This window comes from Emys orbicularis, chromosome 4 (assembly GCF_028017835.1).
Source record: "Emys orbicularis isolate rEmyOrb1 chromosome 4, rEmyOrb1.hap1, whole genome shotgun sequence".
Taxonomy (NCBI): Eukaryota; Metazoa; Chordata; order Testudines; family Emydidae; genus Emys; species Emys orbicularis.
Genome location: NC_088686.1, coordinates 152,009,684 through 152,151,077, shown reverse-complemented (window position 1 = coordinate 152,151,077; position 141,394 = coordinate 152,009,684). Strand labels below are relative to the sequence as shown.

At 52.8% G+C, this 141,394-nt stretch overlaps 3 protein-coding genes across 3 annotated transcripts in view; all 3 read right to left on the bottom strand.

The window, feature by feature from the left end:
• The window catches only part of AGBL2 (AGBL carboxypeptidase 2), a 50,580-nt gene extending 5,952 nt beyond the window's left edge, over positions 1–44,628 (bottom strand). The window contains exons 1-18 of the mRNA XM_065403441.1: positions 44,613–44,628; positions 43,433–43,491; positions 43,072–43,135; positions 42,012–42,146; positions 38,336–38,524; positions 35,954–36,061; positions 33,215–33,365; positions 31,067–31,846; positions 28,317–28,476; positions 27,098–27,224; positions 20,064–20,164; positions 17,423–17,541; positions 16,639–16,705; positions 15,786–15,887; positions 15,246–15,341; positions 13,786–13,861; positions 3,804–4,010; positions 2,359–2,410 (exon numbers count right to left, since the gene is read on the bottom strand). Of these exons, the coding sequence (XP_065259513.1) occupies positions 2,359–2,410; positions 3,804–4,010; positions 13,786–13,861; positions 15,246–15,341; positions 15,786–15,887; positions 16,639–16,705; positions 17,423–17,541; positions 20,064–20,164; positions 27,098–27,224; positions 28,317–28,476; positions 31,067–31,846; positions 33,215–33,365; positions 35,954–36,061; positions 38,336–38,524; positions 42,012–42,146; positions 43,072–43,135; positions 43,433–43,491; positions 44,613–44,628 (2,609 nt within the window). The remainder of the gene's footprint in view (positions 1–2,358; positions 2,411–3,803; positions 4,011–13,785; positions 13,862–15,245; positions 15,342–15,785; positions 15,888–16,638; positions 16,706–17,422; positions 17,542–20,063; positions 20,165–27,097; positions 27,225–28,316; positions 28,477–31,066; positions 31,847–33,214; positions 33,366–35,953; positions 36,062–38,335; positions 38,525–42,011; positions 42,147–43,071; positions 43,136–43,432; positions 43,492–44,612) is intronic.
• Positions 44,629–47,306: 2,678 nt separating this feature from the next.
• Positions 47,307–68,130, bottom strand: FNBP4 (formin binding protein 4). The gene is made up of 17 exons (XM_065402658.1): positions 68,085–68,130; positions 66,147–66,283; positions 65,672–65,861; positions 65,149–65,296; positions 64,943–65,063; positions 62,713–63,051; positions 61,512–61,722; positions 58,297–58,308; positions 56,198–56,313; positions 55,437–55,541; positions 54,518–54,651; positions 53,364–53,542; positions 52,366–52,679; positions 51,137–51,281; positions 50,776–51,104; positions 49,805–49,962; positions 47,307–48,335 (listed from the first exon to the last, which is right to left on the bottom strand). The coding sequence occupies exons 1-17, from the start codon at positions 68,122–68,124 to the stop codon at positions 48,245–48,247; spliced, it is 2,769 nt and encodes a 922-aa protein (XP_065258730.1). The 5' UTR covers positions 68,125–68,130; the 3' UTR covers positions 47,307–48,244.
• An 8,776-nt stretch (positions 68,131–76,906) lies between these two features.
• Positions 76,907–132,897, bottom strand: NUP160 (nucleoporin 160). The gene is made up of 36 exons (XM_065403271.1): positions 132,801–132,897; positions 131,977–132,085; positions 131,077–131,287; positions 129,236–129,458; positions 128,771–128,849; positions 123,571–123,685; positions 122,065–122,223; positions 121,076–121,153; positions 120,708–120,805; positions 119,692–119,776; positions 118,372–118,440; positions 116,151–116,234; positions 114,679–114,849; positions 113,667–113,766; positions 110,967–111,132; positions 109,956–110,071; positions 109,701–109,861; positions 104,817–104,950; positions 103,756–103,826; positions 101,155–101,314; positions 100,574–100,643; positions 96,866–96,964; positions 96,290–96,409; positions 94,373–94,468; positions 94,148–94,242; positions 92,435–92,531; positions 92,249–92,354; positions 91,797–91,957; positions 89,877–89,937; positions 88,057–88,167; positions 85,752–85,875; positions 84,600–84,701; positions 83,686–83,827; positions 80,640–80,765; positions 79,731–79,835; positions 76,907–77,475 (listed from the first exon to the last, which is right to left on the bottom strand). The coding sequence occupies exons 1-36, from the start codon at positions 132,895–132,897 to the stop codon at positions 77,389–77,391; spliced, it is 4,188 nt and encodes a 1,395-aa protein (XP_065259343.1). The 3' UTR covers positions 76,907–77,388.
• Between the last annotated feature and the right edge of the window lie 8,497 nt (positions 132,898–141,394).

Genomic DNA, 141,394 nt, shown 5'->3' with positions numbered 1-141,394 from the left:
TGGGGCTGAAGAATATCCACCAATTTGTTGGTGTTCTCTTGGATGCCCAAGGCTGTAGTCATCCTCCTTAAGGAGTTTTGGTGAGACTTAAAGTATTCTGGTGGAATCGTCTGGTGAGGAGGATGACAGGAAGTGGAACAAATGGACTCCCCTATGGTAAGGCTTGTCCCCGTGATAAAGGGCCACTCTGCTATAGTAGACTCAGTTGGAGCCATATCAGTTTGTGTCTCCAGTCTCAGTGGGCCAGGAAATGAGACAACAGAAGGATTCCACGTCCTGGCTCTGGAGTGAGCTGATGATTGAGATCTTGAAGAGCGGTGGGCACTCCAAGGCCAGAGAGGAAATTAATGTGGTACAGGAAGCCAGTATGTACCAGGCCAAGAACTCGTGTCCCTGCTGAGGGAACGGTATTCTCTTGGTATTGCTGCTGATCTTCTGGAGGAAGGAGATGGAAGAGAGAGAGAAGGATTCTGAGCCTGATTGCAAGGAACCCCCCAAATAGTCAACAGATGAGCTAAACCTGAGAGGCCCACCAAGTACCCCGATCTGTTTGAGGTCCAGTAAGGGGACTGGACCAGTACCAAGGATGGTACAGTAGTCAGTGCCATGTGTACTGCTTGGGAAGTTGAGGCTGCACTAAAATGCAGTACCGGAAAGGCTGTCGGTCCTGTGCGGAGGTCGGTACCCTAGCCGAAGAATGGCTCGTTACTGAAGATGTGGAGACTGGGACTAGAGCTATCATCGGAGCCAAAAATGGTATCGGTACCCAAGCAATATGTCTTGGTGCTGATGATGGGACCGGATCCACCTCTTTGGTGGGCTTCTTAACTGGTAACAAGGGAGAAGCCAGTAACTGTCCATAGTCCAAAGCAACCAACCCACACTGGCCCAGGACTGCAGGGGGCATCCCCTCAGCTGAGGACTCCTGTATCAGAGGTGAATCTGGGACAGAGAGGCAGAGTAAAGCAGCTGCTGCCTGAAAAGCTTGTGGTCAATACTGTCAGTGCCAATGTGCTGGCACCGGACTCAATAGACATCCTGCGGAATTGATGGTCTGGTACTGGTCAGTTCGCTTCTCAGTACTGGGGAGTGGGTAGATGGTCCTCGTCCCGCTCTATTTTGGACACTCAAGGAGTCTTGCTAATGCCCCGCACTCCTCCTAGAAGAGAAGGAAGAGTCTCTCTGAACCCCGGAATGGCTCTGACTAGTTTTGTGAGCTCTCTTCCTTGAGGACCACAGACAGGAGAATGGTCCCTTCCCTGTGGAGAAGAACCTGAGTCTGGCTGTCTATCAGAAATTGGTGCTAGCTCTGATGTAGTTTGTGGGGCCGAGTGAGCTGTGCAAGCTCCCAGATCCTCCTGGAGCAGCTCCTTGAGGTGTTACTTCAGGCGAAGGTCTCCGGCAACCAACACTTTTCTTTCCTGTGCCCCTCTCCCAGGCACAACGAGCATCGAATGTGGTGGTCACTAGATGGGACAGCCACGTGAAGGACAGTGCTTAAAATTCGGTGAAGGCATAGCGCCAGGCTTACTAACTAACCAACCACTCATGGAACTACTAACCTTAACTAGCTAGCTAACAGGGCTAAAACTATTTACAAAGCACAGAGGATGATCTCGCTGTAGTGCAATAACCATGAGGAACTGCCAGTCAGGCTGTGGGTGGCGAGAAGGAACTGAGTGGGGGGGATGACTGCCCTTCTATAGCCTCAGGGGGGGCCTGAGGAGGGACAGGGTGCATGTGCCGCCCCAGCAGGTAGTGCTACACAAAGTTCTCCAGCTTTGGTGTGCTGGGTACTCACGCACCTGAGTGGAAACACGTCTGTAGCCACTCAAAGAAGAACTGCCTCTTGGGAGCTTTTCTGCCCTGAGCTAAGTTCCACTTTGCATGTCGCTGGCTGAGGTTCGCTGGCTTTGCTCGGCCTGGATTTCCGGTTCCTGAAGGATCTCTGGCTGGACCGACCCCTCGACCCTGCCATTTACCCACCCCTCCCCTCTTTGCACTCAGAGGCATGTATGCCCACAGAGACCCCTGGGCTGTTTCTTTATGGAGCCTCCATGCCAGTCGAAGGCTCAGAGTGTCCCATTCCCTGGTCACTGACTGCTCTGGTCCTGCCTCCTCAGCTGCGGAGCCGAAGGAGCCCCACTGGAGCTGGGTCCCTGCAGAGTGAAGCAGGCAGGGGTGCGCTCTAGGGCTGGGGAAGCTGGGGGCAGTAGTGGGGCCACTGGGTGTGCTGAGCAGTCAGACCCCCTCAGGGCAGCGGCTGGGCTCCACCTCAGGTACCCCCTCCCCTCCATTCTGCACACCTACCCCGCCAGAGTAGGGAGCCCTGGCTGGGCGAGGGCCCCAGCACGGTACCTGCATGGGCTGGTTCCAACCGTGGATGCAGACTGCGCCAACGTTGAGCTGCCTAGGGACGGATGAGAGGCAAAGTTCAGAGCACTAAGAAGCAACAGGATCCAGCAACACCTGCTCCGGCTCTCGGGGCGGCTCCACGGGAGCAGGGCCTGAAGGGCCATGATGTGGGGGAGGGGAGAGGTGACCCCCATGCCCCTCCGGGGTACAGCCATGACTGGAGAGATTCCTCTCCCTTGCCCCACCACAGATCATCAGCTCCCTCCCTGACGGGAGAGAGACTCCTCTTGCACACTTCGCACCCACTGGCTACCCATAGTGGGACCCAGGCGGATCCCATGGGGGTGAGGTCACCGTGTTTACCTTGCAGCAGGGATGGAGCCAGGGGTGCTGGGACAATTTGTATAATGGGGGGGCTGAGAGCCATTAAACCAAACTCTAAACCCTGTGTATGATGGAAACCACTTCAAACCAGGGGTGCGGTCACACCCCCAGCACCCCTTGTTCCAGCACCTATGAATAGGGCCCGAATACCACCATCCTCATGGTGGGGGGTATGGGATTTCCATAGAACAGCCCAGCTCTGCCAGGCACTGAGGGGAGGAAGGAATTTCCCTGGAACAGCCCAGCTCTACCAGGCTCTGGGGGTGGGGGTGGGGGGAGGAATTTCCCCGGAACAGCCCAGTTCTGCCAGACTCTGGTCGGGTGTGGGGGGAGGAATTTCCCCGGAACAGCCCAGCTCTGCCAGGCTCTGGGGGTGGGGTTGGGGGAGGAATTTCCCCGGAACAGCCCAGTTCTGCCAGACTCTGGTCGGGTGTGGGGGGAGGAATTTCCCCGGAACAGCCCAGCTCTGCCAGGCTCTGGGGGTGGGGGTGGGGGAGGAATTTCCCCGGAACAGCCCAGTTCTGCCAGACTCTGGTCGGGTGTGGGGGGAGGAATTTCCCCGGAACAGCCCAGCTCTGCCAGGCTCTGGGGGTGGGGGTGGGGGAGGAATTTCCCAGGAACAGCCCGGCTCTGCCAGCCAGGCACTGGGGGTGAGGGGGTGTAGGAATTTCCCCGGAACAGCCCAGCTCTGCCAGGCATTGGGGGTTCGGGGGGGGGGGATTTCTCCGGAACAGCCCAGCTCTGCCAGGCTCTGGGGGTGGGGGTGGGGGAGGAATTTCCCAGGAACAGCCCGGCTCTGCCAGCCAGGCACTGGGGGTGAGGGGCTGTAGGAATTTTCCAGGAACAGCCCAGTTCTGCCAGGCACTGAGGGCTCGGGGGGGGGGGGGGGGCGGAGGAATTTCCCAGGAACAGCCCAGCTCTGCCAAGCTCTGGGATGGTGGACAGGGGGGCGACCGTGGACCATGGCAGATGCCTGGCCTGTTCCTTTGCCCTGAGTGCGCCGTCCCTCTGCAGGAGGGCACTCCCTCCCCCCCCCGCGGCGCCAGCCCATTCCCTGCCCTCACCTGCATGCCGGCTGCCGTGGGGCTCTCCGTCCAGCTGGACATGGAAGGGCAGGGGGTGCTCTCTGATGGGCGACGTGCCGGCGGGTCTCTGGGGCTGCGGCGGGGTCAGCGTGGTGATAAGCAAGGGCTGGGGCTGCCGGGCCTTCCATAGGCGCTCAGGCCCAGGGCTGTGCTGGTGACACAGCTTACTCTCCCATAGACGCTCTTCTGGGATCAGACAAACAGCGGGGGTAGAGGGTTTGAGCCCAGGGACACAGCCACCAGTGCCTGGGAGCTGTGGCAGGCCTGCTCTGACAGGGGTATCCACCCATTCCTTCACCCCCCACCCATGCCCTTAGCAAGCCACAACTGGGAGCTAGCCTACAGAGAGCTTCACCGGGATCTGCCCAACCCCAGGGAGCTCTAAGGGGTGGGTTCATGAGGGACTGTAGATCCTATGCAATCGGGGGATGGGGGGCACATGCCTTGCACCAGTGTGGGGTGGGGACAGGGCAAGTGTCCTAAGGATGGGGGCCATCTTGGGTGGCCTGCAGGGGGCTCAGAGAGTCTCTGAGAGTCTGCTGCCTCCCCCCCTCTGCCAGTGTCCCCCTCTGCTGTCTCCCGGCTCCCATTCTGCACTGCCCTCCTAAGAACCCCCAGGAGAGGGGAGGGGAGGTCTGAGACTAGCAAGAGACTCTGAGGCAGCAGAGTAGAGAGGCATGTCCCCCTCTCCCCCAGTTCTCCAGCCAGGGCCTGGCCAAGCCACACTAGCAGACATCCCCTCTTAGTACATAGGCTCTCTCTCGAGACGGGGCCATCTGATGGATGTGGATGGGCTCTGCTCCTTCATGCAGGGAGGGCCTCGCAGCGAGCAGCTGTGTGGAGGGCTGCTGGCAAGGAGACAGGCTTAGCTCTTACCCTTGTCAAAGGGAAGAGTGTTCTCTTCATCTCAGGTTCATCCATGCCGCCACCCCCACCCTCTTGGTGTTTGGGGCTGGCTGGATCGCCACAGAAAAGCTGAATCCACGCAGCAACACTGGTCGGGGGGTGAAGAAACCACAGCCCTGACCAGTGTAGCTCTGCTGACAAAACCCCCAGCGCAGACACCACTATGGCAAGGCAGCTTCCATGGACATAGCTGCCGTCATTCGGGGGGAAAAACAGTTACTCACCTTCTCGTAACTGTTGTTTTTCGAGGTGTGTTGCTCACGTTCATTTCAATCAGGTGTGCGTGTGCCGTGTGCAGAGTAGTCAAAAAGTTTTCCCTTAGCAGCTCCCGTCGAGTCAGCTGTGGAGCCCCCTGGAGTGGCACCTTCATGGCGCTCAATACGATGATGATGATGGGCGATCACTCGTTACCGAGTATGATCATCTTCCATGGGAGTTATGGGTCCTCAGGTGGCTAATAAGGCCAATCCTTGAACCACAAGTTCGATTACAATGAGGGCAGATGTTTTCAGGCTCAGCAGGAGGCTGTTAACCATGACTGGGAGCCAATCTCTCCTTCTTCCCGCGCCTCTTGTCCTCTTCGGTTTGTCGGCGAGAAAGTTCAAAATGCTGGGGACCATCACGTAGGACTTCACTCCATTTTAAGCGATCCTGGGCAAGTGTCTCCCAAGTATCAATGTCAATATGACTTTTTTTAGGTTGTCCTTCAGCAAGTCCTTATAACACTTCCGTTGTCCACCCACATTACGGTACCCTTCTTTCAGCTGAGAGAACAGGACCTGTTTTGGGAGGCGATGGTCTAGCATCCGGACAACATGACCAGTCCAGTGGAATTGCTGATGGATGATTATTGCCTCGATACTGGTGGTCTTTGCCTCTTCCAGAACACTAATATTGGTGCACCTGTCTTCCCATTTGATCTTCAGAATCTTACAAAGGCAGTGTTGATCATGCCTCTCAAGGACTTTCAAGTGGTGTCTATAGGTTGTCCACGTTTCGGACCCATACAACAGTGTTGGGAGAATAACAGCTTGATAAACAAGAAGCTTGGTGTCTGTTCCAATGTCCTGATCTTCAAAAACCCTGTGCTTTAAAGGAGAAAAAGCTACACTGACACAGCTCAGGCGATGTTGAATTACTGCATCAATATCTGCCTTGGATGAAAGATGACTTCCAAGATAGAGGAAATGATCGACATTCTCCAGAGCCACTCCAGTGATTTTGATAGATGGGGCATGTAACACCTCATTTGGAGAGGGCTGATAGAGCACTTTAGTCTTATTGATATTAAGAGCGAAACCAAAACATGTGTAAGGATCAGCAAACACATTCAAGATAGTTTGAAGATCTTTCTCAGAGTGGGCAAAGATTGCGTTGTCATCAGCATACTGAAGTTCCACAATAGATGTTGTGGAAATCTTACTCTTGGCTTTCAGCCCGCTAAGCCTGAACAGCTTTCCGTCCATACGGTAAATGATTTCAATGCCAGCTGTAAACTTCCCAGCAATTAGGTAAAGAATGACGGCAATAAAAACCACAAACATGGGTGGGGCGATGATACAACCCTGTTTGATTCCTGTTTGTACTTTGAAAGGTTCACTCTGGGAGCCAGTGCTGCTCAGAACAGTCGCTTTCATGTTATCATGAAGCAATTTTAGGACATTGATGTATTTATCAGGACATCCAATCTTAGAAAGTACAGTCCAGAGGGCACAGCGATTCACTGAATCAAAGGCTTTAGTTAGATCAATAAAAGCCATGTACAGTCGTCGGTTTTGCTCCCGACACTTTTCTTGCAGCTGCTGTGCTGTGAAGATCATATCCGCAGTTCCACGACATGGTCAGAAACCACTCTGTGACTCTGGTAAAATTTCTTCTGAAAGGGGCAGAAGGCGGGTTGTAAGGATCCGCGCCAGAACTTTGCCTGCAATGGCTAGGAGGGAGATACCACAATAATTTCCACAATCTACTTTATCCCCTATCTCCTCCTTTATCCAGATTTTAAGGATAAGCAGGTAAAGCTGCCTAATTAACTCTGGTCTACCGTTTTTAAAGATTTCAGCGGGGAGCCCATCTAGACCTGCTGCCTTGTTGTTCTTCATCTGTTTGATGGCATTGTGTACCTCATACAAATTGGGAGGGTCTCCGAGCTCATCCCTAAATGGTCATTGAGGGATTTGCTCAAGGACTTCATCTGCAACCATAGAATTACGGTTAGGGAGATCTTCAAAATGTTCTTTCCAGCGAGAATTGATGGCTTCGTTGTCCTTCAGACATGTGGTTCCATCCTTAGAGCAAAGAGGATTCAGACCGTGACAAATTGGCCCATAAACAGCCTTGGTGACTAAAGAAACCACATGTATTGTGGATGTCTGCGAGATGTTGGAGTTCTTGCGCTTTCTCAGTCCACCATTTGTTCTTAAGTTCTCTGGTTTTACGTTGGACTTCTGCCCTCGCCTTGGCATGGGCTTCTCTCTTTATATTACAATGTATGTCGTTCTGCCAAGCACAAAATGCCATTCTCTTCTCATTGATGAGTTGCTCAATTTCTACATCATTCTCGTCAAACCAGTCCTGATGTTTTCTGGTTTGGTAGCCTATGGTTTCCTCACAGGCACTGATGATTACTGCTTTCAACTGGCTCCAATGTTCCTCAGTTTCTCCCGGAAACTCTGATGGGAGCTTTTCTTCTAAGACTACTTGGAAGTGGTCACGCTTAATAGGGTCCTTCAAATCTTGAACCGTCACCTTGCACCTGACCTGCTTCTTTTGCAGCCTCCATTTGGGAGCGATCTTAATTTTCATTGTGGATCGAATAAGGCGATGATCAGTCCAACAGTCATCAGCACTTGTCATTGCTCTTGTGAGAAGTACATCACTACGATCTTGGGCACGAACTAGGACGTAGTCAAGGAGATGCCAGGGCTTTGACTGTGGGTATCTCCAAGATGTTTTGAACTTTTCCTTTTGTTGGAAAAGAGTGTTCATAATAAGTTCATGTTCAGCACACTTGGTCAGGAGCAGAATTCCATTTGAATTGCTTTTGCCAACTCCTTCTTTCCCGATTGTTCCCTTCCACAGGTCTGAGTCTCGTCCAACATGTGCACTGAAATCCCCCAGAAGGATGATCTTGTCTTCTGTAGGGGTCTCAGATAAAATGGTTTCCAACTGAGAATAAAAATCTTCCTTTACATTCTCATCGGCATCCAGTTTTGGTGCATAGGCACTCACAATAGTTGTCTGTTGATTTGTGGTGAGCCTCAATCGGAGTGTCATAAACCGCTCATTGATGCCAACTGGTACCTCAGAGAGGCACCTTACGAGCTTGTTCTTTATAGCAAAGCCCACTCCATTATTTCAGGGTTCATCTATAGATTTTCCCTTCCAGAAGGAGGTGTATCCTCCTTTCTCCTCCTTCACCTGTCCTTCATCAGCTCTTCTAGTTTCAGACAAAGCAGCAATATGGATGCTAAACCGACTCAATTCACGAGCAATAATGGCCGTACATCGCTCTGGTCAGTCGCTGTTTGAGTTGTCCATCAGGGTACGTACGTTCCAAGTTCCAAAGTTGAAAAGTTTCCTTCATTTTCGACCACTGAGGTGGTGATCCTGCTGGATGTGGCTATCCGGGCAGGAAAAACAGAGGCAAGACAATTTTTAGGGTACTTTTTCTAACCCCTCCCCATGCGGGGTAAGCAGAGTGGATTCTAAAAAGGACTGCTCAGTTGCGGGTGCAGCTGCTGAGATGCTCGACCCCCCTCAATCCTCGAGCAAGATGACTGTACCACACACTCACTGCCTGTGTGTCAGTCTGTGACTAGGAACTTCTGGATTTCACTGTCCTGTTTCCGTCGCCGATTGCCACCGGACTTTAGACTTATGCAAATGTTATTTTCCCAAAAACTGGAAGATGCCTGTGTGGGACTTCTTTTAAAGTGGGGAGACTGGTGCACAACAGTCACCACACTATCCTTGACAGATAGAGGACTTGAAACCAATGGCATGGACACCATGACGATTGGACATCCTCTATCTGCTGCAGCCTTCATGCACCTTCACAGCCATTGTAACATTACACAACAGTTTCACCTCCATTGTGCAGTTATCTTCCGTCTGCTCTGCTGTTAGTGACTTCTTGGATCACACTTTGTCTGGAACCTCACCCTTGACCATTCTGCCATGGGTGACCCTAAGGGAGTACATGACTCCAGGCAGCATCGCTCTTGGGATCATTGAGACACGCAAGCCTCTCCACCACTACAAGGTGGTGATCCATGGAGAGGGGCGCTCAATATATGACCCTGCCGACCCGATGCCTCCTCAGTTCCTTCTTGCCGACTACTGCGACAGTGGGGAAGGAGGGTGGATATTGGAATGGACGTGAACAACACATCTTGAAGAACAGTTACGAGAAGGTGAGTAACTGTTTTTTCTTCTTCGAGTGCTTCGAGTGCTTGTCGATTCCAATCAGGTGACTCCCAAGCTCTACCCCGGAGGTGGGGTCGGAGTTAAGGAATCGCTGATAGGAGCACCGCTCTGCCGAATGCTGCATCATCTCTGGCCTGTTGGGTGATAGCAAAGTGAGAGGTAAACGTGTGCACCGAGGACCACGTTGCTGCCCTGCACATTTCTTGTATTGGGACCTGGGCCAGGAACGCCGCTGACGAGGCCTGTGCCCTCGTGGAGCGTGCCGTAAGAGCCAGGGCTGGGCCCTTGGCCAGCTTGTAGCACATGCGGATGCAGGACGTGATCCAGGAAGATATTCTTTGAGATGAGACCGGGAGTCCTTTAATCCGGTCTGCTACCGCCATGAACAGCTGGTTCGACTTCCTGAACGGCTTAGTGCACTCGATGTAGAATGCTAGCGCTCGCCGAACATCCAATGAGTGTAGCCTCTGCTCTTGATTACTGGCATGAGGCTTAGGATAGAAGACAGGTAGGAAAATGTCTTGGCTAGTATGAAAGAGTGACACTACCTTGGGAAGAAAGGCTGGATGAGGCCTGAGTTGCACCTTATCCTTGTGGAAGACCGTGTAGGGTGGAACGGAAGTAAGGGCCTTTAGCTCTGACACCCTCCTAGCTGATGTGATGGCCACCAGGAAGGCCACCTTTCACGATAGAGAAAGGCGCAAGTCGCTATTGACTCAAAAGGGAGCCCCATTAATTTGGAGAGGACAAGACTGAGGTCCCACGCTGGGACAGGCTGTCTGATCTGAGGATGTAGGCATCCCAACCCTTGAGGAAACAGCCTACCATGGGGTTAGCAAATACGGATCGGCCGGATGCTCCTGGGTGGAAAGCGGAGATAGCAGCGAGATATACTTTGATGGATGATGCTGCCAGTGCTTGTTGTTTCAGGTACAGAAGGTACTCTAGAATGAGTAATACAGATGCCAGTAGTGGAGGTGTACGCTGCTGGGCACACCAGCAAGTGAAACTTTTCCACTTAGCTAGATATGTGGCCCTAGTAGATGGTATCCTACTGCCAAGTAGGATCTCCCTTACTGATTCTGAAAACAGAAACTCCATGGGGTTAAACCATGAAGCTTCCAGGCCATGAGATGGAGGGACTGGAGATCCAGGTGGTGAAGGCAACCGTGGTCCTGAGTGATCAGATCGGAATGCAGTGGTAACTCCATCGGAGTGTCCACTGACAGCTCCAGGAGCATGGTGTACCAGTGTTGTCAGGGCCATGCTGGGCCACCAGAATTACCTCCGCTCTGTCCCTGCGGAACTTGAGAAGTGCTTTGTGCACAAGAGGGATCGGGGGAAAGGCATACAACAGGATTGCCAGGGTGTGCATACCCAATGACTTCATAGTCGCCCGTGAGTCTTTTAGACTGTGCAGCTTGGAGTCTGTTTGCTCCGAAAACAACCCTGTGCCTTCGAATGGTAGGTCCTGCAGGGTTTGCTGCAGCTCCGGGGGCAACCCAGACGCCTGTAGCCTTGCGCTCCTCCTCATGGCTACTCCTGAGGAAAGGGTGCGGGAAGCCGAGTCCGCTGAGTCCAATGAAGCCTGGAGGGAGGTTCACGCCACTGCCTTCCCTTCATCAATGATAGTCGAGAACTTGGCTCTGGAGTCTGGTGGAATCAGCGACTTAAACTTCAACATGGAGGCCCAAGAGTTGCATAGATTTTCCTGCCAAAAAGGTCCATCCTTTTAGACTCCTTGGATTTAGGGGCCAGCCCTTGCTGCCCCCATCTCTCTTTCTCATTCACTGCCGATACTATGAGGGAGCATGGTTGCAGGTGAGAGAACAGGTACTCCTACCCCTTGGAGGGAACAAATTACTTACGCTCTATCCCCCTGGCGGTGGGCGGGATTGAGGCAGGGGTCTACCACAGAGTCTTAATATTGCTCTGGATAGTTTTTATCAGTGGCAGAGCTATCCTGGATGGTCCCTCTGGAGCAAGGATGTCGACCATGGGGTCCTTGGGTTCGACCACCTCCTCCACCTGTAACCCCATGTTACGGGCAATCCTTCATAGAAAGTCCTGGTGGGCCCTGTGGTCAACTAGGGGAGGGCCCGAGGTTGAAGTTCCCACCACCGCTTCGTCCGGGGACAAAGATGAGGAGGCGAGAGGTAGACGGGGTCCTCCTGACCCTCTGGCTCCCTGATCTCCTCCTGTTCAGCGTCTGGGGCCTCTATGGTGACCATAGCCGAGGTGACAGTAGCCTGGCCTTGCAATGAGTCATGCCTCAGAGTTGCCTCGGTGGCGACTTGAGCCGGCTGTGGGGCTTGCGCCAAGGTCACCTCAGATCCCCGGGGCGTAGGCCGGTCCTTGACTGTCTGGGTAGTCGGTGCTCCGAGGCCACCGAACAGGAGCCCAGGGAGTCCAAAAAGGCCATTGCACCGGAGGCTGCCACTGGGGTTGCCGTACCATTGGTGCCTCCCTCCATCGCTTGTCGGATCTGTGCCTGCTGTGACGGGAATAGTACGAGTCACCACACGAGTCCGAAGATCTCGACTGAGATGACCACAGTGGCACTGCATGGTACTGCACCAGGGACCTGTGCCGAGTTGATGATGCAGGGGACCGGTGTCGAGACGCTCAGGCTGGGGACCGAAACCAGGAATCTGGTGTCATGGATCTGGTGCCGGGGACCGGTGCCGACAGTCCAGTGCCAAGGGTCAGTGCCGGTCCTCTCTCAGAGCCGGGTTGTCTGTGCATCCTGCGGTGACGGAGAGTGCCAGTGCCGAGGGTCTCTTAGACTAGAGTCCTTCCTCAGCACCGTGTCATGTACCGATGCCGGGGCACTCCCTGCGGACGTGCTCGGTGCAGGGTCCTGGCGATCCGCAGCAGACTGGGGATGAAGGGCGGAGTCCATGAGCAACTGCTTCAATCGGAAATCTCGCTCGTTTTTAGTTCTGGGGCGGAAAGCCCTGCACATCTTGCACCTTTCTGTCTGGTGCATCTCCCCCAGACACGAGTCGAGGGGGTCGCTCGTTGGCATAGGCTTGCTGCAGGTTCCACAGGGTTTAAAGCTGTGGGCTCGCGGCATGCCCCAGAGCCTGAGGAAACCACGCTCCCAAACCTCACTATATACAATAGATACACTAACAACTAAGACTAACTACAACTAAACAAGGCTAAGCTCACTATATGAAAGAACGCTAAGGGAAGCACTTGCTAATAGGGTGACCAGACAGCAACTGTGAAAAATCGGGATGGGGGTGAGGGGTAATAGGAGCCTATATAAGAAAAAGACCCCAAAATCGGGACTGTCCCTATAAAATCGGGACATCTGGTCACCCTACTTGCTAACCAAGCGACTACAGTTCCAACGACCATCACTGGCGATAAGAACGACCTGAGGAGGGGCCAGGTCGGCGGGTCATAGAATCAGAATATCAGGGTTGGAAGAGACCTCAGGAGGTCATCTAGTCCAACCCCCTGCTCAAAGCAGGACCAATCCCCAACTAAATCATCCCAGCCAGGGCTTTGTCAAGCCTGACCTTAAAAACCTCTAAGGATGGAGATTCCACCACCTCCCTAGGTAACCCATTCCAGTGCTTCACTACCCTCCTAGTGAAATAGTGTTTCCTAATATCCAACCTAGACCTCCCCTACTGCAACTTGAGACCATTGCTTCCTGTTCTGTCATCTGCCACCACTGAGAACAGCCTAGCTCCATCCTCTTTGGAACCCCCCCTTTCAGGTAGTTGAATGCTGCTATCAAATCCCCCCACACTCTTCTCTTCTGCAGACTAAATAACCCCAGTTCCCTCAGCCTCTCCCCATAAGTCATGTGCCCCAGCCCCCTAATCATTTTCGTTGCCCTCCGCTGGACTCTCTCCAATTTGTCCGCAAATATATTTGTGGGTCATTTATTGAGTGCCATGAAGGTACCACTCCAGGGGGCCCCACAGCCAACCCAATGGGAGCTGCTAAGGGAAAACTTTCCGATGACTGTGCATGTGGCGCGCACACACCTTATTGGAATTGACATGAGCAAGCACTCGAAGAAGAACTGGAGTTCCTACAGCGACTGGAAAACCCCTTCCATTGGCGTAGGCTGCAACTACACACGGGGGCTATGCCAATATAGTCTCCATAGTGTAGACATACCCTGGGCCCTTAAGGTCTCCAGCAGGCATCTGGTGCCCTCAAGCCAATGGGAGTTGGATCAGGGGACTGGATGGAATAACCCTGGGGCTGCGCACTGCATCTCAGCCCGGGCAAGGGAGCTACATTTTATCTTCCTCCTGCTCTCAGGGCTTGATTGCTATGGACGGCAAACCAGCGTTTGAAGCGTTTTGGGGCTGTGGAGAACGCTATTTTGGAGCATTTATAGCTAAGGAGCAGGTTGGGCAATTCACTTCCAATGTGGCAGAGAAATTCGACCTCTGCCCCAGAACTAGCCTCCCAATTCTAAGCCTGCAATTTCTTTGGTTTGTGGGTTTTAGGTGGGGTGACAAAACTGAGTTTATAATGGAAACTTGGTAGCAGCTTTAATTATGGACCAGCTCCTGTTACTCCCTAATTACGCACCCACATACACACACACCCTTTCTACCATGCGACGTGTGCCAAGACCACTTTGCACCCAGACCTGGTTGCTCCTCCTGGCTGGCGTTAGGTTCTCTCCTCTGCAGATCTGAAACGAGGCCAGCTTCTGGAGTCTTGCCCTGTGTGGGGAAACATGGAGACCGTCAGCCTGTCTCCACGCCTCCTGCCACGGCTCCGGCTCGGGAGAGGAGGCACAGGCCTGTGCACATGGCAGCTGTGTCACTGCTTGTAGTGAAGCCGCTTGGCCCACACCTGGAAGGGCTCTGTCTCTCCCACGCAACGCAGACGGCCAGGTTTCCAGAGAGCTCAGGGACGGCACACACCAGAGCGTGCAGCTCTTCTGAAAGTCCAGCCCCATTTTCTAGCAAGAACGGGATGCTCTGACAGCTGCTTTCTGGCCAGTGTAAAATCCACATCTGCCATGAGAATCTAGCGGGTAAGCTGGCCTTTGCCCTGGGCCTCCCGCCCGATCCCCGTGCACTTTACTGTGCGGTATGAGCTGGAACACACCGATTCTATAGTAGTGATTCTCCTTCAATAGCACCCTGATCTGCAGTGCCGCAGGTCTGCTCCAGCCCTGTAGCTACGCACAGGAGACCTGTCGTGCTGGGGAGGGGCACATACTCCTCCCTCCGCCCTGCAGTGGGGGGAACCAGCAGTGACGGGAGCTGGGAAGGAGCTGCTCTTCCTCCGCGCCCTCCTCATTCACCATGGCCTCTGGCACTGGGGTCAAACCTTGCTACCTCAGCCACGGCTGGAGGCCTCAGCCCTCACTGTGCTGGGAGCTGTATGAACATGGGATCCGGGACAGCTTGGGCCCCAAAGCACACCTAACAGGGGATTGAGAGAAACAAGCGGTTTGCGTGGGGGAGTCGGGGTTATGGCAGTGGATGCCCGGCTCTCAGCCAGGCAGGGCAGAGGCAGTTGGCGAAGGGACGTTAAAAGAAGAAGGAGCAAAAATTGAACCGCCCTGCACCAGATCTGGGTGCGTGGGGTGACGGGCAGCGGAGACTAATTAAGAGAGTGTTAGTGTTTTTTCAGTGTTTGTGTGTGTATGTCTGCTTCCCCCTGCTGGCATGGATGAGCCTTCTGCTGCCCCCTGCTGGAGGGAGTGAGCCCTGTTCTGTGTGTGTGTGTGTGTGTGTGTGTGTGTGTGTGTGTGTGTGTGTGTGTGTGTGTGTGTGTGTCCCTGTCCCTGCTGCCAGGGAAGAGCCCCACTTGTGTGTGTCCGTCCCCGCTGCCCCGGTGAGCCCTGCTCTGAGTGAGTGTTACAATGTCTCGAACCCGAAGCCCTTTCAGACTCCAGCCTCTGCCAGGGGTCAGGGAGCCAGACGCTCTCCAGCCCCCTTCCTTGGTGTCGCAGGAGCAGACCCCATTGCAGTCCCCAGGAGCCCAGCGCCAGTGGCACCCTCTGGCCCTGGCTATGCAGTGGGGCCAAGCAGATGGTGCTGTTAGCAGTGGAGCTGTGGCTGTGAGTGGGGGGAGAGGGGAACTGCACTGCACCTGTTTGCCAGAGCTGTCCTCCGTGCACAGAGCCGCCGCGCTGACAGGCTGGTGGGTCCGGCAGGTGGGGCTCCCCAACCTTCTCTCCCCCGCCACCTGCGAGGAGACCCAGAGGGGCGTTTCCGAAAGCAAGCAAAGCAACCCTCTCCTCCCACGGCCCCTCTGCCAGCCGCTGGCAGAGCGAGCACTAGCCAGGGCGCTTCGCCAAGGGAGGAACCACACGCACTGGGAGGGCCCCAGGGCATGGAGCCCACCAACATGGCCAGGGCATGAGTCGCTCTGCGATGTGCGTATGTGGAAAGGCCTTGGTCTCCCTGCAGGCTGCTCCTCCCTCCCCGCAGGGCAGGAAGCTGAACAGGGGCACATGCAGAAATGCTCCCACAACACCCTTCAACCAGCCAGAGAGCCAGCCAAAGCCGGCCCGTCGTGCCAGCCGCTGCCATGGAGGACTCGTCCATTGGGAGCCCTTTGCAGGCCCCTGCCTCGCTGTCCCAGGGAGGAGGCAGCCCCGTGGTGCGCCCCGTCTGGCGTGTTCCTTACCGGGGTCTTGTCTTGGCATGTCAGCCCCTGGCTCGAGGCGTATTTCTGACGCAGCTCGTTCCTCTCCTTCCTCGTCCGCAGCCGCTTCTTCTTCTGCTGGAACTGGTGAGGTGAGCAAGGACCCCGCGCTCAGCACAGCTCCGCCAGGGGACAGCCCTGCTCCCCAGGAAACACACCGTTCCCCACCGCCCTCAATCGAGCCAAAGAAACCCACGCCGAGGCCAAGGCACGGTAACACGTCACCTGCAAAGCTGGCCCCCATCCGGCCCATCCCGCTACCCGCGTCTGCAGGAGGCCTGGCCCTGGGGCGCCCAGCTCGCCGCCGGTGCTTCAGCAACACACACCCCTCCAGCATTCGCCAACCGCAGCAGACCCCAGCCCTGACGGACCCAGCCCCAGCCCTCCCCGTGCTGCTCCCAATGAGGCACCAGCTGGGACCAGCTCAGCCCTGGGCGCTGCAGCTGGTTTCCTAACTCCCAAAGCTCTCGCTGTGGAGGGTGAAGGGTGAGTCGGGCAGCCCGGGTCGCCGGTGAATCAGGGAGCCCGGCCAGACTACGCTGCCCCGCCATTTCCAGTCATTCACACCCCACGTGCTCCTGGCCCCCTCCCATGAGAGAGCGTCACCCCATCTGCCTCCAGCCGTCACACCGCCCCTAAGCAGCCCCCTCCTGGAATGGCAGGTGGGCAGCTGAGGAGCCGGACGCTGGCAGGAGAATGGCCACCCTCACTTCCGGGGCCTGGGCATGGGGCGTCAGCCAGGGGTCTATGAGCCCCGGGCCCGGGGTCAGACATTCACATTGCCCCCTGGGCGCTGCCCATAGTTACATCCCTCCCTCAGCCGCGTGGCTCTCACCTTCTCTGCCACGCTGAGTAAATGAGCAGGGAGGCCGTCGGACTGGGAGCTGTTGGAGCCGCTGGTGCTGCGCCAGGCAGAGAGAGCCCCTTAGCTGTTTGCATAGATTCCTGGCTGCCAAGGTCACAAGGGCCCATTCGGACCACCCTGCAAGAGACAGCCCCCACCCCCCAGCCAGCCCTGCAGCCAGCCCAGAGCCCTGAGCTGAGCCCCCAGCCACCCCAATCCAGTCTGGATTTACGGACGCCAAGTGGCGGAGACTCGCCCCGGCCCAGGCCAGCTGTTCCGATGGTCAGTCCCCTCCCTGCTGAACAGGGGCCCGTCTCTCTCCTCTGGACTTGTCACTTCAGCTCCCAGCCGCTGGATCTCGCTTTGCCGGTGTCTGCGGCATTCAGAGCCCCCTGCTAGCAGAAATCTCCTCCCTGCCGTGAGCCAGGAGGCTCCTGCTGTATTCACGCTGCCTGGCAGGTCCCGAGTGCTGGGCGCAGCCAAGGCCCGGGGGCTTTAGGGACAGAATGAGCTGGGGGCAGCTGTCGCTTGGGGGTTCCCCGAGGCGGGCCAGGAGCACAGCCCCACAGCTCTGGGATCTCTGGGCTCAGAGAGGCGGGGGGCCAGGTGCTGAGAGGGTTTCATTGGGCCAGCCAGCCTTCACCCAGTCAGGCACAGCCCACCCTCCTCCCTCCGAGGCTCCTCCGGAGATGGGCCTGGCCAGCCATGGACCAGGTGTCCCTGGGGCGGCAGAGCTCAGGAGGGTGCTCCTAGGAGGGTGACAGGGCGGCCGTACCTGGACTCAATGTCTGACAGGGAGATGTCGCTCCAGGCACCGTCTGAGTCCTGCCCACGGCCCAGATCCTTGAGCTTTCGATGGATTTGCTGCTGAAGCTCGGACAGACACTGCAGGAACTGAGGGTAGAGAGGCAAGAGCTCACACACACCTCCACTGGAAGGAGTTTCCCTTTGGGGAGCACTCCATGAGTCTCTGCTTAGCCAAACCCCTCCCCTCTAGCGCACACAGTCTAAAGGGAGGGAGCAATTAAGCCCCTTTATGGAGAGAGACAAATACAATAGAAGCCACTGCCCAAGGCACTCAGCCACATGGCAGAGTTAAACTGTGTGGTCTGAGGGCAACCCAGGGCTGGCTGCAAACACATGGGCTAGGGGATGGCATGGCAAGCTGTGTGTAAGAGAAGGAAAAGCCACAGACAGCAAGACAAGCAGTCAAGAGCGTGGCCCTGGTAGAAGCAGAGACACAGCTCTTTGGGCACAGAGCACCCCCTGGAGGACAGGCCTGGGGGATTTCTGAGCAAGAACACTGCCTGCTGCTCTTTGTTCCTGCTGCGCTCAGTGGAACAGGACTCTGCTTGCATAATTTGCAGCTGAACAGGATTATACCTAGAATATCCCCGACTCGAAGTATCCATTTCTCCTCCTAACGGAAACAAACCTGCAAGACCCTGAGTACTGACAAACTGTGTGGGCCAGAGGGGCAACCTGGCTCCCAGGCGCAGTGACTCTGGAACATGGCAGCCAGGGCTCAGATACTTGCATGAGCTGACAAAGATCCCATGGCTGGGATGTCCAGTACAGATAGTCATCAACACAGTGATCCTTGGCAGAGGCTGGCAAGTGGCCAGGGCACAGCAGGAGGAGCGCTAGCATCCCTGGAATGCACAGTAATTCCAGAGTGCACGAAGGAACACAGTGATTGCAAACACATATGTTAAGGTGCCATCTTCGCTGCGTCCCTACACCCCTGGTGTGCACACCGCTGGTATAACACTGCTTCTCTGCCTGCATCCCAACGCCCCTGGTGTGCCCAGGGCTGCCATAACACTGCTCCTCCGCCTGCAACCCTACGCCCCTGCTGTGCCCAGGGCTGGCATAAAACTGCTCCTCCGCCTGCATCCCTATGCCCCTGGTGTGCCCATGGCTGGTATAACACTGCTCCTCGACCTACATCCCTACACCCCTGGTGTGCCTACTGGTGGTATAACACTGCTCTTCTGCCCGCCTCCCTACTTCCCTGGTGTGCCCATGGCTGGTATAACACTGCTCCTCCGCCTGCAACCCTACGCCCCTGGTGTGCCCACGGCTGGCATAAAACTGCTCCTCCACCTGCTTCCCTATGCCCCTGGTGTGCTCATGGCTGGTATAACACTGCTCCTCGGCCTACATCCCTACACCCCTGGTGTGCCTACTGGTGGTATAACACTGCTCCTCCGCCTGTGTCCCTATGCCACTGGTGTGCCTACAGCTGGTATAACACTGCTCCTCTGCCTGCGTCCCTACGCCCCTGGTGTTCCCATGGCTGGTATAACACTGCTCCTCCGCCTACATCCCAATGCCCCTGGTGTGCCCATGGCTGGTTTAACACTGCTCCTCCACCTTCGTCCCTAGGCCCCTGGTGTGCCCATGGCTGGTATAACACTGCTCCTCCGCCTGCGTCCCTAGGCCCCTGGTGTGCCCATGGCTGGTATAACACTGCTCCTCCACCTACATCCCAACGCCCATGGTGTGCCCATGGCTGGTATAACACTGCTTTTTTGCCTGCGTCTCTACGCCCCTGGTGCGCCCATGGCTGCTGTAGGTCCTAGTGTCTCCATGTGTCCCTCAGCCTGCATTGTGCCTGGACCTAATGCCTGGCACTCCCTCTGCCCTTTTCTCAGTGTAATCCCACCCCTGTCTGTGTTCTCTCATGCCCTGAGCACATCCCCAGGCCTGCAGCATGCCCAGAGCTGGGACAACTAGGGAGCCAACCACTCATCACTACAGTCACAAGATGCTCAGGGCTGACCCTCTGTGTATGTTTCTGTGGCTCAGCCTGCAGGCACGAGGCAGGGGAGTGGCTGGCAGCTCTGGAAAGCTGAGGAGGGGTTGGGGCTCTGTAGTCTTGGCAGGCTCCTAGGCTGGGTGACCAAGATGCCAGGGAGGTGGCTGGGATGAGGGACAGAGTCCAGGGAGTAGCAGCGGGACCGGTGGGTGTAAATTCCCTGGGCGCAGCACTCGGGGCTTTCAACACCATTTCCCACCGATGGGACACTGTGGAATCCAGCGAGTGCTCGGACCCACAGACAGCAGCCCAGGGCTTAATTTGTAATGAAAGAGGTGCCGGGGCTCAAACAGTTTTTTTTTACATTCATAACTGACGCAGGAAGCCCAGAGGTGCCGGGGCTATGAACTGCCAGGCCCAGAGGTACCGAGGCTCTGAACTGCCAGGCCCAGAGGTGCCGGGGCTCTGAACTGCCAGGCCCAGAGGTGCCGGGGCTCTGAACTGCCAGGCCCAGAGGTGCCGGGGCTATGAACGGCCAGGCCCAGAAGTGCCAGGGCTCAGCCCTGGCACAAATTAAACACTGAGCAGCCCCCGTTCACTCCCACCCGACCCACCCCCAGCCCCTGCAGCAGGGCTGCGTGGAGCCAGCTCTCACCTTGGAGTGGTCGGGGTCACAGAAATCCAGCAGCGTGTCACAGATGTGATAGCCCAGAGATTTAAGGTCCTCTGAGGTGAAGTGGGAGTCGCTCTTTCTGCCTGAAAGAGGGGCAGAGACACAGGCTGAGGGCCCTGGATTCACAGCACGCCAGTCCGGTCCTGGCACCCGCCCTTCCACCCCATCACATTCTTGGGGTTTGCCCAGCAGAGGGCACACACAGCAGTACAACCCACCTTCCTCGGGCTGCTCTCCCTGCTATCGGGGCCCTTTGGCTCCATGGCACTTTAGATCTCAATGCAGCCATGTGAAAAAGTGGGGATTTTCTGTGTTCTGTATGAATACCGTGCGTGCCTCAGTTTCCCCTCTATGCTGCATGGTTAACTAGGGGTGGGAACAAGTATCAGAGGGGTAGCCGTGTTAGTCTGGATCTGTAAAAAGCGACAGAGAGTCCTGTGGCACCTTATAGACTAACAGACGTATTGGAGCATAAGCTTTCGTGGGTGAATACCCACATGCGTCCGACGAAGTGGGTATTCACCCACGAAAGCTCATGCTCCAATACGTCTGTTAGTCTATAAGGTGCCAAGGACTCTTTGTCGCTTTTTAGGGGTGGGAAAAGGCTTTTGAATCTCGGGCAGGCTACGACAAAGGTGTGGCTGGCGCTTGCTGTCTCGGGTTTGGGGCCCAGGTCACTGGAGAGTCCATGAAGACAATGGCAAATGGCAGGACATTTGGTACCTAGCAACTACAATGGATGGCCCAGTCCTCCGCAGGCAGCCAAGCATGTGTGACCAGCTGGTTAACAAAGGACTGAGGAGGGGCCAGGTTGGGAATTGGGACACAGGGGCACATAGGGACAGAAGGGGAGCCAAGAGGGTCACGCCGTGTGGCTGGGGCTCTGGGTCTGGCCTCACCATGAGGCGAACTGAGGCGGCCGCCTCAGGTGACAGACTGTGGAGGGGCGCCACTAGGACCCAGGGTGTAGAAAATGGTGTCTGCTGCGGGTGCCTAGGTAATCTCTCTGCTCTAGATGCACAGAGACGGTGGAGTGCTGTGCTGGAGGACGGAGGGCACAAGAGACATAACAGGAAGGCAGGAGAAAAGGTGAGAGGGAAGAACAGAAAGCAGCAGGAGCTGCAGGAAGAGAGAGGAGGAGAAACCTCTTATGTACCTCTCCAGCCAGGGCCAGTGCAACCATTTAGGCGACCTAGGCGGTTGCCTAGGGCACTAGGATTTGGGGGGCGCCATTTTCTTCAGCAGCGACCGCGGCGGCCGGATCTTTGGCCGCCCTGGTCGCCGCCGGCATTTAGGCGGAGAGAGCTGGGGTAGGGGAGCGCGGGGAGGGCCGCCTGCAGCAAGGGGTGGGGGGCGGCATGCAGGGGAACTCCCCACCCCAGCTCACCCCTGCCCCGCCTCCTCCCCGAGCACGCCGTCGCTGCTTCACTTCTCCCACCTCCCAGGCTTGCGGCGCCTAAGCTGATTGGCGCCGCAAGCCTGGGAGGTGGGAGAAGTGAAGCAGCCACAGCGTGCTGGGGAGGAGGCGGATAGAGGGGTAAGCTGGGGCGGGGGGGGCACCTCAGGGCGGAGGGGGGGAGCTGCCGTGGGGGGGGAGGGCGCCTCAGGGCGGGGGCTCAGGGATGGGGGGGCGTGCAAGGTGGAAGTTTCGCCTAGGGCGCAAAACATCCTTCCACCGGTCCTGTCTCTAGCACCCCAAGGAGCCTGGACTGATTAACACCAGCTTCTCAGGGAGCTTCCTGTTTCCTGCTGCTTCCCTGAACCCACTTGAGGAGAACAGGCAGTCAACTGAAGTAGTAGGAGCCAGTTAGGCCCTTAAGACGCTGATATCTTCCCTCACTCAGGCCCTGCTACCAGCCTGCTTATTTGTCCCCTTCAATTGAGTGTTGAGAGCCACTATAGCTGGCACAGAACAACAGTCATGAGTGAAAGAAGAAAACGTAGGGTTACCATACGTCCAGATTTTCCCGGACATGTCCAGCTTTTTGGTCCTCAAATCCCCGTTCGGGAGGAAATTCCAAAAAGCCGGGCATGTCCGGGAAAATAGGGAGGGGTCGTGGGGCTTGGATCCGGGCTGGAGCCATTGGGGCCGGAGCCGGAGCCGCTGGGGCCAGCGGTGCTTGGCCGCCGGCTGGCGCCGCTCAGCCAGGGCCGGGCCGGAGCCGCTGGGACCGGGGCTGGGGGTGCTCGGCCGGCGCTGCTCGCCCATGGCCGGGGCCGGGGCCGGGCCGGAGCCGCTCGGCCGGAACCGGGGCCCGAGCCGAGCTGGGCCGGAGCTGCTGGGACCGGGGCTGGGGGTGCTTGGCCGGTGCTGCTCGCCCATGGCCGGGGCCAGGCCGGAGCCACTCGGCCGGAACCGGGGCCCGAGCCGAGCTGGGCCGGAGCTGCTGGGACCGGGGCTGGGGGTGCTCGGCCGCCAGCCAGCGCCGCTCAGCCGGGGCCGGTGCCCCGTGGCCCAAGCCGAGTTGGAGTTGCCGGGGCCGGGGCCGGAGCCGCTCGGCCGGGGGGGCCGGACTGGGCCGCGCCTCCTCGCGCCCCCCCCAGCCCCAGCCCCAGCTTACCTGCTGCCTGCCTGTTTCAGGCTTCCCGCGAACATTTGATTCGCGGGAAGCAGGGGAGGGGGAGGAGCCGGGGGCAGAGCGTTCAGGGGAGGGGGCGGAGTTGGGGCGGGGACTTTGGGGAAGGGGCGGAGTTGGGGCAGGGCTGGGGGCGGGGAAGGGGCAGAGTTGGGGTGGGGCTGGGGCCCCGTGGAGTGTCCTCTTTTTGTTTTTTTAAAATATGGTAACCCTAAGAAAACGCCCCTCTGGGGCAGCATTCAGAAAAAGAAAGAAAGCAAAGGAAGCTTTTCTATCTAAGCAGGAAGGAGCTCTCCTGAGATACATAGACACAAATGTTCACGGTGAGCCTTCCAGCCCCAGTGAGGATGTGAGTGGTGAGGAGATGCCTGATCTTCCAGTTAGTCAGAGTGCAGGTGACCTGGCAGCTACTGCAGCATCCATATCTCCATCTCCAATGGATGTAACTATGCACATTCCTGAAGAAAAGTGTAGCTCAGAGAAGAGTGTGGTGGAGGTGCAAGAAACAGCTGCTGCTGAGTTTAGTTCCTTAAGTCTAGATGATCCAGGACTGTGGACCCACTTGAGCTGTAGCCTGAGGGACTTCCTTGTACTGCACGGGCCACAGCAAGTGAAAAATTTCATGTTCCCCAAAGACAATGAAAATAGAAGTTTCCATCCAACACATTACTGGCGTGAAATCCCCAATGCAGACAAAGTGGAGAGGCCATGGCTTATGTTCATGGCTCAAAAACCCAGAATGCTGCATACTGTTTTTGTTGCAAACTCTTCTAGTCTAATGCTCTAGCCACATTGGGTTCTACAGGAACAAAGGACTGGAAGAATCTGGCTAGAAATCTGGCATGCCATGATAAGGCAGCAAATCACCAGAGAGCATTCCATAGGTGGAAAGAGCTTGAGATGAGACTAAGGTTAAAGGCCACCATAGATGATCAGCATCAAGAGAAGATTGCATCAGAGTCTCTTTACTGGCAAAATGTTCTGAAAAGGCCCATTGCCATTGTGAGCAGGGCCAGCTCTAACTTTTTTGCTGCCCCAAGCAGCAAAAAAAAGCGCCACCCCCCCCACCCCCACCCCCCCGCCGAGCGCCGCGCTGCCGGAACCCCCCCGCCGAGCGCCGCGCCGCCGGAGCGCCCCCCACCCGCGGAATGCCACGCCGCGCCGCACTGCCCCCCGCCACCCCAAGATTGGCCGCCCCTTACCAGGTGCCGCCCCAAGCATGTGCTTGGTTGCCTGGTGCCTGGAGCCGGCCCTGATTGTGAGAATGCTGCTACCCAAAACCTAGCACTGCGTGGCATTGCAGTTCAGCTGTATGTGCCAAACAATGGAAACTTCCTTAAAATTGTGGAGCTGATGGCTGAGTTTGATGCTGTACTCCAGGAGCATCTAAGAAGAGTCACCACCCAAGAAATGGACACACCCCACGACCTTGGAAAAACAATTAAAAATGAGATCATACAGTTACTGGCAACAAAAGTCAAACAGAAGATTGTGGCAGAGCTGAAGTCAGCAAGATATTACTCTGTTATTCTGGACTGCACACCTGACATCAGCCATACGGAACAAATGACTTTAATGGTGCGTTTTGTAACAACAACAGAACGTAGTGAAAATGTCCCTACAATGGTGACTGTCAGAGAGCATTTTCTAGAATGTATTGACATTGATGATACTACAGGAGCTGGTATGACAAATGTGCTTCTTAAAAAGCTGGAAGATACGGGAATTGCGATAGCTGACATGAGAGGTCAGGGCTACGATAAAGGTGCCAACATGAGAGGAAAGAACAGAGGAGGGCAGACACGGATCTGAGAGTTAAACCCTCAAGCTTTTTTTTGTCCCATGCAGTTCTCATTCGTTGAACTTGGTGGTCAGTGATGCGGCATCAGCGTCTAGTGAGGTTGCTGAATTTTTTTATGTAATTCAAAGCATCTATGTATTTTTCTCTGCATCAACTCATCAATGGCAAATTTCGAAGCAACATCTGGGAACATCCTCTCTGACACTGAAACCACTGAGTGCCACACGATGGGAAAGTCGAGTGGAGGCGATAAAGCCTATCGAACACCAAATTGGGAAGATAGATGATGCCATAGTTGCCATTACGGAGGAGGACACTGAACGAGGCTGTCTTGCTTATGGAAATTTTTTTGGCCGCTGAGATCCCTGTCGGCCCCGGAACTTGGGCCTCCACACCGGCAACCTCACTAACAAAAGAGGAGAGGCTGCGAAGTCAGGGGAACAGGCCTGGCCTTGACCCAAAACGCCACGATGGAAGAGACATCACCAGTAATCAGCGGTCGTCCAAGGCATCTAGGAGAGCCACCGAACCCCCAGACATAGTGGGAAAATCCCAAACCCCAAGCGGGTCGACCCACTCGACAAAACCCAAGGACAGGCCCAGACACTCTGAAATTGGCCCATGCTTCACCTGTGGCCGTTTCGGCCGCCTCTGCCGGGAATGTCCAAGGACAGACTGTAGCTTTGGGCAGGTCTGGATCGGCAAAGCTTGAGCACGAAAACAACCCTCTGGTAAGCTAACGATCCCAGTGGAAGTTGATGGGGTATGGGTTTCTGCACTCGTAGACTCAGGGTGTGGGCAGACACTCATTCGCCAGGACCTCATTAAGAGTCTGGGCCTGCCAGAGGGGGTGATCCACGTTCAGTGCATTCACGGGGATGTGAAGCCCTATCCCAGTGCCCAAGTCACTGTGACAGTGAATAGTGAGACTAGAACCCTGAGTGTAGGCCCGGCTTCAAAACTAGCATACCCCAGTATCCTGGGCCATGACTGGAGGGGATTCACGGAGGTCCTACACACTGTAAGTCCTGAGTCCAACCGTCCGGAGTCAGTCATTGAAGGAGACCTCCTGGAAGGGGCAGAGGAGACACCCACTGACCCCGGCACCAGTGGTGAGGAACACCAAGATAGTGAGCTTGACACCCTGGACGAGGAGGCCACCCCCAGGCAACCCGGCAGTGAAGAAATGTGGAATTTGGGGGCCAATTTTGCCCAAGATCAATGGGAAGACCCCACGCTCAGTCAAACCTACGAACAGGTAGCCCGCGTCAACAGGAAAGTCACAGAACCTCACCGGGCAGGAAAGTACCCCCAGTTCGAGTTGATGGGTGACCACCTGTACACATTGACCATGACCCACAGACCCAAGAAATCTGGGCTCAGTTGGTGGTGCCGTCCTGCGACTCACCCATGATGTCCCTGCCACAGACATCTGGGCCATGAGAAAACAATGGCCCAAGTTCTGGCCCAGTTTTTCTGGCTGGGGGTGCACCGAGAAGTTAGAGACTTTTGTCATTCCTGTCCAGAGTGCCAGCTCGCCACCCCGCAAGGAGTACCAAAGGCCTCTCTTGTCCCACTCCCATTAATGGGAACCCCCTTTGAGACGGTTGCCATGACCGGGTGGGGCCCCTCACAAAAAGCATCACCAGGTTCAAGTACATCTTGGTGGTCCTGGACTACGCCACCTGATTCCTGGAGGCAATTTCCCCTCAGGAACACTAAAATGCAAACCATCGCCTTGGAGCTGCTCAAGATCTTTGTCCGAGTAGGCCTTCCCCGGGAACTCTTGACAGACCAGGGAATTAACTTTACATTGTAGCTGTTCCACCAGGTCTGTGACTTACTAGGGATTAAAAAACTTGGGACCTCCGTCTATCAGCTGCAGACTGACGACTTAGCGGAGTGCTTCACAGGACCCTCAAGGGTATGTTGTATAAATTTTCCCCAAAGGAGCTCCGATATTGGGACCAACTCATCCCAACACTACTCCTTGCTATCCGGGAGGATCTCCAGTCATCGATACGGTTCTCCCCCTTTTGAACTATTGCAGCGGCCGCAGGGACTTCTGGACCTCATGCAGGAGAGCGGGGAACAGGTACTATCCCTGTAGAAGGGCCTCCTACAGTATGTCTTGCAGCTGCAAGAGCAACTGGAGAGAGAAGGGGCACTAGCGAGGGAAAATTCATGCAGCGCACAGAAGGCCCAGGAGCAAACATACAACAAGGGAGCCCACAGAAAACCTTCTAACCCAGTGAGAGGGTCCTGCTCCGGCTCGCCTCAGTGGAAGCAAATCTACTGCCTCAGTGGCAGGGGCCCTATGAGATTATCCGCTGGGTAGGGCCGGTCACCTACAAAATCTAGCAGCCGGACAGCAAAAAGAAACCAAACAGCAAAAAGAGAGGGCAGGTCTACCATGTAAATCTCCTCAAGCTGTGGAGGGAGCAAGAGGAGCTGCAGGCTGGTACCACCCCAGAGGCACTGGTGGTGCCAGCCCAACTGAGCTCCATCCCAGCTTGATGAGGGGAATCAGGCGGATCTCCTGAAGGGCAGGGGACAGCCTTGTTCCAGCAAAACTCTTGTCTCCCATCACCCCAGCTCCCTCCCGGCCCACCTACATGCTGGGATAGTGCTGCCCTTACCCAGGGTTGAGCCGCCGAAGGTGGACTCCATGGTGTAGCTGTTGGGGATTCCCATCCTCCACATCACAATCCGGCCCGTCCCTTCTTTACTCTTCTGGACCTTAAACTTACAGCTGCGGAAAGAAAACTACAACGCCCCGGGTGGCTCAGCGCGGTGATGGGGCAGAAAGAGATCCTGGCTGTACCCCAAGGTGGGACTGCTCCCGACAGACAACCCCTTTTCCAGGGCTCCCCACGTCCCAAACGGGGGGGCCTTCCTCATTTCCCTTGGGGACATTATTCCACAGTCAACAGCCCCCTCAGCATTAGAAAGCCCACTCATTCCTTGCACAGCACCCTCCTGTTTCTCCTAATTCCGCTGCCTTTTGGCCACCCAACACTAGCAGGCTGGGGTAGCAACACCGGCATTAAGATTTACTGTAACTACCCCACCAGCACTAGCCTCTTAGCACAACTTTGTCCCTCGCCTCATTCTTGGAAACTGCGGAACAATTTTTGCTGAAACAATCCAAAAAATTCCACCCAAGACAGAGAGCTGCCAGGACACGTTCCATCCCCAGTGGCTAAAACTTGGAAAAATGATACCCAGCTGAAAACCAGGGGTTGGAATGGGACAGGTTTGGGAACCTCAACTGAGCGTATGTGGGCAAACACGCTTCCTACAGAAACACTAGGGAGGGGATCCTGGCTCCACAAAGCCAAGGGGAGCTTTGCCTCTGATGTCCATGGGGCCAGGGCATTCCATGCTCAAAGATGAAAACTCTAAAGGGAGGAAGTGCCAGATTGAAGGTTGCCTGTGCGCCCTTCGCCCCGCCCCCAGTGCAGATTCAGTCCCTGGCTGTACATACAGTGGTAACTGGGGGGTTGCATACTGCGTTTTCCACAGGAGCCCTGGCCCTAGGTCCCTCACCCTTGTGCTCTTGAGGAGCCTGCGCTCTGCACTGTCGGTGCAGCTCTGTTGTGCCCCTGAACAGAGCACCAAAGCCTTCCTGGCTCCATGATGTGATTTTCCCCCCACCCTCCAACAGCTGGCACATGAGCAGCTGGCTCACCTGGCCCCGAGAGACTCCAGGCAAAACTGGGACTCATATGCGGAGATGCCCAGGCCTTGCAGCCAGGTCCCCACCCAGCCCATGGCGGCCAGTGAGGGGCTCCAAGAGCAGAGACGATGCTTCTCCTCTGAGCCCCTTCCCTTCCTGTGGGCTGCTCCCACACCCACCTTGTCAGGGGCGTTTTTGCTGAGCATGAGTGGGAAGACGCGCTCGTGGAGCCGCTGGGCAGGAGCGCTCTTGTTGTTGCAGCCGTACATGAAGACGTTGTTCTTGCGGCTGTGCCCATGGAAGTCACAATACAGCAGAACCTCCCGCTCCTCCAGGACTCTGCACAAAGGAAGAAATCCTGAGCCAATTACACGCATGTACGGATGCATGAATCATAGGATCATAGACTATCAGGGTTGGAAGGGACCTCAGGAGGTCATCTAGTCCAACCCCCTGCTCAAAGCAGGACCAATCCCCATGTATGTAATCACACATGGGCCACAGACCGTATCACAGACTTCTGCTTGATTCAGGAGGAAATTAACACTCCATCTCAAATGCACAGAGCTACATAAAATCTGTCCCGTGGGGGATGACACTTCTCAGGCCTGGGCTCTGCAAAGTTTATTCTGGCAAAGTTTGTACCCAGCCAGTTTTGAGCTGCAAAAATGTGTGGAGGGGAGAGTTCTGCTTCAGAAGTCATTCAGGGTATGTCTAGACACCAGGACTGGCCTGTTCCAGCTCACTCAGGCTCACAGGGCTTGGGCTAAGGGGCTGTTTAATGGCAGCATAGACATTATATAGCGCATACTAACGAATCTCAATGAGAGACTCGCGTTGATTGACAGTTGCAAACGACCTGCCCCTACTACTGGAGGAGCAGCTATCGCATTGTATGACTCTGACGTAGTGGCCCCCTGTTGTAATTTATACTGCGTAAGAAACATTAATCCTGTTCTAGTGCAGCCTTCAGTTTTGTGTATATTTCATCCTAGCCAAATTATGTATTTCAAATTAGAAAGAACAGATGCTAAAAGCTAATAAGCTGAAAATCAAAGCCTTCTTTATCGCTGTTCAACCCTGCTTGTTTTAGTCAATTAAGGAAGCACCCGCTACGTTCTGTCGTTTGGGGCTGAGGTTACAACGACGCATTTCATTTTTTTTTAAAGTAAATTAGTAACGGTGACACTTGTACTGGGATCTGTTAATAAAACTGGACCAATGGGTGCAAAAGGGAACAGAACACCTGACTGTGAATTCAGAGCTAAAGGGAAATTGGAGCAGTTATCACATTTGATGCAAAAGTGAAGTGGTATCGTTTGAGAATCATCACAGAATAACTAGGGAGAGGAGGAGAGAAGCTTCTGGGTTGGAGGGGACTCCGGGAAACACAATAATGAATCATAAATCCTAGGTTTTATCCCGCACTTTTCATCAGTAGATCTCAAAGCGCTTTGCAGAGCAGGTCAGTCTCATTACCCATCTTTACAGGTGGGGAAACTGAGGCACAGAGCGGTGAAGTGACTTGCTGAGGGTCACCCATCAGGCCAGTGGCAGAGCCAGGGATAGACCCCAGGTCTCCTGAGTCTCAGACCAGTGCTCTAGCCACTAGGCAGCACTGCTTCTCTAAAAGTAGAATTCAGTTAAAAATTGGCCGACCCACACAGCAGCACTACTGACATCCGTGACAGTTTACACCAGCAGACCACCTGGCCCCTGAGTTCACATACAGCTGACCAGCCCTGGGTAGGTTTGCTACCGTTGCACATTATAACATTTCTATTATTCATTTTTTTTAAATTAGGGAACATAAAAAATTAAATTCAAAGAACATTACTAAGGCTGCAAAGTCAAGTGGAGAAAAGTTAGGAGATGCCAGAATTAAGCCTGCCTGTGCAACCTTAACTCTGCCCCCCCTTGTGCATCTATAATTACATGATCACATGCTGTTTTTTCCACAGGGCTCCTGCCTCATTCAGTGCACAGGACGGACTGCATTCAGGCCTGTGCAGCGAAGGAGGCTGTTGTCTGTAGCACCCTACCCCATTTGCTGCAGATGTTTGAGTGTGTGTCCGGAATGAGGCAGGGGACTGCAGGAAGGAAAAGGAGAGTCTTGCAAAGGAGCTGGATTCTCCCGGGCTGGGCAAGCCACTTTCACCAACATTTCTGCAGGTGATCATTAATTGTGTGTTCTCCATTTTCTGGTTGTCCAGACGGGGACACCTCAGGGCTAGTTTTTTAGAGAGCTGAGCACTCGGACTGCAACAGTTTGTCATAGGGAGCTGTGGGTGCTCACCCAAACCTAACGACCAGTTTCGCCCATATTGGCCTTCATCTCTGTGTGCCTCCGTTTCCCCATTTGTACAATGAGGGTGACAATACCACTCGCCAGCGAGATGTGAAGGTAAATTCATTACAGTTTGCAAGGCTCAGTGATGAGCATAACAGAACACGGATATGCAGTGAGTAGTGTGCCCCTTTGTGAGTTTGCATTTTCGATAACAACCTTAATTGAGGCATTTCCTTGTTTGAGACTGAGTGACTTTGCAGCATTAATAATCGTCTCTTAACTTGGATGGTTATGTATGCGCTTTCTCTCTCTCTGTCTATATATTTATAATGATCTCTCACTCTTACCTAGCACTTTCCATCTGTAAATCTCAAAGCACTTTACAAAGGGGGTCAAGATCATTCTCCCCATTTTACAGAGGGGGGAACTGAGGCACAGAGCGAGGAAATGATTTTGCCCAAGGATATTCAGCAGGCTAATGACAGAACCAGGAATAGAGCCCAGTTCTCAAGTCCCAGTCCAGTACTCTACCACTAGGCCACGCTGTCTCTAATTAATGGTGTTCTCTTTACCGTGCTACGTTATGGTGGCCTAGCTGCTCTGTGCTACACACCGAGGTCAATGAGCCCTGCTCCTCACCTCTGGATCATGCTCCGGGTGTGCCAGATGCAAGGGAAGGACTCCTTCAGGACGGTTCGATAGTTGCGGTTGAGATCTCTCCCGGCCAGCGAGCAGCGGTAGTTCCCCACGATCACCCCGTCTGGGTTGAGCATGGGCACCACCTTGAATATGAAGAGCTCGCGGAGGAGCTGGGCGTCAGGGGAGTCGCTCAGGATGAAGTCCAGGAAACCCCTCATCACCCACGAGCCGTTGGTCTCCCCAGGGTGCACCCTGGCGCTCAGCACCACAGCCTTCTTGGCGGCAGTGGCACCGGGGTTTTGGGACGGGCTGGTGATGGTGAGAAGGTAGACGGTGTTGCCGGCCAGACTGCTGCACAGGACCCGCGGCTTGCAGTACTGCGAGCGGACCGGGTCACTGGCCACTGCCAGCAGGTAGCGCTGCAGGTCCGAGAAGGTGTAGGGGTAAAAGTGGGCAAAGTAGCAGGTGTCATGGTCATGGGGGAAGCACGCCGTCCACGTGAGACAATACATCGCCTGGCCCTCCTCGGAGCTGCACCGGTAGTACCGGATGTCGCCCCCCTCTCTCCGCCAGCCCACGCCACGCGTCTGCGCGTCCCTCTCAGAGTACAGGAGCGGCTTCATCCCCATGCTGTACAGGCTCTTGGGCTTCATCAGGTTGACAATGGAGAAGCGGTAGGGGATGCCTTTCCTGGTGTTCCTGACCCGGAAGTAGAACCACTGGGTGTGCTTGCTGGTGTACAGGTCCATGTGCAGCGTCAGCTCGTATTCGTACGGGCCTCTGCAAGGAGGAAAGAGAAAATAACACCCAGAGCAACTTCTCCCTTCACACGCATCTGTGTGAAGGACAGGAAAGGCCACAGACAGACCTGCTCTGTGCACATCAGCAGCCGGGCTATTGGGCTCTGCTGGAGGGGTGTTAGATATTTTGATTCAAACAGCATTCCCTAGTTACACCTGTAGTGTTGTGAAAACGGAGTTAAAATTATAAGCCACCACTCTAAATTTCAGGGAGTTTCCTGGTCCTGCTTGCAAGCTAGGGGACACTATATGGAAGTGTGCAATCTGGTCTTTCAGCAGTCAGTCAACAGAGATCCAGCCTAGAGTAAGGAGGGATGAGTTGGAACTTGCTGCCTTAGGGAGCAGCCTGCTTTGTCTCTCTCTGCTTTTGTATGGTACCATTCTGGATTCTAAGCAATAAAGTCATGTTACGTTGCAACCGTCCAACAAGAGGATTGATGTTTCTATCCAACTTCTCTTTGTGTAGGCCATGAACAAAGACCGAAATTCCCCTCATCCCTCAACAGCGCGCTGCTCTGTGCTAGGGAATAGGTCTTTGTTCCTAGCATTCATTACATGCAATGATATGCAAAGAGTTTAGTTAAAAGGACATTTCTTTAAATGGCAACTCCAGCACTAGATCATTAGGAAATACCAGCTTCACACACGTCCGAGCAATCTGACCTCTGCCTCATTATGTACAACCTGTAAAGACACGAGCACCTGCTATTTTCCCCACAGGATGACCCATCTCAGTCAGTGCATAGGATGGCTCCTAAGCTTCCCTTCCCATAGCCCCTGGTGCACAGGACACGGTGGCAGAGGTATTGGGACCGTTGCTAGTTGGCACAAAGTAGAGCAACTCCCAGGCTGCTCTAACCTGGGCCGGGACAGAGAATCCTCCTTCCCCCCTCATGGGGGCTGTGGGGGAGGGGAGCCTCTAGGCTCAAGCCTGGCCCGTCAAGCCCAGTTCCTGTTCCCCCAGCCTGGCAGAGGGGCTGGTGATGGGGCAGCCAAATCTCCTCCCCTGTGATGCAGCAGGCAACCACTGGGGGAGCTGCAGCAGAGAAGGGACAGATACTGCTCAGTGCGCTCCCAAAGCTGGGGGAGGCACTGCCCCCTCCCTGCTCTCTGGGATGGGGCTGATCCAAACACTTTGTGGACATCGTCCCACTGAGGCACATCTTCAGTTCCTCTCCTAATGCCCCGTCCTACTTAACACAGCCGCCCCCCAGGGCCATCCCAGCTCCCCCTTCACCTGCCCTCCATGGAGAGCCTGGACCGGGCACCCTGGCTTAGCTGGAAAGCTCCCTCTCCCCTGCCTGCCGTGGACAGTCCCACGTCCTCTGCCCGCTGCCCTCTCACTCACACTCGGACGGCCTTCTGGAGGTTCCCGCTCTCGAATCTGGATTCAAAGAGCAGGGTGGTGTCCTCTGGACCTTCCAAGCTGACGGCGGGTGAGGTGATGGGCCCTCGCGCGCCTCCAACGCGGGAGCAGGTGAAATAGGAGCCTTTGGCCGCTGCCGGGAGAGGAGATGCCCTTGTCACACTTGCAGCCGGTGCTAGACCCAGCTCCCTGCTCCCTGCGGCATGGCCCTCATTTGGAATCCCACTGCTCTCCGATGCAGGGCGGGGAATTTGCTCTCACAGCGACTCAGGCTCTGCCCCAGACCAAGGCAGGGAACCTCTGTGCTGCAAGTGCCCAAAGCACCCCCCCACTACTGAGCAAACACCCCGCTGCCGCTGAACCTCTCCTGCTTCATGCCCCCTCGCCCTCAGGGATTCTTCCCCCCCACACAAGACAGCCTCCTCACTGCCTTCGCTGGGCTCCGTGGGCGGCAGCCTGGAATCCCCAAGCCATGATTAGGGAGTGCCAATAATAATGACCCCTAGCTTTCCATCCCTAGATCTCAGAGCTCCTCCCAGAGCAGGTCAGTATCACTATCCCCATTTCACGGAGTGGGGAACTGGCACAGGGAGGTGACGTGACTTGCCTAAGGTCACCCAGCAGGCCAGGGAACAGAACCCAGGTCTCCTGAGTCCCGGTCCGGTGCTCTATCTGCTGGGAGACGCTGCCTCTCCTGCTGATGCTCGCTGCCGGGATGAGAGTGGATGGTGGTGTGCCAGTAGCACATTGACCCCTGCTCTCAGGATTGGAGAGAGCACAGAGAGGTGGAGACAGAGCGTGGGCCTGCTGCTGCACCCACCTCCACGGCTTGGCCTGCACGCCGCCAAGGCAGGATCGGGATCCTGGTCTGAGCATCTGCCCTGTGGGCTGCAGGAAATGGGACTTACACACCAGGCACAGAAACATCCCTGTTATGATGTGTCTGCACCAGGGATATATCTACACAGCAAAAAATACCCACGGCGGCGAATCTCAGAGCCCGGGTCAAGCGATTTGGGTTTGTGCCATGGAGCAGTGTAGATGTTCCCGCTCGGGCTGGAGACGGGCTCCAAGACCCTCCCCCCTCGCCAGGTTTCACAGCCCCAGCTCCAGCCCACGTGGGAACATCTACACCGCTGTTTTTAGCCCCGAAGCGCGAGCCCCGCAAGCCCGAGTCAGGTGACCCAGGTTCTGAGATTCACTGCTGCGGGGCTTCTTCTTGCTGAGTAGACGTACGCTAAGAGCCCCGAGCCGAAGGGGCAGCATGGCTCCATGAAGGATTGTGTGTGGCCACGACTCACTGGAGCACTAGGTTCAGCACTGAGCAGCCGCCAGGCCTAAGGACCAGCCCCCAAAGATGGCCACATTTAGGCTTGGTCCACACTTTAAAGTTACATGGGCGTAGCTACAGCAGTCAGCAGTGGGAGAAAACCACAGCCCTGCCCGACATAGCTGTGCCGACAACAGCAGCGACACCGAGGGAAGACAGCTTCTGCCGATACAGCTAATGTTGTTTGGGGAAGGGGTATTCCTGCACCGACAGAAAAACTCCTTCTGTCGGGGTAGGCTACACCTCCGCTAGGGGGCTACACTTGCATAGCTACGCTGGCATAGGCTCTAGTGTAGACATAGCCAAAGGGTATGTCCATACTGGAGCTGGAGGTGTAATTTCCACCCCGGATAGCGATACCCATGCTAGTGTGGATAACACCTCCAGCTCCTGTGTAGATGTACCCCAAGTTCCCACTGTTAGATCAGGCATGTCACGCAGGGCAGCTCTAAGCTGGGAACCAAAAGGTTAAGGAGAGTTCACTGGGAGGGCAGGGCTGGTTCACTGGAACTGGGTGTCCAAGAGCCGTGCTTGCTGAAGGAGCAGAGGTGGTAAAGAACACCCTACGTGCCCACGGGAGCCATCGTGAGTGCCCTTGGGGACACCTGGCTGTTGCACAATCTCTGCCTCTCTCCTAGGGGATGGTTAGAAAACCAGTAAGACACTTGGGCCCTGCTAACTGGAGGTTGCTGGGCAGTGACTGGTGGCCATTTCCTATCTCACAGATCCAGCAAGCTGCTTATGAGCTGAGATCTCCAGAATCTGTCTCCTGCTGCAGGACAACAGATCAGAATTCAACTCCTCGACAGAGACGCAGCAGGCTGTGGGATCGCTCCTGTAGGGAAGGGGTGGGAGCCGCATTGCCAGGGACATTCGCCGCTAGAAAACATAGCACAGGGAACACTCCTGTATTGGGACCTCTGGGTCTTTCCCACCCCAGCGGTGATCTGGGGATGAGGCGTGCTCTGGAAAAGCCAGCATTCAGTCATTTATAGAGACCTCAGCCATTGAGATCCAGCCCATTCAAGTTTTACGGTTTGACCAATGATTTCCCAATTAACGCCCAGTTGGCTTCATTGGGTTTTGGATCTAGCCCTGGGTTATTTTCATGTCTCACGCGCTGGAGATGAGAATTGTGCAGATCTGTCACCTGAAGTGTAGAGCAAGACTTCCTGTGTGCGGCCAGAACGCCCGAGCGTTTCACGTGAAAACAGGGAGCTCTCATCCCACTCTGTGTTGGAACCGGAGAGGAAACGACGCCTTGCAGCCAGTGTTCTCAGAGACCAGCCAGGCGCGGCTCAGCCCTGCCCCAGAGCAGGCCTGAAAGGGGCTTTACAGACACCTGGATTCCACGCCCAGGTTATCAGTGTTGTCAGTGCATGAGCACATACCTGGCTTTATGTGATAGACCACGGTTCCTTTCTCCTCCCCCACAATTAGTGGGGCCGGCTCAGTTCCTGTGGGCTGATAGAATGGCTCCGGTTCAGACGGCACCCACTCTGAGGAGACAGGGGGAACGGTTCCAGTTATTATTGCAGGGGTTTCAGATGGGAACCTGCCCCACAGGGTAAAGAAAAGCGCTCTCCTGAAAAGAGCTCTGAAGTCCCTGTGCCATTAGTAATAGAGCGAAAGGCATGGCCCTCCCCACATATTCATTCCCAGCCAGTGTCCTCTCTTCCACACCGACAAGCCGGGGAGCCTGTGATTTTTAATAGTCCAGTGGGGGGGGGGGGGGGCTGTGTTGGGAAGGAGGCTGACTGGGTAGAGTAAATCTGCTCTGAAGGGGAAGCACCTGGGCAGTGACAAAACAGCCTGGTTTCAGACCCAGCCAGTCCCCTTTTGAAGATGTGACAGTCAATCGTTCTCCACAGAGTTTTAATGCAAACGCATGGAGTTAAGGGGGCAGCCCTACTGCCTTGTCCTGTCTGCTCGCACCTTTCCTGGGTGTCATCCCCCAGACTCACCTGTGGGAAAAGCAGCAAACGCCCATTTCAAGTCCCCCACAAGAACGGGAGACCCCCAAGGGCCAACAAATACTGGCTGGAAAGTTCTGTGCAGACTGCGCCACTTGGACTGCTGCGGAGGCAGAGAATTCTGGGTAATGCTGGGCCTTTGCCACGTCTCTCCCAAGTGCTGACCAGCCTCCCCGTGCCACAGAGCCCAGCTTAACCCAACATGAAACGATTCATCACACGGAGGGAGAAGTAGTCTGGTTTCTAGTGCCACGATTACTCCACTAGGCCCCACTGGCTGGCTGGGAGGCAGACACAGCACTCTGACCTCTGGGCACCACATTCCCTGGCAGGGACTGAAAAACAAAGTGGAGCCAGAGGAGAGAAGCAAGAAAAAGATGAGCCGGCAAGGGGAGCTAAGCAAATCCAAAGGCAGGGGAGCATTCTGTCTACAAGCCGCTGCTGGGTGGATCCATCCCGGAAAGAGGGATTCTGGAGAACAGGGAAGCTTGAGGAGCAATGGCAGAAAGGGACATGCTGGACTGAATGTCGGGGCGATGACAGCGAGATGCACTAGGCCATGGAACCGTCTGTAAAGAGAACTGGGGGAGTCTCGGTGCTGGGGACTCTAACTAGACACAACGATGAGAGAGAAACGAATGGATCTCTTGGCCAAAGCGCACCTGGACAGGTACAGGTTTTCAGCGAGGCTCTAGGGCTCTCTCAAGGGGGTGGAATTTTATTCTTCCCAAAGGAATTGAAGACTTGTGTGGGTGCCTTGTGGAATGAAGCCTGGCAGGTCTGTGCAATTCGCTGGGCAGGGTTGCACGGGTTAATGTTACCTGGTTAGCCATTAACGCAATTGACCAGGCTCCCATGGGCTCACCATTCAAGTGTGAAACCTCACTGCAGCCTGTTGGGGACCCTGTAAATTGCCCCAGAAGCTCCCAGACCTCCCTGAGAGCTCCTGATCCACGTACTTATGCGACAGGTGCAATCCCACTTGCCCATCCCGAGTCAGACCCCCAAAATCATGAGATTGGCTTAAAAATCATGACATCTGACAACCTCCTCCACTTGGGGCTCTTGTTATCTAACATCTGGTGTCAGCGCTGTCCGGGGTCACAGTCTAAAGCTTTTCTCTGCGACCATGAGGGTTACGAGCATCCTTTATTAAAATGAATGCTGAGCTTCTCATGCAGTCATGTGATTCCAGGAGCTGGAGCTTTAGGAAAGACACAATCCATTGCAGGAGCTGGTAACATTGCTAGCGCCAGACCCTGACAGGCTGGGGAGCTCCCAGCAGCCCCACACGGGACAGAGGCAGTGACACACACAGGGCTCTGGTTACCGATGCCCTGACGGGCTGGGGAGCTCCCGGCAGCCCCACACGGGACAGGAGCAGTGACACACACACGGGGCTCTGGTTACCGATGCCCTGACGGGCTGGGGAGCTCCCGGCAGCCCCACACGGGACAGGGGCAGTGACACACACGGGGCTCCGGTTACCGATGCCCTGACGGGCTGGGGAGCTCCCGGCAGCCCCACACGGGACAGGGGCAGTGACACACACGGGGCTCCGGTTACCGATGCCCTGACGGGCTGGGGAGCTCCCGGCAGCCCCACACGGGACAGGGGCAGTGACACACACGGGGCTCCGGTTACCGATGCCCTGACGGGCTGGGGAGCTCCCGGCAGTCCCACACGGGACAGGGGCAGTGACACACACGGGGCTCTGGTTACCGATGCCCTGACAGGCTGGGGAGCTCCCGGCAGCCCCACATGGGACAGGGGCAGTGACACACACAGAGCTCTGCTTACCGATGTGCTGGATTTGCTCCTTGATGACTTCGCACTCCACTGGCCAGCGTGGGGCCTGCAGGGGGCCTCTCGAGGTGGGCACAGCAAAGAGACCGCGTGGCTCCCGCAGGCGTGGGACCCCAGGGCCCTCAAGGTGATTGAACAGAAGCTGTTTGCTCTTGAGAAGTGAGGCCTCCAGCATGAGAGAACCTGCAAAGAGAACAGGCACCGGCACTAGGGACTCCGCAGAATGGTGCATGGCCGGACGCCCCGATTTCATGGTGCACACACACAGCAGAGCCTCGGCTCTGGCACTGCTAGGAAAAGGCTCGTGCAGCAGGACACAAACATACCTGGCACCCGTGTCTCAGCAGCAGCAGACTCTGCCAACCAGGCGGAGGTACAGTACCTGCCACGGACAGTGGGCTATAGAAGTAAGCACCGCCCAGCACTCCCGGGGACGTGCTGCCTAGGGCAACGTAACCAGTGGGCTAGGAGAACTGGTACCAGCTGCTCTTCAGTGGACATAGTGGAGAGGGCCTGGCTGTGGCTCTGGGATTCAGGGCCACTCGGCCACAGGACACACCAGAGTTGCATGGGGGCAGCTCTAGCTTGGCTACTTGCGGAAGGTCTCTCAGGGAGTGTATCCCAATGGAGGATTAAGCCCGCTGGAGCATCCCTCTGCCTGCCCGGCCCCGGGGACGCCCTGCTCCCTTCCTAGGGCTTGGGGGAGCCGGCTGGCCTGAGTCTGCAGTGCCACCTGCACCAGCAGAGCCCCCTGGCATACATTCACGGCGGCAGGGTTTGGCTTGCTCAGGAAACCTTAATTCTGACTCCCCTAGCCGTGAAGGGCTGCACTTTGCCACTGGACATTGTGTGTCCATTGATAAATATATTGACTTCAACTGGCTCACAAAGGGTTTGCCCCCCGTAAAGCCATTGTGCTCTATGCTTTGGGGGGCAGTAGCTCCCAGGGGCCCAGCCACAGCCCAGCACCCCATTGGGCTGGCTGCTGTGCAGACACAGAACAGTCCCGTGTCACAGAGCTGTGTAGGCCCAATACCACACTGCAGGCCAGCGGCCGACTCCCAAGCCCAGCGCTGGGCGCATTAGTAGTGTCGCCACCGAGTATCAACTTTAATCTATTGTATTTTTAATGAACTTTCTATTAACAGGATCTCCAAAGCAGCTTTGCCTTTGGGACATTAAGCCAGACGGCCCTCCCTACCCCCAGTCCAGCCACAAGGTGACAGCCCGGCCAGTTCCCACTGTGTGTTGCGAGGCCCTCACTGACAGGGAGGGAGTGTGAGCACGAGCTGTGGGAATGAGCAGGGCACAATGACACTGTTATCTGCCTAAAGGCAATGGGCTCAAGGCATGCCAGGGGGAGTGGCAAGGCCTTACCTGCCAGAGAGCCATCTGCAACCCACTGGCCGTTTCCCCAGGGTAGGGCTGGAGGGAGGCTGCTTTTGTGGGAGCAAGTGGCCTTGCAGTTTAAGACAGAGGCTCCCAGAAGTGAACCCAAGGCTAAGCCTGGCTACACTCACCCAGGACCAGACTATGCAGCTGGGGTACAAACCCCAACTGGATCCTGCTCCCTGAAAAAGAGCTCTGGGAGGGACAGTGGGGCATTGCTAGCTCCAATGGCAACCCGAACAAGCCAGGTGAGTGAGGAAGAAGTGGGCTCCTGGTTGGGTCATCCTGACAACAACCAAACCACTGATTCCCCCCGTTCCCTTGGCCAGTCCCGGAAAGGGCAGACAGCCAGCACAGAGCAGATAGCTGAGCAGGGGACGACACCCACTAGCATGAGCTCCAGAACCAGAGAACAGTGCCTGTCTGCTCAGACTGCAGTTCCTGATGGGCTGCGTAGCTCCACAGGCCAAGCCGGCCGCACAACAGCGTCTTTTCCCAAAGGGGGTTCTTTTTACTTTTGGAGTCTTTTCTAGGATAACTGTGGGGATGCCTGCAACTAACTAACTGTTTTCACCGAACCTTCCCGCGTGCGTATGTGTGTGAAGTCATCGCACCATGCTGCTAAGTCCATATTAGAAAGTCATCACACCTGGATTTACCTAACTCCTAAGCAAGCTGACCCAGATCTCACTATGTCGCCCTGGCTCTGTGCAGGTGTTAGCGAAACCCACTCTGCCTGAGAGGGGAACCTGGGGGCTGGCCCCATCGCACTGACAGGAAGTGGAGAGATTAGTTGAGCAAACCATTGCCTTCTTAGTGCTTCAAAGAGAAGCTAAGAAGGAGGCTGCCCTATGTCGGAGAGTCTAAGGCTAGGTCTACGCTACCCGCCTGAATCGGCGGGTAGAAATCGATCTCTCAGGGATCGACTTATCGCGTCTCGTCGGGACGCGACAATCGATCCCCGAATCGACACTCTTACTCCACCAGCGGAGGTGGGAGTAAGAGCCGTCGACGGGGAGCCGCGGAGGTCGATTTTGCCGCCGTCCTCACAGCGGGGTAAGTCGACTCCGATACGTCGAATTCAGCTACGCTATTCGCGTAGCTGAATTTGCGTATCTTAAATCGACCCCCCCCCCATAGTGAAGACCTGCCCTAAGGGTCTGTGGATAAGGGTTTGTGGATAAGGCTGTGTTCGGCTGGTTGCATGATGTGACTGACTGCGATCATGCAAGGATTTGATCAATTGTTGATCTCAATCTATTTTCGTGTCACTGTTATTCATTCCCACTTATGCTATTGGTAGTTCCTTGATGAAGCCATCAGATCCCCACTGGAACCCCCATTCGATTGCTGCATTGGTGAGCGTTGCAGGGAAGTACAGCAAATTCGTTAGCTTTACGTTTTCTTGTTTGTGTTCTCAGTAAAATTCATAAAAAGGACAGCGGATTGGTTTTCTCTCACTGAATGGCTGGGAGGCCCAAACAACCTATAAAGGTGTCTGAGAGTCACTAACCTGCACCAGAATTAAACCCCATTACCGCTACACGATATACAGTAGCCATTCTTTGCCAAACCTCCTAAATAGGGTAGACAAGATTTCACAGCCTTGATCAATCTACAGGGAAAAGACAGGCAGAAAACACTGGGTCTTCTTTATGACCTGCCCAAGGAAGGGCCCCTGCCACTGCCCCCACCTTTGCAGTTCCCCTTTATAAAGAAACCCTCACTAGAAAAGGGGACAGTGCAATACTGGGGTGAGATCTGGACCTCCCCAATTCTGGATTTTATACAATTTATTCTCCACACTCCTGGGGCAACCATCCACCTCCCCAGCAGTCCACTAACAGGCCATTCCCTCTCAGCTCGGATAGACTCTGTGTTGCAACAAATCCCATATCTGGGGAGGTTTCTCCCAGCTCTTCAGGGAACACCAATTGCTCTTCCCCAGATGCATGGTCTTGCAAAGCTTTCAAATAGCGCTAGCTCACTCTGATGTCATCTGTTCCTTTACTTAGCCAAGGTGCAATCCCCAGCAGTGTGTTCTATGAAGTGATGTTCATAACCTCTGGGTGAGGGTTGCTCTATGGTTCCCCAGCTAGCCCACTAACATGGGTGTTTACAGCTCACCATTTGCAGTGGACCCAATCCTCCCCCTCCGTCCCGCCCCTGCTATCTCTTTCCAACCTAACGCAGCCCCTGAGTTGCAGAGAGCGGCTGAACTGAGCCACTGGCTGTCATGGCCAAAGGAAACCCAGCTCCTCACACTGAGTAGCTCACTCACAGATCAGCTTCTTCTTGTTATCCTGAAGGGAATCGCGGTTGGATCCTCCACTCTCCTGCTCCAGCAGAGAGTCTGAGCTCTTTGGCCTGTGCTCTCGTGGCACGAGGGAGCTGCTTTCTGCAATTTTCTCCTCATCTAGGAAGGGATGTTGCTGTCAGTGCTGGGGAAGCTCCATTTCTTGGGACATTTAAAGCTAGCCTGGCCACTGTGCTGTAGGGAATGATGCAGCACTGCTCCTGGGGGGTGGGCCAGATTGCACCCAGCAGGTCTTCCCACCTACAGCTACCCTGCTTCTGAGCACTAGGGAAAGAAGGGCTAGTGGCTGTAGGATCCTCTCAGGGGATCTCAGTCATTTAACATGAAAAGGCTAGCCAGCTGCCGGGTGCCGGAGGAGGCACTCTGCCCCACTGAGAACATGTCCCTGGTCCCATGGTTCCCTATAGGCCCAGAAAGAGCCTGCAGTTACTAGAAGCTTGAATACTAGCCCAGGCATATTCCGGCAATACAGGGAGCTATGTGATCAGAGACTCAGTCTTGTCTCAGGAGCAGAGGACTGGGTTCGGATCCCGCCAGGATGCAGACTTCGCTCCAGAGCTGCCAACCTTCAAGCGAGACAGTAGGGACACAGCCCACTCCACAATCACACGGGTCTGCCTGCTCCAGCACCAGCCTACCAGAGAGGTTAAAGGCAAAAAGGACCGCGCTGTACTGATCCCCTTCTAACAGCACTCTGCCCAGCCAGTATCACGCACTGCGGCCCTGGGCACTCAGCCAGCCGCCTGTTCTCCTTTGGGGGGGGTCCGTACAGTGACAGGGGAGGGAAAACATTTTAAAATACAGGAAAATATCACTGTAAAGGCACCTTTGTAAACTGCCTAGCCCTTCAGTTGACAGTGTCCCCTTCCCACAGCTGTCCCAGCATGCTCTGCCCAGTGCAGGATGGCAGTCTAGAGGGAAGGGGGGTGAAACCCAGAGGCATCCAGTGGGCTCTGAGTCACTGTTTGCTGACCAGTGAAACGTCCTGGGCTGGTGAACAGCAAGCTGCCCCAGCTGCTCTTACCTCTGAAGTAGCCATAGTACTGGAGATGGTGATGCATGAAGCTCTCATAGGGGTCTGCGAGCAGCTGGGGAAGGAAAGGGAAGGGAAAGTGAGAACCAGGCCCCCAGGCCTATAGATACCAGCACACAGGAATTTAATGAACAAACAGGTCAGAGTGCACACGGCCAATCCCTTCTAGGCACAGTCCCCCAGTGCCTGCCCCTTTACCTGTGCCCGTCCACCCCTGATGCCACCCCTTTTGCCTGGGGCCCCCACTGCTCCGCTCTCCTTGTTGCAGTCCCCAATGGCATGGCCCCATAAGCTGGAAGGATCCCACTCTCCCCCCTAGGCCCAGTTCAGCAGGGCTGGGCTCTGCACTAACCTCAGGGGTTGGCTCCTGGCTGGACTCATGACAGGCAGCGGTGACAGCTCTGACAGACACTAGAGGGAAGCACAGAAACCAGTCACCAAGGGGGCTGGAAGGGACCTGAAAGCCCCCAGTGCCTGACCAGACACACACCAGGCCTCCCATTCTACCCCTCTCTCCCTCACTCCATGAGGTGAAACCCAACTCTGCACTATCCCACCCGCCCCGTCCCTCACCTGCTCTCTAGACCCTGAGAAACCATCCCAAACCAGTCTCCAGGGCAGAATCCTCAGCAGGGCCGGCTCCAGGCACCAGCCTGGCAAGCAGGTGCTTGGGGCGGCCGCTCCGGAGAGTGGCGGCACGTCCAGCTATTCGGCGGACGGTCCCTCACCCCCGCTCAGAGCGAAGGACCTTCCCCCGAATTGCCGCCGCAGATCACAATCGCGGCTTTTTTTTTTTTTTTTTGGCTGCTTGGGGCGGCCAAAACCCTGGAACCAGCCCTGATCCTCAGAGTGGAGGGCTGGTTCCCAGAGATGGGGCGTATCTGCCAGGTTATCAATGATATACACACCCCACGCCGCTCATCATGGTCATCGCCTGCCCCACAGGGCTCTGTGCTCCCAGAGCCCCAGCACCTCTCCTCTGCACCCCCAGCACCGCTCATCACGGCCATCACCTGCCCCATGGGGCTGCGTGAACCCAGTGCCCGCTCTGTACAGGGCTGCTCCCCAAGCAGCTGACGGTGTGGAGCCAGGGCTGCACTGGAATCACAGGCCATGGATCCTGAGGCAGTCAGACGGCATTTGGAAAACAGCACAAACGGCTGTAGGAACACGCCCCCCCCCCCCCCCTTCACGCCTTGCAGCCCAGACTCCCCCCCCCCCCCCGAGCTCCCCCTGCTCTAGAGCCCAGACTGCCCCCCAAGCTCCTCCTGCTTTGGAGCCCAGCACTCCCTGCTCCCCCTGGTCTAGAGCCCGAACCCCCCCCCCCGAGCTCCCCCTGGTCTAGAGCCCGAACCCCCAGAGTTTCCCCTGCTCTAGAGCCCAGCCTCCCCCAGTCTAGAGTCCAGATTCCCCCCAAGCTCCCCCAGGTCTAGAGTCCAGATTTCCCCCCCTCGAAGTCCTGCTGCTCTAGAGCCCAGACCCCCCACCCCGAGCTCCCCCTGCTCTAGAGCCAACCCCCCTGCGTCCCTCACCGCAGCCTCCCCTCATGCCGGGACGCGGTAACCCAGCAACAGGCAATGGGCGTGGCTCCGGGGAAAAGCTCTCTCCTCATTGGTCCATCCGTGTGGCCCGGTAAGAGCCAATGGCGGAGCCGGGCGAAATCGAAGCCTCCCTCCGCGCTCCTGGGCTCGCTCAGCGCCGGCCCCGCCCCCCGGCCTGGGGAGACCCCCCTCCCTCCCCTTATATACCCTCTGGGCGGGGCCTGCGTCGCGTCTGGGTCTGTGTCTGTATGGACCGGCCACGCTGCCCCATAGCCCCGCACCCGTGTGCGTGTAGAGACTGGGCCCTACTGCCCCCATCCCCTGCACATTTGTGTATGGACCGAGTCCTACTGCCCCATAGCCCCGCACCCGTGTGCATGTAGAGACTGGGCCCTACTGCCCCCATCCCCTGCACATTTGTGTATGGACCGAGTCCTACTGCCCCATAGCCCCGCACCTGTGTGCATGTAGAGACTGGTCCCTACTGCCCCCGGGACCTGCACGTGTGATTCTGTGTGGACTGGGCTGCTGGTATTAATTTAGGTGGACTATAGGGGCTACAGGTGTTAACATAATCAAGTCCATAATCATCGTTAAACAACATGCAAAGCTTGGGATACAGAGACTTCAGCCTGCTTCGCACCATGGTGCACAGTATTAAAAATCCTGTAAACTCCAATAAAAAGAAGACGGAAAAGGAAAATCATGTAAAACCTTTACTATGTGAAGTGTTAAATAAGGCTTTTATTTTCACTAGTCTTCCTCCCTTCCCCTTGAGCTGCAGAGAGTTTTCAGAAGGAAAAGCCCTTGTTGGGCAGTATTAAAGACAGCCATACCTGCCCTTTTGAGGAAAAGAGAAGAAGTTGTTTGAGGGGCTAGAGCTGTGAGCACGGCTGCTGTTAAAGTCCGGCCTCAGAAGGCAAAGCCCCCATCACCTGACAGTCTCTTAGATGGAAACAAACGTGGTAAAAACGGTCATCCCAGGTGGTGTTTGGGATTCAACTGGAGCCGGTACAGATGGCGATAGTGTCTGGGCCCCTCTCTCTGGCTGGGTCTGGTCAGGGCACCTCTCCGGCTCAGGATGACAAAGGTCCCTGCTGGGGACGGGGGGAGCCATGATGGTGAAGCTCACTCCAGCAGCCTCTATTGGGTTTTTTGTTCGTTTCCCACAAAATCTTTAAGGACCCAACAAGGCAGTGATGGGTAAACTAGCCCATCCCCTCATTATTTTGTCCACCAATTAAGCTTAATATCCAACATAACCAATTTGGGTTCATTAACTTCCAGCTCCCTTCAGCCCAGCCCACGTTATACAATGGGTGTTAGACACCATATCCCCACTGCCTAGACAAGATTTGCCTGGTCAATTTCATCTTTAGGATTCACTAGAACAGTGGTGCTCCCCTTTTCTCCACTGATCAGCAGGGAAGGGGGGGGCATTCCTCTGCACCCCCTGCCCCGTGGCTGAGAACGCCTGCACTAGGATTACACAGGTGTGACTCGGTAAAAACCTACAATCTTTCCGCCTGCCAGGAACCTTTTGGCACATAAGAACGTGGCTTTACGAGCAGGAAGTGGCTGGCAGAACAGGGGACAAGGGCAGGATGAGGCTGAAAAAAAAAAAATCTCATGACATGGATTTTTGCCATAATCAGCACCCAGTGTGTTATGGGTAAGGCTACATTTTAGTCACAGGTATTTTTAGTAAAAGTCATGGACAGGCCATGGGCAGTAAACAAAAATTCACAGCCCATGACCTGTCCATGACCTGTACTATATACCCCTAACTAAATCATGGGCTGGGGGGCCACGGGTGCTCTGGGGGGGCAGTCCGGGGGCACCGCAGGTGCTGGAGGGTGCGGGCAGCGGCACATAGCCCAGGACTCCTGCTGGTGCGTGTGTGTCTGTCTCTGTGTCTGTGGGGCTGACAGGCTCCCTATCCAGCTCTGCGCAGCTCCCCGGAAGTGGACGGCATGTCCCTGCAGCTCCTAGGGGGAGGGAAGACCAGGGGGACGCCGCACACTGCCCCCACCACAAACTCCATCTCCGCAGCTCCCGTTGGCTGGAAACCGCAGCCAATGGGAGCTGCGGGGGTGGTGCCTGCAAGCAGGGGCAGCGCGCAGAGCCCCCTGGCCTCTCTGCCTAGGAGCTGCAGGGACACACCATCTGCTTCCAGGGAGCCCCCCCCCCCGAGGTAAGCGCCACCCTGCACCCCAACCCCCTGCCCTGGGCCTGAGCCCCCTCCCACACCTAAACTGCTGCTGCTGGCTCACGGGCTGCCCAAACACTCGGGCCGCCCCTGAGCCAGCCGCACCGGCCACTGCAAAAGTCACGAAGGTCACAGAATCCGTGACAGACACGCACCCTTAGTTATGGGCCCTATTGTACAGGCAAGAGGGTGTCAGAGGTGGCATCCAGCCTCCCCGATGACAGATTCCCTGGCATGGCTGAGCCGGCATCAACAACTGCTTTAGTGCACCCGCAGACCAAGAGCACCTGCCCGTTCAAGTCAGACAGATCCCCCTTTGCTGGTGAGTTGGCAGAGGCGATGGCTGGAGGAGCCTGAGTCACCCAGAACGTAGCTCCACCATGTCCCCCCCAGCCCGATTTGCAGGCGCTGGCCTGAGCCCAAGTGCACTGTCCACCCCGCGCCGAAGCACAAGGACACGCAGGTTCTGAAGTATAAAAAGGGATTTTATTCAGGTCTATGTACAAATTTACAAAGCCAAAAACTGGAGAAATACAAACGGCTGGAAACCCGAGCTGCCTTCCCTTTCGTGGGAAGAAAGTGACTTTTACCTGATTCTGAGCCAAAGGAGGGGGGCGGGGGGGCTTAACAGGGACAAAAGCTACTTTTGCTGAAATTGGGGGACTGATGGGGAGTGAAAGGAGGTGGGGCCTAGAATGGGGTAGAACTAGAGAGCAAACAGCTCCTGACACATGGCCTCCCACCACCTCCCAGCTGGCTGGTAAACGTGTCCAAGGGCCAACCAAAGGTTTTATGGCCCAGGCAAGGTGGACTTGTCTAGTCACTGCACTAGGGCCTGCACAGACAGCCCTGGAATCGAGTGAAGGGCTCGTCTGGGCCACTGGCTGGTCTGATGGAGGAAGTGCGCACATGGGTTCCTACTCGGCGCGGGACAGAGCTGCAGCACCTTCGGGCCAGAGATGCTGGGAATGGCAACGCCAGGAGGCGTCTGAGAGAGCGAGGTCTGAAAGCCAAGGAAGAGCCGCCTTCTCCTTAAACCGCAAGGGGAAGGGCGAGGGTTCTGAGCTCGACTCGGCTCTACCAGCCAGGCCAAGCGTGGTGCGGGGGGGCGGGTTCACCTGGTGCAGTCGCTGCCAGAGCCCAACCCCAAAACGGACTATTCATGCCCAGCGCCCCCACGGTGCCAGGAGGAGCCGAACGGCGAGCACAAGGCCGGTCAAGGCCGCCCATTACCTAACAGGCCTTTCACATCCCGGCTCCCACCCTGGAGAGGTCCCAGTCTAGGGGATCGCTGCATCAGCCCATTCAACTGAAACGGGATGCCCCAAACGGTTACAATTTATTGACAACAGTTGTATCGGTAAGAGGCTTTAAACTGTACACATGGTAAAAAAAAAAAAACAGTGCCGATGCCTCATGTGCTCGAAGTGGTTTTCCTCCGCTTGAGCCGCGCTCGCCAGTCCTCCGGCAGAGCCTCGAAATTGGCGTTCCTCTCCGCCATGCCACTGCGGGGACAAAGAGCACCTCAGGCCCGGCAAAGGAGTCCGGGCAGCGCTTGTGCAGCCCACCCTCAGGGGCCTGATCTGCCCTTGGCAGGGGGTGGGGTGGGCTCCGCACAGGTTCACAGAGCTGCCTCTGACGCAGAATGGCCAAATCAACCCTCCGGAGAGCATCAGGGGCGTGTCGGCAGGAAACTGGCCATATGCCTAAGACCTCCTGGGGCCGCTAGAAGGTGCTGTGCCAGGGAGCAGTTCTGGGGGCTGGGAAGGATTCAGTCAAGCGCTGTCCCCTTGCTGCTGGGAATCCCCACCCCTCACACTCAATGCATGACAGGTCAGACTTCCCCAGCCGCAGATCTGATGGGAGGATCCAGCTACCCCTCCCTCCCCCCACACACATACACCTGCTCCCCTCACCGGGATGGGCAGAGGGAAGAAGTTTCTTATACACATCTTCAGAGTAGGGCGTTCGGGCTCAGGCGGCCACTGGAAGGACCCCAGGGGAGGAGCTGGAGTGGCCACGAAACTTGACCCATGGGAATTTTGTAAATACAGTGGCGGGAGGGACCTAGCCCATGCCACCTAGCTCACTGCAGGGTGGTGGCAGGCAGTAGGGTCTTCTCCCTCCCCATGCCCTCTCGCCCTGCCTTCGCGCTTCCCAGGCCCCACTACTTTACACTGCGAGCCCAAAGGTGCTGGCCAAGGACCCTGCCCAACTTGGGGCTATGGGACAGCTGGCCCTACACGCTGGAAGAGGAGCTGAGGGCTGTGGTTAAGCAGGTGACATCATGAGTCAGCCGCCGCGCTGTGACTGGCGGAGAACTCCAGCTCAGCACAATGTGGGGTAAGTGGCCCAGCAAGGCAGTGTTGTCCCCGAGAGGAGGCGCCGAGGGCAGTGGGCTCTCCGCTGGCATGGCCTAGGAAAGGGGGATCTGCTAGAGGAGCTGGATTTCCAATGAACGGGGCAGCCACCCGGGCCGAGACCACTGCTCGCGTGGGCAGGCTGGAGAGGGCTGATCCGAGGGGTAGTGCTCGAGGGTGCCCTGGAGATAGGTGAAGGGTGCCAGGAAGTGCCTCACTAAGGCACGAGCAATAACCGTTCACAGCTGTCGGGATAGCCACAGGAAAAGAACTGCCCCCCAATAACGGCAATGGATACAGCCAGCAGCTGAGAGGCCGGGCCAGCGAGAGGGTCTCCTGGGGACTGTGGCACAGAGAAAGGGGGCGAGGACCCCAGAGGCAGCACAGCCATGCTGCCCTGTCCAGGGGAAGCTGGCTCTGAGGGGAGGAACGCTCCCTCCTGGGACCCCTCTGCTGACACTGCCACCTGGGGGGGGCTGGCTGGTGCCCTGGCCAGGGGTGTAGCAGGAAGTGGATTACGAGCAGGTGCAGAGGGCTCCCAAGGAGCAGGCTCCGGGCCCACCTGGCCCCTCCCAAGGAGCAGGCTCCAGGCCCAGTTCCCCCTCCCCCCATACCTCACTAGCTGCTGCTGCTTCCACTCCTCAATACGTTTCTGAGAGGTGAGCTCCCGGTCCTCCTCGCTGGAGCTGGAGTTCTCTTCCTCGTCCAGCTCCCGCTGGATACTCTGCCACTTCTTCACTAGCGACGGCATCTTCGCTTTCCCCTTCTTGCCCTGCACAGGAAGAAGGGGAAGAGCTGGGACCATGCAGGTGGCACTGTGGGCACAGAGGAGCGCCCCTCCCCCACAGAGCCAGGGCAGGAGGGAGAGGAAGGCAACAGGGACCCAGCCACAAGGACGGAGGCAGAGTGTGTGGGGGGAACAATGGCCGATACTTGCAGGGGGGCACATTACTCTGCTCCAGTGGCCAGCTGGGAGAGATGGGGGGAGGGGAGAGGACTGGGACTGATCAGCGAGAGTCAGGGGCGGGCACAAGCCCTGCCACACACGACTATATTACCATAGTCCCTGCAAGCCACAGGTCAGGGCCCTGCTGTGCTAGGGGCTGTACATTATTTATTAGGTGTATTACGGTAAAGCCTACAGGCCCAGTCAGGGATGAGGACACAGTCCCCCCTTAATGCTGGAGGAGCCCCAAGAACTCCGAGGAAGCGGTGTGTCTAGCTACCGCCAGTGAGAGAACGCGCTTCCCCCCAGTCACTTCTATGCTGACTAGCAGCAAGCCTGCTAGCCCAGCGCTGGCCACACACTCCTGGGGGTCGACCTCCCCACACTAGGGGAGCCACTGCCCAGGAGCGGGGGGCAAGCTGCCTGCAGCATCAGCCCTTTGCTCAGGGACTCCAAGGTTCTCCACACATCAGCCAGCCTCCCCTTTACAGAAAATCAGAGGGAAGCGACTTGTCTCCCAAGGCCACAAAGTCCTGACTCTTCTCTCGCTGCTCGCGCCCACCCTGCAGGCACAGCCTGGATCTACAGCAGCTTCCCTACAGGCCTGGCCCGCCCGGGCAGCGGTGAGCCCACCCCTACCTTGTCCCTCCTCCCCTTGCGAGGTTTCTCGGGAGGCGGTGCTTTGGTGGTTGGGGGAGGCGGAGGTGGCGGCTGCGGCGGAGGAGGGGGAGGCGGCTGCTCCGTGGCCCCCTTGACAGGCAGGGCTCCTCGTGCAGGGGCTGGCTGCGCCATGGTGGCCGCGAGCCCTGTGGGCACAGCACACTCCGAATAGCTCATGATGGCTGGCGCGGTCACGCCCAGGTAACTCGGTTGGAGACTCAGCCCCATGGGCTGAGGGCCTGTGGACACAGCAGAGAGATGGAGGTTGGTACGTCCCTGGCAGCCCCCGCTGCAGACGCCGCCCTGGCCTCGGGGACGCCGCTCCGGTGCTGGTACTCACTGGCTGCCATGACGGGCTGGCTGTAGAGAACGGGACAGCTGCCGATGGTCGCTGCTCGCTGCACCAGCCCCGTGCTCATCTCACCGGCTTTCCTCTTCTGCGGCTTAGCGGTGAGGGCGGCGGAGGCGCTGCCTTCGGAGTTACTCTGCAGGCAGAGGGGGTGGCCAGTCAGAGGGCTGGACTGACTCCTGACCACAGGAGACATCTCCACGGCCCCTCTGCTGAGCCAGCCAAGCCCAGTGTCCCTCGGACAGGGGCTCTCTCTGGCAAGGGGACGTGCCCACTCGAGACAGCCCCACGCAGCGCTGAGCCTAGGCCTGGGTGACCCAGCAACGGATGGAGCCCACCACTGTGGTGGCCTGCCGCACTGGCCTGGCTCGGGGACCGCATTGCCCCCTCCCTCCCCCGTGGCTCACCCTCCCCATCCCCCTGATGCAGCTGGCACCCACTGCCCCCTCCAAATTCCTAGCCGTCGGCAGCTCCTACACAGCTAGGTCCTGCTCTGGCAGCTGCCCCCACCCAGCCCTCCTGTCCCTTGCACAGCCACTCCTGAGTGCAGCCGAGCGAGCTACTAGCACACAGGGGCCTTGGATCTTGCGCACCTTTGGTCTGCGGTTTAACATGCCCCTGCCCCAGGAGACAAATGGATTCTCCGCCTCATGTGGAGGAAACATTTTGCACTCCTGGAAGAGGAACCATTTCATGAGGGTGAAATCCCCCTGCAGAGAATACGGGGTTTAGGCTGTTCTAGAGCAGCCCGGCCTCAGGCAGGAGCCGGACAGCTCACTACAGAACGCTTTTTCCCCTTATCCACTGCAACTCCACTGATGCCCCGGGCTCCGGTTCACAGCACAGAACCACGGCTCGCCCAATGACCTCTCTGCCCGTTAAAACTGACCTTTGCTCCCCCCAAGATCCAGGGCTGAGCAACGTCCCAGGACCACCTCCTTTCCACCGCCTCTTGGGAGGGGCCTCGGCAATGGCTTTTGGAGAGGGTATATCATTCATGTCACCCTTCTCTCCCAGGACTGGGAGGGGGTGGGGGGGAGAGAAACGCAGAGTTGCTAGGCAGCTAGCCCTTACCCATGGGGTGACAGGGGCTTGCTGCAGGAGGATACAAAGCAGAGCCACTGGGAAACACGCCCGGCCGAGTGATGCTGAGCTACCTGTCTCACACAGCACACCCGATCCTGGGCCCGCCCCGGGCAGCGGTCGCTCCCCGCCCTCACCTGGCTGCTGGTGACAGCTGGGCGGAGAAGCGGTTTCAGAGGAGCATCTTCCTCTGTTCCTGGGGCTGGTGGTTCCTCGCTTTCCTCATCCTCCATCTCCACCTCCTGGATCTCTCCGTCCTCCCCAGGAGGCGGTGGTGGCGGCGGTGGTGGTGGGGGTGACTCTGGCGGAGGTGGGGGAGGTGGGGGCACCTCCAAGGGCAGTGGGGGCTGGAGCACGGGGACAGAAGACTGAAGCAGAGTCCAAAACGGAGTGAGTGGCACGAGGGACGTGGCAGGAACTTGGCTGGAGAAGGGCTCTTTGCTGAGAGGACCTGAGGAGACACATTGGTGCATGCCTGACAACCCACCCTGGAACTGCTCCTGCCGCAACCCACCCATTCCTCCGCTCGGCTGTGCTGATCCCCTCCCTCAAGGGGTAGCCTGCTTCTTGGCAACTTCGGTGGCAGGGATGCACAGTGCCGGTGTACAGCACACCACAGGGCTCACTGCCCAAGCCGTAGGGCGAGGGACTGCGCGCCCTCAGGCTCTTGGGGAAGCGTATGGCAATGCAATTCCAACTGCCCCGGGCACAGCACCTCCCTTCTGGGTTAACTCCGTCCACGGCTCAGCCGCTCTCCTTGGCTAACCAAAACCTGGTGGCGTGTCGAGCCATCGCTCACTGGCGGCAGAGAGACCCCCTCTTCTCTTTTTCTGGCTCAGAGAGCTTGTTCTGGCCCTATCACCCACCATCGGGGCCCCCTCACCACCTTGCAGATTGGCCCTCACACCCCGTTACAGGCGGCAACTCTGACAGCAAGAGTCTGGCCCACGGTCAGACAATGAATCCATGGCAGAGCAGGGAACTGGAGCCGGGTCTTGCTAGTGGTAGTGCTCTAACCACTGCACCATCCTTGGTACCAGCAGCTCTCCACCATCTGCTAGCCACCCTCACCCTCCTTCTAGCCAGTCCACACTGCTTCCCCCTCCCCCATCTCACAGCCGTGGCCCCCCAGTACCTGTGGAGTTCTCCACCGTGGAGTCACCACCGGACTCAGCTTTCTCCTTCGGAGCTGGTTTGGGAACAGCCTCAGCTTTACTGTCCGGGGCCTGCCCGTCCTCTTCCTCCTCACCATCCGGGAACTCCCACTGGGACTCTCCTGTCTGCTCGTTAACATAGAAATAGCGCCTATGGTCCCTAGATCACAAGGAAGAACAGGCGGCTTTACGTTCCCTCCCCTGCAGCGACACGCAGACATGGGCCTTTCCCGCGACAGCGCTGGGCTCTCACCGGGAAGCCCCTCTTCTACCAGGGCTGCCATTCACAAAGGCAACAAACAACTTTGAGGAGGGAGGCGGGAGGTCAGAGCTAGCTCGCTCAAAGCTGTTTGCATTGCTGGCTCTGTGAATCCAGCCCCGAGCCCTCCCCTCCAAGAGAGAAGGGCTGGGAAAGCAGGCTAATGTTCACAGGGCGGGAGGAGAGGGGGGGCAAGCTCTCTCTAGGAACAGGACTGTTAAGAACTGCCTCCGGAGTACAAACAGGGAGCAGCCCAATTTAAGCAAGGCGGCTGCTCCCCCCATGGGCTGTCGAGGTCCCATGCATGATACTCTTGGTGTCAAACATACAGTGAACGCTAGAGAGAGGGAGAGGCTCTGGGAGCTGAAAAACAAAAGAGCAAACATTTCAAACAATGAACAAACAATCCAGAAAAGCCAAATAGAAAAAGAAATGTTTGGGTCTGACCTGCCGGTAGGAGATAGTAATCTTGCGCTTGGTTCCCATCCGCAGCCAGGGGGGCTCTCCTGAGGGTCAGTGCTGTTAGCCGGAGTAGAGATCCAGAGGTCCTGCAAAGTGCACAGAGCTCTCGCATGCGCGACCCCCCGAGCCCGCCCTCCTCAGCGCAGCTACACTCGGGAGAGTAAAAACCAGCTCTGTCCAATCACCGACCCAAAGCCATTCCAAACACTTTTTTAACAGGGATTTTTTAGGTCTCCAATTTGGTGGCTGGCCCAAACTCTGTGAGTGCTGGAGGTTCTCTGCCCGCCCAGCACCGCTAACGGCAGCTGCTCTCAGTCTCCGGACAGATGTCGCCAACGTCGTCAGGTGGTGATGGTCACAAATCATGTCTGAGAGGTCAAAGGTCAAAGGTGAAAAGGGGAGAAGAGTGCGTACCTGTCCCAGTGGCAGGACCAGCCTTTAGGGGTGGCGTTTATTTCATACTGTTTTAGCTGTTCGGCTGCATCTTGCAGTTTGCGTTTGAGGTAGTTTCCATTGAGAGCTCCTTCGCGCCAGTCTGCAATCCGGGTCTAGAGCCAGCAAGCAGAGAAGCTGTCACACTTTGGCATCAAAGAGGGCACAGCAATAGTAAAACCAGCAGGAGGGCAGCACTGGGGGATGCGCTGCTGCCCTCTGCTGGCAAGGGGGCAGTTCATGGTCCATTTTGGTCAATTTCAGTCATAGGATGTTAAAAATTGTAAATTTCATGATATCAGCTATTTAAATCTGAAATGTCATGGTGTTGTAAATGTAGGAGTCGACCCAGCTCTGAAGGCAGCAGCACAGAAGTAAGGGTGCCTGGTATGGTATTGCCACTGTTACTTCTGCACTGTTGCTGGCGGCAGCGCCGCCTTCAGAGCTGGGCGCCTGGCCAGCAGCCTCCGCTCTCTGGGACACCCAGCTCTGAAAGCAGCACAGGCAATACCAGGACCCCCCAACAATAACCTTGTGATCCTCCCCAAAAACCCTCTTTTGGTACGGAGACCCCCAGTTTGAGAAACGCTGGTCTCCCCCATTAAATCTGTATAGTATAGGGTAAAAGTACACGTAAGACCATATTTCACAGGGGGAGACTAGATTTCATGGTCCGTGATGCGTTTTTCATGGCCGTGAATTTGGCAGGACCCTACCCTATGGATGGGGGTGGGCAAGGACACGGACCAGTCCTGTCTGGGTGGGCTGGGGGAAGGACTCAGACAATGAAGGGGGACAGTGGTTAGCTGCCTAGGGCTAGAGCACTGGGCTCAGCTTGGCTTCCAGCACTCAGGAACTAGAAGGATGTTTGATTCCCGGGGAGAACACAGGCTTCCGTTACCTCGGTCTGCAACAGCAGCATGTGGAAGTTGGACATGGATTGTCTGTTGATGCCCAGGAACTCCAGCTTACTAGTCAGGGTATTTGCCAGCTCTCCGATCTGAAACTGCCGAGAGACAGGGCACACAAGGGGTGAGGATCGGCTCGCAAACGGCCCACAGGCCCCGGAGGAGGACTGCCAGCGCTCACGCAGCTATGCCCCTGCTCCCCAGGGTAGCTAAGTGCAGGCGGGGGAGGCAGTGAGACGGTGCCCGTGGGCTGTACAGAGTGCCTGGCTCAGAACCTGCCTCCCCCAATCCCAGCACTCCGCAAGTGGAGCCATTTCATTTTACCTAGCAGAGAACGAGCCTGCCCTGTGATGAGCTAAGAAGCCTCCTCCATCTCTGACTTGGAGGAGTTACACTTGAGTGGTAGGCAACCCACTACCCCCACCCAGCCACTGCCTTCTCCACACCCGCAGCACGCGCTAGACTGCTTCTCAGGAGCAGAGAGACGAGCAAGACTCTCATACCCCAAACCCAGCTCCACTGCTGTCCCCAACTTTCCAAATTCCCACCTTCACCTGGGGCCGAGGCCAGAGGGCCACCCAACGGAGCGCTCCAGGGCTCCAAGGCCATGCTCCAACCCCAACATGGCTCCCTCAAGAGTGAGGATGGGAGGGAATCTGGGGACACCCTGCTCTCCCCCCCCCCCGGGCAGAGACGCGGTTGTGACCCAAACACTAGTCAATACCAAATTCTCCCTCCCCTGCCGCCCACCCACCTTCAGGTCCTGCTCCTCCTCTTCTGCTTTGGGCGCTCCCTGCGCTTTCACTTTGTCCTGGACCTCCTCTGGCTCCAGCTCTTTGTCTGATGTCTCCTCGGCTGCTTCTGCACTCGCTGCTGGGGGAGAGAAAACACACGAGATCTTCCTAACTGTTCCCACAGGGCAGCGCAGTCGCCACCCACCGCATGGCCCCCCATCAGCGGGCAACCGTGGGAGGGAGTCAATTAAAAAAGTTCGGCCCTATTCTATCCTATTTTAAAAGTTCAAGTTTGGCCTGGGCTTCCCGGGCAGACTCTGGCCTCAGAAGGGACTGGGAGCAGGCAGAGATTTAATCAGTGCATTTGAAGAGGAGCAGTAGACAGCACCCTCGTCTGTTCCTTTATCGTTTGCAAAGTAGGGCTTTTTTCCCATTAAGAATCCAGGTCCTGGCTAGGCCAGAAGACTAAGGCCATGTCTACACTACAAACTACGTCAAACTAACTTGCATCGGAACATAGCCACCGCCGATAAATTGCTTGTGAGCGCATACTTGGCTCCTTGTGTTGGCGGTGCGCATCCTCACCAGGAGTGCTTGTATCGATTGTGTTGTTGGTGTGGGGCAATGTGGGACAGCTCCTGAAGGCCAGTTACAGTTGATGTAAGCAATGCAGCATCTATACTGATGCTGCGTTGACCTAATCACATTGACCGTGACTCAGCGCCGCTTGGGGAGGTGGTGTTACTCAATCAGCGCAGAGAGGCACTGACGTCGGCGGGAGCCAAATTTAAGTGAACACACTTCCACAGGTAGGTTGACACGAGGCAGGTTACATCGACCTAACCCTGTAGTGTAGGCCCAGCCTAAGACAGCCAGCAAGCTAGTTCACACCTATTTCACTGCAGTCACCGATTAATGTCGGGAATAAAGGACGCCTTTGCAAGATTCATACAGAGCTGAGCTCCCGATACACATCCCATCCACAGCCCTGCTCCTGACCCACCGCAGCCAGGCAGACAAAGCTCCCAAAATCCCCAAGGGTGCGTCGACGCAACAAGCACACCCGTGGTGGCAGCGAGCCTCAGACTCTGGGCCGATGACTTGGGCTCACGCTACGGGGCTAAGAACAGCTGTGTAGACGTTCCCATAGAGGCTGAAGGCTGGCCTCTGGGACCCTCCCCCGTGGCCGGGTTTCAGGCTGAGCGGGAATGTCTACACGGCTGTTTTTAGCCCCATAGTGAGAGCCCCAGTCATTGAGCCGGGATGAGACTCGCAGAGCGTGGTTTTTTGTTGGGTAGACGTACCATGTTCACCAAGCCACAAGGCGAACCCCATGCAGCCCTTCCAGTTCGCCAACAGGAGTTTAACTCCAGTGACTAATGAGCGGGGAAAGGGCACTGCCGTTAAAGATTCAACCCCAACCTCCTTCCTTCGGAGCACGAGACACCAGACACCTCTTAGGATGGCCCGGCCAGAACCTGCTGTTCTCACCCAAGGATGGTTCTACAGCACTGCACACAGGCCCAGCCCTCCCCACCAGCAGGGCCAGGGAGCTAGGGGAGGGGCCGCTCCCCTTAGGAAGGGAGGAGGGCTGTTTCTGGGGCTGGACAAACCCACGACTCAGCTATTGCACCATCTCAGTTCGCACTATGACGCATCCCCGGCCTGAGCTGTTCAGCAATGCTCAGGCCCCAGCAGGGTTGTTTCCACTCAGAGGAGAAATCGAGAACACCAACCAGGTCTGTGCTGTGGTGCAATCCTGTTGACCTACAAAGAATGGACACGGAGTCCTGTCCCCCGAACACAGCTCGCAGCTTCCTCGCTGCCCAAGGAGCCGTCTCTGCTCCTGTCCAGGGCCTTAGTCTCTAGGGGACGAGGTGGGTTTTTCCAGCCATGACCATCACCACTGTCAGAGCGGAGGGTCCGGGTGCTGGGCGTCCCCTGGGCCCTCATGGAACGCGCTCTCAAGCCAAGGCAATGAGCAGAGGCCTGGCAAGGACTGCTCTGCATGCCTGCAGTCAGCCACAAACTCTCCTCCTTCAGCCCATCTCATTCCACCATGAGCCTGAGACCCTCCTACTCCAATCCCCCCTCGGCCCACTCCACGTGAAGGCCCCACACCAGCCAATGGCTCTGCTTTCCTCCACTGCCTCGTGTATCTAGACCCAGCCAATAGGACATTTATCCACATGGTTTCCTCTATTCTAGAAGGTCCCCAGACCCCCCAGAACAGCTCTCCGCCCTTCCATGGCTTGGGAGGCAGTCGGACTGACGGGGGTGGGGGGAGGGAGGGAGAGGGAGGCCCAGCCAGTCAGTGAGAGAATGCACAGGAGTCCTTCATTTAACTCTGGAGCTGCCGAGGCCTTCAGATCCTCTAGTCCCATGAGGTCACTGGAGAGCAGCCTGCCAGGAGGCAGCCCCCAAGATATAGCCCAACATAGGAATGTTTCCTTGGGGGGGGAGGGGGGGGAGGAATATGTCTGGCACCTGCTGACTCCTCCTGGCTTGTCCTTTCAGGAGGCCTCCCTGTGACATTTGAGAGCTGCACTCGGGATTGCCCCAAGTATCCAAGCAGGGCCAAGGTTGTGCTGCCTTTGGGGGCATTCCAGGCGCTTCTCTGCCTCTGCTGCAGGGGCTGGTGAGAGAGGGAGCCAGGCTCTCGCCCCCCAATCCCCACAGACCAAGGGAACTGCACGTGCTGCTCTGCCACAGGACAGGACGACAACCCTGGAAAGGGCTCGTACTTTCATTAGTCATTATGGTAGGGCCTAGGAACCCGCTGAGATCATGGGACCCCTGTGCTAGACACTGTACATTCAGAGTAACAGACTGTCCCTGCCACAAAGACCTTGTCAGCTACATTGAGAGAATCCGTAAGGGCGCTCTGGACCTGAAGCCAAAAGTCCTTAGGGGCATGGTAGGGAATTGGTGGCCTAGTCAGTGGGGCACAGAAACCAGAGGCCCGATCCGTGGGGCGCAGCTGCCCATGACAGGTGCCGGAGGGGCCGATCCGTGGGACGCAGCTGTCCGTGGAAGGGACCAGGTGGGGTGGGGAAGGGGGACGATCCATGGGCCGTAGCTGTCCGTGGCAGGGGCCGTGGGGGCCAATCCGTGGGGCGCAGCTGCCCAGCATGCTGGGAGCTGTGAAGCCAGATGTCTCTGTGGCAGAAGAGAGGCTCTGCAGAACTCAAGGCCAAATTGCCCAGGAAGAAGTTAGAATCCAGACAGCCGAGCAGCAGGGGCAGACACAGCCTGGCTTGGTTTGGTTTATACAATACCCTGCAACACTGAATGCAAGAGACGGGACAAACCTCCAGCACTCTCGAGGCGCTCTGGGTTAATCAGGGCCTGGCAGGTCTGGCTTGGCCTCTTGAGCCATGGAGGGCTCAAGCCTCTGTCACAGATCCATGGACCAGCCCATGCAGTCAAGCGCCCCTAACAAGTCAGACCGTTACACCTGCCCAACGAGTCAGCCCTCGCCAGTCCTCATGCTATATTAGAGGAAGGCGGGACTTCTACCTCACTCCAGCTCTGGGACGCCTGCCCGGATGGGTGTTTCCGTAATCCACACCCCAATTAACCACTGAGCTAGAAACTGAGCCTCATCTGGCAGTCTCTGGGCACCTGCACAAAGTATCACACACACGGCACTGCGAGGACCAGGGATTCAAATACAGCAGTGGACTGGCCCAATACAACACCTGCCCAGCCAGCCTGCCTCCTGCAACCACAAGTCTACAACGGATTCTGCCTCCAGCCCTAGCAGTCAATATGTGTGGGCTGAGTCAGTGGCCACTGAGCATTTGCTGCTGACCAGGAGGTCCCAGGGAAAGAGGAGTCTCAGGTTGCCAGGCTGTTTAGACCTCGCAGACTGGCTCCAGTGCTGCAAGCCAACAGGAAGCCAGTGCAGCAGAGCAAGGACTGGTGTGACCTGCTCCCTACCCCACTGGCCAGGTGGGCAGGCCCATGCGGAGCTCCCCAGGCACTGCCCAGCGTGCTGCACTTCTGGTTTGCAAGAGACGCTGGCCTAGCTCTCGGCAGCAAAGGCCAGGCCCCAAAGTAGCCAACCCACAGAAAGGGGGGCACTTGGCCAATACACCCAAGACCCCAGCAGCAAGCGCAGTCTATGAGCGCCCCCAAACATCCCCACTGCAGCCTCAAGTCCAGTGGTGGGCAATCTGCGGCCCATCAGGGTAACCCGCTGGCAGGCCGTGAGACAGTTTGTTTACATGGTCCGCAGGAACGGCCACCTGCAGCTCCCAGTGTGCGGTTCGCCGTTCCCGGTCAACGGGAGCTGTGGGAAGCGGCGGCCAGCACATCCCTGCAGCCTGCACCACTTCCCATTGGCCGGGAATGGCGAACAGTGGCCACTGGGAGCTGCGGGTGGCCGTGCCTGTGGATGGTCAATGTAAACGAACTGTCTCATGGCCTGCCAGCAGATTACCCTGATGGGCCACAGGTTGCCCATCACTGCTCAAGTCCCTTCCCCACAAGCATCACCTCTGTCTCACCCACCCACCGTGCTCTCAATGCAGACCCTATCCCAGCCAGACACCAGGAAAGCAGCCCACCCCATTCAGAGGTGGGACAGACAGCAGGTTTGATACATATGCTGATGACCCCATAGCCCCCAGATCTTCTCCAGAGGCCTTGAACCACCCCACAGGACTGCTGGAGGCAGATGGGACGTGCCCCCAAGCACCCTGTCAGGAACGGAGTCGCTCGGTGGCAATGCCGTCCAAGCCGCCAGGCTCTGCGGTGCAGTGCGAACCCTGTATGGCTAGTGCTGATCAGAGACTCAGTGCAGACCCTTCACAACCACCCAGCTCTACGAACCGATACAGCGAAGCCAATCTCCGTCCCACGAGCCAGCTCCCAACTGCTCCCATCGCCCCGCGTGCTCCCCGAGAGCAGAGCCCCCCCGCAGATACAAAATTTGTATCCGCACCTGATCCACGGGCTGCAAAAGTGATCCACGAATATCCGCATCCGTGGATATAAAAAAGTTATCTGCAGATTGGCAGGGCTCTGGGCTCAAAGTGCCGGGGTGCTCCTCCCTGTAGAGGGCATACGCAGAGCCCCCCAAGACGACATTCATTGCTAATAACCTAGGCATTACCGCTGCTGGGCTGCAGAGAGAGGAAAGAACTCAGCCTGGCGGTAACACGGCCCGTGCCCTGACCCCTCCAGACAAACCCTCGAGCTGCCAACCCCTGCGATGTGAAGGAGGAGCCCGCGCTGAACACTGCGATTCGGTGCCCGAGGGCGCCGCTCTCCCTGCAGTCACTGGCTGGGAAGCGAGGGCCGTGGCCCAGGAGGCGTCTCTCAAATTACCTGCTTCCTTGATTTCTGGAGTCTCTCGGCCAGTCTTGCTAGAGCCGCGGCTGGTGGACTCTGGGCTGGCAACCCCGACAAAAAGCTTCCACTTCCCTTGCATGGACGCCGGCTTGGGCGCTGTGTCAAGAGATGCTGACTGGCTCCCGTCGGAGAGCGGGCTGGAACCCGAAACGCTGCCATCTCCCTCCTCCAAGGCTCGCAGCTCCGCCTGCCACAAGACCAGAGGGTGAGTGCCGCCTCAGGGAGCAGCCCCCAGCACTCACAGAAGGGAAGGGGAGGAGGGCAAAACCTCAGGAGGAGCTGCACCCTGCTGATACGCAAGAAGGTGACCTCACGACCGAGGATGGCCAGGCCAAACCTGAGTGGGGCTGCGACCCCCTGTGCCAGGTCACCATGCCCAGAGCAGGAAGCCAGGCCCAGCCCTTCAGGGCGAGTGCGGAGGTGCATACATGTAATGGCGGGTCACCAAAAAACAGACAAGGTGCAGTTGGTGGGTTGCCCTGGTGAAAAGTCTAGGAACCACTAGCCTAGGTTGTCATGAGCCCCACTGGCGGATGTCACATCAGCCTGGCACAAGCGTGCCCGTGATGAAGGGGTTGGTAATAATGGGAATCCTGAGATTGGCCCCCGGGGTTGGGGAGCAATCCCTTTTCCCAGAGACTCTTTTCAGAGCTTTCCATCCACTGGCAATTCTCTCCGACTGGGGAATTGAAAACAGTGTCAGCTAAACAGACAGGGGCTCACGAAACACCTCCCCCCGGATTTCTACATGCAATGCTCCGGCCAATGCTGCTCCCCGGGACTCCAGTCCCGCTGCCTACTGCAGGGGAGCATAGCGCTACTTCGGCCTGGTCTACACTTCAAAATGAGATCGACCTAGCTGCGGTGGCCAGAGGTGCTGTACGATGCGTCCACGCTACAGCGGCGCAGCTGCAGCACCGTAGCGCCTGTAGCGTAGACACAGCCATGGGGTCATTCTGCTGGAGGGAGGAGCGTACTGGGTGGTGTCTCCCTGGGCACTCTGCCCCATAGGTGATGGGGGCAGCCCCTGAATCCCCACTAAGTCCCTGGCACAGACCACACAGGGCCTGGGTGGCGATTGAGACTAGGTTTTCTCTCATCCTGCCTGGACTGTTAATGACACAGGGCTTCCCTCCAACAGCAGCACCTGCCCCCTTTTCCCCCAGCTGCCACTTACCTTCTTCCTCTCCAACACCATCTCCAACTCCAGCGTGTCCTGCTCCTCCTCCTCCTCGCTGCTCTCCCCTGACTGCACCACGCTGCACAGACCCTCCTGGGAAGGGTCTTCCAGAGCATCCCTGCAAGGGTCCTGCTCGTCAGCAGCCACCGACGCTTCTCCCGCGGCCACCTCCTCCGCTGGCACCGGCTCCACCTCCTCCTTACAGATCACCTTCCTCCTCCAGCGCTCCTCTTCCTCCTTCACCACCTCGGGGACCAGCGGAGCCAGCAGGGACGCCGCCACCCCCTTCTTCTCCTCTTCGCTGCTCGAGAGAGCCTGTACGCCTTCATTCACCTCCTGCGGGACAGACAGGAGTCACGGGCTCTCCCCCGCTCCAGAATCGCCGCTGCCTGACAGCCCGAGGGACTCTCAGACAGCGGCAGAGGGAGGAACAAGACTCCCCTATAGAGATCCCTGCAGTGAGGGCCTTTTCCCAGCCAGTGATTTGCAGCAATCCAGGAAGAGCCATCCTCCAGCCTCCGATACCAGCCAGTGCCAGGGGCTTACGAGGAAGGTGCAAGAACCCTGGGGTGGACAATTCTGGAGTAACGAGCCTCTAGGGAAAGTATCTCTCTAACCTTGTCAGTGAGAGGTTCAGTACTTAACCCGCTGCATCCCACCCAGCAAACACCCAGAGTTATGGCCGATCCCTTCGGAGACCCTGGGCGCTGCTGGCGTCCAGGGTGCGTTGCGGGCCTGCAAGACCCAAACATCAATGGGGCCTGGTGTACGGGGACTTCCTCTTAGCAAGGGACTCCTGAGTGCAGCCTGGGAGAAGGGGCTACTGGGAGCGTCTGGCCCTCCTCCTCTCCCTCACCCCCGCAACGTCCTCTCTAAGCTGGACAGCTGCAGCCTTTGCAGACCCTTCCCACAAATGTTTTTCCAGCCTCTGATCACTCTCATCGCCTGCCTCTGACCCGTCTCCTTCATGAGACGAGGGACCCAGAACTGAACACAGGCCTCCTGGGGAAGGCATGTTTGATCCAGAGGGGCACTAGAAGATGGCCAGTAGTTTTTATTCTCTTACCATGCAGCCGGATACTCCACGTGGCCCCCTATGCACGGCACGCCCTCCCTGAACTCCTCCATAAAACAGTAAGCCTGTCCTTCTCCAAACTCCGCCTCCCACCAGGGATGTTATACAGGGGGGACAATGCAGACGGAACGCTTCCCAGCCACAAAACCAGGGGCACAGTCAGAGAGTCCCCCGAGCAGCGCACTCAGAAAGAGAATACATGCTTCTCTACATGATCAGCCTGGGAAACTCAGTGCCACAAACTGTCTGTCAGGCCAATAGTCTGGGAGGGTTGGAAAGAGGAGCAGGGTTTCTATGGAGGGCAACAGTTATTGGAGGCCGCTGTCTCTGGGGACAATTGGCCCATCACTGCCTTGTGCAGGGCTCCTTGCTCCTTCATCAAAGCAGCAGAGGCTCCTGGGCTTTGTCCTTCCAATCCGGCACGGCAAACCCTGAGCTCCTCCCCTCAAAGTGACTCCTTGGCCTGGTATAGTCTTAGTCACCGGGGCAGCTCTCAGGGTGTGTGCAGAGCGAAGGCCGCCCACATCGCTCCTGATAGCCTCACTGACTCAACACAGCTCCAGCAGAGGGAGCGGGAGTCTCTCTGCGCTGCTAGTCAGGTGCCACATACTGCCCACTGCTGCACTGTGCCATCCCCACAGAGGGAATCGGTGCCCAGGTGAAGCAGGAGTTCCCAGTGCTGGCAACGTGCTCAGTACCGCAGGATCCACCCAGCAAGGCAGCCCTTGCTTCGGAGCCTACACAGTCCCTCCACCCAATCCAGTTTTCATTCCTACACCCCCAGACCCCTCCAGCAGGTGACCAGAGCAGAGAACGCCCAGCTGGCGTGCTGAGCTGCCCTTCTACGGGGTAAAAGAACGCCAAGTGAACACAGGACCCATCGGGGCCATTTCTAGGGCAGAATGGCACTTGGAGCATGCATCCCACGACTAGAGCAGGATTTTCCATCCAGGGAGGTGGGGGTGGGGAGCCTGGCCTCAGAGACACCCAGCTATCCAAACTCTGTGGCTAGCTGAGGCTCCTCTGGGCTCTCTAGCTCCTTCCTGGCCCCTCTGGTCCCTGGGAGCCCAGGGGCGAGGCCAGCCTGCAGCGTGATGGAGCGTCTCATTGAGATGTTCTGCAGGAACGAGGAAAGGGGTGACTCCCACTGACCTTCTTCACCTCTCGCTTGGGTAGGACAGTCCCACGGCTAATGCTGGCAACAGCAACCCCTTTCTCCTGAGGGTACAGGTCTGCAGCCACCAGGAAACTCCCGTCGACACCTGCCACAGAGCTGGGGAGGGAAAGCAGAGGCTGTGACGGGCACATACCAACAGGCCGCATCCCCCCCCCGTGCTCCAAAGGTGGCCTGGCCTCACCTGGGCTGATAGCGCTGCAGCCCCTGGACCTGGGTGGCGAGGTACTGCGGCAGCTCCCAGGTCACCTCGTTGGTCCGCGTGTTCCAGTAATAGTAGCAGCCAGTGTTCTCATCCCAGACCTCCTGCCAGTCTCCCATCTCCACGCCCACTGAGGGAAGAAAACCAAAGGCCATGAGTGAGCAGGATGCCCCTAAGCCCGCCGCCCGCCGCTAGGCACCATGGCCCTCTCCACGTGCCTCAGGAGACAGGGACCCCACCGTCTGTCCCTGCGCTCACCCCACGCGCCAGCCACTCACCAATAGCCCTTGGAAGACACAAACCTGTGTGTGTCGGCCACTAAGTGTTTCATTCTTGGGGCTACAGCACAACATTCATCTTCTGACATCACAGCTAGAGAGAACGCGGCTGTTTCCAGGCAATGAAAGGGACACGGGGGCTGGCGTGCTGCCGGGGATGGAGGCCCCCCCAGCTGGAATGGCTGCCCGCACGCCCTGGGGCAGACGAACCCGGCAACAGAGCTCACCTCCTGCCAACGAGCACTGGGTGTCATACTGCCACTCCGCCGACTGGGCAGAGCCCGTCCCGTTCGCCGTAGCCGAGGGATGGCTCGAGGCAGACTCCTTGGGCTCTGGGCGCGGCGGAGTCGGCGGGGGCGCGGCGGAGGCACCCGTGGATCCAGCAGGCTGGGCCGGAGCCGTAATGGCATCAATCTCCTTGGAAAGCACAAAACGTTAAATGAATTGAAGCCCCAGATTTGGGGCAATCAGCGTATTCCCCTACGCGCAGAGAGCAGCCGCTACCCCAGGCGAGTCCTCCAAACTCAGCAGCCCTGAAACCCCGCCCACCAGCTTCATCCTCCACCCCCCTGCCTTCCACCCCAGCAAAAGCACGTTCGCCCACTTTTCTCCACAAGCACAGCTCAGGTTGTCAGCAGGTGGTGACCCCGGAGCCCTGCCTGTCGTGCCCTGACTGAGACCCAGGGCAGAATTTCTACTCACCGCCAGAAAGTTTGCCAGCGTGCTGTCAATGTCCGTTGAATTGTTGCCGTTTGCATCTGTGGACGGCACTGATTTCTCAGGTGCCTCTCCCTCCTCATCATCACTGTCTGCGTACGCACCGAGCAAACATAAGCCACCTAGGCAGAGGAGAGTTACCAGTGAGAGTTTCCCTCCACCCTCGACTGCCTGGGTTTAAAGCAGAGGACAGAGAAAGTATTTCAAATGCAATCTGTGAAACAGCCACCTGCCAGGATTCGCTGAGCAAACTCAGAATGCCACACAATGCACACACAGCTGTTCTGGGGGTGTAAAAAGAGCTCACTGGTTTGGGGCAACTGAACACCACGCATACCCTGCTTCCAAGCTACAGCTCTCTTGCCAGTTCTCACCTCTCGCACCATGCACACAAGGAGAGGCAACACTCCCAAGGTACGTAGGAAGCATCACTGAGCCATCGACACAGCCTGCTCCTCCGAGATGGTGATCATTACTCATACTGTGGTACAGACACACCGAAGACGTGGTCCCTGCCCCAAAGGGCTTACAATCTCATTTAAAACAAGATGCAACTTTGCAACCATGGAGGCTAGAAGCTTGCTATGCTGAATGTGCCATGCGGGTCCCACACATCCCTACCAGACCCCTGTGACCTTTCAGTCTCCAAAGCAGGGAACTCCCTCCTAAGTCCTCATTCGGGGCAGTCCGGAATGTGCCAGCGCTGTACGATTTAAAGCTTATCAAGGTAGTTGTTGTGAGCAGCTCTACAAATCAGGAAAGCCAGTTGCCTATCCCAGAGGTGTAGGCGTTTCAACTGTTTAACTACTGAATACATCTGAAAAGTAGCAAAACAGATTCAACAGTCCACAGGTTGCTGCAGCTCAGGGAGCTAAATCAGGCCGTAAGCCCGGGACTGCTGTAAATGAAAAAAGCTCTCTGCCAGCAACCTTTCCACTGAGATGGAGCCACTCCCTGCAGGTGTCATCAGAGCACACAGCTCCGGATTCCAACCTGGGGTGTTGAGCTGAAGGATACGCACAAATTCCAAAAGCCGGCTCCCTGATGGGCCCTAAAGGTGAGCACAGAGGCGGGGAAAACAATTGCATCTGCCCCTTGTTTTGTTTCATAATGGTCACTAACAAGGGGCCTGAAGAGTTTCTTCCATTCGCTTTTCATGTGACAAATCCAGGTCCCTGGAAAAACCAGCTAGACAGAAGTGTCTATGGAAGACTAGCAGGTTTGACACTTGAACCTAACTGAGGCCTGGTCTGCACGAGGATTGTATATCAGTACAGGTTACGTCTCAGGGGTGTGAAAAATTCACACCCCTGAGACGTAGCTATACTGACCTAATTCCTGGTGTACGCAGAGCTAGGTCGATGGAAGAATTTTTCCACTGACCTAGCTACCACCTCTCGGGGAGGTGGATTAACTATGGTGATGGGAGAACCCCTCCTATCGCTGTAGGTAATGTCTACACTGCAGTGCCATTTTAAGCACAGACATACCCTGACTGAGGTGGGAAGGGATTTTTATTCAAGCTGCATGAGACTCTGAGCGACCAAAACAAAGCCAAAGGGTTGGAACAAATATCTGGCTAAAGACTCAACACCTCCACATCATCAATTAGAGCGGAGGAAGATCCCAATCCACTGAGTCATCTGTGAAATCCTTCAGTGCAAAAAGACCCCACATCCCTGAGCCTTCCAAGGCAAAGCACAAGAGGCGCTTGCTTTGAATGATCCGGTAACGCCTCCTTCACACACAAACAGACCAGGGCCCAAACGCCATGTCTGCCTTTGCCAGCTGCCTTCCAACGACAGCACGTTGTGCCTAGAGCGTCCAGCGCCAGACAGACACAGACTTGGCTGCTTGCCCTTAGTAACTGCAGACTGAGCTAAATCCTAGGGAGAGCGAAGGGAGGAGAAATGCCCCACCTACCTGTTGGCTTGACAGCTGCTGGTCCAGCAGGTGCAGTCATTTGGGGCGGGTTTGGAGCTGTCCTGGGAACCTCCCCAGCCACCTCGGGTTCATCTGGGCGAAGGAAGGAAAAGTGACAGTCACGTCAGTGGCCCGCATCCAGGGAAGAGCCTCTGCCACCAAAGGAAGCTGGGGAGGGGAACCGCGTGGGCGTAATACATCTCCCGCTCCACAAACAGCAGCTCCATACACCCCTCTGGGGTGGTCACTGCAACTTGTCCTGGGGAGGCACTCGCAGACTCTGCTCACAGTCCTGGGGTACCATCCAGACAGCACAGCCCCAGCCCCCAAACGATTACAACCGAACTTCACACATGACTCAAGTGACCATACCAAGCGGAGGGGAGGGAGGAGGAGGGTAATGAAAAAGAAACAGTGGCTACGCATGGCAGCAATGGGCCGTGTGCACAACCGAGCAGCTCGGACTCTCTGCCAAGTTTTCTCTTTCATAAATAAATAAAAATCAGCTCTCTCCAAGACTCGTGGGCCGGCTGATTGCTTGTAGGCAGCATGTCTTAAGGAGGGAAGTGGAGGCAGAGCAGGTGCATGACATGGCCAGCTGTGGGCATGACCCAAAGGAGGAAGAGGGACAGCCCGTGCCCCTGCTGCTCTTGCCCAGGTGGAGCCAAGACGCTGCAGGCCGTTCTGGGGGCGGACAGCACAGCAGCCTCCCCATCCTGTGCCCCTGAGCAGCTCCAGCACTACCACTGCCCAGCTGCTAATCTCGCCGAGGAAATTCCCCAGAGACCACACTGCTTAGTCACCTACTATACAGAAGCCCCCGGGTTTAGCGGAGTCCAGATCCCCGCTCTGCAGGAGCCCTGAGCACCACCCCCACCATGGAAACTCCCAGAACGCTCTGCCACGGATTCCTGGCGCCTGCCCAAACCAGGCAGGAAGCCCAGGCTTCAAGCTCTGCCCTCGGTCCCTTACGTCACTGCGCTGAACACGGGGAGGCCATTGGCACAGAGTTCGTTTTAACAACTGTACTTTAAGATTTTATTTTCCTCTCAAAGCTTCTTTTAGAACAGGGGTGGGCAAACTACAGCCCGTCGGCCACATTCAGCCCATCAAATCTGGTCCTCAGCTCCCGCTAGGGAGCGGGCTTGGGGGTTTGCCCTGCTCCGGTGTTCCAGCCGGGGAGCGAGGTCTGGGACTTACCCCGCTCCGCGCGGCTCCCAGAAAGTAGCCAGCATGACCCCCCCTCAGGCTCCTACGTAGTACAAGGAGGCGAGGGCAGGCAGCTCTATGTGCTGCCCCAGCCCTGATCCCCCTCCTGCCCTCCAAACCCCTCAGTCCCAGCCTGGAGCCCCCTCCCACAGCCTGAATGCCTCATTTCTGGCCCCACCCCAGAGCCCACACCCCCAGCCAGAGCCCTCACCCCCTCCTGCACCCCTACCCCCAATTTTGTGAGCATTCATGGCCCGCCATACAATTTCCATATCCCGATGTGGCCCTCAGACCAAAAAGTTTGCCCACCCCTGTTTTAGAACCTGAAATTCAGGAAACTGGCAGGGTGGCCCACTGCACAGCTGGACAAGGATCTTTGCTTCCCTTCTGCCAGATACCGATTGGCATTCCAGCGAGGCACCAACCCGGCACTGACGGGACTAGGAGCTGGGGGCTGCCAATGGTGAAATTATCACATCATTAAGGCAAACAGGGCAGAAGGCTTTTCAGTGGGCTCGGTCAGGGAAACCATAGGGTCTGTGGGGAGGGAGGGTGTGAAGTGCAAGAGAAGACATTAGCCTCCACCATGGGAATAGCAGAATGGTCTCCTGGGAGCGCTGGATGGGGCTAGATACTGCTTTGCCAGTGATGGGCAAGGTCTGGCCCAGCTGTTTACGTGTGTCCAATTCTCCAAGACCTGGTACATCCACTGAGAGCGACTGAGTCAATCTGTTACCCAAGACAGAGCCTTCTGCTCCAAAGCAGAACATGCTGTAATTAAATCTGTGCAGGGCTGCATCCAAGGTCAGATGCCAGTAATACACCAAGCACAAAAAGGGAATAAACCGCAGAGTAGAACATCATTGCTATCCTTTCCAGCACCTACCTCCACAATCTACAGACCCTTTGCTCCCAAACTATGACTGCCACTACGCAACTCCAAGATGCCATGTCTGCGATAGGTGAAGAATCCAGTCACTCACAGTAGGAGCAAAGGACACAGGGGCTGAGCAGACAACTCAGGAGAGATGAACACAACCAACCACCACAACAGCTTCCACTCCTACTTTGGAAAGGCAGAAACAGCCCATACTGATCAGACAGCCACAGGCCAGACAATAAACAAAAGCATCAGAGAGCTGTGAGGAGGTAAGGAAAGCCCTGCAGGCCTGAAATCCAATAAAGAAACCCCTAAATAAATACGATGCATCAACAGGCTACCAGAGATAACCTGACCCATTAGACCAGTGGTTCTCAAACTTTTGCACTGGTGACACCTTTCACACAGCAAGCCTCAGAGTGCGACCCCCCCCCATAAATTAAAAACACTTTTTTATATATTTGACACCATTATAAATGCTGGAGGCAAAGCCGGGTTTGGGGTGGAGGCTGACAGCTCACGACCCCCCATGTAATAACCTCACAACCCCCTGAGGGGTCCCAACCTCCAATTTGAGAAACCCTGCATTAGACTGTACGGCAGCACCCAGCTATTCAGGCTGACATCAGCAGCCCTGTATCCATCACCTTGCCAGCAAGGGCTACGATACACATGTAGACACCCACCTAATGACCCCATACCTACCGCCCTGTCAGTGACAGTTACAACACACACAGAAACTCACCAAGCAACCCCGCACCCTGCCAGCGAGGGCTACAACACACACTTAGTGAACTGCTCAGAGACCCTGCATCCCTGCCAGCAAGGGCTATAATACACATGTAGAAATCCAGCCAGCAGCTCTGTCCCCACTGCCCTGCCAGCGAGAGCTAGAATGCAATATAGAAACTTGCCTGACCATGGGGCAGGGGCGATTAATAATCATCTAGGGCCATTCCTACCAGCAGTGTAACAGACAGCAAACATTATTAGCTCACTGCTCTTTTGGGAACTATGGACTTCAGTTTCAGTTAGTTTCCCCAAACCTTTTTTTTTTTTTTTTTTTACCGTTACAGCACCAACTTAACCAAACACCCATGCCACGAAGCACTAAACCACACACTCCTCATGTGACCCCTGGTGCTGGCTGGACGAGATCGAGCTTCCAGCATCTAAGGCCAAACTGACAGCCTATGGGGACTCGGGGTGATCCCCACCAATCCCCACACCCTGAGCCCTGCGGGCAGGGCAGGGCCTGCCCCCCCAGGGCCAGCCACCCCCGAGTGGTCAGGACAGATATGGCATCAAGTAGGGGCCGGGCCCACACTGCACAGTGCTGGCACCAGGAGTGGACAGGCCCTGCCGGGGAGGGGGCGACAGGCTGGAAGGGACAAAAACACCCAGGGCATCGCCCTCCACCCCTCTGGGACCCCCACCCCGGCCCTACCCCCGTCGGACACCCCATCTCAGTCCTGCCTCCCTTCCCCGGACACTCCCCCCCCTCCTGCCTCCCTATACACCCCCCGGCCCTGCCTCCCTTCCCCGGGCACTCCCCCCCCATCCTGCCTCCCTATACACCCCCCGGCCCTGCCTCCCTTCCCCGGGCACTCCCCCCATCCTGCCTCCCTATACACCCCCCGGCCCTGCCTCCCTTCCCCGGGCACTCCCCCCCTCCTGCCTCCCTATACACCCCCCGGCCCTGCCTCCCTATACACCCCCCGGCCCTGCCTCCCTTCCCCGGGCACTCCCCCCCATCCTGCCTCCCTATACACCCCCCGGCCCTGCCTCCCTATACACCCCCCGGCCCTGCCTCCCTTCCCCGGGCACTCCCCCCCATCCTGCCTCCCTATACACCCCCCGGCCCTGCCTCCCTTCCCCGGGCACTCCCCCCCTCCTGCCTCCCTATACACCCCCCGGCCCTGCCTCCCTATACACCCCCCGGCCCTGCCTCCCTTCCCCGGGCACTCCCCCCCCCTCCTGCCTCCCTATACACCCCCCGGCCCTGCCTCCCTTCCCCGGGCACTCCCCCCATCCTGCCTCCCTATACACCCCCCGGCCCTGCCTCCCTTCCCCGGGCACTCCCCCCATCCTGCCTCCCTATACACCCCCCGGCCCTGCCTCCCTTCCCCGGGCACTCCCCCCATCCTGCCTCCCTATACACCCCCCGGCCCTGCCTCCCTTCCCCGGGCACTCCCCCCCCATCCTGCCTCCCTATACACCCCCCGGCCCTGCCTCCCTTCCCCGGGCACTCCCCCCCCTCCTGCCTCCCTATACACCCCCCGGCCCTGCCTCCCTTCCCCGGGCACTCCCCCCCCCTCCTGCCTCCCTATACACCCCCCGGCCCTGCCTCCCTTCCCCGGGCACTCCCCCCCCCCATCCTGCCTCCCTATACACCCCCCGGCCCTGCCTCCCTTCCCCGGGCACTCCCCCCCCCATCCTGCCTCCCTATACACCCCCCGACCCTGCCTCCCTTCCCCGGGCACTCCCCCCCCTCCTGCCTCCCTATACACCCCCCGGCCCTGCCTCCCTTCCCCGGGCACTCCCCCCCCATCCTGCCTCCCTATACACCCCCCGGCCCTGCCTCCCTTCCCCGGGCACTCCCCCCCTCCTGCCTCCCTATACACCCCCCATCCTGCCTCCCTATACACCCCCCCCCCGGCCCTGCCTCCCTTCCCCAGGCACTCCCCCCCCTCCTGCCTCCCTATACACCCCCCGGCCCTCGCCCCGCGCGCGCCCGCCGGCCAGGCCGCAGGCCCCAGGCTCCCGCAGCTGGCGCCGCCCCCGTGGCCCGCCCGGTCCCTACCCGCTTCCGAGCCCGAGCTGACGTCGGGCGGGGCCGGCCCGTCGCGGGCGGCGCGGGGCCCGGGCGGGGAGAGCTGCAGGATGGGCCGGCGGCCCGGCGCCGCGCGACCCTTCTTCCCCATGGAGCGCGGTGCGGCCTGGGGCGGGGCGCGAGATGGCGCGCGGGGCGTGTGACGACATAGCGGGGCGGGGCCGGGCCAGGGGGTCGTGTGACGACACGGCGGGGCGGGGCTTGGCCAGAGCCGGGGTGGGGGTGTGACGACACGCCGGGGCGGGGCTTTTGCCTGCGCCTGAGCCCCTCGCTGCGGTGGGGGAGGGAGGATCTGCCCCCGGTGTCACCCAGGGAGCCCGAGCCCCTGGCTGGGGGCTGCAGGGAGCTGCTGAGCAATGCAGGCTGAGCCGGGGGCTTTGGGCTTCTCGGACCCTGCCCCACAGCCCCGGGGCAAGGACCCAGGCAGCAGCAGGCCTGGAAGCCAGAGCTGGGATCTGCCTTGCAGCCAGGGCGTAGGGCGTAGGGGAAGCCAGAAGCCTAGGCCGGGGAGCGGGGCGGCCTAGAGAAAAGCCCAGGGACATGAACTCATGCCACCCAGAGGAGTCAGGGGGCCTGGGGCAAGGCAAGTGCGGGGGCCCTTCCATAAAAAAAAAAAAAGTTGCAATACTATAGCATACTATATTCTCATGGGGGCCCCTGCAGCGCCCAGGGCAAATTGCCCCACTTACCCCCCTCCCCGCCCTGGGATGAAGCTAGGTACAAGCTGTCACATGCACAGGTCCGGTGCTCTGGTACAGCTCTGTAACAGTCCCTGGGAGGAGCCCTTCAGTGCGTCAGCCCCCGGAAAGTCACTCTCTCAATGGGATAAGTCCCTTGGCTTCACTGCCTCCTGGGACCAAACCGCTAAGCCTGCAGCACCCCTGCTTCACATCCTGAGTTCCCTTCAGTGAGTCCACCTGAGATGGGCACCTGGGGAAGACTTGCACACCCAAAGGGAGCAAATGCATCCCCCCCCACCTTCCTTAAACCAGACTGACTCTCAGCCAGTGCTGTAAAAGCAGAAGAGTTTATTAAATGTCTGGAACCCAGCATAGAAAATCCTTATTTAACAGAATAGAAAGTTACAGCAAAGTCCATCTGGGTCAGTCCAGAAACCTCTGACCCAGTTAGGCCCAGTTCAGAAGCTTCCCTCTGCCTCTAGCAGCCCACACTTAACCTCACTTGGCCCCTCCTGTCATTTGTCCTCCTGCCGGTCACACCTGGCTAGCTTCTTAAGGACAGTGGGCTGTCCATGGTCATTTGTTGCTAGATGCCAAGTGTCCAGGCAATTGGAGTGGCCGTTGTCTTCTGGGACTCTCCTTGGGCATGGGGGGACAGGCAGCTAAGCGTCAGTCACACCTGTATCTCTGGGCTTCTGCAACAAGCATACAACCCTTTCCCACCACCTAACCAGGGGAAACTGAGGCACACAATATTAATCAAAAATATTACAAAAAAATCTCAGTCACAAACTCCCCCACTTCCCTAGTTGAAGGAGGGTTTGAGCCAAGCTGCCCAGAGAACATGAGTGCCCAGGCCCAAGGAGATGGTTTGCCTTGAAAGCAGAGTCCTTGACTCATTTTAAGTCAGTGAGGATCTTCAGCTGAGCAAAAGCTGCAAGAGGAGGTGGGAAGGAAGGGAATGCACCTGGATAGCACAAATTAACACTGCTGGGATGGGGTGGGGTTCTCGCTGGGGCACAGAAGGGTGGCTGGCTGTTGGTCCAATGTGCTGCCACTAGGTCATGAAGTACACAGGACCTCAGCACTTCTGTCTTCAGGAGACGAAGCAGAGAAGTCAGACCCTGGGGTGGTGGAATGAAGTGGTTACCTGCTGATCTTTATTCAGCCACTAACTGTCCGCCTGAGCTGAAGTTGGATGAATGGTGCACATTGCTGAGCAGCAAGTGATGGGAAAAATCCACCCCCCCACCCCCCATATCCCTTGTTAACCTAAGTTATATAGGCCAATTCAACCGTGAGTGACCAAGCTGGATGCAGCACTGAGTGGGTGAGGTTCCTTGGCAGGTCAGAGTTGATGACCAGAACGGACCCTTATCTTACATAGAATCCTAGAATATCAGGGTTGGAAGGGACCTCAGGAGGTTATCGAGTCCAACCCCCTGCTCAAAGCAGGATCAATCCCCAACTAAATCATCCCCGCCAGGGCTTTGTCAAGCCTGACTTTAAAAACCTTTAAGGAAGGAGATTCCACCACCTCCCTAGGTAACCCATTCCAGTGCTTCACCACCCTCCTAGTGAAAAAGTTTTTCCTAATATCCAGCCTAAACCTTCCCCACTGCAACTTGAGACCATTACTCCTTGTTCTGTCATCTGCTACCACTGAGAACAGCCGAGCTCCATCCTCTTTGGAACCCCCTTCAGGTAGTTGAAAGCAGCTATCAAATCCCCCCTCATTCTTCTCTTCTGCAGACTAAATAAGCCCAGTTCCCTGAGCCTCTCCTCATAAATCATGTGCTCCAGCCCCCTAATCATTTTTGTTGCCGCTGGACTCTTTCCAATTTTTCCACATCCTTCTTGTAGTGTGGGGCCCAAAACTGGACACAGTACTCCAGATAAGACCTCACTAATGTTGAATAGAGGGGAACGATCACGTTCCTCGATCTGCTGGCAATGCTCTTACTTATACAGCCCAAAATGCCATTAGCCTTCTTGGCAGCAAGGGCACACTGTTGACTCATATCCAGCTTCTCGTCCACCTAGGTCCTTTTCTGCAGAAGTGCTGCCTAGCCACTCAGTCCCTAGTCTGTAGCAGTGCATGGGATTCTTCCATCCTAAGTGCAGGACTCTGCATTTGTCCTTGTTGAACCTCATCAGCCTCATACATGTGGCTAGGAACAATGCGCTTGGCTTGGGAATAAATTCTCCAGCAGGGCACGTGGGAAGAGGCGGATGTCAGCTAGGAACTCACTATTTCAAATCCTTTTGTGCTACAAATCCCAGCTGCCCACAGCCTTGCTTTGCAGATTGTCTCAAGGGGAATGCCAGGCAGGCAATGAGCCATTTCTTCTGAAGCAGTGGCTGCTGCCTAGGACAGAAGAGCCAGACATGACCCAGCCGTGCCCCCTGCAAGCACTAGAGTCAGAGTCTAGGAACTGGTGCCCTGCATTCAGCACCTGCACCATGCAATGGGGGAAAATGTTCCCCTTTATGGGAACCTCTGTGCCTTTGGTTTCCTCCTTCCTTCTCCAGCCTCCTTTGTGCTTCTCTGCCTTATGTGATCTCCCCTAGCCCCTCTGCACTTTCCAATTCCCACCTCCCCTGGGCTCACAGCTAAAAGCCTCAGCAATGGACTAACTAATGCTGACCCTTAACGTGCTGTCATCTGACTTTAGAGCAGATGCTCCATCAGGACAGAGGGGCTAAGAGAGAGTTTGTGCCCCCAGACAGACCCCTGCCTAGCTGCAGACTCGGGCAGAGACAGCAGCAGCAAGACGCTGTTCATGTTTGGAAGGTTTTCTTCACAGCCATGAGGATTAGTAAATATTTGTATTGCTGCAGCACCTAGGAACCATAGATCATGGCCACGAGGTGCTGTGCAGACAGAACTAAGGGACAGTCCCTGCCCCAAGTGCTTACAATCTAAACAGAAACTGGTTTTAAAGGCAAGTTGAGATTCTGTCTCAGACTCTGAGTCTGCCCATCAAGTAGGTTGCTCCCGAGTTAAGGAGTTTTCTTCTGCCGCTTAAGTGTTTACAGCTGAATGTGCAGAAGTTGTCAGCCGGCCCAAAAACACCAGAGGCCAGACCAATATCTCTTCTCAGTCAGTTGTTACCCAGTCACCTGAGCGCTCGCACAGATGCCAAGCCGGTGCCCCTTAGCTGCAGCTTTGGGACACGCTCCTTTCAATGGCCTAACACAGCAATCTAAACTTAGGCTTGTAATAAAGTTTCATTTTATTAAAGATCATTCAAAAACGCCACAATAAATAAAGATGACAAACCCTTTCATTCCCATTTATAATACAGGCTAAGAACGACAGGACCTCCCGGCCAAAGGCATTCAGTAAAAACAGAAATGGAGGGAACTTGGGGTTTACGGAGTGTGGGAATTACAGCGCAATAAACTAACCCACTGTCTTCTTGATTGAAAGTGGTTACATCAAAGCGATACAGATTGGGTCTCCAGCGCATTAAAAATAGAAGCTCTCCAATCCCCTGACTCGGGCAGGGAATACTGTTTTTGGACCATTATGGAAAAATAGACTTTGTATTATAGCACCACCAGCCGCACATGGGGCAGGCATGTGACCCCGACCTTTCCACTCACAGTGACAGCCCCATGCATAAGGCCTGGTCACTGCAGAACATTGCAAGCTCTCCCTGGGGCTGGGTCTCCAGCCCCGTCAGGCCACGCAGACTGCTAGTTCCGGCGATATAAGAGATCTCGGGTTGCCGTGTCAACCTTTTGTTGGTAGTCCTCCAGTTTGTCCTGCACCTTCTGGTACAGCTAGGAGAGAAGAGTGAGGGCAGCCATAAGAGGAGATAGAGCAGCACCAGGGGACAGAACAGTCGCTTCCCCCCCTCAAGTCTCCACTTAGACCATCATTATCACGCTGTCCCTTCGCAAGACCTGGCTCCTGCTGGTGGGAGAGCTACACCTGCTGTCAGCTCTGCTTTAGCCACCTCCACACCTTTTCCTCCGTTTCCCCTTCCCCTGACCCCATCACCAGAAGTGTTTTAGGACACAGATTACACGGGACACACCACGCAGGGTAGAATGACAGTACTCGCGGCTTGTCAGGAGCCGAGTGGGTTAGCGAATGGGGCAGCCTAGCTGTAGCCTCTGCCGAGAGGCCCTCTCAGCCCTGGAGGATGCAGAGAGCCTGTAGCAGGGTGCTAGGGCACAGTGCTCCCTCATCTCTGCCCGGCCACATTCACCTTGCTCCTGCAGCCCCCTTCCCGGGAGCCCCCTTTGGGCAAGGAGGTGCCCAGAACTGAGTGCTGCCATGCCAGAGTGCAGGACCTTCACCGCCCTGCTCCTCGCACGTTGCCTCTGCACACGCAGCCCAGAGCTGCAGGGTCCTTTGGCTTCCACCCCAGCTAATCGCTGCTCTGCTGGCCACTATCACCTGGTCTCACAGCATTGCTGTTTTCCAGATTTCTCCCTGCTCTGGATTCCATAGGCACTATCCGTGCTGAGCCAAGCTAGAGCCTCTTTCCTGCCCAGCTCTCCCTGCCTTTGCTGGAGGAAACAACTTCTCATCTGGCTAGCCGGGACCGCCACCCACTCACGTACTGTTTACTCCCCTTTTCAACTCAGTCAGGAAGATTTCTAGTCACTCCACTCCCTGCATTAGCCCTCCGGGTACCTGCCCTCAGCCCACTGCCTCGCCATTCAGAATCTCACTATTGGCAGCCCTCCAGCCTCTTGGCAAAAGGGATTGAGAGACTAGAAATTCATTTAATAGACATGTAAGGTTCTGCGAGGCACAAATGCTTGTCAGCACAGACCTACAGTGTCTGGCCACGGCCCTTCCTTCACCCGCCGAGCTCACAGAAACAATCCCCTTTCCTCCCAAGACACATTCTTTGCCAATTCCCACTCTGGTGAGTTGCTCCTTGTTTTGTTACCCTCCAAGATCACATACACCCTCTGTGGAACTTCCCCACTCACAAGGGATTGTTTCCTGTCCTGATTGCTGCGTGGGACAGGAGTAGGGTTGCTAACTGTCCAATTGCAAAAACCCAAACACCCTTGCCCCACTCCTGCCTTGAGGCCACACCCCTGTCCCACCCCTTCTCCAAGGCCCCGCCCCTGCTCACTCCATTCCCCCTCCCTCCATCACTCGCTCTCCCCCACCCTAACTCACTGTCACCAGGCTGAGGCAAGAGATTGGGGTGCAGGGTCTGGGAGAGAGTTAGGGTGCGGGCTCTGGGCTGGGAGTTGGGGTGCAGACTCCGGCGGCGCTTACCTCAGGCTGCACCCGAAAGCAACTGGTACATCCCTCTGGCAGTGGCTCCTAGGCGGGAGGGGTGGGGGGAGGGCAGAGGGTCTCCACAGCTGCCCCTGCAGCTTCTACTGACCGCAGTTCCCACCAATGGGAGCTGCAGAGTCGGCGCTCGGGCAGCACGTGGAGGTGTTTCCCCACCCCACCCTCCCAGGATGTGCCAGCCGCTTCCAGGAGCGGCACGGAGCCAGGACAGGCAGGGAGCCCGCCTTTACCCCGTTGGACTTTTAGTGACTAAAATCTCCCGGTTTGGCTTCAGTCGCCTCCAGGAGATAGAGCCTGATTCCGGGAGACTCGGGCGAAACTGTGAGGGTTTGCAACCCTAGCCAGGAGGAAGCTCATGGCACAGTGCTGCACCAGGCAGCACGGCACCAGTTTGGGCACACCGGCTTTTTTCCATACAGCTGAAAAGTCGTGGAGGAAGGGGGAGGTCCTTGCAGCAAGTCTCAGTGGCCTGGGGACTCTCTCACTCCCCTGCTAGGAGAGACAGATGAGCAGTTCAGGCAAGATTTCCACATGCTCATCCCTATTCTGCCAACGCTTTTAAGCATCTTCTGTTCCTCCTAGTGGCTCTTTTTCTGTTAAAGGCAGATCAGACTAAGCCTTGGCAGCCATCCATTTCAGAACCTTCATTTATCAGCGGGCTCCTACCTGTTCCCTTCCTCCCCGGTGCACCTTGGTAATGCTCCCATCCCCTCGGGCAGAGCCACCCGGCTCAGGACTTTGGGTGGCAGCACTGTGGAGATGTACTCACCACAAAGCTGTGATGGTTTGTCGTGTTCTCTCCCAAGGCCCGAAGCAGCTGGTCAATAGCGGAGTATGGCAGCCACACCATTGGTGCTATAGCAGACAACGGACGCTAAAGGGAAGAGTAGCCATTAGTACTAACTACAGCACTAAGCACTTATCTAGCACTTTTAATCCATAGACCACAATTATCCCCATTGTACAGATGGGGAAGCCGAGGAACAGGGGAAAAGTGACTTGCCTATGGTCACCCAACAGGCCAGTGGCAGAGCCAGTAGCAGAACCCACGTCTGCAGAGTCCCCGTCCACTGGGACACACTGCCTCTCCTTTAAACTGGTTTGTGGTCACTGCAGAGATGCTTAGCAGTGTTACGGGCAAGGAGGAAGTCAAATGGCAGCCAGATGTTGGTTTCGGAGGAGCTAGGAACCCAGTGATGTTCCCCAGGAGGCACATTGTGTCACATTAACCCAGTCAGGAAGGTGCCATGGGTTAGTTCTTTGAAGAGCCTCACCCTCCTTCCGGGAGTGTTACACAGAACCAGGATCAGTAACAGCACAGACGAACTGCCCCACCAACACACGCTTGAGCAGCACAGCGGAATGGGCTGGGCAGGGCTCCTCCGCATGGGCCTCACTCATGCTTCGGCCAGCAGCTCCACTACTGCCATGGGCACCTCCTGGGGTGGGCAATGGGGCCGCCACTTGCCCTTCCTCCAGCTCTGTCTATAGGGAGGCGCTGCCCTAGAGGCCCAGCCAGAAGGGCTCTGCAGTGTGCAGCTGGGAGCCCCTCTTTGCAGGCAGGGCACTCTGGAGGAGCTGCCCTGAACCTCGGCTCTGAGCTGGCTGCCACCAGCTGCTAAGGCAGTGGGGAATGGTCACAGGAGCAGGACCGGGGGGTGTTTCAGCCCTCGCCTACCTCAATCCCAAAGTGCTCGTGGCCCTTCCCCAGTAAGGCGTCCACGTACTCCAACACCAAGTCCACGGCTTCCTCCAGGAGGGCGTAATTCAAGTAGAGGCGAAGGAGCTCAGCAGCATCCACCTTCTGCGAGCAAACAGAGTTAGTGATAGCCTGGGCCTAGGCTGTGAGGGGCGCAGGGGTCACTCATGCCCTAGCAGCCACTGCCCCGAGCCCGGGTCCGGAGCCTCGGGACCAGCCACACACAGTCCCTGGGTCCAAGTCCCTTTCCACCCCTGATCCGGAGGAGCCTCTGGTCCTGGCGTGGCTGTTCCAAGCTATGTGGTCCCTGGGGAGGTTCCAGCGGCCAGGGGTTCCCGGCGTGCTAAGTGGTCTGATCACACGCCTGCAGCCAGGGCTCCCCAGGCTCTGCTGCCTGAGCCACTCAAAGCCGCCAGACGGGCTGGGGATCTGCCCTCAGCACGGGGCAGGGTTTCACCTAAACCAGAGTAATCACACTCAGGGTTACATTTCCCACGGCACCAGCCTCTCCCAGGTACGCACAGGGCCACACAACAGCCTGGGATATGCTCTGGCCGAAGAACAAAAGCTACCCTCCTCGCTCCTGCCCCTGCGTTCTTCGCCCAGGCTCCCTCCAAAAGCACCTGATTCTATTGTTACTCCCCTTTTTAACAGCCCTTGGGATCTTGCACCTGCTGGCTCTTGCCTCTGCAGGCTTCTGAATCTTCCTGCAATCACGCCCCCCAAGCAGCCCCCTTTCCGGCTCACTTGCCTCCCAGCGAAACCTTCCCAATACACTCACCCCACAAGCACCCTGCCCTAGTACAGCCCCACCCTCTGGTGCCCCCTAATATCTCCTAGCCCTTAGAATACACCCAATTTACAAGCACGGATAGTGGCTCATTCTCAGTTACACAACTTGCCTTACAACCTCACTGGATGAGCCAGGATAGAAAGAAGCGCTGTTCCTCTCCATTATCCCCTGCCGGGTAAGGAACGACCACATGGGTCTGTTACTCAGACTGTATATGGCACACACGGGAACGAAGTTATGTCTGCCACGGAAAGCTTCTCTGGTTCCTGAGTGTACAGTTTCAGAAGTTTCTTTCCATTTCCTTTCCAAAGGACCAAACATTTAGATGAAGCTACAGTGGCTTCACTAGAGAGGGCCGAGTATAAGATTTCTGCAGAGACTACGGCTGCTTTTTGAAAATGGGGTTAGCCACACTTCCAAGCTGACTACAGTCATCTCCCCAGGAGCCAGAGAAATCCATGTTTCCGAAAGTGACACTGCAACCGCTACAGAAGGTTAAAGCCAGTCAGTCCATTGGCAACCCTTTTCACTCCCTCAAATATCTTCCTTTTGGGTTGAAATTCAAACCAAAGAAACAAACAAGTCTCCTTAGCTGAGTTCATACTAAGAATGAGTCATGGTTCCCCAATCAGCTGGACCATTTTAAACTTCAACCGATCTGAACTGATTTGGTGCACAAGGTAGCAGCAGCACAGGTAGCACCACCAGTGGCGAAGGTTGCCCAACACTTCCCATTGTCAGGCCCTGCCTTTCAGTTGCTTATCACTTTGTCTAACTATTAGTGCTGACGTTTCCCGTGCTGAATGTTACTGGAAAGTTTCATTTCTCAGAACAAGAGCAGCAACACCACACCTTTTTTGCCCCATGATAAAAAATTCCTCCAACTCTTTTACAGATAAGTTCTAGCGCCTCCGTGCTTTGGACCAGGAGCTTGAAATTTGCTGTGGGGGGGGGGAGGGGGGGGAGGGGGCAACCATGGTGTCATGGATATGCCTTTTGCTCTCCCATAAACATCTGCCCAAATCCTCAGAAAGTCTCAGTTTGCACCTGGTCAGTAGAAGCTTGTTCAAAGTTTAACAGCTGAACTATTCAAAGATTCCATTTGCACTGAGCATGCTCCATCCCAGGGCTGTTTGCCATTCCCTGCAATTGCTAGTCCAGGCAACCAGGCGCTGTGGCACTGCCTCTGCTGTGCTGTCAGTGCTCCCCCTGCTGGTGCCTAGGCCCCTAGTGAAGGGGAGAAGGAGGAAGCTACCCATCTAGAATGTAGAGGTGAGAAGATCTGGAGAGAAGAGGCAGGAGACTGGGACAAGGACAGCTGTGAAACTCACTGGCAAGATGTGGATCTCATCCCCCTTTAGTGTCTGGCCCACACAAAGGATGACAACCTACTACTGCTACTAGGTCAGCATGATCCAACATGATGGAATAGCAGAATTTTCAGTTTGCTTTTACAAAACTTAGAAAACTACGTAAAAATTATGTTAAAAGAATAGTAAAACTGCAAAACAGAGCATGTGAGAGTTTCCAGGGGCCTGAGCAAACTTAATTCGGCCTCCTTGTAATTACAGTATCACATACTATTTTCCTCACAGCCCCTGCCTCATTCAGTGCATCCTCCACCCCTGAAGAGCCCCTACCCTCTCCAGGAGACCCCTGGCCCCCCAACATGCTGTCCCCCCTTGAAAGAACCCTCAAGAGCCACTGACCATGCATCCTCTTCACTTCAACCCCATACAAGAGTCCTCGTATCCACACGCTCCCCCACTCCCAGCAACCATCTAAGTTCCTTATCCAGAAGCCCCATCCTCACCCCACACAGCAGCCTCCCCTCCCCCCGCTGACCTCCTGCCCTTCCACACCCCCAAACACAGCAGCCTCCTCAACAGGGAAAGTTACTCCTCCCAGACCCTAACTTCTGATGCCTCCCCACACCCTCTGCAGCCTGACCAAACCCAAGATGTAGCCAAGCTGCCCTGTTCACCTGGCTTTGTAGCAGCTAAGAAAGTTGCCTGTTTCCAAGGCTGGGGAAGGGGAAGTCTAGTTTGGAGATCAGACTCTTTGGCCCTTGAAATTATTTTAGTTTGGTTTGGCTTCTGAACTACAATGGGTGCACGATAAACTGCATGAGCACAAAATTCCTGACCAGCAGATGTACTGGAAGCAATCACACAGCCACACAATTGTCTCTCCCCCTTCTCCTTCCTTCGACGTAGACACAGAAACATTTACCTTGTAACTGTTGATAAGCCAGTTGGGCAGCGGCACCCCATGAGAGAGGAGCTTGTTGATTACACAGTGATGATACAGATGGTTCTGGGATTTGTATCTGTCCAGGTAGGAAGATAACAGCCGCCAGGCTTCATCTGTTGCACTAGAAGACAGGATAGAGTACATCATTTTCTACTTCTGCGCTTAGACTGCAATGGGGTAGCTTGTGCATTACCAGCTGTGCGTTAGTCCCCAATAGATACATGGAAAACAGCAATCACAGAGACCTGGAGCTGAAAGGGGGCAGCCAATTGGAGATGAGCTTGTAGCAAGATTTAGAAATAAGAAAGGAAATGCAATGTTGTCAAGTACCAGCAGTCCTAGTGCTGGTTTTACCTGAGGTGTGACCAGGCCAACAGCATGTGCTTAATGCCTGCATTTAAAACAGTGCATTTACAAGTACACCTCTACCCCGATATAACTCTGTCCTCAGGAACCAAAAAAATCTTACCACATTATAGGTGAAACCACGTCATATCAAACTTGCTTTGATCCGCCAGAGCGCACAGCCCTGTCCCCCGGAGCGCTGCTTTACCGCGTTATATCCGAATTCGTGTTATATTGGGTCGTGTTATATCGGGGTAGAGGTGTACACCTAAGTGAGGTATAGAGGAAAGGCAAACACACGCTTCGCTGCTGCTTGTGTGTGGCTGGAGCCTTGGGGCGTGTTTGGATTACACTGCCAGAGTGCCGTCCTCTTCCCCAAAAGCTTCGATGCTACAGGGTTCCCTCTGAAGCAGCTGCAATCCTGGGATTTTTATGAACCCACGAATCTTGGTTTTGGTAAGAGATTTTTACCACAAGAAGCTGCAGCAACGTCTACCTTTGAAGAGCAGCCCTGAACAGTCTCTTCCAGGAAGAACAAGCACCCTTACCTGGACTCCTTGGTGGTAATGACAGAGGAGAGCTGGTTTGCTGCTAGCCAATCCCAGGCCTCTGCCTGAGCCGCTTCCCCGCCGAACTGCAGTTTGATGCATCTGGAACACACAACATCCAGCATCATACACTGCACACAAAGCTGGGGTCCCCATGCCCTCCCCTCCCACAGCTACACCATGAAACTGTTCAGTCAGGTTGGTCCTCCCCGATGCAGTTATACTCCCAGCAGTTCCTGGCTTAGCTGGTATAACAGGAGATGCAGTGGTAACCACTTGGTTGAAGTTAAACTCTTCAGATAGGTCAATTTAAAAAAACCTTAATCACACCCTAGCTCCTAAGTGACAAGAGCCCCTCAATAACCAACCTGACCCAAACAAACGTGACCTGTTCTGCAGGCACTAGGAAAAGCCAGGACACTAAGCATGGGAGTGTAGTCTGCATGTGCCAACAAGCAGGAATGGCCTCTCAAGCACTCCTAGCACGGCACCCTTGTGATTCCAATACACCCCTGTGGAATCACAGCATTTGCTGGTGTGAAAAGAAATGCTGCAGAAGTACTCCAGGTGTATTCCAGTATCTCTCTCTCCAACATAAGGGAAGCCAGCCCCACATGTGCTCCAGCAGGCACAGTTTGAGAACAGCTGAGCTACAGTGAGGAAAGCCTCTTTGCACTCAGTGAACATCAATGCTGCCAGCCCCAGAGCCCAGACACCCCGTGTCAGAGCCACGACGCCAGGAAGGATTTAAAACACTCCTGTTTTGATGTTTTCTGATTTTTAGATCTTAGGGGGCAGCCCCTCACTGCTGATGTGTGTTGAAGATCATTTTAGGTTGAAAATTCAAGCTTAGATGCACACACAAGTGTGGGACTCCCCCACAGCGGCTTGAGGGGGTGGCTCTTAGCCCTCCCCACCCCAGGAGTGAGGAGAGGGTATCACTAACCATCTCCTTCCCTTTTGCTGATCCCTGCCCTCCTCAGTTAAACCCAGCTGTTTCCAAGAGCACAACTAACACACACCTAAAATTCGCAGGCTTCTGAGACAGCTGAGAGTTGACAGGCCAGGTCATAATTCCACAAAGCTTATGCAATACAAGTTCTTCAGCATTTGTGTTATACAACCTTAAAAGCATGATAACGTGTCACATACTTGAAAGCCAGTCCCTCAAAGACAGGTGTCAGGGGGAGTTTGAAGGTCTGGCAGAGCGAGACAGCTGTGTCAAAGAGGCCAGCCTGAACCAAGAGGGTGACCATTTCCTCTGGAGAAGAGCTTCCTGCGCAAACAGAACACCCAGTCAGCGCATGCTGCAAACTGACCATTCACACATACCTTCTTAAAATGCAACACTGCAGCATGGAACAACGCCTTACTGAGGGATTCACTGGGAAAGCTACACTGAGGTAATACCTTAGAAGTCAGGAAATTCTCCACAAGGCAACATTAGACTGTGCAAAGTGGCAGGGTTATAAACAGTGTAAATAAAAAAGTGTTAGGAGACTCTGGGAATTACAGAAAAACAAGTCTGACTTCAGTGCCAGGTAAACTGGCTGAAACAGTAACTCAAAGACTAGGAAAGTTTGATGACTCTTTAACCTCATTCTCTTAAACTGCTGGACTTTATATATATTAAAAAAAAAAAAAAACCAGCCCGCGGCAGAGTGCAAGCATGGGAAGAAAGCCTCAGCCTAAATGGTTAAAGTTTGGCAAAATTATAACTGATCAAAACAGATTATAACCAAAAAGTGTTCAGCAAGTTTACCCATAGGCGTCGTTCGGCTGTAAACCCAAACCCTGCTTGCCTCTTGGTAGCAGGGAAGAAGATCGATGGGGATATTCTTACTCTTAGGTGTTTGTACTATGCTGACAGCCATCAATATTACAGGCTAACGAGTGATCCTGCCTCTGAGGTGGAACACAGCAGTGTTCAACAGCACAAAGAAACACAAGTGTATTGGTTCTGGACAGGCAGTGAAAAATACTGTATCCAATTAAAACTGCAGGAGACGTTAAGGAGGCAGAAGGTAATTACTTGAGCTGGAATTTATCTAGGAGAAGAGCCACCTACTCTTGAGAGATTTAACCTCCCCCTACCCCCAATTTGCCTAGACTTCTGAATGACAACAGCAAAGAAAGTGACTAACAGCAGCAATGCCCCAGACATTTTGCAGGTGCATTGGTTAAAGAATAGACTGAAGAGATGCTCACGATTCATACTTCTTGTAGCAGCCTAGAAGGGACCACTGTGATCATCTAGTCTGACCTCCTAACACAGGTCAGAGAACTGCCCCCAAACAATCCTTAGAAAAACATCCAGTCTTGACTTAAAAATGGTCAGTGATGGAGACTCCACCGTGACCCTTGGTAAATTGTTTCAATGGTTAATTACTCTGATTGTTAAAAACTTAAGTCTTATTTCCAGTCTGCATTTGTCTAACTTCAAGTCTTTGGATTGTGTTAGACATTTCTCTGCTAGATTGAAGAGCTCATGATTACCTATCTGTTCCCAGTGCAGGTACTTATAGACTGTGATCAAGTCACCCCCTAACCTTCGCTTTGTTAAGCTAACTAGATTGAGCTCTTTAGGTAAGTCTATACTGCAATTAGACACCCATGGCTGGCCCGTGCCATCTGACTCAGGCTTGTGGGGCTCAAGCCATGGGGCTGTTTAATTGCGGTGTAGATGTTGGGGCCTGGGCTGCACCTAGGGTTGCCAACTTTGATTGGACATATTCCTGGAGGTTTCATCAGATGACAACCTGAGGGGGGAGGGATAGCTCAGTGGTTTGAGCATTGGCCTGCTAAACCCAGGATTGCGAGTTCAATCCTTGAGGGGGCCACTTAGGGATCTGGGGCAACATCAGTACTTGGTCCTGCTAGTGAAGGCAGGGGGCTGGACTTTATGACCTTTCAAGGTCCCTTCCAGTTCTAGGAGATAGGATATCTCCATTTATTTATTTAATTAAAGATTAATCTTTAATTCCTGGAGACTCCAGGACAATCCTGGAGGGTTGACAACCCTAGCTGCAGCCCAGGCTTTGGCACTCTGCAAGGCGGGAGGGTCCCAGAATTCCAGCTTCAGCCTGAGCCCAAACAAACACAAGTAAACAGCCCCTTAAGCCTGAGCCCTGCGAGCCCAAGTCAGCAATGGGTTTTTAATTGCAGTGTAGACATACCCTTTGAGTCTCTCACTATAAAGCAAATTTTCTAATCCTGTAACCATTCTCCTGACTCTTCTCTGAACCATTTACAAACACCCCTTGTAGGTTTCCCATTCCAGTACAGCCAGGTCCATCCCTGGTTCGCTTGTGAGATCTGACGAGATCACAAGACAACGTGGCTGCAGGTGCAAAACAGTTTCACATCACCCCTCCGTGCGTACGAACTACGCCCCGACTCTCTAAAAGCAGCTCGGAGCTGCTGTTCCGAGCCCTGTGGGCCAATATCCCACCCCTACCTGCAACAGCCGCTGTCGATGGGTCATGCTGCGCAAGAGTTAGTCGGATGTGAGCCAACATGCACTCCTTCTCCAAATCCTCCAGCTCCAAGATTTCTATCTGGCGTGCTGCTGTACAGAACAGATGTTTATTTAGAGAAGCCCAGTGCAGGCCAGATGTTTTACAGACAACGGGGATGGGAAAGGCCCTGCTTTACAGAGCTTATGGTCTAAACAGTCAATAGATAGAGGAAGATTGAGATGCAACCTACCAGTGACTGAAGAGAGCATTTAGGATATATGTCTACACCGTAATCTGGTGGGGGGATTACAGTGCGCGTAGACAGCTCTGACCTAGCACGAGACTCGATTATCTAGTTAAATCAAAACTCTTTCGGGTATATTGATATGCGCTGCAATCACTCCTCAGGACCGCAGTGCAGGCCTACCCTAAGTTAACACTTCCACAAGAGGATTACTAGCCTTTCGGGGACTCAGTGAAACCCATTTTTTAAGGAAGGACTTGCAGGAGAGTGTCGAGGCATGGCAGACGAGGCCAGAAAGGGAGCTCCAACCTCAGAGCACCCTAGGAAAGAAGCTGCAGCATCTGCAATTACGTATAAAACAAACCAAGTTTAAAACACCCTCAGCTGTGGTGACTAATGGAACCCTCTATCCCATCAAGATGCACATATTAGGTACTTGAGTAGCCACCTGACCTTTGCCTGTAGCCTTTGCCCTACCTCCCCCAGTGCTCACATCATGGCTGAAGTACATTGCAGGATATTCAGGGCAGGGGCCACGTCTTCTATGGTTGGATGGCACCTAGCGCACGCTGCAGCACTCAATGAACATGCAAGTTGCACACGTGCTCAGTCAGTGAAGCTAAGGGTGAAGAAGCCTTGGGGAATGGCCCATCCTGGCTTTCTGAAGGCTGCAGAAAAACTGATCTTCTGGAGATGCCATGTGCTGTGCTCTCCCTTAATCAAGGATGTATCTGGGGCACATGATAAAGCAGATCTGGACTCGCCAGAACACTCACGCTCTCATTTTAGCCGGCAACAACTAGAATTTGCTCTCAATGTTTTAAATAAGTGAAGGACTTTTAGATTATAGGTCTTCAAAATGGCTCCTCTGGACATTATGCAGAGGGGCTAGCATGCCTATGTGTCCCTCTTATCAACCTATGGAGTCATATTACAGCAAACAGTTGAAGAACAGAATTCACCTTGACTGACTTCTCCTTGCTAGTTTTTAAATGCAGCATTTAGACAGATCCAGTTAAGAACATTACAAATGCCAGACTCTGGTTAACAGAACAGGTAATTTTTATTATTATTCCTGTCTTTTGAAATGTTAAAGAAACTAGACACGGTGCCCCAGGCAGACCTTTTGTGGTGCCCATTTCCCACTAAATCACATGCCTTCAGAAAATATTTCGATACCGAAATGAAGATAAATACACATGCAAGACCAAGCAGGGGTCAGAGTGAAGTTTGTGGTGATGAAATATGCCCTTCCCTGAACTTGCTAGGAATAGGTTTGTTATGCAGACAATGTAAGACAAGAGGAAAGGCCATTGTTGTCATAACTCTGATGTTTTTGTATTTTTTACAAATCAGTCTGCTGGAATGTTAAGAATGCAAATATCAAGGCCAGGGGGGGGGGGGGGGGAAGTGGGTTAGAGAAAGGCAGCACACTTTTTGAATGCTACTTCAAGTGGTACAGAGGCTGTGGAAGGAGGGGAGCCCTCTCCCAGGTTACTAGCAAGTGGCACCACTTTTGAGTCAAAAACAAAGAGTCCTGGAATACAAGAATTATGGGAGGCGCCAGTGACTTACTTGGGACAGCTGTACACTCCCCATCATGGCTTCTCTTTGGGGATGCTCCTGGGCGTTCATACTGCCAGGAAGAAAAACATTTAGTTGAAGTTGGATTTCAAAGGGTAGGCCGCTTCCCATTCCCCGTCTAGTGCTCCATCTCAGACGCTGTCACACTGGGAGAGCTGTAGGGCTATACAGCAATTCCAACGGCTACAGGGGGGAGGGAGAGCTCAGTAGTTTGAGCATTGGCCTGCTAAACCCAGGGTTGTGAGTTCAATCCTTGAGGGGGCCATTTAGGGATCTGGGGCAAAAATCTGTCTGGGGATTGGTCCTGCTTTGAGCAGGGGGTTGGACTAGATGACCTCCTGAGGTCCCTTCCAACCCTGATATTCTATCTGTATGCAGCTAAAACAAGCACAGGGCACCCTGAATGGGACTGGGAGGTGAACTTCAAGGCAGTTACCATGGCTACAGGGTTCTGACAATTACAGCATTTGCAGGTTACACAATGGCTTCCGTTCTAAACCAGATTTTACACACTAAACATGCTCAAAAAGTTCTCCTTTGGGGCTACAATGCTGCCTCTTTGGTCTCAGCCAGAAATGGATTTCTCTTTTTTCCCCACCCTCAAGTACAAAGAAAATCCATCCATCTGCATGTGTTATAAGTCTGGGGGGGGGGGTGGGGGGGAGAAGAGAGAGGATGCATAAATATATTTTGTACTTTTTGCTTCCCGGACAGCTGACCAAAAAAAGCAACTGGGTTGTGTCTAGGTCTCAGCCATGAACAGTCAGTCAAGATGGAGAAAACTGGGAAAGTTCAGAGTTTTCAAGTTTTCGGCTGATCGTGGTTAGCAAGTATCTGAATATTTTAACCATCTGGAAGTAGTTGTCCTTGCCCCTTGTGCAACATGGGCCTTGTCTAGACAAACAGGTTTGCTGGCATAGCCGTTTGTTAGAACTATACCAGCCAAAGAGCTCTTCTGCCAGTACAGCTTAGCCCAGTTCCCCAAATGGACTCATCAGTACTGGAGTGAGGACTCTTTTGCCTGCAGAACTGTCTCCACACTGGGGCTTTGGCAGCAGAGCTGCGTTGGTCAGCTTGCAATTCTCTCACCCCCCACACTGACATAGCTATACGGCAATCCATTTTTCTAGCGTAGACCACGCCATAGTGATGTTATGAAACACAAAAGTTGCCAGCTTAATCCCTGCTGAGTATGATCAAAAGGGGGCTGAGAGAGCAGGCTAGATCCCCCCCACTCAGTCGGAGCCCTGGCTCAATGGCTGGTGCTGGCTCCTTCCTCCAGTCTCCCAATACACAGGGTCAGTCCTGTTTGAGGACAGCAGCAATAGTAGGCATTTGAGATTGGCAGCCACCAGCCTGTAATGCCTATGGCTAAGGCCCTACCAAATTCAGGTTCATTTTGATCAATTTCATGGCCAGAGGGATTTTTAATTCATCAATTTCACGTTTTCAGATGTTTACATCTGAAATTTCCTGGTGTTGTAACCTTGAGGTCCCAACAAAAAGGTACCCGGGGTGGGCCTCCCCCCCCCCACCCGCCCCACCCGAGGAGCCATGCAGGGGAAGGACAAGTCCTGTCCCGCCCCAGCCTGGCCGGGACTTGCAGCTAGGAGCCCCAGCTGGGGCACTCCCAGCAGAACGGGGGATATCTGATTTCATGGGGAAGGGCTTATTTCATGGTTCGTGACACGTTTTTCACGGCCATGAAATTGGTAGGGCCCTACCTATGGCCGACCGCACATACTCTATGGTAGCAGGAATGGTAGGTGAACCCCATTGGTGACATCAGAACGGCCTTACAGTGGAAGCACCTTCACAACGAGAGGGGTCGCTACTAAAAAAAAAACCAGGCCCATAGCCAACACTTGGACAGACAGTTTTAAAATAAGCCGAAGGTTCAAGATTTCATACCACTGCTCCGGAAGCCGGCTGCACTATCCATGCGTATTCTGGGCGGATGAGCCGTAAGCAGTTAATGGCAGCAAGATAGCAGTTCCCTTGTTTCTGAAGTCCACGGAGCGTCCGCACCTCCCTGCCCAGGCGCATGCCATATTCAAACATCACCGTCCCAGCTGGGGAAGAAGACGCGAACGTTTCAGCACACAGCAGAATTCTCTTTCCATTGGACTGAGTCCTCTGGGGATTTGCTGGCTATACACAGGAGGCACTGGCTAGGCCAGAGAGACGGGCAACAGTGCTACACCTAAGAGAGCCCATGGCATCTGGACAGATAAACAGCATACATCATGGAGAGAACTACACGACAGACTGTGCGTGGACACAAGATCTACCAGTACAGCTATACCAGGCAAGGAGAGCCCAGTGCCGAGATACAAGGGACTAGCGATGTCCGGGCGCCTTACCCTTGCGATAGTTGTGACGGTAGATGTGGAAAGCATAGAGCAGCTCATAGTAATTGTGAGTCATCAGGTCCACGGCGCGAGCTCGAGACTCGATTATTCCCACAACCTAAGACACGGGAGACACAGGAGTTTTTCAGCCGCCTTCCACGATATAGTTCTCCCCCCGGCCCACGGCCGGTGAATTACCTCATTATGGAGGTTCACATAGGGGAACTCCACCAGGTCCTGCAGCTGGGAGCGCTCGCACAGAACCACCACCAGCTGGCGCAAACAGTCCAGCTGCCTAGGAAGAGACAAAGGCAAAGCTATTCTAATGAACTTGGATAGGCAGGCAGGCAGGATGCACATCTGCCAGCAGAGTTCACAAGCCATGAGAGGTTCAGACTTGTGATGGGGGGTGAGGACTCCCCATCCCATTTAGACCCCAGGAGGAAGGCCTGCATTTGGCTTCAGGCCAAGCTTTTGGGAGGCGAAAGGAGGTGGCGGTGGAGAAATTTGCAGGCGGCTTGGCTGGAAGCAGGGAACCTGGACAGGGGAGCTGTTCTCTTCAAGCGTCTTAAGGAACAGAGTTCCTCCTTCCTTCCTCGCCAGAAGGTGAGCGATTCAGGCCGAACCTCCGCACTACCGAGTCCCATACATACACTCCCCGCCCGGGCTTACGAATCTGATTGGGGTGAGAAAGCCTCTCACTGACTGGCTGGCCAGTCTCTGCCCCTCTTGGTCGTGTGTTCTTCTCCTGCCAGGAAGGGGCTTCTCGGACAACAGACAGTCTGTTAGGACCTATTTAATGTGGGCTTGGGGGAAGTGGGGGGTGTTCTCAAACTATTTTTGCTGGGAACCCCTTTAAAAATATTTCAGACTGTGATGACCAGCCCCCCCCCACCCCACCCCCAATACCATGCCACCCAGCTCTGAAGGCAACACCATCGTCAGCAACAGGGCAGAAGTAAGGGTGGTAATACCATACCATGCAACCCTTACTTCTGCGCAGCTGATGGTGGGGGCTCTGCCTTCAGAGCTGGGTGCCCAGCCAGCAGCTGCTGCTCTCCAGCCTCCCAGCTCTGAAGGCAGCAGCACAGAAGTAAGGGTGGCAATACCACGACCCCCCTACAATAGGCTTGCGACCCCCAGTTTAAGAAACGCTGGCTTATAGCATACCCAGGAATAAACTGGGTTTTGGCTTTCAGGGTGAGAAGGAGCTGTGGCACCCAGGCAGACCCTCGGGTTAACCACAGCCAGGGTACACAGTTTTAAACACTACAGTCCGTCTACACTAAGTGCTAGCTGGGGTTTAACCATGTTAGGCAACCTGTTCACATGATTTAACTAACACCTTACTCACTCAGCGCAGACAATGCCTGTGCTCGGGAACCCCTGGGGCCCCAGGACGTGACAGCCTGCAGCTGGGCAACGAGCCCCAGGAGAGCAGGGGCATTTCCCGCTGCAGGGGCTCTCCAAGGGCTCTATGAAAAGCTGCTAGCTCCTGCACGCTTGCCCAGGGCCAGCGTCCGCTCCGTGACACTTGTTGCTGCCGACCTGGCCATCATCTTACTGGGTACAAGCAGTACCTAAAAAGCAGCTGGATGGATGAATTGGGGCTATGGTTTCATTGGGTTATACAGACAGGCCTGGCTCCATAAAGCCCGTATTCAGGATTCAGTCTGCTTTCATCTAGCTCAGTGCCATGGTGAAAGGATCCACGTTTGAATCCGACACGCATGAAGCATCCCAATCAGTTTCTTACACGGCACTGAACTAAGCGCAAATATCACATCGGAGGGATGGTAATGTTCTGTGCTAACAGCTTTCTGAACGGGCGAGCGGTTGTGAGACAGATGCTAAGTGCAGCCCACAGCTCAAACAGCAGAGCAGCAGAGTTGAAGGACACAAGGATGTTACCTGCTGGAATCTGGATTCTGGGTTAAGGCCTCATACGCTTGGCTATTGTGCCCTAAATCCAAGTGATGTTTGAAAATGCACGTCCTCAAAGTAGCCTAGAACACCAGAGAGCGTAACTCAGTTCAGTCAATATTATCTGTACCAATTAAGATAAATTCTTGGTGCCAGCAATAGCTGCTGCATGGAAAAAACCCAATGTCTCAGCACGAAAGAATTAATGCCTACCTGGCTTCTCCAGTCGTCAGCTGCTTCTGTGATTGCTAGCGTTGCTAACTGGATGACCAGTTCAGGTAAACCAATAATGTCCAGCAATCGCAGGACCTAGAGAGAAGACACACTCTGGTTTGGGATGTAGTGGTGTCTAAGAACATGGAGAATTTTGTTTTCTATACCATGAGAAAGTTATTTCCACGCTCACTGAATTCAGAAACAGCCAAAAAGATTTTGCCGATGTTTGCAAAAAACACGTTCGTTTTCCAGCAGCTGCCAAGAATTTCAAACCCAAAGAGGGATACTTTGGTACGTTATAAACAGGGCAGGGAATCGAATCGTGTGTTTCACGGCTAGGGACTTTTCTGCAGAATCCAACCCACAGAACTGTGATCCATGACTAAAACTTCTCTCTCTCTCTCGATGTTTATAAGCCCTTATGGTTGCAACGTCAACACAGCTAACCATTTGAGGGCTGAGGATTCTAAAAGAAATGTAGCTAACACACTCATCCATCAATCCTGAGTTCCTGCTTACACCTCTCCAGGTGCCAAAAGCACCAACTGTTCCCTACTCAGCTGCCACAACCTCCAACCTCCCTCTCACCCCCACGGAGAACTTATTTGTTCTGTAGTAGCACCCAGGAGCCTGAGTCATGGAACAGGCCCCACAAGGCACTGTACAGACAGAACAAAGTCTCTGACCCGCAACCACAATGCAGTTAGGCACTCTCAACAGAATTCACAGATTAAGGCCAGAGACTCTCACCTAGTGATTCCTGCATTAAGTCCACAACTGTTTGAGCTAGAGTACATCTTTTAGAAAGATGCTTGACAAAAGACATCAAGTGAGAGAATCGATCACATTCCTAGGCCAGTTACTCCAAGAGTTAATCACCCTCATTGTTAAACACTGGCACCTTATCCCTAGTCTGCATTTATCTGGGTTTAGTTTCCACCCAATGGCTCCCATCCTGCTTCTGTCTGATCGATTAGAGCCCTCTGCCAGCAGAAGTCTCTTCCCCACATAGATCAGTCTCCGAGAACCAAATCACCTCCTAGCCTTTTCTCGGATAATCTAAATAGACCAAGCTTCTGAAGTCTCCCTATAAGGCAGTTTCTCCAGACCGCAAACCATTCTTGCAGTTTACCAGAAGTTGAGGGGCAGACTAATAAATTGCATTTAATATGAGACACACACTACAAGAGATACTGTGCTGACTTCTTCACTTCCAGGTTTTAGCCAATAACAATCCCCATTTTGTATTTACCTACCAGCAACCAGAGATTTAGCTTACTTTTATTTTGATTTGTGATTTTCTTCCTGCTGAAAGGGAGGTGTATTCCTGGTTCTCTTTTTGTAACTTTAAAGTTTTGCTCAGAGGGAAATCCTCTGTGTTTTGAATCTGACTGCCCTGTGAGATTATCTTCCATTCTAATTTTACAGAGGTGCTGCTTTTACCTTTTTTCTTTCTAATAAAGTTCTGTTGTTTTTTTAAGAATCTGATTGTTTTTTTTAGTGTCCTTAAAAAACCCAAGGTTGGTCTGTGCTCATCTTGTTTATTCTCAAGCCTCCCCAGGAAAGGGGGTGTAAGGCTTGGGGAGATATTAGGGGGGAGATAGGGCTCCAAGTGGCCCTCCCTAAATGTTTGTTTAAATCACTTGGTGGTAGCAGCGTTTACCTAATCCAAGGTACAAGGAAAAATTTGTGCCTTGGGGAAGTTTTAACCTAAGCTGGTAGAAATAAGCTTAGAGGGTCTTTCATGAGGGTCCCCACATCTGTACCCTAAAGTTCAGAGTGGGGAGGGAACCCTGACATGGTGGCAGCGGTGGGAAGGCCTGCATGAAGTATGAAGACTGGCTGCCTTGGCAGCATCTGCAACTAAACTTTCATAGCAAGCACCAAGTTGCTGTACTATCATGGCAGCAATACCTTGTCATAATACTGCAGGCGCGGGGTGGAAGCCATCTCGCCGTCCTCGGCTCGGATCAGCCTGTCCAAGAACTCCTCTTTTCCAACTTCAGATGCAGCCTGACAGAAACAGTCCAGAGCCTGGACAAAAATAAAGTTGCTAAGTACTCTCTTTCTCAGGCAACTGACTCAATCCAGAATACAGGTGAACAGGACAGCTTGGTTCTGCGACAGGCTACGCAGGGTCACCACGGGCCAGTCCATTGAGCCCTTGCTAGCTATGTGTTTCCATAGGGGTCTCAAAGCCTCCCAGGTATTTAAAAACAATTTTCCCTTCTCCCTTCCCCGTCTGAAGGAGGAATAGCTCATCTCGGGTACACTTGTGTATATGAGTGAGTGGGTGTGAGAAAATCCAAGGGAAAGTTACGCTAAAGAAATGAGTTTTGCATTTCTTTCTGAGCAACACATCTTCTAGCCCTAGGAACAGAATATAACCAGCGGTCAGGTAAGTGTGACAGTCCGGATCCACACAGCCACCACTGAACCCCGCACATGAAGCAATGCTCCACTCTGGGAAGCAGTGAAGCTGTTTTGTACCTTGTGTCCCTCGCCCATAACAAGGTAACATCTTCCCATCAAGAAGCGACAGGAACCCACGTTCACGTGACACCAGGGCTGCAGCAGACGAATGTATTCCTAAGAGACAAAGGGCATCCTCTGATCAGAGACACAAAAGCTTTAACATTCCCTTAACGCTGATTATGAACCAACACGCCCCTGTATTCAGGCAAGATAGTCCCAGTTTTACCAGAGAAACAAACTGAGGATTTCAGCTTTGGATTCCTGCAATGCTCCTTTAGTGGCATGCTGTAACTATAGTACTAAGATTAACGCAGGGCACCAGGGTGACTCCATGTTCTGCTGATCCTATTTCCAGATGTCATTTGCAAACGAGGAATCTTAATGGCAAGTGTGAGGTGTGTTATCAGCAGAGTGTCTAGCGACAACTCTAGTTAACGGCACCTACACGTTTCTGTTCCAAAGGGCCTTTTTCAGGTGCTTGTAACAGTCACACACCTTTTGGACAGATCTTCCGGGTTGGGAATCTCCACGGGAAAAATCCATGTGAACAAAAGTGGTTCAGCTGCTTTCAGCACAAAGGTGGTGGGGGAAACTCCCACACACACTTGCCATCAGTAAATGACCTAATCTGAACAGCTCCAGCTTCTCAGTGGGAGGTGACAGGAATTGGAAATTTAGCATTTGAACATGCCCCGCATCAGATGGGTGCCTCTGGAGCGTGGGATGAAAAGCCATTTTGATTTGGCTGAGTTAAAAAGGGTCAACAAATATTTGATGCAAGCTCACTCCTAATAAGGGTTTAACAATCTCCCTCCGCCCCACCAGCACCATGTATGTCTATAGAACAACTCCGTCACATTCACTGTGCAGAAGGGCTTAGAATGAGGTATCTGGCACACAGCATACAGGTGGGTCAGAAGGAGCCCTACTTCAGTGCACACGGACACATGGCCAGCAGTCTAGCACAGTATTCCCTACCCTTTTCGGGCTGGCAAGCCTTTCAGGCACAAATTTTCGCATTACATTTATTATAAAAAAAGAGTAAAAAAAAGTATCAGTGATAGTGACAGGTCTATGTAATGTGATGTATTGGTGTGCATGTTTCAAGAAGTCAGCAGAGGACATTTGACCTTGAGGGGTCAGGGTGTGCGGCGAGTGAAGGAACCAGATAGTCTTTGCTTTAGATTGGTATGTAAAGGCTCATGTCCTTCCCCCCACAGCTTGCTTTGTGGGACCCCTGGGGCTCATGACCCACCAGCTTAGAAACACTCCTTTAGCAAACAGTGCCAGCTCTCGCTCTCTTTTCTGTTTCCCCTTTTCACAAGACAAGATTACATTTTAAAACTGTGCTGAAAGAACATATGTTTGAGGCAAAGGTAAGACGGTGCTGGGAAACTTTGCTCTAAACCCTTGTGCATAAGCATCGAAAGAATGTAGCTACATAGTCACCTGTGTTCTACCTACCTATGGTACTTATCCTGCCCCCACTATTCTAGTATCCGACTGTCCCACATCAAATGTGTTCATCCCGTTCCAGATGGGAACAGAGGCAAAGACATACTAAGGGACTTGAACCTACATTTCCCGAGTCCAAACTAGCCCCCTAACCACTAAGCCATCCTTCCTGTCTACATGTTGGTCCCACCTTTCCCTCATTCAGTAGTGGGGTCAGGGAATCTCACTCTCTTATTTTGGGTAACATTCTATTTGTGATCGCCAGGATGTAAATCTGGAGTAAATTCATTGAGGTTGCTCCAAATTTACATCCATATAAACCAAGATTACATGTAGGCCTTCGGGGGAATGGAGCAGAAGGTTGCAGGGGGTGAGGAACAGTCCACTTTTAAACAGTGGATAAAAATAAACGTTGAACATCTTCCTGCTGCCCTTTCTGGGACATGAATAAGGTAGCAGCCCTGCAGGAAAAGAGTGCGTGATCATGCAATCAAAGACCGTACCATAACACAAACACAAGGAGGCAGAAATCAGGTGGCACAAACAACCTTGCCATTTCCTGAACTGAATACTTTGCAATTCTGACATTCTTTTAGACAGTTTGAATATATGGGGTTTTGTATATAAACTGCAGCAGACCGATCCCTGCCCCAGGTGCAATCCATTTTGTGCACACACTGCAACACCGCTGATCCCCGTCCCCAGAAGTAATCCATTTCGGGGACAAAGAGCCTGTTTAAGTCCTACTAAAATGTACAAGAGAAAATGTGTGGCATGAATAATTCAGTAGCGACTGGCCTCCAAGCTCACTACACTTTAACATTTTCCATCAGCGTGCGGTGAAAGAAACATGCTGTTTTTCAGTGTAGGAGAGTAAAAAAATTCAGAGTTATAGCACCAAAAGCAACAACTGGGGGGAAAAAATCCCTTTGGCTAAAGAGCATGAAGTTATAGTTCAGAAGGTAATTCTGAGAACTGAGTAATGCACAGAAACACACCTGGAAATAGTAGCTTATATTGAAAACAATTTCTCATTCACATTGCTATCAACCCACTGAGAGAAGCAGGTGGTGGAAAGTTTGTTTATATGACATATTCTGGATGCTGTGTTTGGCTAACGGGTGTGTTCAGTACATCGCTCGCTGACTGAAATTGCAGTTCTCCAAATGGGCTCACAGAAGTAGTCTATGTCTGCTCTTGAAGTTAACCTGTTTACATTGTTGCAATAGCTAACAGGTGTCTGGGGGTTCAGATTCCTGAGTTTTAGTCACACCGCCCCATAGTCACTTTATCAAGCTCTAGAAAAGGGAAAATGCTACACGCCTACAGCATCTCACCTGAGAACGGGACCTGAGACGCAGAACTCCCCACCAACAAACTGCACAGATAAAGCTTAAGGCCTCCTTTCTGGGCTTTGCTAAAAATAACTAGAGTACTAAACTTCTGTGCAGATCAATTTCAAATACTTCCTGCACAGTCTGTGCTGTATAATCAATTTATTATCAGAGGGGTAGCCGGTTAGCCTGGATCTGTAAAAAGCGACAGAGTCCTGTGGCACCTTATACACTAACAGACTTATTGGAGCATAAGGTGCCACAAGACTCTTTGTCAATCAATTTATTGACATTTATCAAGGAGCTACTCCCAAATGACATTATATTCTTAACTTCTGGCTATTTTAGGATTAGCATTTATGAGTGGCGGAAGAATGTGGAAGATGTTTAATTTTTTTAAATATTATATGTTCCACCTGTTTGATTGTTACTGTATTTCCCCCATGGTTACCAGGTGTTAATTCCAGCAGGAGCGGACAAACATTTTTCAGAGCCTTCCAAGTACTTCTACTTAAAAGAACAATGCGGGTGTCAATCCCTTTGACGTTTACTTCTGTGGCTGGTCCTAGAGGGGACATCCCAGCCAGGATTTCATCCCAGGGCAGGTGAAGGCAAGAAGCCTGTAAGCTGAAAGGGGTGAAAGGTGCTAGCCCTGAACTGTGACAGTGTGATCTTCAGATGCAAGAGGGGCTGAGAGAACATCCATGAGAAACCATCCTTAATATACTTTCATATTAGGTTGTCTCAACCCCCACTAAGACTGTCAGGTTTTCTTACCCTATCTGGTTACAAAGAGGCTCCATGATATGCAAGCCAATTTCTGGTCTCCAGCTGTTCTCTCCCCCCCACTGGCTCTTTGCTGGTTGCAAGAGTAAACGGATCAGACACGCTGTTAAAGAGACAAAACCATTTGCCATGTGTCGAGCGTGCTTACCTGTAGCTGGGTGTACTGACAACTGCCCATCAAACATTCTGGGAAGAGGAAGCCAGGATTACTGGGCCATCTGAATATTAGATAAGGAACAGAGCAATTCCTCCATTGTCAGGGAAGAGCTTCAAGAACAGGCTTGAAATGTGTGAGCTTCTGATGCTCAGCGCTCACACAAGTCGTTCTGTAACAGGGTTTTCCCATCTTAGACAAAATGGGTAGTCCAGCTAAGTCCACCACCTCAGAGAACACCACTACACCCCCATCATGCATCTAAGCCAAATGTTTCAAACCTGGGGGCCTAAAGTTAAGGGTTTAGAACCCACATGTGAGCACCGAAAAGGTGGTCTGATTTTGAGAAGTTCTGAACACTCACAAATCCTACTGAAGTGAACTGGAATCAGGTCACTCTTACTTAAGGAGCTAAATACAGATTCAGGAGCCCAGGGTTGACAGCTTTGGCCTCATTAATTGTGAGACATTCCACATGCTCTCCAGGGAGACGTGTGCCTATTTCCAGCTTCCGGGTCCTGAGCTACGTTCAGTTAGAGACACACCTTCACTCTGGCTTAATAATTCAAGGATACAAGAGTGGCAGGAGATCAGCGGCAACTGCAGTGATCAGATGAGGCCAGTTCAAACTAGTTTCACTCAGAGAGGTATTAGGCTGGGAGAAGAGGTGAGATATTATGTGTTTTCTGGCCACTTCCTGAAAAAATAATTCCACGATTGTCTGAGGGCTGGACACTAAAAGACAAATGAAAGAAGGGTTGACAAGCTACATACACACAGCTTAGTAGACATACCGTATATACTCGTTCATTAGCCCCTTCGTTTATAAGCCGACCCCCCAAGATGGTTAGGTAAAAATAGCAAAAACTGTATGACCCTTTCATAAGCCGACCCTATATTTCAGGGGTTGGCAAACTTTGGCTCCCAGCCATCAGGGTAAGCAGCTGGCGGGTAGGGATGTTTTGTTTACTTGGAGCGTCTGCAGGCATGGAGCCCCTCAACTCCCATTGGCTGGGAATGGCGAACCGTGGCCACAGGGAGCTGAGGGGCTCCGTGCCTGCAGACGCTCCAAGTAAACAAAACAACAATGTATTAGATATTCAATTAAATGATTCCATAGAGTTTAAAATCATCAGATTTTGGTGTAGACCCATTTATAAGCCGACTCCCGCTCTTTGATGTGACACTTTTTTACCAAAAATATTCGGTTTATGAACAAGTATATACGGTAATCTCTTCCTAGCCAAATCTGTATACTGTGCTCATCACAAGGAGTCCACAGGCTACTTATACACCCAGCGTTTAATACTCTAACACAGTGGTTCTCAACCAGTGGTACGTGTAACTCTGGGGGTACACAAAGGTCTTCCAGGGGTACATCAACTCATCTTGATATTTGCTTAGTTTTACCACAGGCTACACAAAAGCACTAGCGAAGTCAGTACAAACTAAAATTTCATACAGACAATGACTTGTTTATACTGGTCTATATACTATACACTGATATGTAAGTACAGTAACTCCTCACTTAACGTTGTAGTTCTGTTCCTGAAAAATACGACTTTATGCAAAATGATGTTAAGTGAATCCAATTTCCCCATAAGAATGAATGTAAATGGGGGGGGTTAGGTTCCAGGGAAATTTTTTTTGCCAGACAAAAGACATTATATACATATACAGTATAAGTTTTAAACAATTTTAAACAAACAGTTTAATGTTGTACACAGCAAAGAATGATTATAAAGCTTGGTTGAGGTGGTGGAGTCATAGGGTGGGATATTTCCCAGGGAATGCCTTGCTGCTAAATGAACTAGCACTCGGCTGAGCCCTCAAGGGTTAATACGCAGTTGTTAATGTAGCCTCACACTCTACAAGGCAGCGTGGACTGAGGCAGGAGGGAGGAAACACAATAGATGTAGGAGGGCAGTGGCTGCAAACACTTCCCTGCAAACACTGAACAGGACGATGAGCCCACGCGATCCAGCTGGAGCGCACCACGCCCTCCTCCTGACAGCACATGCACCGCTGCACAGGTGCTGACTTTCCAAAGTGCTGGGGGGTGCGTGCATGACTGAGAGAGAGACGTGCATTGCCCCTTTAAGTATGTGGACACCACTTCAAGTACATTGCCCTTTTAAGCAGAGCAGCCAGTTCAGACAGGAAGCAACAGCTTCCTGCAAGCTCTCCTCTCTCTTGTGGAGAGAGGGGGGGGGGGGGGGGGGGCAGGAACAGGGGGACATCCTGACATCAGCACCCCTCTCCCCCACAACGCCAGCAAGCAGGAAGCTCCCAGGAGCAGCTCCAAGGCAGACAGCAGGTCAGGAGCAGCACGGCAGTGGGGCGAGGGCCACCTGAACTGCTGCTGGGCAGCTGCTGAGCCACATACCTCACAGGGAATGATGGGGAGCTGGTTCTAATCCCCACAAGGAGGGGCTGCTCTTCCAGAGAGACGCTATAAGGGAGCATCGCACAACTTTAAACAAGCATGTTCCCTAATTGATCAGCAACGAAACAACGTTAACCAGGACAACGTTAAGTGAGGAGTTACTGTACAATTTTTATATTCCAATCAATTTATTTTATAATTATATGGTAAAAATAAGAAAGTGAGTAATTTGTCAGGAATAGTGTGGCTGTGACACGTCTAATGGACAGTGTTGCTAATACAGAGTTGTGCTGTCTGCAAAATGAGGTTATTCAAGCACAGTGTTTCAGTGTTATGCATGTTCCTCTAGACTAGAGGCTAGTCCACAAAGGGTAACAGCCTACTCCTGCTGCTAGTTATTGTAGTTAACCATGTGGCTCGAGTGGCAGTGGTAGAATGGTTGAACTCTGCTGATAAGTAGAAGGGGCTTTACAGACGCACAAACCATTTCTCATTTTTAAAAAACGTAGGAAATTACATACAAAAAACTACATTAAAAGAGTTATTAAAAAAGTGATAGGTTGCAAAGTCACGGGAAATGCCTGAGTGGAGGCTGGCTTTACTTTGGCCACACACAAAATTTTTGTGGACCACAAGAGGGTGGGTGATGAACATATTGAAAATAAGCCCCTTGAAACTGGGCACCCAAGAACCGAGCCCCCCTCCCTCCCGCCCCAATCACTAGTCATGTCTGAAAGTATGAGCTTAAAGTCAGAATTAAGAGCGGAAGACCTTGTAGCACATCTCTTACCTAGTTTATGTGGTGTTAAGGCTGTGGTGTCTGTTAACTCCAGTACAGACAAGTGCTGCAGGTTGGATTCCCTAGAGGATAAAAATCTAGCTATAAAAAGAGAGACAAGCACATCCTGTGTTACACATTCTAACACTGTCCACACTGAACCCAACTGTCCACTGAAATGACCAGGGTGTGAAACCCTGCCACGGCACAGCAAAGGCAGACTCAGTACCCAAGGGAAAGTCAGAAATCTAAAATGCTTTGAATATTTTCAGTGTCCATTCGCAATACAGCTGGAAAGAGAAATGATAATTTACAGTTGTCAAAGCTACTCTACATCAGTCCAGATTCTCAAATATGACTGCTCCAGGCCAACAGATGGAAAAGAGCAACTCGCTGTTCAGTGAGTTTTTAATGAATAGTAAAAACCCAATTACTGACCATTATGCCAAAATTACAGTACAAAAATATAAAGAGTTGGGAATTGGGACAGGAAGAGAACAAATCAAAGGTGGGAGGGAAAAATCAAACTGTATCTTGTCAGTGTTTCATACCGATTTAGACACTTGGTATTTCACAAAGTTTTACTGATCAAACCTAATATAGCCGCCTAAAAGTCACTTCCAACAAGTCTCACAGGACTTGTCTGTACGGGGGGGGGGGGGGGGAGAGGAGCAGCTTTTGTTTGTGTCTTTGTAGAATTCCTAAAACGAAGCTTCCAGTCCATCCACCCAGGAAGAACCACCTCTGACGTAACAACTTGGTAAATGGAAGCACTTCCGCTGCGGAGCACAAATCTTTCAGGGAGAACAGAAGCAGCGGAACACTAACAATGAAGTGGCCCTCCCCCTCCCCGCAAGAAGAAAGTTAGACCAAGGATTTGAGTTGACAACAGTCTCTTAAACTTACATTTAAGACTCTCTTATCACCCAAAGAGGTAATTTCTTTAAGATTCTTAGAATTAGAACCCAAGATGAGCTCTCATCTGTCTAAAGGGCATTTCAGACATCTCAAAGAATTTATATGAAACCTAGCAATCCACTTTGACTAGAAAGATTGGGAACACAAGCACTTACAGCGTGTCGACTGGAACGTCCGACGCCAAGCACTGACTCGCCCACCTGATCAGGTAATAAGACAACAGCAAGGGAGAGGTGCGATGTAGCAGGTCCTGCTGAGACTGGAACAGCTGGCCCCCTCCCAGAATCATCTGTAAAGAGACCAAAGCAGCTGGCATTGTAACTGAGGCCAGGGATAGCCAATGGCTTCAGCTTGAGACAGAAGACAAAAGTGACATCACAAAGAGTGTCAAAGGTCAGCATGGGGCCCAGCCTTCCTAGCCATTAGTGGTCACGGAGCATACGCTAAACAGAAACAGGACACTTGCATTCCAAATTGTTAAACAGACCGGCACCAAAACAACAAAAGCTGCACATTCATTTTGTTTCATTACTTCGGTGCAAGCTGGTATGCAGCTCAGTCCTTACCCAGGGCCACCCAGTGAAAGCTTAAACACGGAGGTAAGACTACAAAGATCTGAAGGGCATGAAGCACAAAGAGGGGAGAGGAGCTGTTCTGAGTTCCACAAGGGGACAGATAATTTTATTTCTTTTCTGTTAATTATGAAAGGGAAATTGGAGGCTGAAATTGGGTGTTACAGAGGCAGCACCTCTCAGGCCCAGTCTATGTGTAAGTTTCATTGGTATATTTCAGTTGGGGGGGGGGGGGGGCGGGGGTTAAAAAATAGTTGCATCTGTAAGAACCCTAGAGTAGACAGTTATATTGGTGTGAAGATGCCTTATATGGATATAGTTATTCCCCTTCCTATGTGTGCATAGCGATACCAGTGTAATGCGCCTTTATACTGATATGAGTTTTCTTTATCAAATTGTCACTGAACCAGTTTTAGACTTGGTTTTGATAAGTCTGGTAAGCTGGTCGTAGGAATCAATCTTGGACTAAGCGTTCACAAGCTGATTCAGGTTAAATTAAATGGAATGATAATCAAAACCAGGCTGTCAACTCTGGCTTTTGATTTCAAAAGGACAATGTGACACATGGCTAGAAAGGGTTAAACATCCTGCAAAATAAATAACCCTCAAAAGACATGTGGGGAGATGTTTGTGTTTTTGTGTATTTACATATGTATGAGTAGGGTCGACAATGTAATCAACAGTCCCTGTCTATGCTGTATTCTGGGGAATTCGTTAAGTCAGCTGGACTGGATAGATCGAAGACTTACATGTGGAGGAGGTTTGGAATTTCTTTAAATCAACTATACAAAAACTATCTGCAATTTGCAGCACAAGCAAGGGGGAAAAAACTTGTAGTGAAAGTCTCCAGACCCAGCTAGATGAATAACCACCTTAAAGGTTTTGAAGAGTAGGCCAACAGCCTACAGGGAATGGAAAACGAGATTGATCAGCAAAGAAAGCCACATCATAAAGGTTAGAAAATGTAGGAATAAGGTAAGAATTGCTACAAATCAAGCTAAATTAGCTCTTGCCAAGGAAATTAAGATACATAAGATGTCTTTTAATTATATAAAAAGAATAAGGAAGGATACGTTTGGGCCACCGTGCAGTGTGGACGAGATTAAAAATAATTTAGGTATGGTCCAAAATCTACAATGAATACTTTGCCTTGGTTTTCAGTAAGGGGGATAATGTGAAACATGGGCATGAAGGCAGGATGGCTGATAGAAATGAGTGTCTAGAAATGGAAATGGCCACAGTTGACGTGGAAGAAAAACGTAAAGAGCTTAATGTGCTCAAATAAGGGCAACTGGATAATTTCCACCCCAGAATACTAAAAGAACTACACATGATACTGTTAATCTGGTAGCAAGGATTTGTAATACATCCATCTATTTGGGGGTAGTACCATATGACTGGAGGATATGTAATATTGTAGCTATATTTATAAAAGGGAAAAATTGATCCAGGCAATTACAGCCTGATAGTTTGACCGTAGTAGAATACAAGACTTTAGAACAAATTGCAAAGGAACGAATAATGAAATTCATGAAGGTAAACTGAAAAGGAGACGTACTGCAACACAGGTAGATTGTGCCACACTAACCTGATTTCTTTCTTTGAGAAAATAACTGATGTTTTAGAGAAGAGAAATGCAGATCTAATGTACTTACACTTCAGTAAGGCATTTGAGTCAGCACCATATGTGAAATTATTAGTTAAATTAGAGAAGACAGGAATAACTAGCTAAAGCAGTGGTTTTCAAACTGGGTTATGCGTATCCCTAAGGGTACATGAGTTCTCATCATGGGGTACACGTGAAAAGTCCTGTGATGGCAGACAACGCATTTAATTAGTAAAACTTGGCAATCTAACCATAAGTATATTATGACCCTATTTCAGATGGGGGTACATTGTAGACTACATTATTTGGAAAGGGTTACACAATCTAAAAAGTCTGAAACCCACTGAGCTAAAGGAAGAAAGGCAAGAGGTTGTGCTGAAAGATGAACTATCGGACTGAAGGGAGGTTACTAGTGGAGTTCCTCAAGGATCGGTCATGGGGCCAGACTTACTGAATATTTTTATTAATGACTTAGGCACAAAAAGTTGGTGTGTGCTAATGAAATTTGCTGATGATACAAAGCTGGGAAGCATCAATACGGGGGAGGCCTGGAATATTATACAGGAAGATCTGGATGACCTTGAAGATTGAAGCAACAGAGATGGGATGAAATGCAACAGTATAAAGTGCAAGGTTATGCACTTAGGATCTAACAACAAGAATTTCTGCTACGAGCCGGGGGCTCATCAGTTGGAAGTGACACAGGAGGAGAGACCCCTCGGTGTGTTGGTCAATCACAGGATGACTATGAATAGGGCCCTATAAACTCCTGGTCCACTTTGGTCAATTTCACAGTCATGGGATTTTAAAAATAGTTAATTTCACAGTTTCAGATGTTTACTTGTGAAATGTCATGGTGTTGTAACAGTGGGGGTCCTGATCCAAAAGGGGACCAGGTGGGGGGGACCCCCCTCCCCACGGGATTTCCACCCTCACTTCGGCGCTGATGCTGGCAGGGGTGCTGCCTTCAGAGCTGGGTGACCAGAGAGCAGCGGCTGCTGGCCTGGTGCCCAACTCTAAAGTTAGAGACAATGATGGTTGGGGTTTTTTCCACCTTCCTCTGCAGTGTGTGGGTGCGGGTCACTTGCCAGGATTATCTGGGTGTACCTCAATCATTTCCCTGCCATTGTGGGGGCCTCTGGGTGCACCTTGGTCCCTCCAATTCTCCGCCTGAGTCAACTAATAGCCTAGTCTCCTGCGGGCTGTAATATTTGGGTCTGATGTCGGTTGTTGGGTTTAGTGCGCAGGGTGGTGTTGGTGATTTGTGACACTGAGGAAGTCGGACTAGATGATTTTGGGGTCCCTTCTGGCCTTAAACACTATGATATAACTACATCCACATGTACTGCTTTAGCTATCCCGGCCTGGCTGAAGTGGTTACCAGCTTTCCAGTGCAGAAAAGGCTTTAGTCTTCAGCCTGCTCAGTTCAGTCTCTTTGGGTATGTCTACACTACAGGATTAATCCGAATTTATATAATTCGAATTTAGGAAACCGATTTTATAAATTCGAATGTATTCGGCCACACTAGGCACCATTAATTCGGTGGTGTGCGTCCAAGCTACCGTAGTAGCATCGATTTCCAGAGCGTTGCATTGTGGGTAGCCAATAACATTGAATTGCCAATAACTTCGAATTGCGGCCACACTAACCTTAATTCGGATTAACAATACCGATTTAGACGCTACTCCTCTCGTCGAGGAGGAGTACAGAAATCGAATTAAAGGGCTCTTTAATTCGAATTAAATGGCTTCGTTGTGTGGACGGGTCAAGCGTTAATTCGAATTAAAGCAGCTAAATCCGAATTAAAGTCGTAGTGTAGACCAGGCCTTTCACTGTGATGGAGAGCTGGGGAATTAATGCAAAGAGAGGGGAACCTGCAGGTGGTGCTGTTCGGGAACAAAGCACTGAAAATGCTGCTCCCCTACAGCGAAGAAAGGGATTTGCTTGCTGCCCTAGCACACAGCATGTCAGCAGTAAGACAGGAAGAGAGCCAAAGCTCCAGCTGAAGGCACCGGGGCAGATCAAGATCCTGAAAGCCTAACGGCGCAAGGATCCATCAATATCTGATGAGGTTCAACAAGGACAAGTGCAGAGTTCTGCACTTAGGAAGGAAGAATCCCATGCACGACTACAGACTGGGGACCGACTGGCTAAGCAGAAGTTCTGCAGAAAAGGACCTGGGGATTAGTGGACAAGAAGCTGGATACAAGTCAGCAGTGTGCCCTGGTTGCCAGGAAGGCCCATGGCATATTGGGCTGTATTAGTAGGAGCATTGCCAGCAGATCGAGGGAAGTGATTCCCCACTCTTCGGCAGGTGAGGCCACACCTGTAGTATTGCGTCTGGTTTTGGTCCCCCCACTACAGAAGGGATGTGGACAAATTGGAGAGAGTCCAACGGAGGGCAACGAAAATGATCAGAGGGCTCAGGCACATGACTTACGAGGAGAGGCTGAGGGAACTGGGCTTATTTAGTCTGCAGAAGATAAGAGTGAGGGTGGATTTGATAGCAGCCTTCAATTACCTGAAGGGGGTTCCAAAGAGGATGGAGCTTGGCTGTTCTCAGTGGTGGCTGGTGACAGAACAAGGAGTAATGGTCTCAAGTTGCAGTGGGGGAGGTCTAGGTTGGATATTAGGAAACACTATTTCACTAGGAGGGTGGTGAAGCACTGGAATGGGTTACCTAGGGAGGTGGTGGAATCTCCATCCTTAGAGGTTTTTAAGATCAGGCTTGACAAAGCCCTGGCTGGGATGATTTAGTTGGTGTTGGACCTGCTTTGAGCAGGGGGTTGGACTAGATGACCTCCTGAGGTCTCTTCCAACCCTGATATTCTATGATAATAGGTTTCTGGACCATACTCACAGCATCGCCTAGCCTCAGCAACAGCTGCTGTAAAATCAACAAGTCCCGGCAGATTAGGAAGCGGGTGATGGCCATCTTGCACACACCCCGGCATACCACAGTCACTGCTGTGCCACTACCATAGAGCTGAGAGAGGTTCATTCGCACGTTGAGGGGCTGAGCTGAAAGACAGGATAAGAATGGAAGCTAGGTCAACTGCAATCCTCAAACCTCTACCACCTTACTAGCCAAACCGCAAAGGTTGTGTCGTATCACCTCTCTCCATTTCCAGCTCCGTCTCATAGTCCATTTCCCGGATCAGCACCCCAATGGCATGGATAGGGTTTCTGATCTCCTGCAGCTTACTGTGAATATCTTCCATCACATTCTCTCTGCAAGGGCACACAAAATTCACCTGCATCAATGTATGTAATGTCAACAGACCCCCTCCATCAGTGGCCCCCATAGTAAGAGACCCAGAAGTGAAATTGGTCTGACCACTGCAGATATTGTAGAGGGAGAATTCCCCTCCACTATAATAAAAACATCTTTTTGACCCATGAAGGCACCATACTCAGGGTGAATCCACTTGCTCCTCTCCTACCCACTCTATAGAGCAGTGGGTCTCAAACTTTTTTTTACTGGTGACCCCTTTCGCATTGCAAGCCTCTGAGTGCGACCTTCCCTAATAAATTTAACACCCTTTTCAATATATTTAACACCATTATAAATGCTGGAGGCAAGCGGGGTTTGGGGTGGAGGTTGACCGCTCACTCCCCCCCATGTAATGACCTTGTGACCCCCTGAGGGGTCCCGACTCCCAGTTTGAGAACCCCTGCTGTAGAGGAATAACTTGTACTTGGCTGAGGGTACTGATGCTCCATGAGATGGTGTGCGAGGATCATTCTAAAACCAGCTAGCTAGGGAGGTTCAGCTATTTGGATACACTTGCTTTCATGTTGTGAAGAAGACTATCCAACTCAAAACTGAAGCTCCTGCTTCTGGACGCCATGGTTCAGAACTCCTTGCCACTTTAATCATTACTGGGGAGAGTTTCCAAGCATCTACAGGATTTAGGAGCACAAACTCCACTGAAAGCCAATTGTGACGCGTGCTCCCAAATCCTTGAGGTGCTTGGAAAATCTCCCACTACAGAGCTAGAATTCACACATCCCGAATCACACTTAGAAGAGTCGGGTAAAGGGCTGTCTAAGGCAAACCCTGCACAAACAATTCGTGCCTTCATCTTTTCACAAAGGACATACGTTACACAAAGAGTTCCCTTACGTGTCATTGGCTATCAAGTCTTCCAGGATCTGCTCTGCAGCCTTCTCTGGAGGCTGAAGGCGGGAGCAAGCCATTTCCATGACGAATGCCATTTCCATGGAAATAGATTCTCCAATCAGCCGAAGGCACTGGACAAGGCACACGACATCGCGAGACATCTCCAGATCTGCAGTGAAAGAACCTGACTGTACTCTCATGCAAATCGTTTCAAGGCAAAACCAAGTTAGTTCAGCTCATTTCATAGGAAAGCTTCTTGGGGCAAATTTGCCCCAGCAACACAAGACTCCATCTGGCTCCATAACTAACTAACTAGATAATTACAGGCTGACTACATGGAGGAGCTGAAGATGGTAAGATCTCGGTGCAGTTTTGTATGAAAACCGGTAACAGGAAATTTCCCTTCCGCCTTCTCCAGTTACAGGACCTGGATGAAAATAAACTGAACAACTGGGGAAAACATGCCTAGAAAATAAAAATCACAGCCAGACTCGGCCTCTCATGCCTCGGCTCCATGCACAAGGATTCTGCATCCTTAAGCAATTTCCCAGCAGCTCATAAGGACCAGAGATAGCCCATCCGCAGACCTGTTTTGTCTAGAATACCAAGAACAACGCTGCAATCTCTAATCTAATGTATTTTTTAAAAACTCTTCACTAAGGAACAGGTATCTCTAATCCAGGCCCATGACACCTCCACTGGCCCAGCTGTCTGCACTTGGAAGAGTCCTTTGTACCTTCCATTAGGAAACACTTATGCTATTGCAGTCACTTCTAACAACTGCTATAGTTAAAATCGCAAGAGGGTTTGAGTCGAGGGGCGCCTATCCTGCAGCCCCAGCCCGAGGTGCCGCGGTGGGGAGAGAGAGCTGGGGGGAGTCTTCTCTCCCCGCCATAGCCCTGGAGCACCCTCCTGCATCCCAAACCCCTCATCCCCGGCCCCACCCCATAGCCCGCACCCCCAGCCGGAGTCCTCACTCCCCGAGCCCTGAGCCTCATCCCACACTCCGAACCCCTCATCCCGCCACATGAATTTTGTTATGTGCACCGATATGAAGGTGATGTGTCACACACAGCCTCCATATTGGTGCACGTAACAAAATTCATTCTGCACATGGGTGGGGAAAATTAGAGGGAACACTGGTTTCAGTTATAAACCACTGTTGTGCTTAAAAGCTTTCAGAAAAACATCACTGATAAAACTTTCATCCCTAATTTGTGTCCTAAAGGAGACTTTCAATTTTTGAGCAAAAAAAAAAAAAAAATCTAACGTTAGCAGTTTGAAACAAGCAAGGGATAAGACTTCTATGCTGGTGGGAATTCCTTGGATTTCTTGAGCGTCCAGCTTTGCTTCTCTGAATGCACTGAAACTTTAGTGTCTGGGAAATCTGAATTTGGGCAGCAGGCAAAAGAATTTAAGTTCAAGGCAAATGGATATGGATGTGTGGTAACACGTTATAGTTTCCCAGTTCATCACCAGCATATGCATAAGCGGACATTGAGCTGGAACTTTAGCTCGGCCAGGTTGCACATCATGGAATATTTTCTATTCCTGTTTTTCTGGTTAAATGTGTAGCTCAACGTGTATTCCAAGACACACACAGGGCAAGCTGTTGCATAGGTAATATTTACAATTAGAACAACAGATTTTACATCCCAGAACTTTCAGGGGTTGTAGAGGTGAAACCTGAACATCACATAGGCACCGTTTCAATGTAAATACACATAATACAAAAAAAAGCACATTAAAAGAAATTAAGCCGACAACATCAGGCAATGTCAGAATGAAAGTTGCCAAAGTAGGTAAGGAGTAAACATTCATTCTGACCTGTGAACCCTGCCTATCAAGAGAGCTCACAAAAGAAGGGAAAGTGAAGAGCCCAGCAGAGTGGTACAAACTAGACATTTTAAAGTTGATTTTTGGGGAGAAGGGATCTTCGAGGCCCTTGGTTGGATCAAAAAATGGCTAAGGCACAAGGCTAAGATGATTATGATAATATGTGAATGCTTCATTCTATTAAGTCACCACATGTTTTGATTGGGTATTTTTAACGGGACAAGGCTGCCACTTTTTCCTGGACATGGATCTCCTGGGCATCACTTGCTAACTTGCAGGAAAAGAAGCAGCTTAGAGGACAGGTCATGATCTTCATAATCATGGCTGCCACCACGCCCACCATCTGCCACCACCAAGAATTTAACACCACGTCATTAGGCCTTCCTTGCCCTAATCCTAGAAGATACAACCCAAACAGGTCAGGCTACGGAGAGGGACCCAGATGACATCTGAACCCTGACCACACCTGGGATGTGAATCTAACATTCAGGCATTGGAAACCAGTAAGAGGTGTTCATTCAAAGCGGCTGCATCTCCAGAGATAGCAAAGCACGCACCCATTGCTGGGGGCTACGTTATGCACTGACTGAAGGTTAGAATTCCACTCTTTGATTTTCTTGAACTAAGTCGCAGCAACATTTTATCCTTAACACACACACACAAGTCTCCAAGCTTTCCAAAAGGGAATCTACCACTAGGTTCAGGCTAAGCAGGGGAAGTTTCAACCCAGACAACTTCAGAAAGTTCTGAGCATGTAAAAAAAGGATTAGCATGGAAACTTTTATGTCCTTAAATACAGAGCTTGTGACACGTATGCTGTAATTTCCTCTACAGTGGAATGGCTTCCCCAACTTCCCTCCCCTTTACCATCAAAGATGGTGCTGTCATCCTCAGTCAACAGATGCTCATCAGGCAAGAGATACAGATGATCCACCAGGGAACAGGGCACAAGGAAAGACAGGAATCCCTGGGAAAGTGAAAGATAACCCATCGTTTAAGTCTCAGTTAGGAAAATGCCCTGGAATCACTTAAAGAACTCCAATGGTAACTCAGTACATTCAGACCAGACCAGGGGTGGGCAAACTTTTTGGCCCGAGGGCCACATCTGGGTGGGGAAATTGTATGCAGGGCCATGAATGTAAGGCTGGGGCAGGGGGTTAGGGTGCGGGAAGGGGTGCAGTGTGCAGTGATGGGGTCAGGGCAAGGGGTTGGAGTGCGGGATAGGTGCGGGGTGCAGGAGGGGGCTCAGGGCAGGGGGTTGGGGTGGAGGAGGGGTGTGGGGTGCAGGGGGCTCAGGGCAAGGGTTGGGGGCTCAGGGCAGGGGGTGGGGTGCAAGATGCAGCAGGGGGCTCAGAGCAGGGGGTTGGGTACAGGAGGGAGTGTGGGGTGCGGCAGGGGGTTGAGGTGCAGGCAGAGGGCTCAAGGCAGGGGGTTGGGGTCCAGCCCGGCGCCGCTTACTTGGAGTGGCAGCAGCGCACAGCGGGGCTTGCCTGCCCTGGCCCCGCGCCGCTCCCGGAAGTGGCCAGCATGTCTGGCAGTGGCTGGAGGGGGGGGGGGGGGAAAAGAGGAGGAGAGGCAGCTCTGCTGCCCTGCCTGTGGGTACCACCCTCGAAGTTCCAATTGGCCACGGTTCCCAGGGAGCTGCAGGGGGTGGTGCCTGCAGGCGAGGGCAGTGTACAAAGCCCTCTGCACTCCCCTTCCACCTGGGGGAGGGGGGGGGGGCACCCAGGGACATGGTGCTGGCTGCTTCCAGGAGCTGCGCCACAGGGCTGGCAATCCCGTGGGCCGGATCCGGCCTGTGGGCCGTAGTTTGCCCTCCCCTGGACTAGACCAGTGCAAAGTGTCTACAGCATAAAGCAGCTCCTGCTTTGTGCCTCACCTTTTTTAGCAGGCACACCATGTTAGTATATGGATTCAGGTGGAGAGCAAGAGGGCGTGAAAGTGCTTCTTGGTACTGAAGGCAGCAGGCATAGAACTTGGACCAGAACTCAACCTGTAACTGTCGAAACTCTTCCTGGGAGAATTCGTATTCTGTCACACTGCCCTGGAGCTGGGGGGAAACAGCAGAATATCAGGTCAGGTTTGACTCCCCAAAGATGGCAATTCGGCACTACAATGGTATTTTACAGCTCTGCCTCCCACTGAAGGAGGGTTTAATTTTTGTGTGTGTGGCTGGTACATGGAGTATATTAATCTTTTTAAAATGTCAAACAAAGAACCTGTGTCACAGGAAGGTTAGCATTGCACAGCTAGGCACTCAAACCTCAGGAAATGCCAGTTATAGCTATACATGCAGCTAATTACATGGCTACATATTTTGAAAACACCATATACAAATTTTTTCCACACTTTTAGATACAGATATGTTGCACCCTCTACTACTGAGTATTTTGGAGTGAGAGCCAGACAAGAGTCCATGAGAGCCACTTCTATAATCCTAGATACAAAGCTATAAGGTGATGTTAACACTCAGAGTATACATCAGTTACTTAAGGATAAAAATCCTTACAAGTACGTGGTGGGTTAATAGACCACTATTAGACCGAGACCAGGGAAACTCAGAGTTAAAAGGACAGCGTCTACTTGATTTTTCCTTTAACTAGACTACTTTTAAAGTTTCCAATAAGCACCTTTCCAACCAGATGCACTTTCTATAAAAAGCAGAGCGGTTTTATAAGGGTTTTGTTGTTTCCCTGATGATGCTTAAGGGTCTTTCACCAAGGGAAAGAAGACAGGCCGCAGAAGAGCAGCGAATGGACTTGCCTGCGCCCCACTTCCCACCACCTGCCTGCTGGTCTCTCCTTCAGCAGCAGCACTGAAGTGAGGCCTCCCAATGTCTACACGCCTCCCTGAGGCGCACAGAGGAGCCGTGGTGGGTGAAGACCCATGCCCACTCCTACTGCACCCGGCCACCCACCCACCAGGCTCTCACTGCTGCAGCGTGGAGAAAACGAGCGTGCGAGAGATGTGCACAAGACAGGCATTGCAATAAAGCAAAACCTGGCACCATTGTCACTATGCAAAGGGCTCTCTGACTTACAATGTAAACAGACTCTAAAGGAAAAAGGAAGTGCGGCTCACTTTGGCACACCTACATCTAAAAGAACAAAGAACAGTACAGGAGCAGTGGAGGGAGAGGGGGGAGAACGGTGAACCCCTGGAGAAAGAGGAATAGTTAAGAGATGGGTAAGTAGTGAGAAGGAATTTTTTTAAATCATGCAACTGCTTTGGGGGAAGCAGGGAGGAAAGTTAGGCCATAGGTCATCTGTGGATTTAGTTTTTAACTCTACCTGAGGTGCTAAAATACCACAGTGATGATTGTCATCATAAAACACTCAATGGAAACCTCACCTCGTTTTCCACCGCTAAGGTCACCTCTTTTTTCAGCTCATCCCAGGTCAGATCCATGATTCTCTCTCCTCCTCGGGAAAAGATCTACAAAAACATTACAGGAAACTTCCGTTTTGAAGCACTAGACTTGCCACAAGCCTGTCTAAGTGACAGCACGACGTGAAGATGTCGAACAGATGAGTAACGTCACTCACTGCAGAGAATTGTAGCTAGGCACAGGCAGCCAAGATACACCAGAGTGAAGTAATAGCTGGCACTACTAGAGGGTTACGCACTTCGCCGTTTACAGATGCCGGGCTGTACGCTCATTCCGACCTTTTGCCCCCAATACGAGGGAGGGACTGGCTGTAGTGGGGGTCCAGGGGCCCACTAGAGGGGCTGGCCAGATTGGAGGAAAGGGGCTTCCAGCAGCCTGACGTGCATTAAAATCAGGCCCATACAATGCCCATTGGGTGCTGCAGGCACAGCAGGTTTTCTGGTGCCCTAACCCCAAGGTCACGGCCTCCCTCAGATCCACAGCGACCCTCTTTCCCTGCAGTCACTGCTTCCCCCTGGATCCACAGCCTATAGACTGATACAATGAGGTTAGTGGAATCAGGCTTTTCCAACGTTCACCAAACCCACTGACACCTGGAACGTTCCCAGACCTGGAATTGATCAGATGCCATTTTCGTTACAGGCAGCGCATCCCCAGGGAAGTGAGCATAGGGCTTTGCTGAGCTCAGCCCATGAGCTCCATCACAGAAGCTACACTGAGTCAAGAGCCAGCCCGGTGGGCAGCTCACCAGGTCCTGCCCGAAGGGAGAACCAGGGTGGTGTTCTCGGAGGCGATAAGGTGCACACCAGGGACCTGATTCTCCACTGTCGCACCAGTGACTTAAATGCAGTCATACCAGCATAAAACTGGGGAGACAGACTCAGAGCTCAGCGCTGCCCACCAGCATCTCCATCAGAGAATTACGGAGCAGCAGCAACGCGGCATTCCCTTCAACCCCTGGCCCTTCCTCCTCCTGCACCCTCCAATCCACGAGCTCACCAGTGCCCGCTGCTGCCCAAACCCCTCCCCTCCTCCCTCAGCTCTGGGGTTAACGCTCCCCGCCCCCGCCCCACACAACGCCCACTCCACCAAGCCCAGCTCGGCTCAAACTTAGCATTCGTTTCTCCCACCGCTGATCCTGAGCCACAAAAAGTTCAGCAGGAAACCCCCAGCCCACCTGGCTATCTTCTGCTACGGGTCTGATGCCATCAGTCACCTCTGCTATCTCGTCCACACACCCAGCCCTCCCTGACCGAGGCCAGCAAGCTGTCAATACTATTTCACACCTCTGGCTGCTTCCTAAACCCTCCCCACACTCCCTCCCTTTTCACTCCAGCTTCTTGGCAGTGAAGACTAGGTCAGGCATGACCTTCCACTCCCCCATTCTCCCCTCTCACCATCCTCTGCTGCACCCCAGACCCTGCCCTTGAAACCTCCTGCCCACTCTCTTTCCCACTCCTCCATCGTCCCCTGGCCCTACTGACCGCCACCCTCGCTCTCACCCTTGCCTTCTCCTCGGGTTCTTCTCTCTCCACATACCTACATGTTCTTGTATGCCCCCATCCACAGGACCCTAGCCTGGACCCTCCTTGCCCTCTCCTTGAAACACGCTGGGCAGGCTGCATACAGCCACTGTATAAACGTCCTCATCTCAGACTGTTCTTCAGTCACCATGCTCAGCCTCCACCCTTTCCAGCCCATAAAAACTGCTCTCGACGCTCTTCCCAGCTCAGCATCCTTGGGACCTTTCACTATTATAGCCGTCTTCCTCCTGCCACTGCCTGTACCTTGCGGTGTTATTTGCACAGAGAACTAAGCGCCTCAGGGCAGGGAGCTTTCATTTTTCTGTAGCGCATGAAGCACACCTATGACACTGTATAAACACAGAGACGCAGCTTTTGCAGGCCCAGATGTTCTCCTGTACCGAGATCTGGTCCGTTCAGGTGAAGTGAGGCTGTCAGGGAGCAAGTTATACCTCCCTTCCCAGCCCATCAGCAAAAGTTAGACCTGTTTAAGGGCTGCTCTAATTTATGGTGACTGGTCTCTGTGGGGCCTTATGCCAACGGATGGCATGCAGGCCAGCTGAGAGTTCTCCTCCTTGAGTGACCCCATGTCCACTTTGTGCAGCCAGAAGTGGCACAAAGTGGCTGGAACTGAGGGAGCACAAACTGATTGCTTGCTAACCTGTAGAGCTTTGAGTAGAGCAGCATTTGTGAACCGACCAGGCATGAAGAGAGACTCCAAATAAGTTTCCTGTGAAAGAACAAAATGGTAATTCAGAGAAGCACATTTATGCAAAATGGTGCAGGCTTCTAATTACAGTTCATCATTCCAGGCTCCTGGAATTCCGCCTCTCTTCTGCAGGACCCTGCTAACAGGTGGCACTGTACATTACAGTATTACTGGCCTTTCAATGGTTTATTCTGCAAAAGGATTCTGACCATCTGAAACCCAGCATAGATGGTCTAGTCTCTCACAGAATGAGGTAAGTCACCCCCGGAATGCAAAGCAGCCAGACACACACACACACACACACACTGCAGGGATGAACTCCGCAGCTAACAGCCTGAAAGGAGACTGCAAAGAAGAGGCTGTCTTTCCTGTTCGTGGGGGCAGAAGGCAGCACAGCTCCTTAGTGTTGGTAAAACTGAGGGTTTGGTTTCATAGCATCCCCTAGAATTCAACACCCCCTCTTTCCATCCCACCTGTATCGTGTGCAATGAGGAGCAAGGAGCACCTTCGGGCTGCCATGTCTAATTCCTACTCCCCTTCCCATGGTACTGGCAATTCCTGTGTTCCCTTCGGTCCCATTAATGCCTCTCCTCCTAGATCACCTTTCCAGGCCTGAGGAACTCACATCCTTCCTTTGAATCTCCAACTGCCCTAATTCACAGTAAAATCCCTTGCTGTATCAAATTCCAACTCACTGTCCCCTCTTCAGAGTTTTATGCAACTCTGCCCTTGCCTATACCTCAGCCCTCTTTTCCACCTCCTCTGCCGCTCCTCAGGCCTCGACACATCCACTAAGTAGCTTAATGCTTCTGCTCCCATCCTTAGACAACTCCATTGGATCCTCATTTCTGCTCAAGCTGGAAATCCATGTTTGCGCTAGCCTCTCAATCTGCCTTCTTCACAGCTCCTGCCATCAGAAGCAGCTATCCTGTATCACTCTGCTCGCTGATGTCAAGCTGTTTACAAATCTCATCTTGAAAGCCTTTCTCCCTTGCTTATAACAATTTCTGTTCCTCCTCAGCTACTGGCCTTATGGCCAGCTTAGGTGTTTTACACCACTGTAATGTATACTATGCGTCTGTTGTCTCATTTAGTTCTGTGAAGCTTTAAAGATACCGTTTGTATAAAGGACAACATACAAAATAAAGTTATATTGCATACACTGGTCTGTCCCAACTGTTTTTCTATCTTTTGCTGCAGGGGAGAGAAATAGAAAGGAAGCTAGGGACACAGCCCAAGTTATTTCTGGTTGGTATTGTATTGTCCACTCACCCTAGGGTCTTGGTCATCTCTAATATTCACTTCTTCTTCCGGCAGAGGCTGCACAAAAACTTGGTTCCACTGGCCTGCAATATTTCTGAGGAAAAAAGAATTTCCATCAGTCATGTAGGCTCAGTCGCAGTGAACACTAAACTCTCTGGTAATCCTAGTCTGAAGTGAGTTCAACTGTAGTACTTTCACCAGTAATAACAGATATTAATTCAGTGCTGGTCCAGATGGGGCATATGGTAGGATAATCTTAACCAAGATGACTAATGACTTATGTACAAGTGCTACATCCTTATTTCTGTTTACTCTGCTGTCCAGTTAACCCATGGATATATCTAGCCAGCTATCTAGATTCTTATCCCAAGCCCATCATTATGATATCATGCTGTGCCCTCCCTTTGTTTTACTGACAAGTATGTTTTGATGGGCTGATTCTGAAACTCTGCCCAGTTAGAATTAATGGCAGATTCATGTGCCTAAAGGGAAGCAGGACACTTGTAACTCATTTTACCCAGGTATTTCAGTCCATCCACGGGCCCAGATACAGTGTCTACTTGCCCACCTTCACAAGGCCAATGAATAAACTAATATCTTTACCCGCTGGTCCTCCAAACTCCTCCTACTTGCCCCAGATGAATATGTAAAAGTTGGCAAAAAAGTATGAGGAGGAAGCTGGGAATGGCACAGATGTTCCCTGTGATCTTCTAATCATGCCAGACCTCGGAGTTCTTAACACTGCTTTCTTTCTATCACAGCTCTAGCTGCTATAATAAAGCAGGGTTAAAAACCTAAATAACCTATGTTACAAGGAGAAAGGAGTGGACAGACGCCACGCGCCCTGGGATATTAAGGAAATTAGCTAACAGACAATGAACTATTTCTGAAAAACTGAGCACAAGCGGATCGGAAAGGAAGCAAGTGGGGGAAGGAAATGTAGGAATGATTTTAGCAAACAGTAATAGTGACCATTGCAATTACTACCCCACAAGGTTAACCAGTAAAACGGGAGGGAGACTCACTGCTCAAAGTTGATGTATTTCACAATAGTCTGATTCTCATCATCGTGCCACAGTGCCCAGATCTCAGCTGGTGTTAAGGCAAAATCAACAAGCGTCTCCTAGGAGAAAAAGATAGCATGGAGACTTGATTAACACACCGAAAATGCAAGTGACGTTTAAAGTTCTCAGGGGGTACAAGTGCATAAACCAGAGAAACATGTAATGTTATTCTGTCACATTCACAGGAGCAAACCCAGATCCTGTTTATTCCTACTAAAAGTCCCCAAACTTATATCTGATTTATGGATCTGTACTCTTCTTCCAGCGAGACTCTGCCCACTACTAGTTTTGTACCCCACCTCCCCAAGGAGTGTAGCATTGGCACTCACCTGAGAGGTGAATAGGGAGGATATGTGGTCAAGACTATAGCGGTTACTCTCAGTGCTCACCAGCTGGAAGACACAGAACTGCACACACATGCACAAGGTAAGTCAATGGCTGGAAAAGAGCCATCCTAATTAAGATAAAGATGCTATCAAAGTGACACAGTACAACTGTTCTACTCAGGTTCTTATCCCACGCCCATCACGGCGTTATCCAAGCACCTGATACTGAAGTACTTTGTTTTGAATCTTATGATTGAAAGAACAAGTGCCAAGTAGTGCAAGGCAGTGCATACGATACTAAAATGCAATTGCCTCGCCCAGAGATGCTGTGCACACATACTGACAGCTGTACCACTCCACTCTGAAACCCCAAGCACTCGGACTGGCTAAGAGATCCCAATCCACACAACGACTATTCGTTCTAAACGATGTAGTGAAGGTGTAAACTCTCTGAGGCAGGGACCACCTGTTTGTTCCATGTCTGTACAGCGCCTAGCACAATGGGCCCAGGTCCAGGAGTGGAACTCCTCCATGCCAGCACAATGGATATTAATGCAAAATATAGTACTCAACCCAGGAGCTGCCAAAGTTAAAGTGACACATTCAACTAAAGGCATTTGGTGCAGGCGGTAAGGGACCTGCCAATCTATATTCGCCGAGGGCCACGTTCTGCCTGCAATTACAACAGTGAATGAGTGTGCTAGGTAAACAGTGAGCACAGAAATAATTCAAAATATATTCATCCTTAATTTAAAATAAGGACTGTAACTATAGTTCTAGAGTGTTCACAAAAGGAAACTGGTTGACAGATTGCAGGTGCATTCTGTATATATCTGTCCTCTTCATTTCTGTTCTAGCAAGATATTTAAAAATAAATGCTGCAGCCCTGCCTCATTCACCGTGAACTGAAGCTCAGAAAACTGGGAGCATCCCAATTAATTCACGGTCTTTGCCTATAATGGCAGCTCTTGAAGGTTCCGGTCATTTTGTACCTGTCCTCGCTTGGGTGCGTGCATATAAACACCAAGGTAGAGTCCCAGTGACTGCGAATAGGCCAGCCGCAATCGGTGTCCCGTTCCAGCAGCGAGCCTCAGGTCCTTATTCACAGGCACGAACTCCAGCAGATCGGCTACCATCAGACACATTTGGTCCTGCCCAGAACAAAGACAGCAGGCAAGCAGCATGAAGGAAGGTTAGGGGTGGAGCTTTTCCACCTCCTGTCCTTTAATATGCAAGCCCAGCAGCAGTTCCCCACTTTCTCTCATAACTCACCTTATCCTGGACTAGCTCCAGGTCCATTTTTCCCCTTTATTCTCTTCCCCCCCGCCCCTCCTCCACCTGTTTTCCTTTTCATTGCTTTCCCCTGTGCGTGTGTCATTTCTGCTCCCCTAGTTTCTCCTCCTGCCTTCTTCCCTTCACTTACACAAAGGCTACAGCTTGCCCTTGTGGGGGCAGTCGTGTGATGCTTTGGGAGGGGGAGACACGCTCTGGCAGCTGAACTGCCTGTTGCGAATGCAAACACACAAAGCTTGTGCTACTTGTTGGCCTGCAGCCCTACGTACGAGCATCTCCTGTAGCTAGGGACTGCTAGGAAGGAACGTGGGTTTCAAGAAACTACCCACTGCTGAACTGACAGAAGCATATTTGCAGTAGAGAATCAGAGCAGATCCAGTGTCACGCAGCTTTCCCCACCCCGCGTATGGCTGCTCTTCTCTATCTGGTTCCCCCTTCCCCAGACTAGGTTAGTATCTCCTCAAGGTGGGGAACCCTGCTTTAACAGCTATGTTACTAAATCTTTGACGCTCCTCAAACACTATTAAGAGATTTCTAGTCTTTAAGACTTGTCTCCCTCGCAGCCTTCTGGGGAGCCATGCATTCAAACCCAAGTCTGCACCGATCCATTCTCCGGGTAGGCTGAAGCACTACGCGTGGCCTGTACAACTATCTGAAACACGGTTCATTTGCTTTGCTCTCCTGATCTTGCCTCTTACTGAGCGTGTGCTCTGAAAGCCTGCGCAGTAAACCTACAACCCCAGCCCCACTCAACCATCCAAACTAGCTGAGAGTATGTGGGCTCAGGGAACTGGTACTTGGATATGGTGCTCAGAGTGAGTTGTGTTACACAAGCTGGTGCACTCAGGTCAAGCTCTCAAGTTCCTAGACACCGTGGTAAGGCAGGGCAGTAAGCTTGCTAACTTGTTGCCCGCACTGTTACCCGTCCTACGTTTGAAGACTTCACTATATCTAGAAATCATACAATTTCCAAGTAAAATATTAATAGGAGTAAAGACTTGACCATTTCTTTGTGTTCCCTGAAATCCTGCTACTCAACGAACTCATGGCCAGTTCATGGAGTACCAGTTTAGCCAAGTCTCAGAATCGCTGCTGGATCAACAGCCCATCCTGTCTCACAGCACCTCGAGATCATCCATGTGGTGTGACTAGCCCTGAATCAACCCCAGCTGCAAAGCAAATCACAACCCAAAACACACACTCACTTTGTAAGACCACATCCTGAGTTTGTGATCCTGGCAGAGTGCGAATAGGAAGGCATCATGCTCAAGGCAGTGAACGGAGAGGCTGACAGGAAGGTCTGAAGGGCCTTGGTCACCTCTGAAAACACAAGTAGTAATTCAGAATGATTTAATTAAGTATTCACGGTACTGAGGGGAGCGAATCTCTGTGCACACAAGACAGACAGCGAGCTCCCTGTCACAAGGGGCTTACAGCTTAACAGGTGAATAATTGCTCAGATTCAAGGTCAGAAGGGACTGTTGGGATCATCTAGTCTGACCTCTTGGATAACACAGGACAGAGAACTTCCCTGAAATAATGCCTGGAGCAGAGCTTTCAGAAATGCACCCAATCTTGATTTAAAAAAATGTCAGTGGTGGAGAATCCACCACAATCATTGGTAAATTGTTCCAATGCTTAATTACTCTCATTGTTCAAAATTTACACCTTATTTCCAGTCTGAATTTATCTAGCTTCAACTTCCAGTCACTGGATGGTGCTAGACCTTTCTCTGCTAGATTGAATAACCCACTATTAAATATTTGTTCCCTATCTAGGTACTTAGGCTGTGATCAACTCACCCCTTAACCTTCTCTTTGGTAAGCTAATAGATTGAGCTCCTTGTGTCTATCACTATCAGGCAGGTTTTCCAATCACTTAATCATTCTCATGGCTCTTCTCTGCCCCTCTCCAATTTATCAACATCCTTCGTGAAGTGCTGGACACAGGATTCTAGCAGCAGTCACACCAGTGTCAAATACAGAGGTAAAATAACCTCTCTACTCCTACACGAGATTCCCCTAATTATGCATCCAAGGATCGCATTGGGCCTTTTGGCCACAGAGTTGCACTGAGAGCTCATGTTCAGCTGATTATCTATCCCTCCAAGAAAAAAAAAAAAAAATCCATCCTGGGAAGCAATGACTCTGAAAAAGAGTCTCCCATCCTAAGCGTGGCCTACATTCTTTGTTCCTAGACGTATACATTTACATTTAGCCATATTAAAAAAAGTATTATTTGCTTGTACCCAGTTTACCAAGAGATCCAGTTTGCTCTGTATCAGTGACCTGTCCTCTTCAAATTTGTGTGTCACCTGAAAACTTTCAGTGATGATTTTATATTTTCTTCCAGTGTTATAGGGTAAAGCCAAGAAGTGATCCCTGCAGGACCCCATTAGAAACACACCTGTTCGATGAGTCCCTATCAGTTAGCTAGCTTTTAATCCATTTAATTGTGCCATGTTAATTTTATATCACTGTAGCTTTTTAATCAAAATGTCATTGTAATGCTGTCAGACCACAGGGAGAGAGAGTGCAAACTGAGGACAGTAACAAGTTACTTAGAACATTTAAACACCTCTCTCCTCAAAAAGTCACCTGAACTTGCCGATTACCACCCAGTTTCTAGCTGTCCCCCTTTGGTGAAGATCACAAGGATGCATGCAGGCTAACACCACATACGTTTCAGGAATCCTTGACATGGGAAAGTTTTACTAGTTGTACTGACAATCTCCCCATGTGGGGAAACACTTATTCTGACAGAAGAGCATCTTATTAGTTTATCTTAAATCCCTTCCTCAAGCAACAAGCTAAACTGAAAAGAGGCATTCTTATGTCAGAAGGAGACTGTCTTCATAGGGGATTATGTTGTATAACGGTATCGTTTCAGCTCACGCATAAGGCTATACGCCCTGGATCCATTCAATTAGGCTTCATGGCACAGAGACCGCGCTGATGGCAATAGACAGGTAACAAGTTCTTGTTAGTCCTTTCAGATCTAACGGATGCCTTTGACACTGTTTAACATGAGGTAGTGCAGACTGGACTGCGAGAGCTGGCAGGAATAGGTGTGGCCACACTAGAGCTTTTGTGAGAGAACCCAAAGGACTGGAAGATGCAATCTCTCTTCCAGCACAAGAACTCTCACTTGTGATCCCATAGAGCTTATGACACTCCTCTTGTTCAAAAGAATGTAGGCAGAAGCCAGCAGCAGAGTGGGGAATATCCGGTTTATTGCACTGAATGCAGCATGTATGATTACCTGCCTTGCGGCGTACGTGTGCATCAGTGTAAGGAACTCATGGCCCTCAGAGACCGATTATGGTCTCTTGAGACCACAGTGGCCGAACTGGAGATAAGAGACACACAGAGGTACATAGATGAGACTTTGCAAAACACAACAGGGTAGTACCACCCCCCGTCTGACAATTTCTGTGCTGTTGAGGAGGATGAAAGTCTCGGGGGAGGAGATCATCAAACCAGAGCGGAGGGAAACCATACCACAGTTGGGACCCTCCCTCCAGATGATGTCGTGGTACCCTCTCACACTGAAGTTACCTCTCCGGAGGAGGGGATCCCAGTTATTAGGAAGAGACAGATAATAGTAATGGGGGATTTGATCATTAGAAATATAGGCCGGGTCTACACACTGGGGGTGGGGGGGAGGGGAAGAGAGAGATATCAATCTAAGTTACGCAACTTCAGCTACGTGAATAACATCTTCACCACGGCAAGTCGACTGCTGCCACTCCATCAACTCTGCCTGCACCTCTCACCGAGCTGGAGTACAGGAGTTGACGGGAGAGTGCTCGGGGGTCCATTTATCGCGTCTAGACTACACACGATAAATCGACCCTCACTGGATCGATCGCTGCTCGCCGATCCGGCCGGTAGCGAAGACATACCCATAGATAGCCAGGTTTGTGATGATCAGGAGAACCTCACGGTGAATTATCTGCCAGGTGCAAAGGCTGTGGATTTTTCTAGACATTTAGATAGATGTATGTACAGTGCTTGGGGGGAGCTGATGGTCATGCTACATGTAGGTACCAGTGACATAAGGAAAGGTAGGCGAGAGGTCCTGGAGGTGAAATTTAGGCTGGAAGGTAAGAGATTAAAGTTCAGTACCTCCATGGTGCTTTATCTGAAATGCTTCCAGTTCCACATGCAGGGCCAATTAGACAGGCAGAACTGTAGAGTCTCAATGCATGGATGAGATGATGGTGTAGGGAGGAGAGTTTAGGTTTATTAGGAACTGGGGAACCTTTTGGGAAAGGAGGAGGCTATACAGGAAGGATGGGTTCCAGCTAAACCAAAATGGAACCAGACTGCTAACATGTAAAATTTAAAAGGTCATAGAGGAGTTTTTAAACTAAGGGGTGGGAGAAAGCAGATGGGTGCAGAGGAGCACACGGTTCTGATAGACACATCCCTTAGGGGAGGATCTATTAACAGGGATTCTCTATATCCTAGAAAAGAGAAAAGGATAAAAGCAGATAAAGTATAGGTAGGAACTAAAGAGAAACAGTCAAATAAAAAGGACTCCCATTCAAGTACATCACATGAAGACAAAACTAAAAAGTGACAAATTTTATAAGTGCTTGTATACAAATGTTAGAAGTCTAAATACTAAGATTGGTGAACTTGAGTGCCTGGTATTAAATGAGGATATTGATATAAGAGGATAATCAATGGGAGACGTTAATACCTGGGTACAAAATATACAAGAATGACAGAGTAGGTTCTGCTGGTGGGGGGGGGAGAGGCACTGAACGAAAGCATAGGTCAAATATAGTAAAAAACTTAAATGAATCAAACTGTATCATAGAATCTCTATGGATAGAAATTCCATGCTTGAATAATAAGAGTGTAGCAGTACGGATATACTACTGACCACCTGACTAGGATGGTGATTGTGAAATACTCAGGGAGATGAGAAAGGCTAGAAGAATAGAAAACTAAATAATAATGGGGGATTTCAGCTATCCCCATATTGACTGTCACCTCAGGATGGGATGCAGAGATAAAGTTTCTAGACACCATTAATGGTGGGCTCTAAATTAACTGTTACCACCAAGAAAGCTCTTCGAGTCATTGTGGGTAGTTCTTTGAAAATATCCGCTCTTTGTGCAGCAGGAGTCAAAAAAGCTAACAGAATGTTAGCAACCATTAAAAGATAGATAAGATGACATTAAATATCATAATACCACTATATGGTATGCCCACACCTTGAATACTGCATGCAGTTCTGGTTGTCCCATCTCAGAGAAAGGCAATAGAAATGATTACGGGTATGGAACAGCTTCCGTACTAAGAGAGATTAAAAAGACTGGAAAGAGATGACTGGGGGGGGAATATGATAAAGATCTATAAAATGACTGATATGGAGAAAGTGAATAAGAAAGTGTTATTTACTCCTTCAAATAACACAAGAACTAGGGGTCACCCAATGAAATTAATAGGCAGCAGGTTTAAAACAAACACAAGGAAGTATTTCTTCACACAACACACAGTCAACCTGTGGAACTCGTTGCCAGGGGATGTTGTGAAGGCCAAAACTATAACTGGTTCAAAAAAGAATCAGAAGTTCATGGAGAATAGGTCCATCAGTAGCTAGTGCATGTCCCTAAGCCTCTGACTGCCAGAAGCTGAGACTGGACAACAGGGGATGGATCACTTGATAACTGCCCTGTTCTGTTCGTGCCCTTTGAAGCATCTGCCAGTGGCCACTGTTGGAAGACAGGATACTGGGCTAGATGGACCTTTGGTCTGACCCAGTATGGACAGTCTTATGTTCTTATGAAAGTCAAGGCAGGAGGAAGCATTTTGAAGTGGTCAGACCCATATTGGCTCCCTAAATTATGGGGAGCTTCCCAATGGTTGTCAAAGTAATCTGAGGTTTTACTGGACTTGTCCCCATTTTCAGATGCCCACAGAGTAGCAGTGGCTAGGAACACCTTGTCTTTTCTTCAGCTACCCAAGAGATTTCACCTATTATGCACAAATATGGACCATGGTGATCCATGCATCGGTCACCATTAGATTTCTGGGAAGAGAGCATACGCGTCATCCTTAATCGCACTGGCTGCCAACCCACTCCTGGGTAAAAGTCCAGGGGCCAGTTACTAAACGCAACATATTCATGGAGATCTCAGCCACGCAGATCCAGAGGCAGCACGGTAAAATGGACTAAGCCAGCTCCTCACTCCTGATCCCAATTTGGTCACTGTGACTCGCTTTGTGGCCTACAGCAAGTTCCTAACCTCTTTTGAAAAGTGCTATTTACATGCTGAGCATTACCCCTGCAGTGTGCTGGTCTACCTTTGAATTTATCGGAATACAATCCACGTGCTTTCATGCAGGGGGTTAAAAGAGACAGTCCTGTGTGTCACATGACAACACTCACCTGATAGCAGTTGGCATCCAACCTGTAAGCAAACGTTGCATCACAGAGCTCTGCTTCAGCTCCACAACTGAAACTATCCCTGAAAAAAAAATGAAAATGAAACTGCTGAGCAACGTGCAGAATATCATTTGCTGCTTCAACAGGCATGAATTATCAACCATTTGGAGAGTCGGATTACAATCAGCCCCCAAGACAAAGTCCAGCTCCACTGAAGCCCAAAACTGAAATAGGAAGGGATGCTGCAGGTTAGGACTGAGAGGCACTGACAAAGCCATGAGGGGGAGTACACTATATCCAGACCAGTATTAATCTAATCATGGTCATCCTTCACTACGAGTCACCTTCTAGACCAGCAGGAAATGGCTGGTTTTGCATAGACAGGACAATCGGTGAAGGTGTGAGAAACACGAACACATGCTTTATAAATACATACTTATGATTACATACTCTACTCTCAACTCTTACCATGCACATCATGAGGAGGTAGCTTGAGGACAAATATTCCTCCTGAAGCAGACGGCAGAGCAAAGAGAGCCTCCCCATCACTGCTAAGCCACGCTGCTGAAGCCGTGGAATTAGAGGCCAGTCCAGGAATGGAGGGGATCATGTGGTAGTTTGAAGGGTCTCTAAAATTAACTTTTCCAATATCTGTAAATATAGACTGCATCTGGCCCTCTGTTATCAGCTCCTGTTAGAGAGAGAGAGAGAGAAAAGAGTCCAGGTCCCAAGCACACACAGAACTGTTAGACTAGAGATATAAGAAAGGAACTGCCAGAGGAATGACAAATGCATAATCTCCACTACTCCTGGCTTTTGCTTACTGAGAAAAGATCTTTTGATGCAAGTTCTCTGGTCACCTAAATTTGGCTCTTTCCCTCATTTTTAGCTGGCAAAGGTTGACCATTTAAGAGTGGATCTCAAAGTGTAAGTGGATTAGATAACTCTGATTCATTGGTGGACCTACTCTCCCTCCCAGATACATGCCAGGATCTTGATAACACTACCACATTCCTGCACAAGTGCTTTGCATCCCACAAAATAATTGGAGGATCGCACACTTCACAGCTTATGTAGGCCCAGCTATATACCCAGCTGGGCCCCTCACCCCCCTTCTGGCCATGCCCAGCTGGGAGGGCCTGTCCATGGCCACAGTTGGGAGGCAAGGGACTCACTAACCCTAACCCAAATGTCACCATTAACTCTGAAGTCACTGCCTCACGCCCCTGTATCCAGAGTGACTCTGCTCCCCTCCCAGAGGCCTCTGTGAAGTAACTGTCTCACCTCTGCATCATGAGTGATCAAATGGGGATTTTAGTGAAAATTGGGCTTTTCCAGTTTTCCATTTTCACCATAATTAATAGGGTTCTGCCCTTTGATGTCTAGAACACCCCCAGCATTTTTGGAATTGATCATATGCGGTTTTCAAAAATTATCAAATTTCAGACTGAAATAAGGCAGACATTTTTATCCGGGAGAGTAATTAACCACTGGAACAATTTATCAAGCTTGTGGTTGATTCTCCATCACTGGCAATTTTTCAATCAAGATTGGATGTTTTTCTAAAAGCTCTGCTCTAGGAATTATTTTGGGGAAGTTCTCTGGCCTGTGTTATCCAGGAGGTCAGACAAGATGACCATAATGGTCCCTTCTGGTCTTAGAATCTGGGGCATTTCTGTCTCTGAGTATAGCATAGGGCCTCACTTCACTTGGCCAATGATTTGGGATCGTTTAGTTTGGGAACTAAGAATATGTGTCATCTCTCTAAAGGAATCTCAACCAGAAAAATTTGGGAATCACAGATGCGTAAGTGACTACATACATGGAGTCTTTGGGATTTAAAGAGAGACACCCTGAGCTTGCACTCCTGCTCTACAGCTCTTGAAATGGTAATGGTCACAGATTTCAAACAACTTAGGCCCCAGTGTTCAAGTTCCCATGGATTTGGGTGCCTAACTCTCTAGGATCCTCTGAAAATCCTAATCTTAGTATTCAAAAAGCAAATTAACACAGACATATATTTCATATGTACATGCAATATTCAGTGTAGTATATGCACCACTATTTCAGCAGGTTTGTATACTAAAAAAATGCTCTAAACTAGTTTTTAAAAAATACAAAAAATGCTAGGTGGAGAAACTACAGGTTTCAGATCACTTTCCATCAAAGCTTGTTCCAATGATCCATGCCACAGCTATGTTTATGCCAACACCAATCTTTGATTCTAAAAGGTAGTTTGTAGCTAGTTTATTAGAATTATTTTCTTGAAACAATCTCAAAGTACAGTTATTTCCACCCAGACTACTTACACTCCTGTACATGCGAGCAGGGTGTGGCAGTACCAGACGGTGCACAGTCTGATTGGTCACAATCAAGATGACGACGAGATTCTGTGTCTCACACACATGCACTCCTCCAGGTAAGAGGCTACAGTTCTGGATTTTGAGCCGAATGGCATTATTCAGGAGGTTTATATCCAGAGACTCCTCCACCAGCTCCAAAGTGTCTCCAGAAGTGGTCCTGAAAAAAGTTTAAAAGCTTTTTACGTTGACAATTGTGAGGCCTCTCAGGTCGGCAGTGATCAACACAACACAGGTTTAGACTCACAGGACAGGTCTACACTGGAGTGGCACCACTGCAGCGCTTCAGTGAAGACACTACCTACCCAACAGGAGGGCTTCTCCAAGTCAGGTAGGTACTCCACCTCCCAGGGAGACGGTAGCTAGGTCGATTGGACCTAGTGCTGTCTACACCAGTAGTGTCAGTGTAATTGCATTGCTCAGGGGTATGGATCTGTCACACCCCTGAGCGACATAGTTATACTGACCTAGTTTCCTAGTGTCAACCTGGCCATAGACTCTGCAGCAGGCAGACAAAAGTATCCTGCTACAGGGAGCCCTGGGCTTGTTCCCACTAACTATTACTCAGGATCGCCATGCAGCAGTTCATCCCGTTCAGCAAAGCACTTGGGCACATGCTCAAATCCGATCCATTGACTTTAAGGTGACACCTTGCACTGAACTGGCATCGCTATTCCCCCCCACCCCGCAGGGGAAGAGCAGCCCGAGACACCTGCCTCCCCCTAGCCCAGGGGGCGATACCTGCCCAGTAGCAATACTCGCCATGGGGCAGGCAATACGCACCCCAGGGCAACATGGGGTGTGCCTGGCAGGGTCCCCGATACCCATGCGCTCTCCCCCACCACTTACCAGTGGATGAAGCGGTTCCTGGTGACTGACACCAGCTGGGCGCTCTCCTGGTAGCAGAACCCGCCAGCGCTGTCCGCGTAGCGCCCGGCACCGGGGCCCGCGCTGGCACCTGCGGGGAAGGGAAGGGGCGAGTGTGGGCAAGACGGGGACCTGGGATGGGGGACGGGGCAGCCCTCAGGGTGGGCTGGTGGCAGGGGCAGCCCGGGGGGGGGGGGGTGTCGCGGGAACTGTGGGGGCCAGGCGGAGGTGTCCCGGGAGGAGGGAGGCCAGGCAGAGAGGGAGGTATCCCGGGGGCGGGGCCAGGCGGGGGGTGTCCCGGGAGGAGGGAGGCCAGGCAGAGAGGGGGGGGTATCCCAGGGGCGGGGCCAGGCGGGGGGTGTCCCGGGAGGAGGGAGGCCAGGCGGGGGGGGGGGGGGGAGTGTCCCAGGGCGGGGCCAGGCGGGGGGTGTCCCGGGAGAAGGGAGGCCAGGCAGGGGGGGGCTGTCCCTGGGGCGGGGCCAGGCGGGGGGTGTCCCGGGAGGAGGGAGGCCAGGCAGAGAGGGGGGTATCCCGGGAGCGGGGCAAGGCGGGGGGTGTCCCAGGAGGAGGGAGGCCAGGCAGGGGGGGGGGGTGTCCCTGGGGCGGGGCCAGGCGGGGGGTGTCCCGGGAGGAGGGAGGCCAGGCGGGAGGGGGGGGGGTCCCTGGGGCGGGGCCAGGCGGGGGGTGTCCCGGGAGGAGGGAGGCCAGGCAGAGAGGGGGGTATCCCAGGGGCGGGGCCAGGCGGGGAGGGGGGGTGTCCCGGGAGGAGGGAGGCCAGGCGGGGGGAGGGGCGGGGGTCCCGGTACCTGGCGGGCTCAGCGCGAGCTCCCGGACCCGGCGGCGCGGGCCGCGCTCGGCCCCGCTCAGCTCCAGGCAGCTCCGCTCGGCCAGCGCCGCCGCCATTTTCCCTTCCCGCGCGCCGCGCGGCCCCACGGGAAGCCGGGGACGGGACCAAGGCGCAAGGGGGCGGGGCCACGACCCCCGCGCGGAAGCGACCCAAGAACGCTCGCGCTCCAGCTGGTGCGTCCGGCCAATGGCGCGCGGCGTCCCCGGGCTGGAGCCGCGCGCCGGGACCCCCACGTGGTTGCACCAAAGTCATCGGCCCAGCGCTGCCCGCGGGACAGGCCCCCGGGCCAGCCCGGGCACGTGGGCAGCCCTTGCACCCGGGCCGGGCGAGTCAATATTTTTTTTTATCAAGGTCCAAATTTCTTGATCAAGGTTTAATCAAGGGCCACGCGCCAGAGAAACAGTTTTCACGCCGCAGTACCAGTAATGACGAGGATGAGCAAATACAAAGATGTCACAGTCTGCTCAAAAGGCACGTGGTGGGCTGGCTTTGGCCTGCAGTCACCTGTTGACTACCCCTGCCTTGCATGGGGAGGGAGGTGACTTGCAGAGGCACGAAGGGTCAAGTGCCCCCCCGCCCTGCCCCTCCGAGTCGGCTTCTGTCCCCAGGAGCTGAGCCTGGGCATGGAGCAGGCTGCTGCTGCTGTCCCTCCCCAGCCGGGCTGCAGGCCCCCAGGCAGCTGGGCATGCTAGGGGCGGGGGGCTCCGACTTGCTCAGCCGCTGTCCTGGAAGCCAAGCCCTGGGTGGGAGGCAGCCTGCTCCTACCACAGCCAGGCACTCTCCCAGGCAGCATCCTGGAGTGGCTCTGTCCCGCTCCCTGCCAGGCTCTGGCTGCCAGAGACCCCCACTTACACACACACAGGTAAGGTGAGGCGGGGAGAGCATGGCCCAGGTTAGGGGGGACGAGACACGTGGGGAAGTCACATGTCCTACCCATCACCTAATATGTGGGGGCACCAGTCATTTATTGTGCAAAATAGCTGGCTGAAGCACAATTAGGTTTGCCAACTTTCTAATTACACAAAACCGAACACCCTAGCCCCATCCCTTCTCTGAAGCCCCCCCACTCATAGGTGCCCCCCCGCCCTTGCCCCGTCCCCATTCCAACCCCTGCCCCAAAGTCTCCACCCCCCCCGCCCCTATTGGACCCCTCCCCAAATCCCTGCTCCAGCCCCGCCTCTACTCCCGAGCGCGCCACGTTCCCCCTCCTCCCTTCCAGCGCTTGCTGCTGTGAAACAGCTGTTTCGCGGCACAAGCGCGGGGAGCCAGGAGGAAAAAGCGGGCACGCAGTGCACTCAGGGGAGGAGGCCGGAGCGGAGGCGGAGGTGAGTTGGGGCAGGGGGGTGGAGTGGGGAGCTGCTGGTGTGTGGAGCTGCCATACGAAGTCGGCGCCTATGCCCGCACTCACTCCATTCCCCATCCCCCCATCACTCACTTTCACTGGGGATGAGGGGTTTGGGGTGCAGGAGGGGGCTCTGGGCTGGAGCCAAGGGGTTTGGAGTGTGGGAGCAGGTTCAGGGTTGGGGTGCAGGAGGGGGCGTGAGGTCCAGGCTCCAGGAGGGAGTTTGGGTGCGGGAGAGGCCTCAGGGCTGGGGTTGGGGTGCAGGAGGGGATGCAGGCTTCAGGAGGGAGGTTGAATGCGGGAGGGAACTCAGTGCTGGGGCAGGGCATTGGGGTGCAGGCTCTGGGAGGGAGTTAGGGTGTGGGAAGGGGTTCCAACTTGGGGCTGGGGTGCAGGCTCCAGCCAGTTGGCGCTTACCTCAGGCAGGTCCTGGTCGGCGGCACAGCAGGGCTAAGGCAGGCTCCCTGCCTGCCTTGGCTCTGTGCGGCTCCCAGAAGCGGCAGGCATGTCCAGCCCAGCTCCTAGGTTCAGGGGTGGCAGGTGGCTCCATGCCCACAGGCGCCACCCCCACAGCTCCCATTAGCCCCGGTTCCCGGCCAATGGGAGCTGCAGAGCCGGCACTCAGGGCAGGGTCAGCACACACAGCTTTCCTGATCGCCCCTGCACCTAGTGGCCGCAGGGACAAGCCAGCAGCTTTTGGGAACCGTGCAGAGCCACGGTAGGCTGGGATCCTGTTTTAGCCCTGCAGCACAGCCGACCGGACTTTTAACGGCCCAGTCAGCAGTGCTGACCGGAGCTGCCAGGGTCCCTTTTCGACTGGGCATTCCCCAAGCACAATCAAGTGAGCTCTCCTGGACAGCCAAGGCCTCTAACTGAAGTAATGCAGGGTTTTCCCCAGACACCTCAATACTATGTGGTTAAGCCCCTTTGTTTTCAGTTTAAACTGATTTTTACCAAAAAGTTCTCGGGTTTTACAAAAAGTATTATTCATTTTTTTCTGATTTTCACCCTGCTTTTGTATCATTCAGATATATAAAAAATAACTAGTTTGATTAGGAAAATACAGTATCTGGCATGAGTTATATGTATTACGCTAATACATTAGTCTGTGTGTATATGCAAAGCTGCCTGTTGAAGTAAGGCTATGTATTGGTCTAGAAGATACAATAAACAAAGAGGCACACACGCAAGCTCTGAAGTGTGTTTGCATCTGAACGTACTGATGAATCTCACGTCCACCACGTACACATTTCAAGCTGTTAGCAGATAATGGTTTAAAGAATTGACACACACTAAAATGGGAAGAAAATGAAGATCTGTATCAGAACATGTTTCAGAACACAAGCAATTATTCAAAAGTTTTAAAAAAACAAAAGCAGGAGAAAAGGCTGAAGTTGAGTGTATGCGCTGCAAATAGTGTGGCCCAATTATTAAATGTATTTAGAGGCTAATAGTTCTAAGTCTACAGCAGTAAACTTTTTATTCAAATAAAAAGTTTTATTTGGGAATTAAAGGTATATTGTTTTCTTAAACTCAGAGGTGGCATTGTGTTTTGAGTTCTGTTTTAATTCTGCAGCAAACCACATTGCTGAACAGAATTCAAAGCATTAAGCTGTGACGTTTCACTCTATATGATTTTATGAAAATATGCTAAAGAGTTTCAATATAATGTAACTGAAATATGCTTCATGCAAAAGGTCTCTTGTAGGGTATCATTACAAAGCTTATAATCTACTGTGTGTGGTCATCCTATTTGTATAAAAGTACCACTCTTGTATCTGAAACTACAAATATAAAATATAACTCTGAGGGCCTATTGTAATTATACAAAGTGTGGACCATTAATGGTGGTTTGGAATCTTGATGGCTCCCATTAACCAGGACAATTGTCTGTAGATGGCTGTGTTTTACTTGTAAGTCTTCCTGTATACGTGTGTGCTGGCAAGTGGGTAATGAAGTCTTATAATGACATGCGATCATGTCACCTGAACTGGAATCCATCTTTAACCTGGTGCTTTTCCATTGAGAAGAAGGGGTGGGAACCCACAGAGGGACAAAGGATTCCCGCCTTATGCAAAAGATATATGAGTGGGTGGAACAGAACAAGGGGGCAGCCATCATGAGGAATCCCCGAGCTACCACCTGAGCTGGGACAAGGGCTGTACCAGGGGAAAGGATTGTGCCCAGACTAGGAAGGTGTCCAGTCTGTGAAATAGACTTATTGAAACATCTCTGAGGGTGACATTTTATCTGTATTCAGTTTTATTACTGTATTAGGCTTAGACTTGCGTGTTTTATTTTATTTTACTTGGTAATTCACTTTGTTCTGTCTGTTACTACTTGGAACCACTTAAATCTTACTTTCTGTATTTAATAAAATCACTTTTTACTTATTAATTAACCCAGAGTATGTATTAATACCTTGGGGGGCAAACAGCTGTGCATATCTCTCTATCAGTGTTATAGAGGGCGAACAATTTATGAGTTTACCCTGTATAAGCCTTATACAGGGTAAAACGGATTTATTTGGGGTTTAGACCCCATTGGGCGTTGGGCATCTGAGTGTTAAAAACAGGAACACTTCTGTAAGTTGCTTTCAGTTAAGTTTGCAGCTTTGGGGCACGTGTTTCAGACGCTGGGTCTGTGTTGGAGCAGACAAGTGTGTCTGGCTCAACAAGACAGGGGGCTGGATTCCCAGGCTGGCAGGAAAAGCAGGGGCAGAAGTAGTCTTGGCACATCAGTTGGCAGTTCCCAAGGGGGTTTCTGTGATTCAGCCCGTCACATAAGCTACTGAATACTTTTTTACTCTGTCTTTCCAACCACCAATATAAACCCCGATATTTACCCAGGAAAATTATAAATAGTTTTTTGCACTGATTTTCACCTGTTTTTGTTGTGGTAATAAACACCAATAAATTCCTGGGGAAAATAAAATAAAATAAATAGGGCTGTCACATGATTAAAAACATTAATTGTGATTTAGCGCACGCTTAATCGTGTGAGTAATCGCACTGTTAATAATAGAATACCATTTAAATATTTTTGGATGTTTTCTACATTTTCAAATATATTGATTTCAATTACAGCACAGAATACAAAGCGTACAGTGCTCACTTTATATTTATTTTTGATTATAAGTATTTGTGTAACTCCAGCAGGCGGGATTGAACCTGGGACTTCTGGAGCTTAGTGCATGAGCCTCTACCACATGAGCTAAAAGCCAACTGGCTGGTAGCTAAGGCTGTAGAGCAGACTCATTTTATCTCTCTCTCTAAGTGGTCTTGGTGCCACTAGATGGGACACAACACCACACCACACCCAGAAGGTGTGTGGGTTACATTTACACTGTAAAAAAAAAAAAGTAATAGTATTTTTCAATTCACTTAATACAAGTACTGTAGCGCAATCTCTTTATCATGAAAGTTGAATTTACAAATGTAGAATTATGTCCCAAAAACCTGCATTCAAAAATAAAACAATGTAAAATTTTAGAGCCTGCAAGTCCACTCAGTCCTACTTCTTGTCAGCGGTGGCTCCAGGCACCAGCACTCCAAGCGCGTGCCTGGGGCGGTAAGCCATGGGGGGCGCCCTGCCGGTCCCTGTGAGGGCGGCAGTCAGGCTGCCTTCGGCGGCATGCCTGTGGGAGGTCCGCCGGTCCTGCGGATTCGGCGGCGGGTACGCTGAAGCCGCGGAACCGGCGGACCTCCCGCAGGCATACCGCCGAAGGCAGCCTGCCTGCTGTGCTTGGGGCGGCAAAAAAGCTAGAGCCGCCCCTGCTTCTTGTTCAGCCAATCACTCAGACAAACAAGTTTGTTTATATTTACAGGAGATAATGCTGCTCGTTTCTTGTTTACAATGTCACCTGAAAGTGAGAACAGGTGTTCGCATGGCACTGTTGTAGCCGGCTTCGCAAGATATTTATGTGCCAGATGCGCTAAAGATTCAGATGTCCCTTCATGCTTCAACCACCATTCCAGAGGACATGCGTCCATGCTGATGACGGGTTCTGCTCGATAACGATCCAAAGCAGTGCGGACCGACGCATGTTCATTTTCATCATCTGAGTCAGATGCCACCAGCAGAAGGTTGATTTTTTTTTGGTGGTTTGGGTTCTGTCGTTTCCGCATCGGAGTGTTGTTCTTTTAAGACTTCTGAAAGCATGCGCCACTCCCTGTCCCTCACAGATTTTGGAAGGCACTTCAGATTCTTAAACCTTGGGTCGAGTACTGTAGCTATCTTTAGAAATCTCACATTGGTACCTTCTTTGCGTTTTGTGAAATCTGCAGTGAAAGTGTTCTTAAAATGAACATGTGCTGGGTCGTCATCCGAGACTGCTATAACATGAAATATATGGCAGAATGCAGGTAAAACAGAGCAGGGGACTGTGACGTTATTGATATAATCTGGGACCATATAGAACATGGTTGCAACCAAAGTCCTGTAGTGGCACCAAATCTTGTATAAAGGGGGTCAAATGAGGTGTCTAAGACAAGGTTATGGTTTACTGGTTATAATTATGCTGGCTATATGTGTGTATCAATTTTGTAGTTGAAGTTATAAATATTGGCTCTAAACTGTCTGTATTTCAAACTTATGCTATGCTTCTGGGAGACATCCCAGACAAGTTGGTGTTAGCTCTGCCTAGCCTGCTTGATGGCCCATTAAGGACCATCAGCTATACAATTGACCCATTGAGAGAAGGCAGATTCACCTTGCAACTCAGCAAAGTATGCAGGGACTCCCATGTGACTCCAGACTCCATTTTGCTGTAATTTTCCACAGTAAGGACAAAGAGATGTTCTTACACCTGGAAAGGACTATAAAAGGCTGATGCCTCTCCTCCATCTTGTCTTCAATCCTGCTTCTTACCTCTGGAGGAACTTTGCTACAAACTGAAGCTCTGAACAAAGGACTGATGACCCATCCCAGCTGGGGATGTACTCCAGAGACTTGATTTGAACCTGCAGTTTATTTCATCACTGCTACAAGCCTGCACCAAGAACTTTGCCATTACTGTAAGTAACTGATTCCATTTAACCAGTTCTAGCTCTCATCTATATCTTTTTCCTTTTATGAATAAACCTTTAGATTTTAGATTCTAAAGGATTGGCAACAGCGTGATTTGTGGGTAAGATCTGATTTGTATATTGACCTGGGTCTGGGGCTTGATCCTTTGGGATCAGGAGAAACTTTTTTCTTTTAATGGGGTATTGGTTTTCATAACCATTTGTCCCCATAACGAGTGGCATTGGTGGTGATGCTGGGAAACTGGAGTGTCTAAGGGAATTGCTTGTGTGACTTGTGGTTAGCCAGTGGGGTGAGACCAAAGTCCTCTTTGTCTGGCTGGTTTGGTTTGCCTTAGAGGTGGAAAAACCCCAGCCTAGGGCTGTAACTGCCCTGTTTTAAGTGATTTGTCCTGAATTGGCACTCTCAGTCGGGTCCCGCCAGAACCGCATTGTTACAGGGACATACAATTCTCCTCCAAAGAGTTCAGTCACAAATTGAATTAACGCATTATTTTTTTAACGAGTGTCATCAGCATGGAAGCATGTCCTCTGGAATGGTGGCCGAAGCACGAAGGGGCATACGAATGTTTAGCATATCTGGCACATAAATACCTTGCAATGCCAGCTACAAAAGTGCCATGCAAATGCCTATTCTCACTTTCTGGTGACATTGTAAATAAGGAGAGGGCAGCATTATCTCCTGTAAAAGTAAACAAACTTGTTTGTCTCAGGAATTGGCTGAACAAGAAGTAGGACTGAGTGGACTTGTAGGCTCTGAAGTTTTACATGGTTTTGTTTTTGAGTGCAGTTATGTAACAAAAAAATCAACATTTGTAAGTTGCACTTTCATGACAAAGAGATTGCACTACAGTACTTGTATGAGGTGCATAGAAAAATACTATTTCTTTTGTTTATAATTTGTACAGTGCAAATATTTATAATAAAAAATAATATACACTTTGATTTCAATTACAACACAGAATACAATATCTATGAAGATGTAGAAAAACATCCAAAATATTTAATAAATATCAATTGGTATTCTATTGTTTAACTGTGTGATTAATTTTTTTAATCGCAATGAATTTTTTTTAGTTAATCGTGTGAGTTAACTGTGATTAATCGACAGCCCTAAAAATAAACATTGAAAACAAAGGGCCCTATCTGCGGTCTACAGAGAAGGGACAGCTGTAACTGCCGCTGCATCACTGCCCCAGTTCTGAGAACCTCTCAACTCTTGCATGGAGCTCTGACACTTCAGTTCCACTCGTGAAGCTGTGACTCCCCTGAAATAGAAAAGGGGACAAGAGAAAATCTAGCTTGCGGTGCTGATACCGTAGTATAGATCATGGGAATAAAGTGAGAGAAGCGCCTGGATCCCTTTTCTAAAGCTAGCTGAAGAGCAGCGAATGGGCTGGATGTGGAGGGAAAGCTAATGATTTGAGTTGGGTTGGACGAAAACTGAAAGCGAAGCCTTCAGCCAACCTAGGGCTGTGATCTTCACAAGCTCTGCAAGGTTGGGTGGGCATGCTCAGTGCAAGGGCAAGCCCCTGTAGAGCAAACAGTGTGCTGCCAGACTTACTAGGCAGCACTTACTCGGGAGCATTAATACTAAAGAGTCCAGAGGTGACTTACTAAAACAATAATGGCTTTATTCGGAAGCTTATTTCCGTTAGCTGGTGGAAGTGGTGGGCCCTGTATACTGGGTGTCAGGAAACTCAGCCAATGAATAAGGAAAGAGGAACATGACCTTAGCAGAATGACACTTGTTGGGTAATCAATCTTACCAAGGGGAGGTCAATTATCTATTAGTAGGGCAACTTGCAACTTCCGTGACTTCCTGCAACCGCCGCGCCTTCTGCAGCAGCCGGCGTGGCTGACCAGGGCCGCCCGAGCAGCTGGCTCCCCGCCTCCCGCCCCCGGGGCAGCTACACATTAGCCCTTCTGGAGGCTTCTTGTTCTGTTAAGACCTTGTTTACTCTTTAGGCCTAAAATCAGGCTCTGAGCCCAGTATAGAATCTCATGCTCTCCTGGTTTGTTTTTGATTCAATAGCATTTGCATTAATGTCACCACTGGCCTGGGCTGTAATTTCCTAAGCAGCATATCCAGTCCCATCAGGCTCTGCAGAAGCCTTCAATTGTGTCCCACTGATAGCTAGTATCTGCCTGACATTGGACGCATCTCCCATTATTTCCACTAAGTAC

What these genes read in the sequence shown, in the direction of transcription:
- NUP160 (XM_065403271.1), bottom strand. Translation starts at nt 132,897, where the DNA reads ATGGCGGCGGCGCTGGCCGAGCGGAGCTGCCTGGAGCTGAGCGGGGCC. An exon ending in ATTACCACCAAGGAGTCCAG is followed by an intron (nt 83,828 to 84,599) that starts GTAAGGGTGCTT and finishes CCTGTCTTCTAG; the next exon opens with TGCAACAGATGAAGCCTGGC. An exon ending in CAAACCATCACAGCTTTGTG is followed by an intron (nt 77,476 to 79,730) that starts GTGAGTACATCT and finishes CTTCTCTCCTAG; the next exon opens with CTGTACCAGAAGGTGCAGGA.
- FNBP4 (XM_065402658.1), bottom strand. Translation starts at nt 68,124, where the DNA reads ATGACTGCACCTGCTGGACCAGCAGCTGTCAAGCCAACAG. An exon ending in AGCAGCTGTCAAGCCAACAG is followed by an intron (nt 66,284 to 68,084) that starts GTAGGTGGGGCA and finishes TCCTCTGCCTAG; the next exon opens with GTGGCTTATGTTTGCTCGGT. An exon ending in CCAGCCCGTCATGGCAGCCA is followed by an intron (nt 51,105 to 51,136) that starts GTGAGTACCAGC and finishes GGCGTCCCCGAG; the next exon opens with GCCAGGGCGGCGTCTGCAGC.